Genomic DNA, 121,896 nt, shown 5'->3' with positions numbered 1-121,896 from the left:
CTACGTCATAACACAAACAGCTGGATAATGAAACATGTATTCATACTATTTCATACTAAGAAACACCTGTCAAGTCGCTGGGTGCAGCACCCCTGAATTTCTTTACAATCAGATTGTTGAAACAAACGCTGGGAAACCTCGTCACTATATTTATCAGTGGAGTGGTCATAGAGGCAAAATGATACAAAATTTTAACCACGACCGCAGAGACGTTTCTAGGTTCTTAAAAGATTCGAAGCTCGGACCCACAGGCGCAGGAAGTTTTGGCGTTTTAAAATGATAATGTTCATGGTTTTCTATTCTGATTTTTCAAAACACCAACTGGTAATTCGGGACATAGTCAAACAAAATCGGGCACGGGCCCTGTGCACCAATGCCTAGCGACACATTCTCATTATCGTATGCAGTCTTTATCTAAATTACAGAATTAGTACATGTTTAAGAATTTAAAACTTCTCGGCACACATTTAACGATTTGGTTTGTTTTGAACTACGCGCAAAGCTACACGAGAGCTATCTGCGCTAGCCGTCCGTAATTTAGTAGTGTAAGAGTAGAGGAAATGCAGCTAGTCATCATCACCCACCGCCAACTCTTGGGCTACTCTTTTATCCACAAATAGTGGGATTGACTGTAACATTATAACACCCCCACGGCTGAAAGGGCGAGCATGTTTGGTATGACGGGGATTCGAACCCGTCACCCTCGGATTACGAGTCGAGTTCCTTAACCACCTGGTCCTGCCTGGTGTTAAAATTCTGAACTATTAACTTTTTCTATTATTGTATTTTAAGACCAACCAACAAATTCTCGGGCCCCCGCTAGTGCAGCAGTATGTCTACGGATTTACAACCCTAAAATCAGGGGCTCGATTCCCCTCGGTGGGCTCAGCAGATGGTTCGATGTGGCTTTGCTGTAATAAAACACACAAAAAATACCTCGAAACAGACTTCTTTTTTCATATAATTTATAACAGTTATATTCTTTTGGTTTGTTTGTTTTGGAATTTCGCACAAAGCTACTCGAGGGCTATCTGTGCTAGCCGTCCCTAATTTAGCAGTGTAAGACTAGAGGGAAGGCAGCTAGTCATCACCACCCACCGCCAACTCTTGGGCTACTCTTTTATCAACGATTAGTGGGATTGACCGTCACATTATAACGCCCCCACGGCTGGGAGGGCGAGCATGTTTTGGCGCGACTCGGGCGCGAACCCGCGACCCTTAGATTACGAAGTGCACGCCTTAACGCGCTAGGCCATGTCAGGCCCATATACTTTTGGAACGACAGTTCAACAAAATATAATTGTTCATAATCATCATACATTTCGCGAGACGACCTAATTAATTAACTTATCGAAGTCTGCTATCAGATTACCTGTACATGACCTCCTTATCCAAAGAATTTAGATTAGACTATAGTTGTTCCCTTAGTTGTGATAGCAGTAAGCAAAAACATGGGAGCATGCGCAAGACAGTTTTGTACTAAATAAAGTTAAGCAGTGTAACTCAAACCGGAATTGTTCGGCAAGCTTCTTTTTATGTCGAAGTTGGTCAGATGAATGTATTAATTTAATTATCGCATAACTATAACAATGAAACAGGCTCAACGTGAATGTATTTTGAATTATCGATCTCATTTCTCGCCTGTACTGGAAAAAAAAATAGTGAGTATTCATGTTGATAAATTGAATGTTTACATGTTGGTTTATTTGTTTCTTTGTTATAAAGTACAAAGCTCCACAATGGTCTTTCTTTGCTGTGCTTACCATGGGACTCGAAACCGTGTATTTAGCGTTTTAACCCTCTAACTTACCGCTGAGTTATTGGTAGGCATATATATTGAGCTTTTTAATAAGACAACCCAATTATTTGTCTATAATCAAACTTGTTCTGCTAGTACTAAATCTTGTGCAAAGTTACACAAAAGCTACTGCGTTAATGGTTTCTAATTTAATTAGTTGGTTAGTTTTTGAATTTCGCGCAAAGCTACTCGGCCCGGCATGGCCAAGCGTGTTAAGGCGTGCGACCCGTAATCTTAGGGTCGCGGGTTCGCATCCCCGTCCCGCCAAACATTCTCGCCCTTTCAGCCATGAGGGCGTTATAAGGTGACGGTCAATCCCAGTATTCCTTGGTAAAAGAATAGTCCAAGAGTTGGCGGTGGGTAGTGATGACTAGAGACACGGCTGAAAGGCGAGCATGTTTGGTGCGACGGGGATGCGAACTAGCGACCCTCGGATTACGAGTCGCAGCCTTAACCAATTTGGCCATGGCGGGCCCTCTAATTTAGACTAGAGGGAAGCAGCTAGTTAGCGCCATCCACTGCCACCTCTTAAGCTACTTTTTTTTACCAACGAATGGTGGAATTGACCGCCATATTATAATGCCTTCACGGCTGAAAGGGCGACATGTTTGGTGGGATGAGGATTCGAATTCGCGACCTCCAGATTGCAAGTCGAACGTCTTAACCACTAGACCATTCTAGGCCTACTATTATAATTTATTAACTTAAAAAAACGAATGTGATATGACATTAATGTAATTATATTTGAATTATATAATTGAATAAAGTATTTATATTCGTGGCATAACGTGTGAATTAGCCCTTGGTGGCTCAGCGGTAAGTGTCACAACTTACAATGTTAAAATTCGTATTTGGATTCCGTGGTTGCTCATTGTGTAAGTTTGTGCTTAATAACAAATAAACATAGGAATTATGTAAATCAGTATAATAATTATACTTGTATAATGTTATATTTATGAAGCAATTAGTGTAGCAATGCTACTAATGTAATAGTGTACATGTTTTCTAAATGGGAGTGACCTTAATATTAGTATAATGATGTATGATTTAAGGAAATAGATGTAGTTATTAGTGCAATGGTGTATAATTCATATGTAATGAATGAGGTACTGTACAAGCAATGCGAATAAATGTTGTAGGGTAAACACATTAGATGTGATATTTAGATTTATACTGCACTGTTTATTTGTCCTCATTTACCTTTTTCCAGGTTAAGGTTACTTTGATAATGGGCTATATAATGTACTTTATCAGCGCACAGCTATCCCTAATAGTAAGTTGATAGACTAGAGGGAAGGCAGCTGGTCAACAGCACTCGTCTCCAACGCTTGTGGGCTACAATTATCTAATCGAAGAATGGGATTTAACTTCCCCCTCTTATAGTGCACACACAGCCTCAAAATGAGGAGAAAGTTTTTGTAGCAGCGGATCGCTTATCATGGATCTCGGACTCACAGTCTGGAAAATCCAACACCAATAGGCTACGCCAAGGCAGATAAGTATACAGGTGGCCATACTTGTTAATTGCCTAACTTGATATTGATGGCTTTTTTAACAAATTCAACAAATAAATCCTTTGTATATGAGCGCGCCGATCATTACTGGGGGAAATATTTTATGTTTGACCAATTTTATGAATTAAGAACAATGAAGGCCCGGCATGGCCAGGTGGGTTAAGGCGTGCGACTCGTAATCGGAGGGTCGCGGGTTCGAATCCTCGTTGCACCAAATATGCTCGCCTTTTCAGCCGCGGGGGCGTTATAATGCGACGGTCAATCCCACTATTCGTTGATAAAAGAGTAGCCCAAGAGTTGGCGGTGGGTGGTGATGACTAGCTGCTTTCCCTCTAGTCTTACACTGCTAAATTTGGGACGGCTAGCGCAGATAGTTCTCGAGTAGCTTTGCGCAAAATTTAAAAACAAAGAAACAAGAACATTGATGTGTTTATATCTAAATATGTCAGTTGCAGATATTGATACATTATCTCTAGTTTCTCAAATTATGAAGTCAAATCAACTTATTTTAACGACCATTTGTACCTAAGATACTTTTCAGTGAAGCACATGTCTTTGCAGTGACTATTAGTCTATATTCATTGATTTCGTAAAAAAAAAAAAGAAAATAGATATAAATAACTAAGGGTGATAAAGTAAGTATTTAGATTATAAGCATACACGTTGATTTTAAAGTTATGGTTTGGTTTGGTTTTGATTTCGTGTAAAGCTACACGACGGCTAGCCGTTCCTAATTTAGTAGTGAAAAACTAGATGGAAGGCAGTCAGTCATTACCACCCACCGCCAATTCTAGAGCTACTTTTTTTTTTACACCAATGAATAGTTGAATAAACCAAAACATTATAATGCTACACCGCTCAGAGGAAGAGCATATTTGGTAGGACGAAGATTCGAATTTGCGAGTAAAGCTTCTTAACCACCTTGCGGGCTCTCTTTCAAGTTATGTTCGCTTCGTGTTCGGAACCTGGTTTTTAGGTCATTGAGGACTTGGAAGGGTCAGATAAACTTTTGATTAATTCTGAATAAATGATTTAAAAACTGTCAAAGAACGTTATGTTACTGAGTACATTTAGTTTCTTTTTAATTTCGCGCAAAGCTACACAAGTATTATCTGTGGAAGCCCTCCCTAATTTAGCAGTGAAAAACTAGAGGAAAGGCAGCTGATCATCATTATTTCAAATCAACCACCTGACCACGTCGAAGCCTACTGAATAGGAACTTCTTACTTACGTTAATATTGTTTCTTGCTTTTCTTAAATTAAATAATTTATGAAGTATACTTAAAGACTATTGAAGAAATTAGTGTTTATATAGCAATACCTGCTTTTAATCCTGCCTAATAACTCATTTTTATATTGTACAGGAGTTTACCCATATCTGTTTTGTGTTATGTGCTGTCGGGGTTACTCAATGTTACTGTCGTTATATTAGTTAAAGCGTCTTTATCTTAGCTGGTATAAGATAATAAAGTACAATCTTTAACCTCTGACTATTCCCACGTGAGACTTTAGAGCTGTATTACTTAATTGCTTTATCTATATACTTTCAAATAGTGTCTGCAAATGAAAGTTTGAATTACTGCAAGTTTGCAATATAATAATAATAATAACATAATTTTATGTATATTTAATATTGCTTTAAAAATTAATTACTTTTAAAGATCATTTTCTGTAAACATCTCTGGAATGAAATTTAACAACCAAACTCTTTTAACGTTAACTATATAACTTTTACAAAGTGCAAAACTCTGACCAATTAATAGCTGCTTAAATAGCGTTTTCTCTGCAAATATAACATTTTTGTTTTAACTGGGAATTATTTAAGACATTTTATGATCATGCTGTTCAAGAACTTTGTGATAGATAGCTTTGACAAATCTTTTTCCTTGTTTTATTTTTGGGTATATCAAATTGATTTACTATTTTAACGTTATTAACTTTTGTTCAAACTTTGCTTCTAATTAACAATATTAAATGCTAATCATAAGAGTTTAAAAACCCAGAGAGAGTATTTCTTTTCCAAAAACAATGTTTGTTTTGGATTTGTTTGTTTTGGAATTTCGCACAAAGCTACTCGAGGGTTATCTGTGCTAGCCGTCCCTAATTTAGCAGTGTAAGACTAGAGGGAAGGCTGCTAGTCATCACCACCCACCGCCAACTCTTGGTCTACTCTTTTACTAACGAAAAGTGGGATTGATCGTAACATTATAACGCCCCCACGGCTGGGAGGGCGAGCATGTTTGGCGCGCCGCGGGCGCGAACCCGCGACCCTCGGATTACGAGTCGCGCCCCTTACGCGCTTGGCCATGCCGGGCCTCAAAAACAATGACTAGTAGAATAAGAGTCACCAGCTAAAGAAAAACTGGGATAGTGCCTGTGATTACGGGTTTGAAAGTTCTGTTTTAAGAAAATGTTATTTGCTAACACCAACAAATCTTAGAATAACATATCGCTTTTCAAGCCTAGGGCTAGTGATTCTCTAGTTCTTTCATCATATCAGAACAATAAGAAAACTGGTATTATCTATCAGAATCATTAGCAAAATTTTAGTTTTTAAAGTTTATTTTCGAAAAAAGTGTGATAGCTAATATTCTATTTTTTTATATAATGTTGTAGAGGGCGCTACTATTACAAAGTCAGCCATTACGTTTATAAAAATAGTTCAAGTGTTGCATAATAAATTACTATGTTTAGTATCACTATCTAATACTAAAAGGATAATAATAGAAATATTACTGAAAATGTCTAAATGGTTTAGAAGATTTCAGTTGAAAAACTTTATTTTTTAAAATCAACATATCAGTCCGCCTAGTCATAAACGTAATGCCAGAAGTTGTCACGATAGTATAGCTAACTTAGTGTAGGAGGTATGAGAGTAGAGAGTAGAATATGGTTATATTGTTATGACTGAGTTAAATGTCATAGACTAACTTCGTATTGAGATAATTTACATATTTCATTTGACGTCAGTTGGAGAAGTAACTAGTGGAGAAATAATGGCTCTTTTTTGTTGGTATGTCATATATGTGTATAACATTATGTGTATGTACATATCACATGAATTAATATTTCAAATCATTATGTCGAAAAGTCAAATTTTAGTGACAGGCTTATGCTCCATTATTACTTTAAAATATTAGTGTTATTGATATAATTAGGAATAAATGTTAGTTTAACCAGTTCTTTTTCCTTTTTAAATTTTACCTGTAGTTTAAATATAACTTGTATTATTAATATTAATGTATTAATCATTTGTGCTTCTAACCTAAATTTCGTTAAAGTTTGAACATGTGCTGTACTTATAATGATGACCAGCGTTTATTTCAAAATTGTAGTTTGTAGTTTTTGTTTTTGGTTGTCAGTTAACTAAGTTGAGCCTAACTTAGACCCCATTGCTCCAACATCAATTTATAGCACATTCAGAATAGGTACCTGTGTCACAAAATATATTCAAGAGTAAAGAACATATCTGTAGGAGTGCTCACATGTGCGCACACAAAATGCTAGTAACTTAGTAATTTGGTTAGGTAGGTAAAAACTTTTCTAAAATCCTGTTTAGTATGACTTAATAATGCAAAAATTCAAAACTGAAATACTTTGTTAACAGTAACAATCAAACCAGTTTTGTCTTTCATTTGCTGTATTGTCTCTCAGTGACTTATTTTAAGTGTCACATCAGTAATCAATTTCATGCAGAAACGTCTTTGAAACAGTTAATTTCCTGTATATTTACATGGTGATCTTTATCAGTTTTAGCATAAATCTTTTCATGGATGGTTTGGATTTTGTGAAAATATTTTTCAAGATTTTTAAAAAATGACTTATCTTAAAATAAAAATCACATGTACACAGGTGTGTAATATGTAAAGCTGATCAGATGAGATACCTTCTTGTGCATTAATAAAAAATTATTTCTTTAGACATCTTTTTATAGTTAATAAACATATGAAAAGTATTTTATGACCCTCAGTAACTTTCATTCAGCAAGAATTCTGAACATTTGGACTGATTTGTTCATTAATGTGTAAGTGGTTGCTTTAACTTGTTTAAACATTTATTAGAAAGGTACGTGAATATGAAGTGCTGAGTTTAACAAAGTTTGATTTATTTGTTTAAAGATAGCCTATCATAAAACAGAGGTATGCATTGAACATTGTTAGACACCTGTCCAGATTCTAAAACTTCACACTGAAAATCCTTTTTTTTTGTACTTGAAAGGAACATTCTGTACAAGAAAAAAAATGTAACTGAAAATTGTGGACCTTTAGATCTAGAACTCCAGTATTTCACTCTATATTTTCAAACATCTTTTTTACAACTTTGTAAAATCCCCCAAAGGAATGTTGTTCAAATCCTATCTGTTGTTAATAGCTGGTTCAAATTATTTTGTTATTTTGTACTATAGAAAAACAAATAATAAAAATTTAATCCACTGCTCATTGTTTACATTTCTTAAACCAGTTTCTGAATTCTATCCATAAAAGTAATACAAATTAGTTTTTTGTTATTAGGGACATACAGACTTACTTTGTCTTGCATTTACAACATTTGTAATATGAGAGTAGAATTGTATGTGGCTGGTGTAAAGATGGTATTTTTATTAGGCTTTACTAAGAAAAAGCATTAGATTTCCAGTTTGTAAAAAATCCAGTTGATAAACGTAGAAGTGACACAAAATATGATTATCTGTATATATTTTATATGTAAGTTCCTGTATTAATTAAAAAAAAACCTAAGATTTATAAGTTTCTTTTTATCTTGTTTGGTAATTTCCAAGTACAGTTAAGCTAAAATTTTTCTTTTGTCCCAACAGTACCTGTTGATTGTTTTGTGTGTTGAAATTTGTAAAAGATAATTATGATTAACCAGAAATCTGATAATGATGCAGTAGCTGTTTGAAAATATATTAGATATCAATCAGATTGACCCATCAGTTTCAAACAGCTTCATAACTCTCTTTCTCTCTCTCTCTCTTTCTATATATATATATATTTATAATACTTGTTTCTGTCAACATTTGATTGGGTAAAAACTAGAAGTTTTTTTTTCTCTTTTTAGCCACACACACATTTCAGCAGCCTTTTAGCATCTGATATGATTAACCATAAAGCAAAAAATATTTCACAAAATCAAGATTTAATCAAGACTTCCAAGACTGACCATTTAATCACTAAAGTTGAAAAACAAACAAAACGCACACTTTCTGAATGCTGTACAACTATTGGTGAAAAATCAGCTCATGTACAGTTGTCTTCACACATCCAGGATGCTACGTCTTCCCAGCAACATTCAGAAAAACTTTCATCCTCCAAATATACTTGTCAAGATGCCAGTATTTCTAAAATTGAAAAGAACTTGGCTGAGAAAAGCAGTGGAGGTTTAAAAGGTATGCCAGTGTGCAAGCACCCCTATACTTCAGAACTAGTTAATGCAACAGAAAAGAGGAATAAAAGTGGCATATCCCATGCTGCTTGTCATTTGCCTGGGAGTGTACATCGAATGCAGTTCAAAACAGACCACAGTTCAAGCCAAGCGAAATACAGACCTTATAAAGCAATAGCTAAAAAATCTTTGGGGGAGCTTCCTTCTCCTGACAAGAGTCGAAAGGTAGCTTTCCCAAAAAACTTTTTTTCAATTAAACCTAGTCAAAATTTGGAAATGGCTGGCATGCAATGTCAAACTGTCAAACCAGCTGCTGTTGAAATCAAAAGTCAGCTAGTAACTACTAACGGCAGTGGTTTACATGAAAAAGAAGCTGACAGCAAAGAAGACTTGTCTGATAAACGTGTTAAGAATAACCAGTCACTCATTTCTCGATTTTCATTTACTAAGACTGTGAACAGGGAACCTATTGTAGAAGAAATTTTACTTAAAAGTAATCTACCCAGAAAGGTTGGTGATAGTTCAAAATATCAGGATCCCTCCAATGGGAGTTCTGTCTGTGATAATTCTGAAAATGAAACGGAGAAAATAACAGTTAGTAGCCTACAAAATACAGTATTATGTGATTTTGAAAAATCACATTGTAAAGACAGAACAGAGTATCAGAATGATGGTGAAGTAGTAGGGGATGATTATAGCAAGTATGAAAGAGATGGTAAACTTGCTATAAGTCCAATCTCCAATAATCCAGGTACAGAAAGTGGTAACAGAACAGAATATCAGAATGATGGTGAAGTAGTAGAGGATGATTATAGCAAGTATGAAAGAGATGGTAAACTTGCTGTAAGTCCAATCTCCAAAAATCCAGGTACAGAAAGTGGTAACTCTAAAGAGGTTCTTGAAAAAAAAGTTAGTCAAAATGAACTCAATGCTGTTAGATGTGATGAAAATTTAGAGTTACCTGTAGAAGAAGATGAAGCAGTGAAGGCTAGAGATACATCCCCTGATGGACGATTTCTTAAGTTTGAGGAGGATATTGGACGTGGATCTTTCAAAACTGTGTATAAAGGATTGGATACTGCCACAGGAGTTGCTGTCGCTTGGTGCGAACTACAGGTTAGTTCCAAGAGCAATTTTAATATTAAACTTTCCATGTCAGTATTTTGAAAATATTAGTATGGAATTTGTAAAGTTTGGGGATACGTATGAAAATACTGAAGTTGTCTTGAATCCTCATTTTATTGTAGCAGATCTTTATGTGTATTTGGTTACATATTGGACTGCAATACATTTTGAAATTGTGAACAAACTTCTGTTTTAGTTTGATTTTAATATTTAATTGACTTGTTTTAATATTTTTACCAGATCACCAAATATTCTGCTCTTGTGAACATAAGCTAAATTTTTACTAAAAATATAACAGGAAGTAGAATTGCATATATATTAATTTACGGGTGTTGCTTTTATTTTTTGGAAGTAATGTTTGTAAGCCTTGTTTGAATGTGTTTTACAGGTGTTGTTGATGCAATTCAATTATTAATTATTCAGATTTGAAGGTTTTATTTCTAGATAACTTCTGGTGTAAAAAATCAACATAAACCTGCACCATTTTTAGATATATTGGTGAAAAAAACGTACTAAATAATCATACAATGTTTATAGAAATATGCTTTCTTTAACTCTTGAATGCCTGTCCTAAACATTCACCAAATAAAATCTTCTCCTTAAAAAAAAAAAGAAGCCAAAGAAAAATCCATGGTTACTTCAAATATGTTAAACTTTCTCTAATACTTTAAGAAATATCCAGATTTAATATAGAAACTGTAGTAATGATTGATGCGAGGATTTTTTTGTACACAAACTAAAATATATAATAGTCTTTTGCCGCTTCAGAAGAACAATACTGTTTTGTTAACTTATCAAAGATATGAATGCTAATTGTTAAAAATATTTCAAGAGGGTTTTCTTAGTGATTTCATCTACTTTCAATTTAACTGCCAGAAAAGTAGTACTTGATGCAATTGATTGTGTCAAAGGTACAACCTGTTTACTCTCATGTATAAAGTGTAATACAACTAGGTAAATAGTAATATATCCTTCAGTGTTTCTTCTGTTATATATCTTTTTTAAATGGTAATATGGTGCAAGAATGTTTATCATCTTGAGATAGTGCAAGTGCATCACAAAAGCTTTCTGGACAGTGCGAGATCGAGTGTGTATAAGGTATTTACTTTTCCTTGTATTTATCTTTGTGGTGTAAGAACTTAAAGTGCAAGTGATTGAAAGACACTTCATGTTCAGTACATTCTTCACCTACTACTGCATCAACAAATAATTAAATTAAGGGCTTCAAGAAAAAACACCTGCAATACACTTATAGTTAAAACTAACTGTGGCAAACTTGGTTCCATTGCAATTATAAAGTTTGACACATAAATCTTGCTGTAAGGAAAGTAGCTGATAAAGTTATTTAATGCAGTGTAATGGAAAGTTTAAGCACACAGTTTTAGGTAAATATTTTCACCTTGAAAACTGTTTTTAAGGAGAAATAACTTGCTTTTATATTGTGCTTAAGAATAAGCCCTCCTCAGTATGGATTCCTGTACGTGGTGAGGAGACCTCCCAGGGAAGGTTCTGTTCTTTCTGGTTACCTCCTCTGTTTGCCATGCGTAGTGACCCATGAAGGGGAGGAGAGGATCCTGGTGGTTGAGGGGTCCAACCCTAACACACCACTTTGGCCTTGAATTCCTGTAGACGGGCAGCCTTTGGGTGTCCCCTCTTGGGTTAGTCGGCTGGTCCACTTGGGCTTGAGTCAACCAAGTACCAGTGTTGGAAGTTCTCAACGGGTGTTATGGACATTGTGTCTGCTGGTGTTTGGATATAGTGCTCACAAAACCCTGGTGTTGCTGCAATGTCCTTGCATGACATTATAGTGCGTCCCCTCGTAGGGCTCCATGGTGGGTGGGGTCAGTGGGTATCGAAATTTTCCTTTTTCCGATTGATCCTCCTACGAAATTCAAATAAAATAGTCGAAAAAACATTCAATAGGTAAACAACCACGTCTTGAAGACTCTGAGCAGCAATCTTCAACATCTGTAACACATGTACCTCATTTTCTAATATTACATTCTCTTTCAGAAAACTGTTACGGCAAATGTCCCCCTTTTTTATTCAGAAGAGCCTAGAGGAACTTGCTGGCTCTCCAAAGTCAGTTAAGAAGCTTCGATCTGGAGACATATTGGTTGAAACATCCACATCCCAACACAGTGAACTCCTCTTGAATTCAAAGCAATTAGGGATGCACCTGTTGAGGTTATCCCTCATGCTACCTTGAATTCATCACAAGGAGTTATTGTTGAGAGGGATTTGAAGAATGTCCTCGAGTCAGAGACTCTTACTGGTTTCCCCACTCAAGGAGTTTCTGCAATGAGGTGTGCACCTGCCACCATCAAGGCAGGTTATCTAAATTGCAGGGTACGGCCATATATTCCAAACCCTCTCCGATGTTTTCAATGTCAGAGGTTCGGCCACTCAAAGACATCATGTCATGGTTCCCTGACATGCTCGTTGTGATGGCATGGACTACAATGCCTATGAGTGTGACACGGGCCCACATTGTGTCAACTGCAATGGTTCTCACCCTTCCTACTTTCATTCTTGCCCAAAATGGTTCGAGGAAAAAGAGGTGCAGCATTTGAAAACGACTCATAACATCAGTTATCCTGAGGCTCGGAAATTGCTGTCCAACACTTCATCTCGGACATATGCTACTGCACTGCGTTTCACAACTACAGTGGGAGTGCAGACGGATCTCTCTGTGCCTCCAAGAGAATCGTTTTTGAAACATATGAAAAGCCTTTTGACCTCCATGGTTAAAAAGGTTGAATCAACTTCTACACCCATCTCTGTTCCTCCCATACATTCCAACAAACCCCAAGATCCACATCCTTTGGTTTCAAATACAGGCATTTCTTCAGATACTTCTTTTTCTCCTGCCCCAAGATACAAAACAATCATTCGTTCGCATTCTCAGTCACTGGAATCCCCTTCCAAAAACAAAGACCTGCCCAATCAACCCAGGGCAGGATCTATGGAGGTTGATAGACCTCCTCTGACTAAGGACAGTAAGGAAAAAAGACGTGGTCGTAAACAGAAGAGTTCTCCAGCCACTTTACCTACCCATCATTAAAAATGGCCACCTTGATACAATGGAACTGTTGAGGTTTACGTTCTAATCTGGATGATTTCAAAACACTGATTGCTTCCCACCATCCTGTATGTCTTTCCTTACAAGAAACATTTCTAAAACCTGCCGATACAGTCACCATTCGGCAGTTTTCTCTGTACAGAAATGACAGGCTGTGTGATGGACGAGTACATGGAGGGGTGGCACTATTGGTTGATCAGCATGTTCCCACCCTATCTTTGTTACTTAACACACCCTTGGAAGCTGTAGCCATCTGTGTTTCCTTGGGTCATACCATGACTGTTTGTTCTCTCTACCTGTCACCTGGAGAGACATGATCAATCAGACCTTGCTCTCATTGAACAGTTGCCGTCTCCCTTTCTAATCCTGGAGGACTTTAATGGACATCATCCCCTCTGGGGAAGTGATGTTATTGATAGGAGGGGTTGCTCTGTAGAGAATATGCTCTCTGATCACAATCTTTCTCTTTTCAGTACTGGTTCTTCCACTTATTTTCACGCACCTAGTCAGTCCTTTACCACTATTGATCTCTTGGTTTGCTCCCCTTCATTATTCTCCCATTTTTCATGTAGCGTTGACAATAATCCTTTAGGCAGTGATCATTTTCCTATACTTTTGAGAGAGACTGGCCGTGGTCGATGCCACCCTACACCAGTGCCCCAGTGGAAGCTGGATCAGGCAGACTGGCCCACTTTCACTGCTCTTGCAATACTTGATACTGCCATCGTGAGTCAGCCATCAATAGACGACTGTGTGGCAGCAGTAACTGACTGTATTATATAGTGTATTTTAAAAGCTCGACACATTTTCCACAATATCCTTGTCTGTGGTGGAATCCTGCATGCCACATGGCTCAAAAAAACGGGCCTGGGATACTTTCTGTAGATATCCCACACTTTCCAACAGGCCCGTGCACATGCTAGGTGGGTAAGACATCAAAGCCAGAAGGAATCTTGGATGAAGTTCTCAACCAGCATATCTTCTACCACCAATTCCAAGGTCATATGGGACAGGATTCAAAAGGTCAGTGGGCACTACAATTCTGTCCCCTCTTGATCTCACTCTGATGGCCAAGAGGTAGCTGATGTCCAGAGCATTGCCGATACTCAAGGTGAAAGCTTTTGCCGGGTTTCTAGCACTACTGCTTGTTCCTCCACCTTGTTGGCCATCAAGACTCGGGCAAAGCGTTCACCTCTTTCCTTTCGAACTGACTGTCTCTTTGACTATAATCGTCCCTTTACACTGGTGGAACTGAAAATGGCCCTTCATCAGTCTGGTAGTACATCTGTTGGACATGATGATATACACTATGACATGCTGCACTATCTCTCTCCAGCTTCTCTTGATATTCTTCTAATTGTTTTTTAACTGGATCTGGCAGGAGAATGTTTTTCCTAATGCCTGGTGCCAGCTATTATTTTACCTTTTTCTAAGCCTGGGAAAGATCCCAAGATTCCTTCAAACTACTGTCCAATTGCTTTGACGAGCTGTCTCTGTGAGACCTTAGAGAGGATGGTTAATGCTTGTCTTGTTTGGTTCCTTGAATCAATCAACCTCCTCTCACCCACCCAGTGTGGGTTCCGACAACAGCACTCCACCACGGACCATCTCATTCAACTTGAAACATCAATCAGAGAAGCCTTTCTCATATGGCAACATCTTGTATCAATATTCTTTGACATTGAGAAGGCTTATGACACAACATGGAGGTATGGCATTTTGCGATACCTCCATACGTGTGGGGTACGTGGTCATTTACCCATGTTTATTAAAAAATTTTTAATAGACAGGAGATTCCAAGTTCGTGTGGGTTCGACATTTTCTAGTTCTTTTCTACAGGAACTTGGTGTCTCTCAGGACTGTGTTTTGAGTGTCACACTTTTCAGTATAAAGATAAATGCCATCACTGAACAACTCCCTCTTACTGTTGCAAACGGGCTCTATGTCGACGACTTTCATATCTTGTGTCAGTTGTCGAACATGAGATTTATTGAGCAGCAACTACAAACTGCCCTTAATCGTGTACTGAAGTCAACCACGGCAAACGGCTTTAATTTCTCTCTCTCTAAAACCATTTGCATGCATTTTTTGCCACCAATGGGGTATTCACCATGATCCTGAACTCCGTATCAGTGAAGTTTCGCTGCCAGTGGTCCCTGAGACTAAGTTATTGGGGCTTATCTTTGACCTTAAGCTGACCTTTATACCACACTTAAAGCAGCTATGGGTCAATTGTACAAGAGCACTGAACATCCTCTGTGTCCTCTCTACCATCAGTTGGGGAGCGGATCGATGTTCTATGTTAAAGATATATCATGCTTTTATTTGATCGAAACTCAACTATGGATCATTGGTATATGGCTCTGCCAGACCCTCAGCCTTAAAGATGTTGGACCCCATTCATCATCAAGGACTTTGACTCTGCACTGGGGCTTTCTGCACCTCCCCAGTTCAAAGCTTATACATAGAATCTCAATGAACCTTCTCTGCACCTTTGCTGTTTGCAACCGTCTTTACTATATTCTTCGAAACTTCATTCCTTACCAAAGCATCCCACCTGGGGATGTGTTTTCCTTCCTCAGTGGGCGATACTTTTTCAGAACAGATGATTTGCCATTGCTCCTTGCAATTGGATGAATTGTGTCTGTCCTTGGATAACATTGCAGAATCCAATGGTCAGCCCATCCTACCATGGCTTATTACAGTCTCCACATGTGACCTTTCCTTAAGTCATCTGAGAAAGGCAGATACTCCTGATTGGAAGTACCGTCTTTTATTTACTGAACATCTTTCGAACAATCTTTCCATTCCAATTTACACGGATGGTTCCAAATCAAATGACTGTGCAGGCTTTGCCATGGTTTGTTGTAGTGTGGTGGTTGCATGCAGAATCTCCTCTACAGCTTCTGTGTTCACTGTTGAACTGTACATCATATCTCTTGCCCTGGATCATATTGAAGCTAAGCAGTACTCCAACTGCACTATTTATACTGACTCGCTTAGTTCTCTACTGGCCCTGGAATTGCTTCACGTTGGCTCACACCCTGTTCTCGCTGGTATTCAAAACCGACTGGCCCATTTCTCATTAACATCTACTTCAATCCAGTATTCCTGGATACCAGGCCATGTTGGTATTCGCGGGAATGAGCTTGCAGACATGGCAGCTAAATCTATCTGCTCCGGCACTATCACCACTGTACCAATTCCGTACATGGGCTATGGTTCTGTATTCAAGGCTCAGCTTCGTGCCAGTTGGCAATCCACTTGGAGTGAGCAACGCGACAACAAGCTTTTCCAAATAAAACCCTATATTGGGCTTTGGCTGTCTAGTTTCCTTAAGGTTCAGAAGGAGGAAGTTATTCTAACTGGACTATGCATTGGTCACAGTTTTTTAACTCATCGTTTTCTTTTATCTGGAACTGTTGCACCAGTGTGTAGTTTGTGTAACACTCAAATCACTGTAAGCTGCATTTTACTTTCTTGCCATTGTTACGACTTTGAACATGTTCTGTCCCAAGGTTTGTCCGTGACATTGGACAGTGTTATTGGTGATGGTGACACTGTCCACCTTGATAAAGTTTTTAGTTTTTTAATGGCCATTAATCTTTTTTAATCTCATTTAAGTGTTTGATATTTATTCATTATACCTTTTTAATTGTGGTTCCCTTTTAAGAGTCTCAACCTCTCTAGTTCAATTTGAAATTTGAAAATGGCCATAACATTAAATAACTCGACACCAGTACTGGATATGCCAACTTCAGGTGATAAACGCTGCTGTTTGAACTACCCATTAGTCATCCTGGCAAGTTGTTATTACAATTTTGCTGCATGTCTTTCAACACTTTTATTACTTTACTTTTTGGTACTGCCCATAATGACACATAACCTGGAACCAGGACTGGAAAGACCAACTTCAGGTGACTGACGGTGGTTCTTGTACTTACCTGTTAGTCTTCCTGGCGGGTTATGATCCTTACCATTATGCTACAGAAAGTCCATTACAACTTTGTAGACTGGATGTCAACATTGGTTTTATGCCATTTTATGTTTTTAATTGCTGTTTTGTTTTTACCTTCATTTCCTTTTATGAATTTTACTACATTTACTTTAATTTTACCTTTTTACAGTGTGCGTTTGGTTAATTATTATTATGATTTTGCTACATGTCTTTTGACACTTTTATTACTTTACCTTTTGATAATGGCTGTTTTTACACATAACCCAGGACTGGAAAGGCCAACTTCAGGTGACTGACGTGGTTCTTGTACTTATCTGTTAGTCTTCCTGGCGGGTTATTATCATTACCATTATGCTAGAAAAAGTCCTTTACAACGTCTCTTACTCTGCTTTCTCTTTTAACATTGTAGACTCGGTGTCAACATTGGTTTTGTGCTTTCTTTTTTTCAAAGCTGTTTTCTTTTACCTTCATTTCCTTTTCTGTATTTTACTACATTTAATTTATTTTTATGTTTTTACCGGACGTTTAGCGCAGATAGCCTAGCTGCTTTGTGCCATAAAACACTAAATCAACCAACCAACCAAGAATAAGCCTGATAATGTATAACAAGCCTAGTAACATTTCTGTTCTGAAAAATTATTAAAACCACAAGATAATTTTGCATTTCAAATTTAAATATTCTATTCTCGATGTGTTGCCAGAAAACTATGTAATTTCTGAATTTCCACTTCTATGGTGCATCAGGTTAAGTTTAACTACTAGTTTTCAAAATACTTTTATGAATAATCACTGATAATAAATTTACACTTTGCTAATGGTGTGCTACCCACCCAGTAATATTGTGCATTTTTTATTAGACTTTATTTTAAAAGTAGAAATAATTTTGCAGATTTTTCCAATCATCTGGAATCTATTTAGTAATTTCTGAAAAATAATGATTAAAAGTTTCATCCAGCTATTTAGCTTCTATGAAGTTTTAACATTTTATATCCGAGAAAGAAAAGGTTCTCATCTTTTTCTGACACATGTTTCTCTTCAAAATTTGAAGAACGTTTATTGCATATTTTGAGGAAGTAAAATGGTTAAATAAAAAAAAAATTGTAATAAACAACAAATAACATTTCTACCATGTTTCTTTTCTCCAAAAAAAATGTTCCCATTAGAATCTGTAAAAGACCCAAAATTCTTAAATTTCTTGTAGGTCATGTAAGAACTAACTAACTAAACTAAACTAACGTGGCAGGGGTTCAGTTTAGAGAGAGAGAAATCAGAAGAGTTCTCTCTCCAACTGGGGTGTTCAGGAACTTTGTAGTTCCTCTTTGTCCCCTTACATGAGAAATGTTTTAAAATATCTGTGGAATCATGTAAGAAAAAAACTGAAGTGGTTTTTATGTCTTGAGCTCTATGAAGATGAGTTTTTCATCATTCTCAGCCTTAGCAAAAAGCTTTCTTGGACTTTATCACAATAAAGTTGAGTTCCAAATTTACCATTTTACATTTCTTTTTGCTTATCCATTATTAATTGACTATAATTCTCTTATCTTAACCATTTTGGAACTAGATTTTACTTTGAATGCAAGAACGTTTAACAAATATCATTCGATCAGTTTGATTAAATTCATAAGAATTTCATTCTCGTTTGATTTCAGATACCCAGTATTTTTGCTCATAATTTTCTGCAATTTTTGAAAATTTTCTCAAAATCAGAGAAACTGTATTAGTTAATTTTACAATTGGGCTCAGTAAAAACACCAAAATTAACCTTAAGTAAAAGAAAAAGTATAATATTTAAATCACATTGTTTGCCTTATTTAGTACAGCTAAGGTCTTCGCCTAGTACCAAGGCTCATTAGTCCAACTGGAATACAACAGATACAGTAGTGGTTTATTTATATTACAATACAAGGACTATAATAGTGTGAACTGAACAAAGTTGGTGAAAGTGTAAATTTTACATAATTTAGAAATCAGAATTTTGGTAGAGATTAATAATATAATATTTATTTTTATGTGAATTAATTTTACCCATAATAATAATAAAGAAATGGCAAACAAGCAGTGCTATGGTTATAAGATGTATGGCACTTTTCGCCGTATTATCCATAGTATAAAATCATGCCCTAAAGATATCTTTAGCAGATTCGTACACGTTAAATGAGAAAATTATTTCTCTCTCTTAAAAAAAAAGAAAAAGAAAAGACAATTAAGTTTCGTATAATATTTAAATTTGTCTGCATGAACATTATAACTAATCTACCAGCTCTTAATTTTGAAGTTCCTTGACATTTTATTATCGATTTTAACCTTCATGCACCAAAAAAACTTGCTTGCTGAAATTTTTATTAAATGTTAATATTGGTGGTGAATATTTTGCCCTTTACGTTTTTATTTGATATTTACAATAAGTATAACTTCTGAACGCTAGAAAAACTACTGTCACAAAAATAAAATATTTTAGAAACAATAATTACGCGTGAATGTGTGAAGTTGGGTAGGCTCGGATGAGGGATGTTAATTGAGAAGCGTTTGTTAAAATGGCCAGCGAATATTCTTAGGCATTCAAAATATGCATACGTATGTATTACGTCATCCAGTAATTGCTCATGCTTCCAGACTATTAGTTAGCTGTGTGTCTGTATCGGTGTCTGTACTTTGTGCATGTTTGACAATAAAAATATATATATTTTTCCTTCACAAGTATGATGCAGTAATGACAAAGTTCACGAGCGAAATTAAGTACAACTGCATCATCATGGTTGCAAGAAGTAAACGTAATGCTATATTTACATTGTTTCAAATATGTAGTAAGGCTTACTAATTGTCAATTCATATGAAAATTATTAACCTGGTAGCTAGTAAACTTTGCATCTGTTGTATTTTTCATTTTATTTTGGGTGTAAAGCAAAACTTAAATTACGGCACGATTGCATAAATCACTGCAGTTCGCAGTAAAGATGGTACAACTTGTACTTCTACATTTCTCGTACTACGTCATAGATAAGATTTAACACATCGACCACTGTTGATTATAAGGTACGTGACCAAATTTGAAGATTTGAGGTACTTCAGGGTAATATTTGTGTAAAAATGAGTGATGATGTTGTAACTGTAAAAAGATAAAGGAATATAAAAAATGTAAATTTCTGTCGGTTATAGTTTGTTGTTGTTTTTTTCTGCGTAATAAAACCTTTGGTGTACGGAAATTTATTTGAGAAAAAAAATTTGCTATTTCCATTTATGGAAACGAACTGTATACTTCCTAAGGTAAAATAAAATTTGACTGTGGTAAGTCTTATTAGTAATATATGTTTTGGTGGAATGGAAAATGAGTGGTTAATTTTTGGGGTCAAAATTTAAACTATATGAAAATTTATTTCACAAGTAATCGGTGTATAATTGGTTGGTTGAACTAATTATACAAAATAATATACTTTTTAAAAAGTAACATTTTTCAACATTTTGGGTTTTAGGAGTAAACGGTTTACGAGTCTGCATAAAATGTCTTAGTGAATGGTGTTCTTGTAAAATAATCGTTATTGTTATGAGGTTAGTAAAAGACCAAACAATTCTGAACATTGTGTTTTTTCATTCTACAAGCTATAACAATAATAGTTGTTTAAATTATTTGTTCAAGGGATTGTTTTAAGTCTTTTGTTGTTCCCGAAACAATAGATGCTCGAAATACCAGTGAAACAGTGGTAATGTGTACAGACAATTATCATTTAGAACAAAACTATGCACAAAGTCGAGAAATATATAATAAATGATTTTCAAATAGTGACATACAAATAGTGTTCGTAACATGTTTCAATCCATGATGTAGTAATCACAACCCTAAATTTATAAGAAACAAAATAAATTAAGAAACATTAAGTTTTCGTATTGGACTGTCAAGACATTTAACTTTTCATTAAAAAAAAAAAAGAAGCAAAACAAAAATCGCCGCAGTTGTTAATAACGTTACACGTAGTCAGTGGTTACGTCGTAGTACGTAAGTTAATACTCGAATTATGCGTGTAATATCCAAAGCAAAAAACACACGTCAAGTTGAGGCTTTTAGCGTTTAGGTACCGGATTTCGCTGTTGAAAAAAGAAAAAAAAAAAAGCTATCGCATTTGTTTAAATAACAAATATATATTTATTTATTTTAAAACGGTTGGAACGGGTAGAGAAGGCACTAATAGAGGAGCGAACAACGTTTCGACCTTGAAGTGGGTTTTCTCGTCATCACGGGGGGGGGAGCATTAAAAGTTATTCACAACTCTTATTTCCAATGCATAAAATTCTGAGCTGTAACTGTTTAAAGACAAGGGTAAAAAATGGGAAGTAGTGTCTTTAGTCTTGTTATATTTGTAGGCTGTGTGTGTGGTTACTATGCTGATTGAAAACTCGCACTGACTAATCTGCTAAGGCTTATATTGGTGGTTAACATCGACAGCATTGACGACTTAATATGGTTACTTTTGAGTATTCTTGGAACCAAATACATCAATCTGCTTGCATTGGAAACGATCGATTGGAAACTTACACTGACTGACCTGCTAAGGCCTGTATTGGTGGTTAACATCGACAGCATTGACAACTTTGTGTGGTTACTTTTCAGTAATCTTGGAAACAAATACATCAGTCTGCTTGCATTGGTATTAACGATCGATTGCTTGCAGTTGCCTTTGTTTTTTCTTTTGTTAAAGTGAACTAAAATATGGCCTCATACAAAGTTCATGTGCATACATATCAGTTTTGTTTTTGTTTTCTTCAAGCACATAGCATGGATATTTAAAACTGTAAACAAATTTAAAAAATATTTAAGATAGTGACAATTTTTTACGGGTTCAAAATGTTATTGGAGTTGAGGATGAAATAACTCGAAAACAAGGAACATGTTCTAATGAGGGAGGGAAGGGACAGGCTTAACACAGGTCCCTTCAGAATTTGTATCTGATATTGGAATTAGGGGGAACATTCTGAAGCATTGGAGATTTTAATTTGGGAGCGGGCACAGAATTTCTTGTATTGGGGTTCTTTGAGGCCTAGTTAACGCCACTACGGTCTTTGTACATAATTCTGTTTTTGCTAACTATAATAAAACCTTTGAGCAATTGAAAATAACCCAAAATTAGAGTACTTGTGAATTTTCCAAGGCATTTGATTTAACATTTATCTTGGAAATAACAACAACAAAAAAGACACGGAGCTGAAACCAGTGACCGAATATGGATGTCTTTTCAGTTGCGGAGGCATTATAATATGACGATCAGTTCTGTTAATCGTTGGTAGACCAAGAAAGAATTGGTGGTGGATGTAACTGATAGCTTTTCACTCTTAGTCTATCAGTTCAGAATTAGGGACAGCTAGCAGTGCATATAGACCTCGAGTAGCTTGGTGCAAAATTGAAACATGCGAATAAAAATGTCAACGTTTTGATTTGTCATTGATTGATAAGTAAGAAATATCCACAAAAGTTTTACAGTTTATAATCAAATCACGCATTACTTAATCGTGCGTGTAATGAAGGTGATATTTCTGTTTCTCGATAAGGCGTAATAAAGGAAGTGGACATTATAGAATAAAAACGTAGTTTTTGTCTTTATTTACTTCTGAAAGAATAGCATTGTGATTGCAATCCTGTGAACTATATTAACGTGGTCATACACATGATATTTTAGCGCTGGCCATTCAGGAATATTATATTGAATATTCCATATCTTATTCCGTGCTTGGTGCAATAGAAATGAGATATTTTTAGTCGAACGCGAAATTGAATTTGTGCTGGAAATTCTACCGTACTGCCTTTTTCCTAGACTTCACGTTTTTATTATTAATTTTCATTCAGGAAATAAATGAGATTAATAAAGACAATAGTATTAAACTTATTGTATTCTTAAAACTATCTTTTTTATTCGGTATCCTACATGTCTTGAAAGTGTTGTATAAATTAGTATGAATTATTCAAAAAAGCCTGGTTTTTAGCTTTTACAATGGCGTATTAACACCAGAAAAGCGTAAACTTCTACTCAGTAAGGAAAGGCTGTCAATTCTGTCGTGGATACCAAAATATCTAAGCGATAATTAGTTTAATAGTGCGCGTTTAACTAAAGGAGTTTTCCATAAAGATATTGCAAAAAAAAAATATCTTAAATCCACTCCTTGCAGAGACAGAATAAAACTCCAAAATCTATTACTTGCAGGAACCTGGAAATCTGCAAGATGTAAATGTTAACATTTAAGGTAATAAACATTTTATCTGCTTGATTATTTTTGGTCAGAGGAAAATTACAAATTATAACACGTTATGTGAAGTTGGTCTTAGCGATAACATTAATAAAGGTATTAGGACACTAATTCTGTTGTAGATTTTATTGGCCTATTTCATATCTTGCATGAAATGTTGGTGGACACTAGCCTGACTGAGTAATCGTATAAATATAGCTTGATCATGAAGCTAGTCGCTATATCTCATCATATGCACTATGTATTTCCATAAATAATTTTCTTTAGTGCCATATTTTTTCTTTAGGCTATATTTTTATTTTATACTTGTATATATTTTGTTGAGAAAGAGAAGTTTACAATAAAGCGTGAATGAATTTTGTTATTTTTTGCTCTCAACTTGTGTGAAATTAGTTATTACAACTTACCAGCATAGTTTTGTTTGTATAGTAAGATAAGGATATAAATTATTTTGATTGTTAACATACGAGAAGCAAGGTTCTTTATTTTATTTTTTTACTTTCATATCAAACGTTCTAGCAGTATTTCATGACGTGTTTTCTCAAGATAATTCTCAAGTCAACTCTTTATCACCCGAATCAGCTGAGCCCATGTTATTGGATAATTGTTGGCAGTTTAAAATATTTCATACAAATAAATAACCCTAGAGCTACAGCTTAGGAAAAGTGCCATTTGGCAGAGAAAGTAGATCTTTTATAGTCGCACTGCTTAGTTGAACTGTGGCGGGACAAACCACAGAATGTAGAACAGTGATGATAGTTTTGCTTAGTGTATACCAATTACTTGCACAATGAATGACAAGATACCAAAACGTCTTGCGTTTTAAGGGAATAATAGCAGAGGGAGTTATTTGGTTAGGATTGATCCACAAGATGTGTTTTTTTTTTATTTTGTTACTTTTGATATAAAAAAAATTAGCAATTCACTTCCCCATAATCTTAACTTTTATCCTTTGTACCTCAGAGCCAACTTGCGCCTTTCTTACACAGGAATAAGACCTGCATGTAATTTTTGATAAAACTCTATGCAATCAAAACCTGTTTGGTATTAATAAAGAGTTAAACTTGTTCTATAATAAATGTATTTATTTTGTTTGAAACTAAGAGGGCTTAGCGTGTTGTGTTGGTTAGTGTTCGGCTTGTAATCTGCGGGGTCGAACCTTCATAAAACATGCTCACCGTTTCAACCGTGGGGGAGTTATAATGTGACGGTCAATCTCGTGTTCATTGATAAAGATTAGACCATGTATGTGGCAGTGGTTAGTGTTAACCAGCTGCCTCGCTTCTAATTTGTCACTTCAAAATTAGGGACGTTTGGTGCAGTTTGCCTAAGAGTAGTAGCGTCGGAGTCAGTTTGACAAATGAAAGTGTACGAATTGCTCTGCCAAGGATAATTTTTGTTGGGAAAATTCTATTTTATTTAGTGTATATATATTGGAGGACTTGTGGCCCCCAAAGACAGTATACTCCTCCCCCATTTAAAATAACTACGTTACTCTTATGGGATCCTGTTTCAGAACTCTATACCTTACAAGTGTATATTTGTTGATTCGTGGGGGTAGCGAAAAATAAAAACTAAATTGTATCATCATGATTAAGAAGATTTAATAATTAAAACAACTACAAGTGGGTTTCCTCATCATCACGGAAAAAAAAAAAACCCTCCAAAATCATATAGAAGACTTGATAGTACCGAAGTCGAGAGTATAAAACAAGGTGCCCATTATTTTTGGAGTCACCTGTGCAATGGAACAAGTGCAACCTCAGCGAACGAAAGTATTGAAAATAACCTTCACACATATCTGGTGTATTAACACTCCGTCACTTGCTTACATTGAATTTAATTTTTCGCTGTATAACGATGCGCTTGGATCGACTGGACGACTGGTCATGGGTAAAAAAATTAAACAACCTCTACCTGTTTTTCTGCTGATAAAAATTAAGAAAAGACGACTTTCACACTCTAGATAAATATAAATATTTTTATTTAAATCAACATTTCGCCTTTGCGGCGGCTTCTGGGTCAGTATACGTAACTGTTTGATATTAGAAGTATTTCTCTGCTTGCTTGTGCATGCTTACAGAGAAATACTATTAATATGGTAAATAAATAATGAACATTTAATCTGTTTATGTTTAACATTAGTTTTGTTCTTCGAATGCGTTTGTCTCTTACTTGTAAGTTGATGTTTGCCATTATTGGTTTGTAACGAACAGGAAACAACTGTTAAACTGAATCGTTGTTTTTAAAACTGTACATTCGTCACGTGATAGTAAAGCCCGAAGGGATGCAGGACACCATTGGAACATCTTTTAATGTTTTGATGCCATAGTAGACGTTATACTTCAAGAGACGAGTAAATCTTTTAGATACTTCAATGGAAACGTTTTTGAAACTGGTTTTATTAGATATGTAGCTTTTTCCACGGTTTGTCTCTGTAGTTACCACGAAATACGCGATTAGCTGTATATAACTTCGCCAACCGGGCGCCACCAAGTGCAGGTGCTGGCGCCAAACGACGTTTTTCTGGATAAGGATTTCGCTGATTTCGTAGCTTTTTTCTTCTATGCCGTAGAACTAACCGTCAGTGTTGAAATCTAAATACCTTTTACACACATCTTCAAAAAATAATAGGTTCTTGCTAGATAAAGATACTGCTTTTTGTCCTAACCGAGCCAAGACGTTAATTTCTGGAACTGGATGGTTTGTGCTATCAACAACATGCTATAAATAATTGTAAAATAAAAAAAATCCATTCATATTGTGACTGCTTGGTGTCTTTGAACAGTATAATTGATGTAATAAAAAATGACAAAACATTGAATGATGTCACGTTTTATGGTAATAGAGTATCCTAACGCCGTGATTTTATGGGAATCCGTACAAGGCTATTAAGGATATAACTGTTAATGACTCGCAGAAGCAATGTTTAATCGCTTCACCTTTATAGGCGTGTTTAAAATTTACCATTATTATGATACGCAAAAACCACGCTTCTTTTTTACCGTTTAGGATCTAATAAGCTTTTTACACACGAAACAGAGGTATTTTATTTCATTGTTTGAATATAATTTGATCTGTAATAATTATCCTTTTTGAATGGTTGTAAAGTAAATCCTGAGTTTACCACCGCGTGACTACACTGATTAAAAGTTAGATGTTGAATTATTGTACTGATTGATAGTGGTGTTTTATAATGCAGTAAGCACACTAAACGTGGGTTACTGGAAGCCAAAAAACGCTTGGTAATTCGACAATGTTATCAGTGTTCTACAACAAGTAAACCAGAGACCACCTATGTCATGGCATTGCTACTAGAAACGCCTATTGCTATTTTGCGTTGACGGACTTTGTGTAATTAACAGTGTTTATCTGGCATCGTTCCAAGTTTAATGAAAGTAGGAAAAAAAATTAAATTATTGATGACGTTTTGGTAGAGTGGCGGTACATTTCCTGTAAACAGTGTCAAATAATCATGTTCTGTTTGTTATTAATCATTCAGCTATTAATATACCTTCAGACGTTGCCATATTTAAGTATTTCTATCAGCTACTACCTCACTTTTTTTGCTTTTTTAAATAAAGACTTGCACTTTTATTTGGGCTCTTTCATATTTAAATGAATAGCATATTGTAGATATTCGCTTCGTACTTCTGAGCCGTGAGTGCGTAACAAGGATACAGTCAAATACAATTATTTTGTCAGATAATAGTTATGTCCTGTTAACTAGTTGTATTCCGTCGAATCTTTCAAATAAAAATTAGAAATGGCATTGTGCAGGTATACCCTGTGTAGCAAACACAAATTGTATTTTCTCTCTAAATAATATACCACTTGTCTTGAGAGAGAACTTTCACCATTGGATATCTGTTGTGAATATATACACAACTTGTTAAACCTGTTGAGATTATATCTTGATCTTCAGTTACTAAGTTAGTGGTTTCAAAACATACACTCCTGGCGAGTAACTATTCAAATTAACTGCCTATTTAAAAACTAGTCATCAAAGTAAAGCAAATGAAAAGACTTGTCAAACAGATCATTCAACTGCAATGTTTCCTGTGTATTATGCGTTATAGTTGGTACTTGTCAACTATTTCATGAATCACTTCCGTTGGGGCAAAGACCTTAAAAGCACATTTAGACAAAAATCTGGACTGACTTCTATTAATTAGTGTTAGTGACCTATCATGGTGTAGCTTTTGGATAGAACTGTCACCCTTTCTTTTCACTTTTTTTTAATTTTAAATATTTACCAATGGAAAGTAGGAGTTTTTTGCAGTATCTTTTGCCAGCTGCTTTTTTTTTTAACCTGTATTAAACTGTGTAAATGTATATATAGGGCACTGATTGTTTTACAACAATGTTTGAGTATTGTTAACCAAAATCTATATATTTACAAAACATGTTTTAATGTACTATCTAATCACTAGATGACTTATTCTAGCCTTGTAGTGTTTAGGGACAACAAGGCTGTATCAACCTCTAAACTAAACTAAAAATATCAAATGAATAAAAAATAAAAATCTTAAAGCCAATCCATATCATTAATATAATTACCCACCTTTCTCTTAAACTCTTAAATATATCCTTGCATAACATCTGAAGGTAACCCATTCTAGAGACCAATTACCCTATTACAAAAATAAACCTATTTAAGCAGAAGATGACTCTTAACATGTTAAAATTTGTCCCATAGTCCTACTATTTTTGCCATTAAGGGTGAAAAAAAGATGCATCAACACTAATACTTTTTACAACCTTAAACACTTCAGATGCCTTATGGCTTTTTCAAGATAAAACAATTTCATAGGTCATAATCTTTCCTCATGATAACCTCTCCATTTCAGACACCATTCTAGTAACTCTCGTCTGAACTTTTTCCAATAATTCAATGTTCTTCCTAAGGTAAGGAGCCCAAGACTAAATACAATACTCCAAATGTGGCTTAACCATTGACCTACACAATTAAATTATACCCACTTTAGACTTTCATTTAATATTTCTGTAGATACAACCTAAAATTCTATTTGCCTTACCATTAGCACCAGCTCACTACTTAAATAGGTTTAGAGACTGAACAGCTATTACACCAAAGATCCCTTTCTTTCATGTCTCAGTTAAGGTTATTCCTATCCAAATTATACATATACTTCAAATTATGATAACCCACACGCATTATTTTGCATTTACTTTAATTAAAACCCATCTGACATTTATTTTGCAGCTCACTAGATGATATAAATCCTTTTGTAAAGCAACAGCAGCATCCTGTTTGTAGTTAACAATACCCAACATCTTAAAATAATAAGCAAATATAAGTAATTTTTTTTTATCTTACCTTCATCTGTGTCATTGATGTAAATGAAAAAGAGCAAAGGTCCTGTGGCTGAGCCCTGAGGTACCACTCTCATATTAATCCATTTTAACTGAACTCTGTTTCTAACAACTCTTTGGGTTCTTTCATCCAGTCACTCTTCTTTCAAGTTATATAATCTGTCCCTCATTCCTAAAAAAAGTTTTACAAGACTTTTAAGAGGCATCTTGTCATATTCTTTCTGAAAATCAAGAGATATCAAATCTCCACCCTTACATTTGTCAACTTTAGTCACCTTTTCAACAAATGTTATAATATTTTTAAGGCAGGATTTTCTGTTAATGAAACCACATTGACTATTCAATAAAATTCTAAACTTTGTTGAATGACTTTGCAAAGCATCTTTGATCATACTTTCTGAAACGTTTCCCACAGCTGATATAAGACTACTAGGCCTGTAACTACTGGGCCAGTTTTTATTATCTCCCTTTAAAAGATAAGCTAACTTTCAATCCTCTGATACCTACCCACTCACTGTTCAAGGACTGACCAAAAAAAAAGTAGCAAGTAACACAGATATCCAATCCTTGACCTCCTTCAAAACCCTTGGGGAAATATCTGTCTTAAGTGTGTTATTTTTTGAACTTCTCTACTTTTTTCTTAAGTTCAGAATTAATGAAATCATAATCTGACATTTCTGCCATTCATCAATAATTATTCAAGATTGGGAATGCTGCTTAAATTTTTATTGGACTATGGTTCAGTGGTATCAGTAATATCTCCTTCAAATAGTTTGTTGGTACTAGTTATAGGACAATTGTTATCATGTATTAACCAAATCAAATATTTATGCAATACCCCTCGGTGTGGATTCCTGTACGTGGTGAGGGGACCTCCCAGGGAAGGTTCTGTTCTTTCTGGATACCCTCTCTGGAATCTAAATATCCACCCATGTGTTTGCCGTGCGTGGTGACCCGTGAAGGGGAGGAGAGGATCCTGGTGGTTGAGGGGTCCAACCCTAACACACCACTTTGGCCTTGAATTCCTGTAGACAGGCGGCCTTTGGGTGGCCTTCCTTGGGTCAATCGGCTGGTCCACTTGGGCTAGAGTCAACCAAGAACCAGTGTTGGAAGTTCTCAATGGGTGTTGTGGACATTGTGTCTGATGCTGGTGTTTGGGTGTAGTGCTCACGAAACCCTGGCGTTGCTGCAATGTCCTTGCATGACATTGTAGTGTGTCCCCTCATAGGGCTCCATGGTGGGTGGGGTTAGTGGGTACTGAAATTTTTCTTTTTTTCTATGGATCCTCCAATAAAAAATTTAAATAGTGAAAAAACAGTCCATAGGTAAGCGACCACGTCTTGAAGACTCTGAGCAGCAATCTTCAACATCTGTAACACACGTACCTCATTTTCTTATATCATATTCTCTTTCAGAAATACCTTTAGGGCAATTGTCCCCCTTTTTTTTATTCAGAAGGTACTAGAGGGTCTTGCTGGCTCTCCAGAGTCAGTAAAGAAGCTTCGATCTGGAGACATATTAGTTGAAGCATCCACAACCCACCACAGTGAACTCCTCTTGAATTCAACGGCAATTGGAGATATACCTATTGAGGTTACCCCTCATGCTACCTTGAATTCATCACGAGGAGTTATTGTTGAGAGGGATTTGAAGAACATCCCCGAGTCAGAGATTCTCGCTGGTCTCTACACTCAAGGAGTTTCTGCAGTGAGGTGCATCTCCACTTGCAAAGATGGAGTTACACTGCCAACAAATACCCTCGTTTTGACATTTACATCATCACGTGCACCTGCCACTATCAAGGCAGGTTATCTAATTTGCAGGTTACGGCCATACATTCCAAACCCTCTCCGTTGTTTCCAATGTCAGAGGTTCGGCCACTCAAAGACATCGTGTCGTGGTTCCCTGACATGTGCTCGTTGTGGTGGCAAGGACCACGATGCCTGTGAATGTGACATGGACCCACATTGCATCAACTGCAATGGTTCTCACCCTTCCTAATTTCGTTCTTGCCCAAAATGGCTGGAAGAAAAAGAGGCGTAGTGTTTGAAAACAACTGATAACATTAGTTATCCTGCGGCTCGGAAATTGCTGCCTGCCACTACATCTCGGACATATGCTGCTGCACTTCATTCAACAACTACAGTGGGAGTGCAGTGATTCTCTGTGCCTCCAAGAGAATCATTTTCAAAACAAATGAAAAGCCTTTTGACCTCCATGGTTAAAAAGGTTGATGAATCAACTTCCACACCCATCTCTGTTCCTCCCATACATTTCAACAAACCTCAAGATCCACATCCTTCAGTTTCAAATACAGGCATTTCTTCTGATACATCTTTTTCTCCCACCCCAAGAGGCAAAACAATCATTTGTTCACATCCTCAGTCACTGGAATCCCCTTCCAATAACAAAGATCTGCCCAATCGACCCAGGGCAGGATCCTTGGAGGTTGATAGACCTCCTCCGACTAAGGACAGTAAGGACAAAAGACGTGGTCGTAAACAGAAGGGTTCTCCAGCCACTTTGCCTACCCGTCATTAAAAATGGCCACCTTGATACAATGGAACTGTTGAGGTTTACGTTCTAATCTGGATGATATCAAAACACTGATTGCTTCCCACCATCCTGTATGTCTTTCCTTACTAGAAACATTTCTAAAACCTGCTGATACAGTCACCATTCAGCAGTATTCTCTGTACAGAAATGACAGGCTGTGTGATGGACGAGTACATGGAGGGGTGGCAATATTGGTTGATCAGCGTGTGCCCACTCTGTCTTTGTCACTCAACACACCCTTGGAAGCCGTAGCCATCTGTGTTTCCTTGGGTCATACCATCACTGTTTGTTCTCTCTGCCTGTACCCTGGAGAGACATGATCAATCAGACCTTGATACTCTCGTTGAACAGTTGCTGTTTCCCTTTCTACTCCTGGGGGACTTTAATGGACATCATCCCCTCTGGGGAAGTGCTGTTATTGATGGGAGGGGTCGCTCTGTAGAGCGTATGCTCTCTGATCACAATCTTTCTCTTTTCAATACTGGTTCTTCCACTTATTTTCATGCACCTAGTCAGTCCTTTACCCCTATTGATCTCTTGGTTTGCTCCCCTTCATTATTCTCCCATTTTTCGTGGAGGGTTGACAATTATCCACTAGGCAGTGATCATTTTCCTATAGTTTTGAGAGAGACTGTCCGTGGTCGATGCCACCCTACCCTCGTACCCCGGTGGAAACTGGATCAGGCAGACTGGTCCACTTTCACTGCTCTCGCAGAACTTGATCCTGCCATCGTGAATCAGCCATCAATAGACGATGGCTATTGGCCCTGGAATTGCTACACATTGGCTCACACCCTGTTCTCACTGATATTCAAAACCGACTGGCCCATTTCTCATTAACTGCTACTTCTATCTAGTTTTTCTGGATACCAGGCCATGTTGGTATTCGCGGGAACGAGCTTGCAGACATGGTAGCTAAATCTATCTGCTCCAGCACTATCACCACTGTGCCTATTCCGTACATGGACTGTGGTCTTGTATTCAAGGCTCGGCTCCGTGCCAGCTGGCAGTCCACTTGGAGTGAGCAGCGTGATAACAAGCTTTTTCAAATAAAACCCTACATTGGTCTTTGGCCGTCTAACTTCCGTAAGGTTTGGAAGGAGGAAGTTGTTCTAACTGGACTACACATTGGTCACAGTTTTTAAACTCATCGTTTTCTTTTATCTGGAACTGTTGCACCAATGTGTAGTTTGTGTGACACTCAAATCACTGTAAGCCAGATGTTACTTTCTTGTCATCGTTACGACTCTCAACGATGGCACTAGTTTAAACATTTTCTTTCCCTGGGTTTGTCTGTAATATTGGACAGTGTTATTGGTGATAGTGACACTGTCCACCTTGATAAAGTTTTTAGTTTTTTCATGGCCATTAATCTTTTTAATCTCATTTAAGTGTTGGATATTTATTCATTACACCTTTTTAATTGTGGTTTCCTTTTCACAGTTTCATTCTCTCTAGTTCAATTTGACATTGAAAAATGGCCAGAACATTAACTAACTCGACACCAGGACTGGAAAGGCCAACTTCAGGTGACTAACGCTGCTGTTTGAACTATCCGTTTGAACTACCTGTTAGTCATTCTGGCGAGTTCTTATTCCAATTTTGCTGCATGTCTTTTAAACTTTTATTACTTTACTCTTTGGTATTGGACATAATGACACATAACCCAGAACCAGGACTGGAAAGGCCAACTTCAGGTGGCTGACGGTGGTTCTTGAACTTACCTGTTAGTCTTCCTGGTGGGTTATGATCATTACCATTTTGCTGGAGTAAGTACTTTACAACTTCTTTTACTCTGCTTTCTATTTTACCATTGTAAACTAGGTGTCAACATTGGTTTTATGCTTTTTCTGTTTTTCAATGATGTTTTGTTTTATCTTCATTTCCTTTTCTGTATTTTACTATATTTAATTTATTTTTACCTTTTAACCGGACGTTTGGCGCAGATAGCCTAGCTGCTTTGTGCCATTTACTAAATCAATCAATCAATCAAATTTATGCAATATTCCACTTTCATTAGTACTTTAATCAGAAGTGTTGAAAAAAACCCCAAAAAAACGTGCAGTAACATAACCTAAGTAAAATGGTGTCAAATTTTTAAAATCAACACTATAAACCAGAGACTTACACAGAAATCTATATAAAAGAAAAAGAGTAGCAAAGCCATACTGGAAGGATAAGGAGTCTAGGGTGGGCTGTTTTGTGGGAAAAGTTGTAATTTTCACCGAAAGTTGTGTTTTGGTGGAAGTTGAAACTTAATATATTTTAATTTGCATGGTGGTAATATACAGTTGTTTGTGTCTGTTCTTTCTCTTCTTCCCACCTATACATATACACCTGCTAATTGATAATTTCATCTTTTGAATTTGAATTTGTTCACTTTAGTTCTAGTGTTAACTTTCTTACCATGAAAACATTTCTGGGTATAATTGTTTTCATACACAGATTGCACATGATCTTCATTTGAAATGTCAAAATGTGCTGTCTTGCTTGTGTTCATACAAAAACATGATAGATTAAAAGAAGTAATAATTCAAAATAAACTTGAGTGAGACTCGGTTGTTCCTGTTCCAGAATGTCAAGCCTGAGATTCCAGGATTCACATTTTGTTACTGCTCATGAAAAAAAAATGGAATGCATTCCACACTTTGTGGCTGTGGATGGAGTTATAAGAGAGACTATTAAATCAAACCATTTGTATGACAGCAATAACCCAAGAACCAATAATAGGTGATATTGTGAACTTTCCATTTAAACTTATAAAATCATTGAACTGCATGCTGAAAAGATTCTGATGTTCATGTTGAGGCTTTAGCTATATTGTAAATGTGTTTGTGTGTGGGTATACACACACACACACACACATAATGAAAACACTTTAAATGGCCAATATGACCTTTATTGTTGTTGTATGAACTGTTGTACTTAACTTGCAGTACTTTTGCTTGTAGCATAGGGTTTGGTTTCTGGTTTTTACTTTCATAACATAGTATGATGCTTAAGTTATTGCAGATTTTGCTTATGTTGGTGAGCTTTTGACAACTTCTTTGGACTCCATTCCCCCTTTTTCTTTTTGCAGTGTGTGATTGTTACAAAAGTATCTTAATAAAGTCCAAGTGTATTTTTAATTTGTATTTTTTCTGTCACAAACTAAGCACTCGCTATCTTCATAAGCAAAGGTAATGTACATAAGCTTTGTACCTGTGAATATTTTAAGATGTATCCATATATATTGGTGCCTGTATTAGCTTTTGTATTGAATGAAAGGCTATCTGGGTTAGTTACTTGTACTGAATGAAATGTTATTAGGGGTAGTTATTTGTGAGAGACAAATGATGATTCTGAAATGTTAATTTTAAACACCTGATTTATAATCTGAAATAGAAAAATTAAGATTAATATAGGAAAAGAATTCTGCATCTCGCCTGATTTTGTATCTCAAATGTTTGTGTGTTTGAAATTGAGCACAAAACAACACAATGGGCTATCTGTGCTCTGCCCCCAAAGATAGTCTTTTAAGTCAACAGATGTACCACTGTGCCACTAAGGATCTTTACCACAAATCAACATACTATTTTATTCCAGAGGTTTAAATAAAACTGCTATAATTTAAAAACTTTTTTTATAATACCTATATGAAACAATAGTTTTTTTTATTGTTGTAAAAACTCAGGTTATCACAATTAAACAAAAATGGTAATAACATGTTTATATCAGATACCACTATTTTGTTTATTTCTTTTTCGTGCAAAGCTATTGAGTTCTATCTGTGCTATGACCATCCCTAATTTTGGAGCAGTAGACAAGATGGAAGGCATTAAATATTTTACCCTGTGCCAAAACTTGGCCCATACTTTGCCAACAAACAGTTGGTTTCACTACCACATTATAATGCTTTCACAGGTACAAAGCCAATGAATGTTACTTTTGCTTATGAAGATAGCAAGTGCTCAGTTTGTGACAGAAAACAATACAAATTAAATACTTTTGGACTTTATTACATTAAGATATTTTTGTAACAATCAGACATTGTCAGATGGCTTTTCATTCAATACAAGTAACTAGTAACTTGGTACTAATAACTGCCCTAGATGGCCTTTCATTGAGTTCTAGAATTTGTCAGGTAAGCTGGATGATGAGGAGAAATACTTTCAATACAAGTTTTATACTGGATATTTTAAAAACAGAAAAATTTCTGTCTCCCATTATATAGTCTAATTGATAAGTTATGGTAACATATGAAAGACCTCTTGGGGAACAACTTGACAGAGATAAACGATAAATCTGAAACTACTTTTTATAGACCTATGATTTGGTATTTGAAAAGGTAAAATTAAGAGTGTGGGGAAAAAAATAACATGCTTTTCATTATAAATATGTCTCCAGATTTCAGCTTTTAAGTTACTTATTTAGTTGATAATAATGTCTCCTGTTTTTAAGTCCATATGTTATTTTTTCGAATAGTTTTGTTTGTTGATGATGCTTTTTTAATTTTTTATGGCTGTGATATTGTACATTATTGCTCTGTATTGGAAGAAATGTGTCCTAAGAGTACATTGAATTGGATACAGCACAATGATCAGCATGTTATAACTTGTCCTTTTAGCTCTCTGCTAGTGCAGGGGTAAATCTATGGATTTACAACGCTAAAATCAGAGGTTCGATTCCCCTCGGTGGCTTTGCTATAAGAAAAACAAACATTCATCTGCTTCTAAAGCGAAAACAGTCATTTGGCTGAGGTCAGTAGGAAAAGTGGGTTTCACGATGAATGTTTTTGAAACTTGCGTGTTTCGTTATTATGATTTTTTTATTAAATTTAGAAGTTAATATATAATGTGAATGACATAATCTTGTGAAATACACATTTTGATGTAGATTCCTGCAACATGATGATGCAATTCATTATCTTCAAAGTTGTTTCCCCAATTTTTTTTTAATTTACTAAATTCAAATATACCTTGTTTGTTTAGCATGTGTGTTTATAGTGTAGATTTTCAAATTTATTTATTCTTGTGTAATGTGAGTATGTAATGTTTATTCAGATTTCCAAAGTAATATGTATGTGTATTTTGTTTTTGCTCATCTTCTTGGAACCTGATAGCTATCTCAGGGTTTGAGTATAATTTCAGAAGAGCTTGATATGAATGAAGAAGGTAAACACCACACTACATATTAACGAACATGCTGTTTCATGCTGGTGTTCATCCATGTGGAATTTTTCGAGATCCTCCCATTCCTGTGATTAAAATTATAACTAGGCACACCTGTGTGTGTGTATCATGGTTTTAATTTTCCTTTTAATGAAGTCACACCAAACATGTTTGTGCTTTCAGCCATGGGGGCATTATAATGTTACAGTCAATCCTACTATTCATTGGTAAAAAGTACCCCAAGAGTTGGCAGTGAGTGATGACTAGCTGCCTTTCCTCTAGTCTTACACTGCAAATTAGGGACGGCTAATGCAGATAACTCTTGTGTAGCTTTGTGCAAAATTCAATACAAACCAAACCTTTTAATGAAATTAATTTTTGAAGTTTAGTGAAATATGGTTCTTCATGCTTTGATTTTCTTTGGTTTCAAGACCAGTCAGATGAGTGTGTTTTTTTTACAGCAAAGCTACATTTGGCTATCTGCTGAGCCCACCGAGGGGAATCGAACTCCTGATTTTAGCGTTGTAAATCCTTGGACTTACTGCTGTACTAGCGGGGGGCCAGTCAGATGAAGACGGGAGTTTTACATTCTTAAAAGCAGGCGTGCGTGTGTAACAAATATTTAAAATCACTTTCTCTTAAACTCATTTTTCAATGTGAGGGAAGAAATTCACAACCCCCGGAAAGCATAAATGGTGGGAAGTGTTGTGAGTGCTCTTAATTTAAGCCAAGTCTGGTAACAGGAGTACTGACTGAGTGAGATAAAACCGGGATAAAAGTCTTTACGAACTTTTAACAACCAAGCCTTTTCCTCTCTGTAACACTATAGATAGCGCTTGCGTATGCACAACTGATAACCCAAACCATGTACAAAAAAAGTTCGAACCAGGGTGTATTAAGCACATACCACTCGAAACTTTGACGCAGCTCTAATCGAACGGAAGCGTTGTACTGACTAATAAAATACAATTCCTTTAATAGTGTATTGTCACGTTGCATAATCCTTCTGCCATGTGTTACAAGCAGGGTTGCGTAGAGGGTAGTGGCAGTGAAGTTGTTTCATGCGTTCATGTTGAAGAAGTTCTTCGGGAGAATATAGGGGGGTCCTGTATTAGTTAAGTTACAGGTCTGTAATAGGACTCTTACCAAATTACGAACATACAAATATTGGTTACTATTAATATTAAGTATATTGTATTTGCGGTTGGTTATACTTTGAGCTATTCATAAGTTCATAACTAATATCTATAATCGGAATAACTGATTTTTCTTGAATGATATTACTGATGTTTTCAAACAGGGAATCGAAACTGGTGGGATACAAAAGCCAAAATGAGCAAAGATTAACCGGGAGCGTTGATAATTTGTAGGTTTCAGTGGTCATTGGATCAGCATGCAAAACTTGGTCAGATTATAACATTCTCGAAGATAAGATTAGCTTCGCGCGTTTATTACTAGGTTAAGCCTATCAGCCTATTTGTAGGACCGTAACTCTTTTTTATGAGATAATATGGCAATGTCGGTTTTATAAAGTAGGGCCGTATCCAGTGTCACTGTTTTCAACAAAGCACACGATTCATTTGGCTAGTATAAAGGTGTCCTTTACGAACGTCATTTTCGTCTTTCGTCTACTTCGCCACCAGCTTTATTAAGGCGTTTAAATCGAATTGATCACAAAACTATAATTTTTTATCCATATAAACTTGAGCACCCGAATTATTCTTCCAAATCTGTTGATCTAATTCCTCACAACATGTTAAACCAGACAACTGTTTGTGTATACACACAGGCCAGGTGGGTTAAGGCCTCGTAATCTGAGGGTCGCGGGTTCGAATCCCCGTCGCACCAAACATGCTCGCCCTTTTAGCCGTGGAGGCGTTACAATGTGACGATCAGTCCCACTATTCGTTGGTAAAAGAGTAGCCCAAGAGTTGGCGTTGGGTGGTGATGACTAGCTGCCTTCCATTTAGTCTTACACTACTAAATTAGGGACGGCTAGCGCAGGTAGCCCTCGTGTAGCTTTGCGCGAAATTCTAAAACTTTGTATACATATTTGTTACCTCTTTATAACTGCTATAAGAACACTAAATTTCAATACAGTTGTGAAAATTTCACAAATAGTTCTGAGAGTGAGTACGTTATTAAATTGTTTCGAAATGTATCATCAACCACATAATTGTTTTTCTGATAAAAGTTTGTGATTCATTCATCTGCCGGTTTCTTACACAGTTCCTAAAATTCCACGTTGTTCTAAGATAGTCCTAATCACAGGACATTGTCGTAACGTGTTGTACCTATATGATATAAGTTAATTTTAATAAATGTAAGGCCGCATGGAGGGGTCACTTATTTTAATCACTCGCACCACTGTAGAGTATCGTATTGTCTGTCAATCATTTAGTAGACACTAAAATGACGTCTCATAAACGACAGTGTTACAATTTATACTGTAGAACGTGCCGCGAAACACGAGAGGGCTGCGTAACAAAGCATGGCGTATAAGCTTCAAAACCAAGAATAAAAATGTTGCTCGTATTTTTTATTTTATTTACTATTAAAATGGAACACTTTCGGAGATCCTGCTGAAGTGCATCTAGTATAAATGTTTTTATAATTGTAATTGTGAAAAGTTTATACTTTAGAATACCTGGAGTCTTAAATGAAACTATAATTCCTTTAGTCAATAGCCTAAAGTGCGTGTTAGTTTATTTTTTTACAACACTCTTTATTCCAATGCATACCGTAAATTACAATTCAGAATTATTTTAATTTGTTCAAAAGTTTACTGTTTATTTATATGTTTGCGTTATCTAATCGCAGTATATCGAACTGCGTTAGAAATCTGATATTTTGAATCATGCGTTTTGACTTCGAACATCACCCCCATCAGTGACACAAAGGGATGTCTGTGAACTTGCATCGCTAGAAACCGGGTTTTGATACACGTGGTAGGCAGAACACGGATAGCCTATTGTGTAGCTTTGTGTTTCAAACACAAAATCGAACACTGATTTGTACAGAGAGTGTAGGTTCGTATGCGCAATAATGTTTAATTAAACATTTGTTATTGTTGAAGGTTGCTATTTAATATTATTTCAAGATTATTTATCTCTTCAATATTCACCAGGAAAAATAAAAATGCCAGAACAAACAAACAATAAGTAATGTAATGTAATGAAGTAATGTAAGCTGTCTGCGATATTGAGAAATATAAATTTTTGGCATTCAGCAAAGGTTCCTCAAGACCCTCTGCTTTGGATGGTTAACTATAGTTAAAGTCCCAGCTATACGCCCCTTGGTGTATATGTAGTAAGATATTTTAAAAGAAATGACATTGAAATTGTTATTGAAACAGGTTCTCAAGTTGTAAACTGGTTTTGTTTTTGAAACATTATTCATAAAGTAATAGTTTTAATTTTTTAAAAGTTATTTGAGAATACTCGGCATATAACAGTTTCAATTATATTGTAAAACAATATAAAAAATGTGAACTTGTATTTCCACGACCACGATAAACGATTGTACTTTGTTATTAACACTTAAAAGGGTTTTCTAGTAAATTATTTTTTTAAAATTGAAATATAATTAATTATAGTTTACAATACACTATGTACAAGAGAGTTTGAGTATGTTATATTAAAACTACTGTGGATCTCACTACGTCGTTGCACGTCTCATCATGCTCAGTTTGACGACTGTAAATCTTGACAATAATCCAATGACGTAGTTTCCATTACCGAAGACTTCGCCGAAGGATTGCATATCTTAAGCACACCACTAGTCTGCACACCCATTTTAACAATCCAGTTGCAAATAAATTCGTAGGAATATTATGAATACCCATTTTATTCTCCAGCTGCTTGAGGTATACAACGTTGAATGGGAGACGTGACTGGAAATCTTATCTTGGTGAACTTGTATCCTGTTGATCTCGTTTCCACACGCAGCTGATATTTCTGTATCAGTGGTTCTTAACCTTGTTGGAGGTGCTGAACCCCGGAAGTTTTGTACTTGCATTCACTGGACCCTTCGTAATTGGAAAAATAATATGATTTTTTTCAAATTCAAAACATAAATATATATTTTATTAGTGCACAAAATGAACCATGCATCAGTTGCACGCAATATCACTGTGTTCAAAGAACAAAACCAACAAAACATGAATTTCACACAAAACCAAAAAACATAATAAATATTTACTGCAAATCAATGTGACTTTTGCTGTTGCCTTTCAGAGACAAGTTCAGAAATGCGCAGCTTCACCTTGGCAAGTGCCACTCTCATATCATTTTCGCAACAAAGTCTGTTCTTTTTCTTTGTTTTTGTGTCTACCATCCTCGAGAAGGATTGCCCACAAAGATACGTTGTAACAAACGGTATGAGTATTTCAAGGGCTTTCTTAGCAATAAGAGGGTACGGTACCATTTGGTGACACCAAAACGTTGAGAGCGTTGTTGTTCTGAAAAGTTGCTGTTGAACCTGGCTCTGCTGAAGTTCAGTGATTTTGTCGAGGTATTCATCATTGACATCTGCTGTCGCAACACTAAACGTGAACGGCTGTCTCACCCATGCTGGATATGACTCTGGTGGGGAAGTATCTGTCGAGAGACTTTGCGAGCTCATCTAAGTGCATGGCAATTGCTTGCTTCAATTCCCCGGGTACAGAAATGTCTCTGATTTCAGACACATCTTCGATCATACTTACACAGTCATCCAGCAGGGGAAAGTTTGCGAAGTTATCATTTTCTGTTCGTCATTTCCATAACGGTAACTTTTTTGAAAAGCCTTTAGGTTTTCTTTTGCTTCGATGATGTTGACTCCTCCACCCTGCATCTGTTGATTGAGATGATTGAGAGCATTGAAGATATCGGCCATGTACGCCAAAATGAGAATGAACTCAAATTTTTCGAAGCAATCTGCATGACAATGTTGGTGCTCTCGGCTTTCACCAGCGCACCAAAACCAAAGTTTCGTCCCAGCATGACTGGAGCTCCGTACGAACAAACTGCAAAAACCATATCCCACAAAAGATTGTTCTCTCTGAAGAAGTCATCCACAAGTTTCTTCATGTCGGCTGCCTTAGTTATTTTTGTAAGAGGGTTACAAAATAAAAAATCTTTTATCTCGTCATTCTTCACATAGCGTACGAATACAACAAGCTGGCTTAGATTGGAAACGTCGGTGGTTTCGTCGAGTTGAAGGCTGAATTTTGCTGGGCTTGAAATCAGATCTGCAACTACTTGAGCCAAAATGTCATTGCTCATGTCATCTATTCTGCTGCTGATGGTGTCATTTGAAAGAGGAATTTGGGATAACTTATTTTCAGCAGTTTTTCCCAGCATTATTTTCGCCATCTTCAACGCAGCTGGTTTTACGAGTGCTTCACCAATGGTGTGTGGTTTGCCCTGCTTTGCGATCAAGTACGCAACTTCGTACGATGCTGTTAGGATCGGTTTGTCGATGGGCACAAAGCCGAGAATAGGCAAAGTAGTCTTTTTATCGAACCTGGCTCTCTTTACCTTGAATTCAGCAACCGTTGTGTTCTTGTATTTCCCATCTCCATGCAGCTTTAGGGAGTTGTCTCTTAGTTTTGCTGGTGCTAGACTAGAATTGCTCAACGTGGCATTGCAAATCGTGCATTGAGGACGCTGACTCCCATCATATTCCGTGAAACACGTGAATCCATATTGTACGTATTCATCCGACCACTTTCTGCTTTTGCTCGACATAGTTAGATGAAGGCGGTGAAAGATTAGGAAAAAAATCACAAATCACAAATGACGCACGATTACTACGGTCACAAGTGGACTGCTAAGCGCACGAAGTTCCCTGCAGCACAAATATTAAGGCCAAGTGATATGACGTGATCAGCCGCAGCCAATGATAGCCAAGTGAAGCATGACGTCACGAGCGGGGTGAACGGAACGGACACACACACATTGTGTGTGTCTTGACCTCCGCCGAACACGCTGAGACTGACTCACCGAACCCCTAAGGTTCGATTGAACCCAGGTTAAGGACCACTGTTCTATATGGTACGAAGAGTTCAGAACATCAATCAGTCTAATAATAAACAAACTTCACCTTGACGTTTCATTCTTCCATTCATTCAGTTGCTTCCTGCTGTAGTATCAATTGAACAATTTTCTCCATGTGCTGTGTACCATTTTTGAAAATTCTATTTTGCTCATTGACCGATAGAAGATAATCTAAGAAGAATAGTTAACATTTATTAAGCTATGCATGAATTCGTTTCATCCAGTATCACCATGCTCATACTGCTATCTATCTACGAGTTTGCACTCTTCATGCAGTTAGTTTTCCTTTCCTGGATATGTCGTGGAAATAACTTATTTACGTGGCTTGTGTTACCTTCCTTATGGAGAGCCCCCGTGATTATGTTTGTATAGATTTACTTGGAGCAGTTGAATGCCTTTTGCCACTAAACTTCGTATTTGTTTTACACTGCACTCTTCTTACCACGCTTGCAGGTCTCATTATTAATGGTCCTAGTACCACAGATTTACCCATATCTTTTTGTTTTCAAATGTCATTATGTACAAGAAATATGTCTTGAAAACTCTGAATATCTAGTTTGAAACTATCTTTGACCACAGTGTATGAATATTGTGCATCAGAAAGGGGTATTCCATACAGTTTGTTATTAGCCCGAAGATAGATAAATTGTTCCGATGCTGTAGCCGTTACTTTTTGCCATACCAATATTCTGAAGGAAAATTCAGTGTAAACTGATAAACCATCCCTGCGTGAGAGCGTTACATTTCTGTACTACACCGTGTTTTATTTGCATAATATTCATTTGGGATAAAGCTAATTAGTTACCCGTAGTCTATAAAACCCATTAGAGATATCAAGTCCATTTCTACGGTGACATCATATAATAAATACCACAAAGTCTGATTATGGCTTAGAGCTTGAAGATTGATAAAATGTTGTAATCTCGTGCAGCACTTCTGTTAAAGGAAAGATCCAGTTAAAGACCCACTCTCTACGTACAGAAAGTCGTTCGGAATACCGTTATACAATATTCTGTGACTTTTATAATATCAGAGTAAAAAGTGTCTGGTTTGAAGTGTCGATTCATTATGTTTAAACCATAATTTTCGCAGAATAAATTTAATTGCATGTGGATATTTTGAACTTTTACAGTTTTAAATAACATTTGATGACAAAAATGTAAAACCACAAAAGGATGTCGCAAGTAAAAATATACTATTGGTTTAAAAATACCATTCAACGGCTTTTCTAAGCATGAATGTTCAACATCATGAATATATAGTACTTTTGTTGTTAACCTTTCAACAAATAAAGGGGCACACGAAATTCAATCAGTTAATCAGTGAATGTTTGAGCACGTGTGTTTTTTTTTTTTTTTGTATCCTGTGGACAAGGACAGGAATTTGTGCCTCACATAGCCGTCGTCTTGAATATTAATTCCTAGCGCAGATAGCCCTCGTATAGCTTTGCGCGAAATTAAAAAAAACAAACAATATTCCATTTAAAATATGGTCTTTGAAAATACAATGTTTTAAAAATAAGAGTAACAAAACTTTTTGTGAATTTATTTTAAATCAATAGTTTCGACGTCTAAGTTTATATATTTACGAATGACTATATAGCATGGATAGTTCTGTAGTTTCTGTGGCATAAGTACTCCCATATGACACTACAAAAATCGTTATACTTTTAACATGCACCTTGAAACACTAAAGTCAGATGTGAAAACAAAATTCAATATATGTCTTACAGTAACAGAGGTAAATTGCCAAAGTTAAACGTAACAAACCAGGGAATACGTTTCTGTGACTTGTGCAATCCATGTTTTCAAAAGGAGCAATTAATAAAAAGTATGGCGTAGGTTATGATCTAACCAGAACACACTGTATATTAGATTGTGACGTTAACAATCGTAGGGAAGGATCGAACCAGAACATACTGTATATTGGATTGTGACATTAACAATCGTAGGAAAGGATCGAATCAGAACACATTGTATATTAGATTGTGACGTTAACAATCGTAGGAAAGGATCGAATCAGAACACATTGTATATTAGATTGTGACGTTAACAATCGTAGGGAAGGATCGAACCAGAACACACTGTGTATTACACTGTGACATTAACAACTTTAGGTGGCATACAAAGCACTTTTTTTAAAAAAAGTACAGTTGCACGAGTTTGTTTTACTATTTTGAGAACAGAGCCGATAGCCAACTTCTTCGGAAAAAGTCGTTAGTAGCAATTACACACGAAATATACAGTCATTGACTAAACTCTGGTTTGACAGACAACAGCCAAAACCAGTGACATCGAACTTACGGTTCAGATAGCATGCATGTGAAAATAAAAGTAATGTCTTTTACAAAATTATCATATTCTTGAGGGAAAACCAAACGCCAAGTTATATAAAGTGGGAATATCCGACGCACAGAAGCAAAGTTAGAAGAAACAATTGAGACAACCCATGTCCCCACACCAAGGAAATGGACGAAACTGTAAAAGCTGTGTGGGCTAAGGCCACTCTGATTGCTTTTTTAACTTTGTCTCCACTTAATATGGCTAAGATATTTTTTCCATTATAATTAGTCGTTTTTCACATTGATAGTATTTTTGTTATAAATACTATATAAATAAGTACAGAATGCAGAAACATTACGATTTGTGTATATTATTGTTCAGAACCAAAATTGTCTATTCCTCCTGTTATTTTTATAAAAAAAATATGTGCATTACCTACAAAAGCCAGTTTTTTTGGTAAGTTTTGGTGAATTTTGTTACCACACAACTTTTGTAATTTTGTTTCAATCTAATGAGGCATAAGGGTTTTCATTTCCCGCGGAAGGGGTATCGAATGCCGCCTGGAGGAATGGATAACCTGTTTTAACCACTCGCACCACAATACAGTAGTGTATTGCTTGTCTGTCAGTCAGTCAGTGGCTACAAACATGGCGTCACATAAGTGATACTTAACGTTGCAATTTATATTGTCGTGCGCATGCCATGAATCACAAGATGAATTATACGCTGTGTAGGCTACAATACAGCATTACGTATGAACTTCAAAAGCATGAAATAAAAATTTTTGCTACTCTTATTTTGGTTTTATTTACTTTTGATTCCCCAAAACTTTCGGGGATTCTGCGAATGTATGTTTGGTTGTTATGACGCTGCACGAATTGTTGTCCAGTTATCTACCAGATACTGATTGATAAAGGTGACATGAATTGTTTACACGTGTTTCTGACGTATGGCTGCCAAATATCTGAAATGCAAAGCAATATTTTCAGGAAAGAGAGAAGCTGTTTGAATAAGAATTAAGTTGAAACGATTAAAGAAACCGAACCTTTAAAAAAAAAATTGTGCCACCTGTTACTTTAACTAGTATTTAGCGCTATTGTATATGCAAATTAATTTTTATTATACATTTATAAAATACATCATTTTGCATTGTAAGCTTGAATTTATAGCTTACATCTAGAACTATTAATGAGGTTATCCAACTGATGTAATACATTCTAATCTTAACGTAAGAACGTATGGAAGGCTTATATAATTATCAATACTATTACCACGTTGATATTTGGTTTCGCTGTAAGGTGGTAGCGTGTTCCTTTTGGAATTTAATATTAATTTACTTAAAGTTCTCTCGTGTTCTTGGAAAGTTGATGTATATATATATTTGTGTGCGATAAAAAAAAAATCAAAGTTGTGGTAGTTAGTGATACAGAAGTCGCGTTCCGTTATAGTGTATTTAAGTCCCAACTCCACTGTGACAGGTGAGTTACTTTCGTCCCTTTAACTGAATTTTTATTTCATTATAGTAATTGGTTAGCATGTCATTATCTTTAAAGGGAACTGGTTGAAGTGACTTTTTTGTGACATGCTTCCATGATATCAATGTTGTACATTTTGAACATTGAAGAACTAGGAAAGCTCATGTTGGTATTATCCACTATAGCAGATCTGAGTGTTTAGAACTGACAAGGAGTTAGATAGCATGTTTCTATCAGGTGCAAGGATCAGCACATGCCGGATCGACATTTCGGTATATCGGATAAACGGAATTGTGTGTGCTGAAACGTCAGTTTTGGGTGAGTTCTACCAAGATAAACTCAAAAGAGCGAGAAGACGATTTAAGCACCGCAGTACAGACGTGTTTGATTACGTGAGGTTTTATTCTCCATTGCTCCTTGCAAGGTGTTCTAGAAGTGTTTGGAAAGACCTTGGCCTGTTTTATTTCTGTACCGTTAAAATTATTAAATATTTTCGTATATAGAAAGGATGTTAGTGGCCAACGTGTTCTTAATTATGTCCAGAGCCACCTAGTGGCACAGCGGCATGTCTGTGGGCTTGAACCACTAGAAATCGGGTTTCGATAACCATTTTGGGCAGAGCACAGATAACCCTCTTTGTAACTTTGGGCTTAATAAAAAAAAAAAAGTTACGTCTAAAAACGGCGCCGAACAAAACTGTTTAGTCACGGTTACCGAAAATTCTAAACCTAGAGGTACTTAAAACATTTGTATGTACCCGTACTTTGAATCAGACGAGAGCGGTGTGCGTGTATGCGCGCGCGCTATAAGAATGAAGGTCATGTTCCTTATTCAGTCGTATAACAGAAATCCAAGAGTTTCCAGTGGATGCTTTAGTTAAACATTAGGGTAGTACGCATTAATTTTCTCTAAAGCTAACGGATAGGGAATGCTATACTTGTAAGTATGATTTCGTCTTTCCTTGGCTAACGACACAACAAAGAGACTGGTTTACTAAAATGCACGGATTACAGTCTTTATTATGAAACACAGTTACAATATAAATACAGGTGAGCTTGTACGCGTGCGTGTGTAAAAAGAGAAAACCCCTGTTTCGTACTGGCTAACTCGGTGTCAGCTTACCATGAATGAAAACAAACTACGCTACTAGGTATAATAAGAGATTAAAACAACTCTTCTTACAAAACAAAAGTAATAATCTAAATGCAAATGAAATGAAGCCTCAAATTTAGTAAGTTTTAGAATAACAATATATAATGTAAATCTCCTTTGTAAGAAAGGTGTAACACAGCGTTTATATACCAAACAAAACCAAACTACTTAGAACGAAGCTTAAGACCACTCTCACGTTAAAACAAATGAGAACAAGTCAATAAAAAACCAATCATCACGAGTGAAGCTACAGTTACTTGTCCTATAAGAGAACACAGTAAATGACAGTAGTGGTTCTGACTTGGTGCACAGTTAGATTGAAAGTTCTTTAGTTGTGTACTTCATCTTTCTATGTTGAAATCAAGCTTTAGAAAGTTTCATCCTGCACTGCTGCACATGGAATCGATCTGTACCACTCTTCTCTTACCCACTATTATTTCAGTCTGATCTCGCTTGTCTCCAGTTTCAAAATGGAAGGAAAATTTAACATTTATTCTTACTTTTATCAAGAAATTAAACTAACTCATCCTCACCCCAATATAATAAAAAGCACAAAAGCAAGGACAATAAGAAAATGTAAACATGATATACAAAAAAGAAACTTTAACATAGGTAACCTATTCCTATTAAAAGGAGATAGCTAGGAACCATGCCTTGCATACAAAAATATCCCTTAAGACTGAAACACATTATAATTTTTAACAAAATACACAGTACAAAACAGAATAAAATCTTTAACAGAGACATACTTCCAGTGTAACAAGAATAGCTCTTTTAACACGGATAGACATAAAGCAAAAAATGAAACCTTGTTTTAAATATAATTGTAGTAAACTTTACAACAGTGAACTCTTCAGCATAATGAACTACATAAGCACTTCATAGTCACAAATTAAAACATTTTGTGTGAAAGTAAACACTTTCAAAAAAACTCTTTAGCAGTGGATTAAAATATAAAATTTTTATGCAGCATGAAACTATAAAAGTACAAAAACCTTTAATACTAATTATGTTTGAAATAAATTATATACATCTGCAAGAATTACTTACACAGAGGAACTAAACTAACTAAATAATAATAATACATATATATGATTAAGGTAGAGAAGCTAGAGCTGCTAACCTAAAGGAATCCAACAATATGACCTCTATTGCAGCCATGAATTTGTGATGCACCTTGTTGGTCTGACAGATGATCTTTAGATTTTTGCAAGACAGCACTTTTTGTTGAAGATCTGTAGAAGGCTCTCACTGTTTGAGCTGACATTTATCTTTGCTGGCTGCCTGCTTATGGTAGTAGTGGTGCTTTAATACCACCAACTGCTGAAGCATTTACCCCTGCTTTTATTTAAGATAGGGACTTGTTGTGCAGCTCTTACCTCTCAGAACAGAAGTTTGCAAGTTTCAGCTAATTAGGTAGCTGCCCTAACATTAATGTAAATTGCTCTCACTACTGTCTATAGCTGTGATGATTGCTGTAGCCATAATTGTCTCTGAGGTCAGTTGAATTTCCTACTTCTTGGTAGATCTCTTCATAAACATGCATTTTAGGAAGGTCCTACCAAGTCAGTTAATATGGTGGTCTTGCTAGAAATCTACACACATCAGATAGTATTAGATTTTCTGAACAAAGTGATGAGACACTTAACTTTTCTAGCATTCCAACTTTACCTTGGTCTTGGAATGGTTCGACTGTGGTGGTGATCAACTTTATTTGCTCCAGAGATTTTGAAAGCTAGTTCATTGTAGCAATAAATTTCATGCCTGAAGCATATCTAAGGAAGTATCTCTCTGTATAGACTCCATCTAGGTAAAGGCAAAGCTAGCTCCTAGTGTTCAGAAGGGCTGGATATTCTGCAATATCTAAAAAGTCACCAAACACAAAACTTTCAACATAGTTGCCTTCCATACCTACAGAATCTTGTAGGTTCTTGAAATTTAATAGAGTGGTGCAGATAGCCCTTGAGTAGTTTTGTGCAAAATTCAAAACAAACGAAACCAATAGAAGGAATAACTCTTCACCTTTGGCTAGCTGAAAACAAAGACAACCAAAAATTTAAGAATTTGATCTTGAATAATAATAGTCAGAATTAAAAATACTAACTGAAACGCTGTTTGTCAAAGAAACTTAACCAAAAGTATGCATTAAAGCTGTAATGCCTAGTCAGTAGATATCCTTTGCTCTGAAAACTTAAGGTCCTGGTCAAATATCATGTCTTTTAGTATGTAAAGTAGAAATGGGCCATATGTGCAGTACAAATTAAAATTTCAAACATTGCAAAGAGCATGTGAACAAAACTTTATAAGCACTTTGCAGTTGGTTTCTTCACTAACCAATAATGTATATGTAAAGTAACGAGCTACCAATGCATTTGAGAAAGTAAATAAAATCAAAAATATCACAAAACCCCAAATTTCTGTCTGATTGACTAACTAACATTGTTGGAAAGGCACAGTTCTCTCCTGCCTTCACCTTATGCAAACCTAAATGCAAGTGATTGAATTATGCTGCCTTGGCTAAAAGCATTTTTCTTAGTTTTACTATAACCTTGGAAATAAAAGTAATAAGAATAATCGTTTTGTAACACTACTAACAAACTACCAACACACTAGAGCCACATTGTACGATGATGAGCATTCTCTATGAGTTGCCACGTTATAGCTCCTCAATTACAGTTGCTTATACACATGAGTTGTATAATTTATTTTTGCATTGTTTTAAATGTGCTCTATTGACATCTAAGCTTGTACTTGAGACAGTGCAATTTTTATTAAAAGATCCGTAAAGAAACACAGTGTGAGAAAAGGAGAAAAATTGCATTGATAACCTTTAAAAGTCTGTCCCAGCAAAGAAAGTGTTACTGCAAGAATAGAGATAAGTTTAGAAGTGGTAATGCTGAATAAGCAAAACAAGCCTTGGCCATGAATCTAGTTAAAGAAAAGGCTTCCACCATAGCGAGATGGAAGAAAAACTGCTGAAAAGATATTGGTATAAGCTATGAATGTCAAGAGATAGCTCTTAAGAAAAGCTATGAAAAGTATAGATCTAGAACTCGGTCACTCTTGAAACTCAATATAAAAAAAATATGAGAAGTGTACAGTTTTTTAAATTATAAAATTAAGAAGTAGGAATAAGAGCACCATAAAAAGTTAAGGAAACGAGTTAGAAATGAGTATGAGAATGTATCAGAACTTGTCATCTCATTATGAGTTAAAGCCAATCTCAAACCCCTTTGATATTTGCAGCTTTAGTAGAGAGAGTTGTCATTGCTTCCTTTCATGTGACAGAGAAATTTTATTTTTGTGCATGTAAACACACACTTCTCTAGTTTTAACTTTTAGTTCTGCAGCAGTACATGATTAAGCTCATAGCAGCAGATTTGAAAGCATAGTCAAATACTAAGGTATTATTTACGAACACCACGTATATCTTCCATTGAAAATTCTTAAGTGTAAAATTGGTTAGCCTCTCAGAAGTTGCTGTGCTTTTATCTTCAGGCATCATAGTGTTCACAAAGTGAAACTCAACACAGAGCCTACTTATGCTATATAAAGCCGAACGATTTAATTGATCTATCGATGTAAAGTATTGCATATGATTAGCAATTACATTGAATAGATTCATGTAAACTAAACAATTAATTGAAATTATCACTAAATTGATTTTCATGAGAATAATCAACTAATGAGAATTAATTATTGCAATGAAGAGATCAAAATATTGCCATTAAACTTGATTTTTCTGTTTTTGATATAACAAAGCTATTATGGCTGTCTGGTACTGTTACAGATTTTGAGCGTTTGGAGATAGCATCAGTCACATTTTTTTTTTTTTTTTTTGCTTATACGTAGCATTTTTTTAGGAACACTTTATTAATGAGACTGTTCATCAACTGATTTGCAAATAGCATTAATTGCAAAGCTCGAATGTGTTATACGTCTTTATAACAATTACTTTTAGAGAAAATCTTACACACACACACGAAAGACCAGACATTGCATCACACGTTTGAGTTTATCTGTTCCGGACATTGGTCTGCTTGAAAAAGCTCAGAAGCTGGTCCAAGTTCTCCTTTGCTGCACCCTTAAACCTTGGGGAAGAGATGTTTCACGTTCCAGCACAGTAACTCGTGGTTTTGGGACAGCTCTGTGTGTTGGGGTATCGTGGAGTAGGTCAGTGCTGGAATCTTTAAACTTGATCGACAATTGGCATTTCGACCCTATGGTTGTAAAATGATGAGTTACAGAAGGTAACTTTTCCATCGACCTTGCATAATGCTAGGTTTTTCTGTTATCTACCATTCCTTGGTTCGACATCTTCCGTCATGTTTAGGTTTTTCAGTGCCATTAAGGTTACTAATTTTACTAGCTAGTATATGCTGTTTCAGTTGCTGGCAAAACAACTCCTGTTGGTGAATGACATTCATTGAAAGCAACATCCCGGTTCTCTTAGATGTGGGTTTTGTTGACCACATTTGGGACTTTCTGCTATGACTGACGGCGAAAGACAGTTCACAAAAACACAAATTAAAACAGGTAAGTTTAAATTTACTGTGTATGTGAAAATGGAAGAAAGAGAATAAAATGTTGTGTCACTAGCTTAATGTGAATAGTGTTTAAGTCTGATGATAGAAATCTTTACTGTGAAATTCTCCATCATGGAGGAGTACATGGCCATTATATACCAAACAAAGTAGGGTTTCTCGTAGTCGCACATTACTCGGGTAACCCAAGATCCTTCTTGATTTATCACAAAGGCGGCTACGCTCGATTCGCTGAAAGAATAAAACAGCTATATTACTGCTATACGAGTGAAGTTGCGGCTTCTTTCCTTCAAGAAAATACTCATTTAATGGCCAACTAAAATGAAGATAACTGAAGTCATTTACATAGTCCTATTTCTGAGTTGTAATCAAACTTGAATAAAATAGAAGTTTCAACAAACTTTGCATCATAAGTGAAGACTGAGCAAACATGATATCATATTGTACCACACATGCACAGTCATGCATAGTTTTGCATGAAAATTCTAATATTACACAGATGACGCCGATGTAAATCGTAAATGGATTTAGCAGTACAATAGTCTATCATGTTTCACTATGAAGAATATTTTAAAACTTAGATTCGTAGACATAACAATCGGTTGAACTGTTAATCCTATAGAATCCTAAATACCCTGATACTCACATATACATACGCGTGTTTGTGTTTTATATTTTAAAGAAGAATTCTACTGTTTTGCAAACCCAATAACTCAAAATCAGTCATTCTTATTGGAAGAAATAATCTTTGAACAAATAATATAAAACTTAAAGGACTCGAAAATCACTAATGTGTAGAGGATATCGAAATGACAATTTATAAAGCTTAACTGAATTATTGCGTTTAAACACTTGATAGCGTGTTATTTTTACTGTAAATTATACTCGGCGGATAGCCCAATGTGGCTTTGCTGTACGAAAAACAAACTGTAAATTCTTACTGGTCTGTGTTCTATTCATTTTAAATCTGGTTTGTTTGTTTCTCTCGTAACTCACCACAAGCAAAATGTCGGATCAAATGCATCTTTTTTGTAGTTGACAGTTTTTGAGACAAACGGCCCTTTTAGGGCATAATGGTAGGAAGGCATAGACTTGAGCTCACCCATTCACATCTCTGTGCACGTCACAGAAAATCAAGACTTTTAAGAGCGTTTTACAGTAGTTTATGTAAAGTGTAATTGTAAACAGTTCTTAAACCTAAGGTTCCAACTAAGACACATTTTCACAAGAAAACAACTAAAGGAATTCGCTGTGTCGTTTCGAAATTATGCCTATGTGTGTAACATGCCAGAAACAGCATATGAAAAGTACCTTTGTATATAGTGGCATACTTACTGTTTATAAGCGATTTTAATTTAAACTTTTATATGTCTAACTTGTATATAAAACATACCAGTTTTTAAAATCATAATTCAGTTATGTGATCACATCAGTGGCAAATAGTTTTTCGTAATTACAGGCTAAATGAAGTTAAATAGTTCCATTAGATTGCGCGTCTTTTTTCTTTTTACCTGGAATTTCTTTAATACGAACTGATGATTGTACTTGTGAGAACTAAATATTGTTAAAAAAATCTTAATAGCACGATGATTAAAGCCAATTATCAGTTCAGATTTTCCTCATTTTATCAAAAACTCAGTTGTCAATGCTTTACAAGATCTATTAGATGACCAGTGGCACGACTTACCTCTACTCACTACATCAACAAACTTCTCAGATAAAATATGTAACTGTTAAAGTAGAAGAGTTTCTATCTCTTCAGAGATCATTAGGAACAAAACATGGTTACAGTAGTTGCTGTTTCAAACGTTACTGCTATTGCATAGTCTCGATAAATTATTTAGTAAAACTTAATGAACCATCTTATATGAGACTTATGAATGTGCTGCATACCAGTTGACCCAAAACCTACAAGTCATGCGATGATGACGCTGTTTGTTTTGGTTCTTCATAGATAACAGAAACCAAATGACGAGTGATGTCTGCTGTATGTTTCTTCAGACCGGTCTATTGCAAGTGTTAAAAGACACTGTCGTTAAAATTAAAAGACAAAATTAAATTATTTAATGTTTATAAGATGTATTTACACTCAGTTTTAACTGCACTATGATTTCACGTCGATGATGAAACAAAACTCCTTGATTTTTCAGTAACTAAAACAGTTACAACGTGAAATACTTATTAGCTACATGTACATAATTTCATATTTTCGCGTGACGTAAAAAATCGGTTATTTGTTTATTTAAAAAAAATTAATTTGTTAAAGTAAAAACAATAACTTTTATTTACATTTTAGCGTGAGCTCAAATAGCCCTCGAGTGGCTTTGTGCGAATTTCAAAACAAACCCATGTTTAGTGCGAAGTGTTTTACAAAGCAGTTGTAACTTTGTAATATGCAGTGATAATGCTGATTTTCCAGTGTAGTATGACCTTTGAAATTTGACTAAGCGTGTGAATAGTGTATAAAATGTAATTCAGTATTCCGTCATGTTCAGCAGCATGGTAGTTAATGGCTGACATCTATGATAATTTTTTAAACACGTGGAATGACCTTCACGTCGTCCATAAGAGCCAATATGATTTGTTTACGAGCGTTTAACTGGTGGCTAAACAGGTTCTAAAATTTCTTACTTGTGTTATCGTGTATTATATAGAGTATAGGACTTCATTTTTAGGGTCAAGGTGAAGTTCATAATAGTAAAAACATTCTGGGAATACTCTGTTACTTAGTATAGAAAAACAATTGCTATAAAAACGTAGATAAACCGTATGAAGACATTCAGAGCATATATCTAATTGTTGGTTGTAACAGTATATAATATATTCGTCTCTAAAACAAGTTTTGTTGTACCACATTTGTGTGTTTAATTCTACATTCTACCTATTTTTAGACCAGAAGTTAAGTCGTAATTTTCAAAATATCAAATGTGAACCTATTGGGTTGATATTAATTAAGTTACGTTCACTGCAGCTTTTTTTTATGCTGCATGAGGCGTCAGTCATTGAATAGTAATTATAAGGACTTGCGAGTAGAATTAAAGAACAATGTAGTAATATGTTCACCACACAATATCTGCTATATCTGGTGCCGACGAGGCCTTTCGTCGATACCAGGGCTCATGAGGCTAAGAGTAGTGGTGAAGACTTTAATTATTACTTTACGTTTAATGGAATTACATTCGCTTGGTCTTTACTTGAGTCCAGAGTCGTCAGTTTCAGAATAATATTGTACTGAGATTGCGCAGTTAATAATCAAGTGTGAAAATCTAATTGAAGGGCATTGGAAGTGAATACTTTTTTTTTAAAAATTTACGAAACCTTCAGACTAGTTTTTGTAATTATGTATAATTAATTCATTGCTAAATAATAATCCAACTTCACGTAAAAACTTAAGGTTTGTTTAAAATTAAGATCTACTCATAAAAGGCACAAGCATAAAATGTATTGCGTGTTGAGCGTCACCGTCTACAGGGGGCACTCGATCGATATAATTTCAGACAGTGAGTTTCGCCACTATCATCAAACAAATATATACTAAATTAACCACACCTATCAGAAAAATATTCTAGACGTTACTATCTTTGATTGGGCGATTTGCCAATCATCTGTTTGTCCGAAATATTTTATGAAAAAGGACGTACGTGATTTTTGTAGTCATTTTTAATTAAGTAAATAAAACTTTAAAATGGAAATAAATATAGGGATAGCTAATATCAATCCCAAAAAAATAATGTAAACAAGACAGTAGAGATGGCAATTGCATCAATCATGCTGTGGCGTAGAATAGTGATAAAAATAGAATAAACTCAGTTGTGATTGTTATACGTTAATTCTTCCTGTACCATTTTGTCAGTATGATGCAAATACCATTACATTTATTCTGTTTACATTGGTTCTGAAAGGTTGATATTAACCATTCCTACAGTTACTCGTTTTGGAAAATGTTATTTCCTGTTTGTTTGTTTATAATGCAGTGTTTCAATAGACATGGGAAGATTGAGGTTATAACCAAGTTCTAAACAGAATGTGGTTCCAACTATATTAACTGTTTATTGACTAATAATTCCTGTTTCACCCTATACTTAAGTATTTTAAAGGAATGCCAAATTTATGCAAGAAAGCTAACTTCAAGGAGTAATAACATCGTTAACACTCAACTTTTGACTTTTGAGATTACTAATATTTAATAATACTTGTAAAAGCAGACATTCAATTTCAAACTGTCACATTAATGAAATTGGTTGACACCATTGTTTTGATGTTCTAGGTATCAAGTAATAAAAACAAGCAAACAAAAAAAATCCAGAAGAACAAGAGATTCAAACTTTTTGCTATTATATTTATAGTCATTACCATAACTTGTAACTTAGTCATTAGATGATATTGTTTTAAAGGGAAACCACACAGTATTGAGGAGATATTTAAAATACCATTTCAATAAACAGTCCAAATCTTCCCTACATAGAAAATATTTTACAAAAATTATTGAAATGCTTAAAATTGGGCACAAGTGGTGATATGTTTAACATATATTGTTAATTATTAAGTTGTCAGTAAAATTGTTTCAACTTTTAGTACCTCATTATCTTATATTTTGGGACAATGGGAGAAATGTGTATAAATAATACAAATATTTTAAGCAGGTTTTAATCACTTATTAAACACAAGGTTTATCTGGGTTTAGACTTTGTTGTATATCAAAAGCATAGAGTGACTCTGTGAGCTGGTTTGCACCTGTAAAGTAGCTGCACCCATGTTAGAAATAATAATACAAGGAGAGTTCAGGGACCTCTTGGTTTCTGGAAACTTGATGGTTTTCACATGTTCTAAAATGAAAGGTGTGGCTTTTCCTAATTTACAAAATATTCAAGTGAAACTAGGTTTTTTTCATTTTATAGGGGGGTTGAGAAGGACCAGGAGGAAAGTACTTTTTTTTTTTTTTTTATCAAGAAATGTACATTACCAATGTGTTGGACATGCTGGTTAGAGGACCATAGCCTCCTTAATTGTCACTCTTAAAAGGTCAAAGCAAAATACAGAACATTTTCTAAATCTATTTATTTTCTATTCTTTAACATTTTCTAAAGAAAAACTCATTAAATAATTTACACTATTCTGTATCTCAAATATAATTTACTAACTTAACTCTGGCAAATATCACAAAATGTAAATGTATTGTTATGCATGAGGAATATCAAAAACTTTCTATATACTAAAACTACTTTTTGAAAATAGGTAAATAAATGATAAAACTACAGCCACATTCCTCATTTAGGTTTTAAATACTATTCAACATTTAAACCATGATACTGCAAGAGGAACAAGTCTCTTGAAGCATATTTGTGTAATGTCTAAAACAAGAAAGACAGATGACTGAAGTCTGTCTCTTTTAGATGGTGTTTCAGGAGTACATGTTTGATCACACATTTCCCTTAAAAAGAGAAAGCACTCAGTAAATATTAATTACTTTTTGTGGTAGTTTGAAATTATTTGTTTTCTGATGCAAATATTCGTTGACATTGCAACTTTCACAGATTTAGTATCTAGCTTAACTGTGTACTCCATGAGTCTGGTGTGGCATCTTGACCTCTAAGTTGGGAGTGATATCATGAATTCCAAAATAGCAACCCATTATTATAAGTCATGTTTTACAGATCTAATGGGCAGTTAAAGATTTGTTATCACATAATTCCTTGAAAAATGACACTAAAATTTGTTCATATTAATTATTAAAATGTTCTAGACATTGTTCTGTGAAAAGTTTTTTTACATGTGGTGTTTCCAGATCTTGTAGATGGATTTCCATGTTACTTGGCCATATAAAGTAATGCACAAAAAATTTTGAATTTACAAGTTAGACATGATTACTTTTCTTTTATTTTGCTCGGTGTTAAATAATGTTTTCATTGGTGTTATCTTGCAGCAAGAACGATTGAACAAGAGTGAAAGACAGAGGTTTCGAGAAGAAGCTGAAATGTTAAAAGGATTACAACACCCTAATATTGTTCGTTTTTATGACTACTGGGAAGTGAACTTGCCCAAGAAGAAGTATTTGGTATTAATTACTGAACTAATGACATCAGGAACATTAAAAACGTGAGATTTTCTTGTATTCATTATTTTAATTTTGGAATTAAAATATCTGGAAATATTTGAATAATGTTTGTTTGATAATTTAACAAAAATTAGGTTTATGGTACTAAATATTTAGTTTTTCGTCAGGTTTGTTTTAAACACCTACTGAACAGGTTACTAAGATTCAAAAGTTATTTGAAATTTTTAGACGAATGGTAAACTGTAAAATACATGTTTATAAAGAAAATCCCATATGTAAAATGATTACAGCTCAAAACTACTTGCACTAGGGTAACACTTTTACTAAAGACACATTGAAGATAGTAAATTTTATTTCAGAAGAGTTTGGATAATGTATCAAAACAGGATGTATCAAAACCATATATGCTACATATCTAAACTACTTTTCTTATATGCTAACATTAATTCTTTTCTTTCTCTCTCTTTCAACATTACAAGATTAGTGATACAAGTAAAATGCTTTTCAGCATGAATTATATTGCAGAGATGACTAAATGCTGTCCTGAACAAATAAAGAAAATGTTCTCTATAAACTGTTCTTGTGATATGCAGCAATCTGTCAGGTACTATGCATCAGAAACAGTATGCTGCTCACACTAATTAGTTGGTAATAGTTTTCTATAGAAGACATGGGCCTACAGTTTAAGCAATATCATGTCCAAATGTAAGGCCAGGGGTAGAGGTGTCAACGACATCTCAAGAAGACAAAAAGTGATGGACAGGGAAAGTAGCACTTGGAAATTTATAATCCAGCCAGTACCGAGGAACATTAGAGAGTATATTTGTAAATGATGCTTGCAGCTTTCACTAGCTTCATTTAGAAATAGGATTTATGTTCTGATTAAGAATGCTAACTTGTACCATATCCAAAGTTGATTGAATAAGCTGTACTCCTCAGTGTCTGTTTGAAATTTAGGTATGTATGGATTTGTTGCCATGTATGTTGAGAACTTTCTGCTAAGCAATAAAATAATGCACAACAATACTTCTTAGAACTCTTCTTGATGAAAAGTTGGTGTAACATGAGAAATGACATCATCTATGTAGCAGAAGAAGTGTAGCAATGTTACTTGTAGTTGAAATATTTTGATATAATGCAGATTGTTTTCCAACAACTTCTTATTCCAGTTCATTTTATTCATCTTCTGGGTAAAGAAGATAGACTTTGTTCTAGTAGGCTATTCAAGCATATCTGTTGTTACCAAATGAATAATCTTTAGTAATTGGAAATTCTTTTTAATGACATTCAGGATACATGTATTTGTTTTTACATACCATATCTGATAGTATTTTAGAACTGTTTGACACTATCATGCTTTCAATCTGATACAAGTTAGAAATTCTTATTATGAATTTTTTCTGCTAAAAAAAGTTAATTATATATGACTTCAACTCAATAGTAGAGGGATGAAATTTTTTATGAAAATGTATTACATTTTGAGTTCTGGTAAATTGAGAAAAGCATTGTTTACACTGTCAGAAAATTTTGAGCTTTATAGTAATTGCAAACAGCCATATCTTTGATTTTGATATAAGTAACATCATAATAAGATTTGGAACAACATATTCCAGGTTATGGTTATAGAAAGTACATACATAAATCTTGTATTTGTGTTGCACTAAGACTTCCCTATTTGTTTTGTTACTTTATTCTTTTCAAGTAAGATTTGACTGTCTGTTGCAAGTACATATGTTCACACACACCTGAGTAACAAGCCCTGTTCAAACCCTAATTAGTGTTTGAAACTATTTTTAGTTTCAGTGTTTGTTTATTGCCATTTTGCTTCCTAAAATTGTTTGTGACAATTACTGTTTAGTTACCTTACTTCATTAATATTAAAAATATGACATATTAAGTCATTTTGAAAGTAAAATGTTGTATTGTATTGTGTTGCATTGTTCTTATTTATAATAATTATGTAGTGTACTTGCATTGTTGGTTTTAAATGGAAGGTATGTGGCTTCCAAATATATCTTTTTATGTAGATGTTTATGAAGTTTCTATATTATAAATGCAGTCAGTTACAAAAGTGCATATCAAGTAGTATTTGATAGATATAATTATTATTTATAAATACTTGTAATCTCTGTGGGTGTGTACCCCATGCATAGTATGTTAATTAGCACTGATGTGTATATCTCAGTTATAAATCTTTATATTTTTAGGTATTTGCGTCGATTTAAGAAGATCAATTTGAAAGTTTTGAAGTCTTGGTGTAAACAAATCTTAAAAGGACTGAACTTTCTCCATTCTCGTGCTCCTCCTATTATCCATCGTGACCTAAAATGTGATAACATCTTTATTACGGGGACTACAGGATCTGTAAAAATTGGAGATTTGGGACTTGCTACATTGAAAAATAGATCATATGCAAAAAGTGTCATAGGTAAGTAAGATGTGTACTGTGCATGTTTTATATGTGTTAAATTGAAATTCATCATAGCATAATGAGATGTGTAATTTGAAAGATGTGTTCAATGGTTGTAGATAACTTAGTCATATTTTTAAAATATGATTATGCAGAAGATAACTTTTAAAAATTAAGTGAACCCAAATTATTTGCCAGTTTGGTCAAGCAGCTTTAAGAAGATGTGGGCATTTATGGCAACAAGAGAGAGAGAGGTGCATAAAATAAGAAATTATCAATGTAGTGAACTGGTATGGAAATTAGACCAAGCTGTTTGAATAATCACTGTGAGTGTAATTCTTCAGGTACTCCAGAATTCATGGCACCAGAGATGTATGAAGAACACTATGATGAATCAGTAGATGTGTATGCATTTGGAATGTGTATGCTGGAAATGGCCACTTCTGAATATCCATATTCTGAATGCAGTGGTCCTGCTCAAATTTACAAGAAGGTTACTAGTGTAAGTTATCATAGATATGAATTATTTGTGTTTAATGAGATGGTTAGTTAGTGGCATTATTTATCTTGTAGATACTATTACTTATGATTATGGTTCTTTAAAAGTCTTAAGGCTGAAAATGATTGTAACATGATTTATTAGGTTTCTAAATATTACACAAGCAATAGATTCAATATTCAAGATAATAGATTCAAGCAATTATAAAACTGAAACCAGTTTGTAAGAATAAATTAGGACAGAATAGGGTGATCAGTATAGTAATTGTTTGTGTATTTTAATTTTTCTTGCAATTTTCAGAAATATAAGCTTCAGTATGTGTTTTAAATGTGGACTATATTTTGTATTTTTACAAATAGGGTATTCCACCTCAAAGTTTTAGTAAAGTTGAAAATCCTGAGCTGCGAGGTATTATTAGTTGTTGTACTCGACTTTCAAAAGAGGAAAGGTTTGTAGACAGCATCTCTACTCAGACATCAAATTTTAAAATGGTTTTTGTATTGGTTTCAGCAAGAAAGTAAATTACAGATTTTAATAGCTTTTGGTTGATTTCAAATTTATCACTTGTGCTATTCCTGTTGTATTTTATGATTGGAAACATTAGGCACCACAAAAATACATTAGACCTTTGATTAATACACATAAATGAGAAGCTTTCTGCATGTACATCAAAACTCATTTCTTTTATTGCAATTTCTACATCTACTGAAAGATGTTTTTAACTTTACACAAAGGGGAAAAAGTTTCTGATATTCATTTAAAATTATCTTAAAAGGGATAGGTAAACAACTTCTTTCTAACATTGTGTATGTAATTACTTGTTGAAAATTAAAATTTTTACATGTGCTTTTATATTATAAATTGTGTAAAATGTTTCATTACCGTAACATTAACTTCAGCTATGTAATCTGCAAATCATTTAAAGGTTTATTCAGATATTTATAATGAGCTAAATTTTTTTGTGGAAAGTGATACTGTTTTTTGAAGGTTGTGTTTGTGCAAACGCTTGCTGATATTGGATGAATATAAAAAAGAACAACACAATTTTCAATTATAAGGTTTTTTGTCTTTGTAATTTATGTTTATTGCCTGGACCCTGAAATCTTTGTGTTTAGCTTTATATCACTGTTAATAACAGAAAAACAAAACAAAAAAAACAGTTCAGGCTTGAAAACTTGAGAAATAAAATAAAACTGATATTTAAGTTGTTAGTTTTCCTTTACTCACCACTATAAAATCTTGATGGATATGTAGAATGTTTGCTACTAAGTTGTCATTCTAAGCTGTTTAGCAGTTAAGCTTTTTGTTAAAATAATAGTGTTTCTTCTGTCATCACCAGAATTATGAACTTCAGCAATACAGAAATGCAAAGCCTGGTTTATTATGAGATTCACTCTTTGTCACTAAACCTATCTCTCACAAGTAGCCATTGATACGAGTCTTGTAGTGGTGCTCCATAAGTTGTGTATGGTGTTTTATGTGGTGATAATTGGTGAAATGAAATGATAGATAAATCTCTGGCTAAAATTAGCAATTAAAGAAAAAATTAGTTAGCTTTGTTACTATTTGCTTCCTTATCTGTTTTGTAAAATTAAATATTTGTGTCAACAACAATGTAGAGAAATGCACAGGTTCAAGAAAGCTTGATACAAAGTGATGAAAACATTGTAACTTGAGCGTTTGAAAGGTGGACCTTTTTTCTTCAGGGACACTGTCCACCTTTTGATGTCACTTGGGTTAGGGAGGTTTTTTTTTTTGGTTTTTTTACCTGTATAAGTGAAACTGTTGAAATTTATAGGATCTTAAGAGCTATTCTGAAGTCTTTTTAATTATGATATAGCAATTAAAGTATTTCAAAACTAAATAATTCATGTCTTGATCATCATTGTTAAAGAGTCATGTTACATGTAGATGCTTGTTTCCACATTACCTGCAAGGTGTTTGTTTCATCATTATTTGGTTTCCAAATTAGATACAGGGTTTTAATTTCATTATTATGTTGTTTTCCACATTAGATACAAGGTTTTAATTTCGTCATTATGTTGTTTTCCAAATTAGGAACAAGGTTTTAATTTCGTCATTATGTTGTTTTCCAAATTAGGAACAAGGTTTTAATTTCGTCATTATGTTGTTTTCCAAATTAGGAACAAGGTTTTAATTTCATCATTGTTGTCTTCCAAATTAGGAACAAGGTTTTAATTTCATCATTATGTTGTTTTCCAAATTAGGTACAAGGTTTTAATTTCATCATTGTTGTTTTCCAAATTAGGTACAAGGTTTTAATTTTATCATTTTGTTGTTTTCTTTTTATGTGTAAAATCTGTTTTCTAAGATGAAATTACTTTTACATATTTTGTTAAAAGTTTAACATCTTAACATAAAAATACAAAGTAGTAGTAGTGCGTATTGAAATACTTTTTAATTACAATTTAATGTAACAAATCTAAAGGCTCGCTGAGAAGGTGAAATTGTAATTAACTTGTCTGCATATTTCTTAATCTTTATAATATGGGTTTAAAAGAAACATCTTTTTACTAATAATTATTAGGCAGGTTTAGATGCCCTGAAAGCATCCAAGTCTCTCTTCTTTAAGAGATCATATTAGCAGTAACATTAGAAATGATAAATGAAAGTAATGCTGAAGAAAGCGTGGGATTTTTTTTGGGCGTAGATATTAGCTGCTGTGGCTGTTTGTAAGTTTTTATCAACAATATCTGAAAACTGTTTCTAGTGTAAACTGTTATCACACTGACTTAGTAGTGAATATATACCAACAGGCCTACCGTGAAGGAATTGCTCCAGTTAGATTTCTTCCAGGAGGATCTTGGTGTGAAAGTTGAGTTTGTGAACCGGGAGAAAAGCATTTCCAGCACTGATCAGAAAGTAGAATTACGTTTAAGAGTTCTAGATCCAAAGAAGAGAAAAGACAAGCATAAAGAAAACGAAGCCATTCAGTTTGAATTTGACATTGAAAATGACAATCCTGATGAAGTTGCCCAGGCTATGGTAAACATTGTTTGCTTTTGTAATAATCTGTGTATTATTTATTCTTTTTGTAAAACCCAATTGACACAAAAAACAACAGAAATGTTTACGTATCTAAAAATGATTGAGGTATTGTGTGTAATATATAACTCAGGTGTAATAACATTTTGTACTATTTCTTAAAAGCAGCATTAAGGAAACCTGGGCTGTATTTGTATGGTGAAATTTCACATTAATTATTGTAGTTTGATTTGAAATGTTATAAGACTTGATATTAGAAAATTGTTCTAAATTATAATAAATTTCTAATAACTTAATATAACCTAAAATCTAAAATACGCTATTGAAAGTGCATCTTGGATGTATTTGAACATGTTTCTTATGAATAAAATGAACATTTTTAAGCATTAATAGTAAATTCTCTATAGCAAAAAAGTGTACTCAAGTCTAAAATGCCATTTCACAAGTTCTACCTTTTTGGTAATTTAATAATGGTACTTTTTGAAAAATAACCAAATCTGCTGTTAGATGTTTAGCACTGAAGTTGTACTTAGCTTGTACTCTCCATTCCTTTTTATTCAATGTCTCATTTTAGTGTTATCCACTGGTTAAACCAGTTTCATCAGATGTTCATTTCTGTAACTTTTAAGATAACTAGAAAAGTAGTGTGTTGATACAGTCACTGTAATAGAAAAGGAATGATTGGACCCATTTTTATATCAGGGATATCATATTAATTAACTGCTTTTGTACCTTGTGTGTAGAATGCCAGCTATCCTAAGATGTGAATAACTGTTTGATATTTTAAAGCACTAGATTGCTTATTTAAAAAGCATTTAATGTTGTCAATGCAACTTTAGACTACTTTTTTGTTAGTTGTGAATTGAAACATAAGTACCATAATACACACTGGAATCTAATCATTTAATGATGAGAAATAGCCAACATTGAGTGAAAGTTCTTTATTTCTTTAATGTCCAAAGAATGCTTTTATGAAATTTACAGTTTCTGTACATATTTATTAAATATGAATGTTTACATTACTTGGTTTTTGTTTTTAAATTAGTATTTTCATCACCATGTTTATATTCATGGAAGATGTTTATTTTTGTGTTGTTGATGTTATGGTAACACGCCAGACAATAAATTTATTATTTTAAATTATTAATTATTTGTTCTACTAAGACTTTGGTCACATTCAGTACATTATCTACATCTTGATAAATCTGTAAGGTGAAACATTGAGGAAATAATTTCAGGTTCTCTTCATGATAGATAAATGGAACTTCACTCACTAATTTTAATAGTCTTTAGGCATTAGGATAGTATTACTTTGAACCAAGCCTCTTAGCCATATAATATTAAATTTGGATTTCAGTAATAGAATGAATCTAGAAATTGAAGTTTTGCTAAATAAATCATTGTTTATGAGGAGTTTGGAAGTTATTTGACCATTTTAATTGGAAAACCAAAATTAAGATTATCTGCAGCTCTGCAGTTGAATTTAATATTGCTTAACTCCATCTCCTTTGTGTTAAATATGGTAAATAAGTAAATTGGAAAAAATCAGTGTCAAGTTTTGGGCAGTCTAGAAAACTAAGAAAATTTGTTTCAGTCAAACATTGAAAACCAAATAATTTAAAAAACATTTTGTGTTTTATTTTGCAATTATGAATATTATTGAATAATACAACGCCACTAGAATAATTATGAGGAAAATTAAAGTAGTTTTAGTAATATTTTCTAATTGATTACTGTAAATTTGGATCTGGAATGTCACTTTTATAAAAAGACTTTAGTGAAAATTACACATTTCAGCAAATGACAGGGATCATCATGGAGGAGGATATGAGAATTGTGGCTTTGGTAATACGCAATCAGATATCATGTTTGAAAAGGGAACGACAGCATTTTCAACATTCCCAATCAGAACAGATGCAGCATGTTTTACAGCAGTCTCAACAAGCAACTTTTCAACAACAGACACAGCAGGTGGCTGTACAGCAGCAACAGGTACAACAAGGGCATACTCAACAACCACAGGTACAAATGGGACTTCCTCAACATACTCAGTTTCCACAAGGATATGCACAACAGTCACAAGTTCAAAAAGCACTTCCTCAACCACAGGTTCAGAATGTTCTTCCTCAGCATCCATCATTACAAGGTCAACCTCAGTTACTACAAATGCAACATGGGCTTCCTCAAACATATTTGCAGCAAGGATATCCTGAACAATCAATTAAGCAGCAGAGCCAGGCTCAACATCCACAGTTACAACAGATGTATCCTCAACAGTTGCAAAGTTTTCAGTCACAGAAAGCTCATACAACTCATCTGTCAAATCAGTCAAAACAATTTGAAGTCAACCAGCAGCAAGTTCAACATCAATCTCAAGAAACTCAGATCCAGGAACCATCCCAGGATTTTGCTTGTAGCACTAGACTTCAATCAACACCACCACTACAGCAGTCAAAAAATAAAGAAGGTTGTGAAGCAGGAACCTTGAAACAGCAACATATCCATGGAAACTCTGAAGATGTTCTTTCAAGCAGAACAACATCACACTTAGAAACTTTTGGTAAGCATGTCTTATCATTCTTTTTCATTTTTAACCCTAAAATTGTGAAAATCTACTTGACCAATTTCTCATAACTTTGTATAGGGTTTGAGTTCTTTCTTTAAAAATTCAATAAGTCCCAGAATGTTATTTTGGTGCTTGTGAACATTTTTCCTAAAGTAAGGCTGTTTTTTGCTCAGGTCATTCTATTTTTACTTTGATTTGTAACATGTACATGGCATTTAGGACATGCTGGTCATTTAGCAGAAACAGTAAATATTCTTCAGCTTGAGGGTCTGATCAGTCACATCTAAGTACATTAATCACTGAATTATCTAAAACATTTGAAACTTTTCACATGGAGAAGAACGAAATATCTTATTCTTCTATTCTTTCTGCTTTACAGATTTCTTGTCTTCCTTTAATTGGATTCTAATGTTTTCAGGTGACCTTTCTTTTTGATAACTAACATTGGCAGAGGAATCCCATTGTTGCAGCACTCACAACATATGCATTTCGTTCAAGTTTCACACCTTTTAAACCTTGCACTCGCAACTGAAACTATGGCAAACATTACTTTCAGACATTCTCCCATCTTATGTTGACAAAAAATAACCTACTTTATGAAAGGCAGTGACTTTCTCACTAAAATTATGACAAAAACAGCAGAAGAGCTCATGTTTAAATAAAGATTTCTTGGCAAGATGTGAACTAATGAACTCAATATTTACATAGCTTGAAAACTGAAATGGCCATTAATGTCCATATGATGAACTTCTGTCTTTGAAGGATTAAAAAAAAAAGGTTTTCATTTATTTGATGGTGTTAACTTTCTGAGTTCTAGTAACTTGTGTAAGTGTGATTTTAGTACTAAGAGTTAAGATATGTTTTTCATTCTTATTGTTTTATTAAGCTGATGTTTTAGGTCATAGTTTGGTTAGTTACTTATTAAGGCAAGTCTAGTGTAATTAAATGTTCCAGTTCTTTCTCTTAAGTACTGAGAAATCAGTGACTGTCGTTTGCTTTTGAAAAATGATTTTAACATTTTTTTTAAAACTGTTGCATACAGTGGTCTCATGAAAAACAGTTATTTTATTTACTCAATTTATGTATGTTATATATTAATGGCCAAGAGGTTTTTCAGCAAGTGGTTGCTTGTTTTGGCAGTTAGTGTAACAAAAATATTTGCCCACAATGAATGGAAACATTCTGGTTAGGTTTCTGTTGAAATAATATTAATTTTCAACATTTGATATAAAATGTTTGTTTCTTATTGTGTGCAGGATCTAATAAAAAAAAGATTTTAAACAAAGTAAAATAAAATAATATTCAACATTTCATTGTAAAATTGTAGGTTTCACTATTCTTAAGCTTTTTTTTATTTTATTGTAATTTTTTGTGATTACATTTTATTGCTAGATGCATACTAAATTATATTGAAGTGAATTGAGGTTTTATTCATTTATTGGAACTGAAAAGATAACAGGCCTGCAATGATTTTATTGTGTTAATTTTTATGAGTTCTATGGTAATTCCTTTATGCTGAATAAAGAAAATTGTTTTTCTTTATCACATGCAAATTGTTTTCACAAAATGTTATAATGCAGTACAAGAAAGAAAGACCACAACACACAGTTTTGAGACTAAAAACTTGTTTCACAAAAAAAATAAGGATGAATGAAGATGCATATTTGTTTGACATCAATGTTTTTACCTTTTCTTCAGTTTGCTTGTATTCTTGTTAACTAACATAATAATAAAAAAATGTTCATCATGGTAAACAAAATAATTTCACTGAAGTAATAGTTTTTTTTTTCTCAATTCATATAAAAAAAAAATTTGAAATCTGCACAGCCAGTTTATGGAAAATTCAATGCTAAAACCAAAATAACTTTTATGAAGTTTAACTTTGCAGGCCTTTGTGTTTTCTGTGTTTCCTTTTTTTTTTAAACAAACTCAGAAAAGGAATATGTGACAGCTAAAGCCATTTTAACTTCAACTACCATAAGTTTTACTTATAGTATAAATTTGAGTGTGTAAGTGATTCTAAACTTAAGGTTCTGAGATTCTTTCAATGTTGACAAAAATTGGATGAGATTTGAAAACTTGTTGAACTGACAAATCTTACATTCGTGTTGATGTTTGATGCAAAACTTTAGCACATGACGTTACATGATTGCTACACTTATAAAACTCTAATAGTAAGAATTTTTTGTCATTATGAAATTATTGTACACATATAAATATTTTTATCTTAAGTATTATATATTAAAAATGTATCAAATGTACCTGTTTATTGTAATCTCATTTCTCAGTTTTCCTGTGGCTTGTAATTGGGGAGGAAGGTTTGTGCATTTAGCCGAAGTGGCTTTTTTTTTTTACCTAAATCTGGATTAAAGTTATCTTTAGCCTTAATCCAATGCTATATTTGGGTTTTGTTAATGAATCAAAGGCACAACATACACTTATCAGTAATTTTGGACTACTCGGCTGTCCTGGTGATTGAAACAATTGGTTTAAAGACCTCTGCACAGTCCTTTCGTCTCTATTAATGTGTTCAGTCAATTTAGTGGAACTTAGATAGCAAACTGTTACTGTCCAGAACCTTCCTCGTTAAGTAAATTTAAAGATAAAAACATTTGTTACCTGAAAAATGGTGACTACTGAAATGGCAGCTTATTATTAGTCTTGGTAAGTGTAAGTGTATATAAATGTCTTGTTATGGCAGGTACCTTTGTGGTGGAAGTTAGGTAAATGCATTTTATTATATTTATATCCATGTGTTATCATAAATATTAATTTTGTTAATTAATCATTTTCTCACAAATTTTGTGATTCTTGGAAATGTTATAACCAATTTTTACTGTATTTACATATTCATTGGTCCTAGTTAGCTAAAAAGGTTATTTCTTGCTATTTCAACTAATGATTTTTTTTATATTTGTTCATATAATTGATGTTGATTCCAAGAAATAGAATTGTTACCTGTGTTTTGTCTGAAATACATGCAACTATTTAAACCATTTTAAAATCCTTAAAATGCTGTAAATCAATTAAATAATATGAATGGTATGTCTTTGCTTTCTATTATTATGATTATCTCTTACATGTGTGCTAGTTCAGAAAACTGATTAATGGTTATATATTAGTAAACATGAACAAAGTATTTTATGTAAACGGTATGCTAGTCACAGTAATGTAATTGCTGTTTACAGCAAAATTCTTGTCAGAACTGTGGATCTACTGTTTGGTTTATGAATAGTGCTTAATAATTTTGTATTTGTAATCTACAAATTGTTCTATAAAAGTTTTTTTAGTTGTATAATAACAAACTGTGTCAAGACTTTTTAAGAATTAATACAGAAAGTTTCTTTTGGATGGTGAAGTGTTTTATTATGATAATTAAGTTAAAATCTTTGAGCTTTGTTGTCTTTATCTTATTCTAAACAAATTTTTTTTCTGACTGCCCCATTGACTAAAGTGATTTACAACATTGGTGAGAAAAGTCAGCAAGATAGCGTTATTTAAGCAGTTTGAATAGGAATTTTCCAGTTGCTACACTTTAAAACTATATCCAAACTTTTCTTTTTGTACACAAGTTGTTTACCAATTCTGTCTTATATGTATTTAATTGATACTGAAATTGTTTTATACATGTCATTTTAGCCAATAAATGCATAGATGCTATTGAAGACAATTTTTTGCATAACTAGCATTCTTCTGCTGTAATTGTTTACATGGTAATGTTGATATTTATATACTCCTAGTGACAGCTTTTAAGCATAGGTTAAACAGTGTGCTTAATAATAGGCTGAAAACAATGATTTTTAAGCATAATAGAGAACATACTATACATTTCAATAGATGAAACAGATTTATTTCACATGTTCTTCAGGTACCTGAAGAACATGCAAAATAAATCACTTCATTATGCTTAAGTAATTTTTTTTGTTGTCAACTTGCTATATTAGCATAATGTGCTTCCATACCTAAGTAAAAAGTGATTGATAAAGATTTGAGTAAAACTACAATTTGTGAATATAAGACATAATGAGTTGTTAGTATAATAAATTTTAATATACATTTTGGCAGACCAATAGTCTGTCAAAACATGTAGAATGTATTAAAATTTTTCATTATGGTTACAAATCATTGTCATGTATACAAGTCTCCTAGCTTAGTGTTCTACTCTACACAACTAAAAATACAAATAAGACTTTGTGATAATGAGATATTGTATTAGCATATGGTATATAGATTTAATGTTGGTCATTGATATAAATGCACTTCATTGTTACACTAAAGTATTACATTCCAGGGTCAGTTTTGTTTCAAATCAGAACCATCAGATATATCTTCTAGGAGGCCATATTGCAATAACTGCCATTTTTAGTGAATAGCACATTAAACCTAAAAAGAAAACATGATGAAAAATTTGGAGCTTACTGGTTGGGTTAAAAGCTGTAATATGTGATGAAGGTACTTTTGTTCTGTTGGAGTAAAATGAAGTTAACCAGTAGCTCAGAAACAAATTGTCAACCAACTAAGGACTTACAAATCTGTATGAAATGCTTTTCACAAGTTTATATTTTAACAAAAACATCACTATCAACAAATGTTAAGTACACCTGTATTTTTAGGTTTTCATTTTATCTGAATATAAAGTGTTAAAATGTTTAAGTAACAATCTGTAAGAAATTACCTTTTGTTGTTAGTCTAAATAGAGTGATAAATCTCTGATCTTCTGAAGAATAATTCTGAAAACTTTATTAAAATGTATATGTTCATTTGTTTTTACATATTTGTTATTAATAGTAAAATAGTGTGTTGAGACTACAGGACCCAAATGTTCTTGAATTTTTTGCCCCCAAAAGTGATCTGTATTTGCTTTTGTTTTAAAAGCCCTATTAACATTAATTTTTTTTCCAGTTTATGTGTTGTTGTAATTAATAAAGTTGAATATGTGGTGACTTCAGAACTAAAATATACTTTTCAATTTTTTTAACATCTCTGCTACTTGTACAAAGAAAATAGGCTAATTAGGTTTGTCAATCAAGTATTTTTATTTGAAAAGCTCAGTGCCAAGGTTAAAGTAATAGCTATTTTGTTTTTTTAAGTTGGCCACCTCACTCAGCTTTTTAACATTCCCTTAAACATTATGAAGTCTGTTATCAAGGTACAAACAAGATCCACTAACACAAATTCAAAGGTTGTTTTAGTGTGTTCTTGTTGCTGTTTTTTTATACCTTTGTTATTTGATTATTTTAAAATGTGTAATCTACTAAATCTTGTTAGTGAAGATGTTAGTCTTGTTCAGTTCTAATTATCTTTTTGTACTTGAAATTAAGTTTTCTTCACCTTTATGAACTTGTAAGTGTATTAAGTTATCAGAAGCTTAATTTTGTGAGCTGAACTTGTGTTGTAGAATGCTAAATGTTTTGCATGTTAATTGTATTTATTTCTTGACCTATTTGTTTTTGAATTTTTTCACCTATAGCTGATAGTCTTTCAGATCGTACTTGCCAAGTTCCACCACCAGAGGGCTCTAATGTAACTGTATCTTATCCTTGTCAGGCTTATAATGTGTACCAAGCACAACAGGTAGGTTTTGATGGTTGTAATGGAATTAAAAAAAAAAAAAAACTACTGGTTGACCACATTTTTTTTTCCACTAGAACCTCAACTCTCGTTTTGTATGAACTAAGAAACTTGTTAATTTATTCATCTGTTGATTTGAAACTTTGTAATATAACTTGCATATTTATACACAGTAGCTAATATCAATTTTGTGCTTAAATTTTAAGCCATTTAAGATTGTTATTACAAAGGTTATGAATTTGAGAAACCTTTTTTAAAACATTCAGTATAGCACTGTTTTATCTAGATTGATAAATTCAAAATTTCCCACCTTAAATTTTAATCTTGCAAATCATTTTCTCATTTTGATTAGAAATCTGTAAGCAATGGCCCGGCATTGCCAAGGGTGTTAAGGCGTGCGACTCGTAATCTGAGGGTCGTGGGTTTGCATCCCGTCGTGCCAAACATGCTCGCCCTTTCAGCCATTGGGGCATTATAATGTGACAGTCAATCCCACTATTCACTGGTAAAAGAGTAGCCCAAGAGTTGGCGGTGGGTGGTGATGACTAGCTGCCTTCCCTCTAGTCTTACACTGCTAAATTAGGGACGGCTAGCACAGATAGCCCTCTAGTAGCTTTGTGCGAAAAACAAAAACAAACAAATCTATTGGCAAGTTAGTGTGATTTTCCTGTTCAGTTATTCCAGCACATTCAGGACTGAAGTTTTGCTTTCTTGGTAATTTAAGTAATGTAGTCACTCTTGATTGCAAACATTTGATTAATTACTCCAAAGTAATTCTAATTATTAAGCAAGGTTATTTTTAGATGTAAATTTTTTTTGTCTTAAGCTCTTAAGCAAAAAGTACTTTTTACTAGAAGAAATGTTTAGCAATGCATTAAAACTACAAGGTTTTCTTATGTTTTTTAAAATTATTTTCTGACTTTTGAACCCAGTATTCATCAGTGTAATTACCTGCCTCAAGTGTAAATACATTTCAAACAGAAACTTTGTGGATAACTGTATAATCAAATTATCTCTTATATTATGTGTTTCTTTATTCATTGTTTTTAACTATTATTGGAATAAACATTATTTAAAATTGGAAGCCAAACACTAATACCAGAGACATTTTGAATGGTCATAGTTTTGGCTTTGGACAATCAGGTACACATTAATACATAATTTCTTGGCTTTTATTTTTAATAGTATTGTCTACTATCTCATTAAATCAATCAGTTGTAAATATAGATTTGTTTTTCTGCTTTCTCTCTCTCTCTTTTTATTTTGCTTTAGGCTGAGTGGACAAGCTTGTAAAGATTGTACCATCCCAGTTTGCTGACTTACTTAGAACAGTTATGTTCACTGATGTGATCTGGAAAATATTTTGTTCATTTTTATTAGAAAAAAATGTCAACATTCTCAACCCACATGTCATTGTATTGTCTCATAGTTACAGATTATTTGCCTGTTGAGTTTTAAATCATGCTGAATTTTTTTGAAATGCAATTTGAATGTCCATTTTAACTGCAGTTGCTGAAGCTTTTATCTTGTATATCATGAGGATCAGTACTGTAGGGAAAAAAGTGGAAAAAACACTTTTTTATTAGTACTTGTTTTGTAATATGTGGATACCACCATTAAATATGTTACCTGTTATGGCTCAACAATTTTACATTCTAGCATTACAGAGTCAGGAGAAAGTATTTTTTAAACAGTAGCTTGTAAAAGTAAGAAACTGGTACAGTTTTATTCTAGAAGTTAACTTTGATCTGTGATTTGAAGATAGAATCACAGATGAATCAACTGTAAAGTAAAATTTCTAACTTGTGTATAGTTACCAAAGAAATATTTACTGTTAGTTCTTGTGTCACAGTATAATGCAGCACTCTCCAACCAAGTGGTTTCATCTGAAAAGCAAAATGGCACACAGTTTTAGTTGGACAGAGCTGCTGAAACCTCAGTCACTTTATGAAAAATCTAGTGTTCTTAATTTCAGACATTAAAATGTTTGAAAGTTAAGTTTATGCAATTTAACAATAACTTGGTCATTTTTAAAAGATTTGCCATTTTGTTCTCAGCCCAACTTGTCAGGGGTGTTACCATCACCAACAAGACAGGTACCAAGTAGTGTGGTAAGACATTTGCAACTTCCATGTCAACAGATGCACTCGCTGATGTCACTTTCTGTCACTTTACCTTCCACATCTGTAGAAAATAAGCCTTTAGCTACAGCAGAATATATTCAACCAATTATATCTTCTCAAGTCCAATTATCAAATATATCTCCATGTGTAACAACTGTTTCTCTGCCTCCTCAACCTTTGCCATCTATTGTTAATCCAGTACTGGTATCAGGGGCTCTTCCTTCTTATGGGTCAACCATTTCAAGTACTACACCAGGTCATTTATTATTGATGTCTGTCCCTGGTTCTTTGCCAGTCATAGAGGCATTTTTACAGCAAAGCACCTATATTAAAGTGTTACCAAATACTGAATGTTCTGTATCATGTGCTGACCAACCATTAGTGTCATCAGCTAGTGGCTTAATAATACAACCTCCATGTTTTGCACCACAAACAATATCAGAATATTTATATTTAAACACTCAGGATGTTAACTCACAAGATCCAACCTGTGTTTCTCACTATAATCCAGTTTACAATCAAAATTCTGTAGGTGCAACTTGTCCACATCATTGGAGTCATAGTAACTTCCCCCATTTGTGTGGTGGGACTGGCCAGATAAATCATTCTTCTCCAGATGGTGATGCTATTATGCTTTCTGATGCTAATGTTAAGTATAAAACTTTTCAAGAACAAAATAAGGCATATCTCCCCAACTCTGAAATGGAATTCTCTCCACTAACTAATCAACGACGAAATAAGTGGCCCTCAGTGGGTGATGTTTTCAAAAACTTTCCCCTTAACCTCTTTTCAGAGGCTTCTTTGCGAGAACGTTCTCAGTCTTTTGGAGCTTCAGAGTCCTCTCTTACCAAAAGTAGAAAAAATCAGCATGACTGTAAAGGCAGTTCAAAAAAGTCATTTCTTTTAGACCAAGACCATAGCTGTGATACAAATCTTGGTGATTCAGGATCTGCTATAATATGTGCAGTTCATCCAATTTTGAGTACACCAGCTGCAAGTGCTAACAAGAGTGCAGATGTTCACCAAATTAACAGCAAGACAACCCAAGGCTACCAGCTACTGCATACTTCACCAAGGAACTCTTCAGACAAGGTACATCACATATTGGTACCTACTTGAAAGAAAAGAAAAAAATGTGGATGATGTGGGCATCTTGGCTTCATTTCTCCCCTCTCTGCCCTTAATTTTCACTTGAAAGAACAGTAATATTTCTAACATGTTTTCCAAAAATATTAAAGATTGTCTTGCTTTTGAATTTATTCTATTGGAAGTGATAAATGTTTATGTAGTTGACTAATACACTTTTTGAGCTAGAAAGCATGTTAATACATCATTTTAAGTTTGAGAGCTAACAGTTACACTCAAACTTGTCAAAGATATTTGGTTATCATTTTTGTATAATTGTTGTAGTAACATTTTAACATCTTGACTTAAATTATGTAATGTTTTCAAATGCAAACTAACAAGTTATTTCATTTTGCTAACTTGGATTTCAATAATATGGATTTTCCTTAGTTTCCTCCCTTCTGCTGAAAAAACATTTAGCTCTAGCAGCAGACATGACCTGAAAAGCAGAAACTGATAAACATTTCATAGATGAAGACCTTTTGATATTTATAAACATGTTAGAAATAAAACTTGGATCCACTGTATGGAAGAATACTTAATTTATGGATACAAGTTTTGGCATTTTGAAGTATTAACCTATATTCATATATATTTGGTGACATTCTGTAACTGTGGATCTGAGCTTTATTTTAAATTGCACAGTACTGTGTATTTACTTGCTATTAAGTTAAAAGTATGTTAGCATGTGATGACAATTGTGTAGATTTGATAGTAAACTAACTCTTACAGGAATTAATGTTTGCAGTAATGTTTTATCTTTGTTTTTGAAAACTTGTGCATTCATAAAAAAAAAAGTTGACAAATTGAATAGATAAGTATTATGCTACTAAGAGAACTAAGATTACAGATCACTGCCTTGTTTTACACAAAATTGTCTTGTGGGTTTCCAATGTTTTATACTTCAAATAATTGATCAAAGAATGGGGTTATGCATGACTCTTTATTTGTAACTTGGAGTATGTGTAATTTATTTTTTATTTACACAGATAGATTTGCATTTCTAAACCTCTTTTAAAAATTTTATATTTATATAATACTTTTATATTCTGTTTCTAAACTTCATTTTGTAAGGTTTTGTTTATATTTTGGAGAATGTACATCACTGTATAAATTTTTGTGTACAAGCATATGCATTAATATATTTAAGGAGTGAATTAAAGTTGTACAAACTTTGACACTTAAATTGAGGTCAGGCCAGTTTGTTTGGGTAAATTCTTCATTCAGTTTGATATTACTTAGCTCATTGTACATTTCCTTTTCATCATTGAATATGTGTGATAAAATATATTTATAGTGTTGGCAATTTAAAAATAATGTCCCAGTTTCACATATTTTACCCTTGTGTGTGTTTATAACAGGGCTTGAAACAGATTGTTTGGCTACTGAGAAATGTTTGGTTCATAATCTGTATGCCTTTAATAAATGGGGAAATCTGATTTTTTTTATATACTATCAAATTTTAGATGTATATGTGTGATAATAGTAATATATCGTAATAAGAAATGAAAAAAATGCATACACATACATGTACATGATAAAAACTTAGAAAATATCCTGTATGTTCTTGTTTGTTTAAGCTTGGAGAGTCCCAATCAAAGAAGCACAAGAACAATGGACAAGAAACTACAAAAAATTTAAAATTTACTATTATCTTATAGTTGCTCCCATAAATATTGTGCTAGCAGTTAAATAATCATATCTGGATTATCAGCTGGCAAAAAAACAACAAAAAATATGGTGAACCCTTTTGATCACTTTTCCACAGCTAGCCCTACTAATTTCGAGCCTTGTAAGTATGTAAATTATAAGATAGCCCTGTTACTGTCCTCATATTCTTAAAGTATGTTTAGTACTGTGACTTTGAAGAAAAGATCTAACATACAATATATTTAGTACTGTAACCATCTTTATGAAAAAAAGGTTTCTATTTGTAATATAGCTAATAATATTGCTGGGAGTAAATGTATGAATTATGTTTAATAATACTGCTGTGACTAAATATATCTAGTAATAGTGTGATAATATTAACATGTGTCATTCTTTCAAAACTTGTAGCGCTTATTTAGATATAATTTTACTACATTTCTTTTCAAGTGTTCTCTATGTATTTTGGGTATTCATGTTAAATCAAATGTATAAATAGGTCATTAATGCTATTAATTTTGCTTAGATAAATGTTATGCACTACATTGACTATCCTGTAGAAATATTTAACCCATGGCATGAGTTAAGTCCAGATTAAGGGAATGACACAGGTACATCTGCAAGTTAGTATATTTTGGGAGAGTATCTACATGACTTTCTCTGCTTCAGTAGCCAGTAGTATGTAAAGAACTATAAAGTTTATTTTCACTGTTATCCTTAACTTTATTTATTTATTTATTTTTCCTACAGATATGGGGAAATTTTTTTAAAACCTATACATTTGAAGGTACATCTATCTTTTTAACGAAAAGAATTGTCACAAAATTTTTAATATTATATTTCATACCATGGCATTATCATAATTATCTAATAAATATCCCTGGAAATGTAATGATTTTGCAGCACTTTTGATGGATGGAATAATTTGGACTTTTTATTATGAGAACTTACTCTGTAAAATCTGTAATTACACACATACAGTAATGGTTTTCTTCAAAGAAAATTTTCAGATGGGTATAGAAATTCATATTTGTTATTAGTCAAATATAAACTATATATAAATATAATAAATAAAAATCAGAGAAATTTTACTAAAAATTACTAATTATTTTTAGTTAAAAATAAAGTAATTTAAGAACTTGGCACTACTTTATGCAGATGTACACCTTGAGCTGCATTATAAAATGCTATGTTAATTAGTGCCTCTGCCATACTGGGGGCAGGAATACTAACTTCAAGAGGTGGGTTTCATCTTGCTTATTCCCAAATGGTAGTACCTTATTTTTTGTTTTTATCTTATTTTACCTTCCCACAACTGTCTGCAGGCACTAAAGTGTTATATAGATGTGGGACATTGTGGGCTTAAGCACCCACATCTCACTCTCCTAGTTTTTAATCTGATTGTGTCTATTTCTTATGCAAGACTAGCAAATTGGAGGTTGAGAGTGATAGACTGTGTATCTCCACTGCAATGTAGGTCCTACTTCTCTAGTCACCTCCCAAAACCTAAGATACATTTTATAATTCCATGTTGTAGCTTGTACCCTAGGATTTGTTTTTTGTATTTTGTTTTGGCTTAAAAAATTAGGTTATAATAAATATATATTGGTTTGTGAAACCACAGTTGGCTCTGTTTTTTCTGGGAAAAGGAATTAAAAACCCTTTATTTTTGCAATGGAGACTTAATGGAAGCTGAACTAAGTGAAATGCTTCCTTTATTCAAAAATACAATAATAGCAACTATTATGGTAGGCAACTTCTAATCTTAATAATGACTCTAATACAGATAAAAGTTTTGTAATGGTGAAAATCAGAACTTGCCTGTTGTAAAACTTGCTGATATTGTATTTTTGATTTAAGTATTCACTTCATTAGGTTCTCTACTGATTGTTAAATATGTTGTTTGTATCAGTACAAATGTTTTACATTTGTTTGTTTTTTCTCTTGATGCCAGTAGTTGAAATCTTAATCTGCATGAGAGTTTCAAAACTTTTGTTTTGTGGATATGTCAATATATCTATTGATTTATTTGTTTTGAACTTTGCACAAAGATACACAAGGGTTATCTGCACTAGCCATATCTAATTTAGCAGTGTAAGACTAGAGGGAAGGCAACTAGTCATCACTACCTACTGCCAACTCTTGAGCTGCTCTTTTACCAACAAATTGTGGGATTGACCATCACATTATAATGCCCCTATGGCTGAAAGAGCAAGCATGTTTGGTGTGACAGGGATTCAAACCCGTGACCCTTGGATTACGAGTCAAGTGCCTTAACCACCTGGTCATGGTGGGCCACATATCTATTGAATGTCATTGTATCTGGTTGCCTCAGTAGTATTGTGGCTAAAAAAATGCAGTTGTTTATTAATGATGTGACAGAATTTATTTATATAGTAATACAACTTTTACTTGTGAAGAAATGTTCTGATTTGCATTACATGTCATCATTACACTGTTTCTATTATATGTACTGTATATCAACAAACTGTATGAAAGAGGTGTTTATATCTAGTATATTTAAGTGGCACTCATTACTGTTTTACATCTTTGTGAAGAAGCTACCTAAATGCACAATAAACATATCACCATGACTGCTATGAGGAGATGATAAAGTTGTTTTAAAGTAATATTTAGTATACACATAGCCATAAATGATGAAAGACATATTGTAGAGGAATAATTATAGAATTTTAATTATGTGAGATATAAATTCCAAGATTCAATGGACAGGTTGGATAATTTCTTATTGAGTACTGGAGAGATAATATGTATGTGCATCATTTGTGATAATGAATATATCCAGTCTAGGCTAATGATACAAGTTACTTATCTGAACCATTTAAGAATTCTTGTTCACTTACTTCCCATAAATTACCATAATTGTTGTAGCTTTGAGATTTTAAGGATCCTAATGTGTTTCCTTATTAAGTATTACATCAATAGATCAACATTATTTCTGTTCCTGTTACTGTTGGAAGCTTTTTTTCTGGATTATCATGTTTGGTTTAGTGAGCAATCTTATACTGAAGAAAATATTCGTGTTGGATGATGATAACATTACAATGTATATTTCAGTAGAATTGTCTTGTATAGAGCTAACGTATTTTAAATCGTTTAATTCATTTTATTTATTGCTTAATCTAGTATTTTTATGTATACTGCATCTTGGCAGCTACTTTAAGCTTCATGCTGGCATAAATTTTTAAGCATCTATTTATGTGTGCATGTGTGTTCAGTTGACAAATATAATATTTATATAAATACTTTTGTTATCATGAATAATTTAAACTGCTTTATTTAAAAACATTTAAAATATATGTAAGAATGCCAAAGTTTTGGTAAATTTATATGCTGTAATTGTAAAAAAACCAAACAAAAGTGTGCCATTCTAAATGTAATTTTGTTGTGGCATAGAATATAAAATATATTCCTTTTAAACAAATACTTTGTAATTTTTAAAGCAAAATTATAGTTTTAAACTGTAAATTCAATGTAGGTTTCATTATTTTATTTAGGAAACATCACAGATATCTACTACAGATCAAGAAGTTTTCCAGATTCATCCGAGTCAAGTTCCCTATGATGCTAGGATTATTGAATGGTAAGTAGGGAAACTCAAATATTGTAGTTTCTTATGTTTTTATTTATGAGGGCTGTTCAAAAAATACGCGGACTGACGTCATAAAACAAAATGTACTTTATTTAGAAGTTACAGGTCTGGGACCCCTTCAAAGTACTTTCCTCCCTAACGCACACACTTATCCCAACGGTGTTTCCACTTGTTGAAACAGTCCTAATACGCTTCTTTTGTAATGTCCTCCAGTCCTTCGTTGCATTTGCCTTAATCTCGGGAATCGTCTCAAATCTTTTTCCTTTCAAGGGTCTTTTGAGTTTGGGAACAAGAAAAAATCGCAAGGAGCAAGGTCAGGTGAGTAGGGGGGTGGGGAAGAACAGTGATCGAGTGTTTGGCCAAAAACTCACAAGTTCTGAGGGCCGAATTTCGCAGCAACGCTGTACATCTTCAATTTTTCGGTCAAAATCTCGTAACAAGATCCAACTGATATCCCACACTCTTCATTTGCCCGCACCAGGGTGTTGATTTTGTCGACGTGTGGGTCGTCAGTTGACGTGAAAGGACGTCCAGGACGCTCATCATCTTCAATGGACTGTCGACCATCCTTAAAACGTTCATGCCACTTGAAATATGCCATACGCTTCATAGCAACATCACCGTAAGCCGTGTTAAGCATAGCAAAAGTTTCAGTTGCAGATTTTCCAAGTTTAACACAAAATTTCACAGCAAGTCGTTGCTCCTTCAGGTCATTCATTCTGAAATCCGCCAAACGAAAAAATCGCACTTCTTTTAAAACCGCGTAGCTAATACACAAATGAAGATATCTGCAATCGGGAAATGGCGTCGTAATCAGCTGGTCTGTGCGAGCCTAGCGACACGAAGCGGATTCCCCTGGAACCAACTGGAGCCGCGCAATTCAAACAGTCTGCATATTTTTTGAACAAACCTTGTACTTTATAATTAAAAAATAGCTTTCAGTGAAGGTTATTACTAATTTAATTGTCAAATGATTAAAATTCACAATTTGAACTGTGTAGTATCCTAAAATTTTTCAAGTTGAAGATGATAAATGTGCTGTTAAGAAAAACCAAGAACTTCTTGATATTCCATAAAATGTTTATTTTGTAAACCTGTTTTACAGATTTTGCTGTTAACATTTGAGTGAGCAACAATGAAGTTAGTTGCCTCAAAAACTACAGAAGGCAAAACAGTTTTGTTTATTTGGAACAGAAATCTGCTCCAACTTAATCAAATAACTGCTGCAGTTTGTTGGGTGAAAGTGGTTGTCCTTAGATTCTCCAAGCTTCTCAAGGCTTTAACTTGTACTTGCTTGCATGTAAAAATAGCTGAAAGAGCTAATTATATATATAAAAGAAAAGTATTGATAATATTTCTGTGAAGACATGCTGTTCTTTGTATGCAGAGGGGTAGAGACTTGTATATAATATGGTTGATTGTGTTTTGCTTTTTTTAAAACTATTGGCTTTGTGGCTGAGTTTTGGGGAGATTAAGGACAGATTAGTGAGAATTTTGACATTTTTTTTCCCAACATGTTTGCTCACAGTTACTTGTGAACCACAGACAGACATCTTGCTTCTTGCACCCTTTTTATGCAACTAGTATGGCATGTTTTGATTATTTGTCTTGTGGCATATGAATCTCTGCTTTATTTATTGGAAGAAACTAATTCATCTGATTACCTGGTCCTTCACAGACACTGCAGCACATACAAGGTCATTTGCAGATTATGTAATGAAGGCCCTATCATGTTTTGTTTTCCTTGTTTATTTGATCAGAATGCTTTAAGTTTCCATTGACTGGTGAACCCTTATTTCTAATCTTATAGAGGCTAGACCCTCTACTTCTTCCAATTAAGTGTTGCCTGTCTTCTTTTTGCAATTCTGGTGGCTCAACATACAACATCCTGTAACTTTTGGGTTAGCTTCCTTTGTATCATATTTCTATTATATAGTTATATTGTATTATGGTTTCCATGCCCTAGACACTATGTCTTGAATATAGCTTTGAGTCCACAGCCCTATAATTCAAACAACAAGACATAGAACCTTATGTGTGTGTGGTTGAGACCTGAATAAGTCTTGTGATAATGAACAGTGTTGACTATAGTCAGTTGGCCTTCACTTCCCATGTTTAGATTTTACTTTATCTGGGTGAAGAGCATACCTGTTCCAGAAGTAGTGCATGTCCCCACTTGTGTGCTTTATTATATCTCAATATCGTACACCTTTTATTCTACGCAGACACTTTTGGCCTTTCCAGCTAGTCAGTGTGAGATTCTAGTTAAAGAGGGAGGGGCTTTTCGGAAGTTTAAATTTTTCCTATACCAAACATGTATTTTTGATAATACTTATCTCCAGTCACACCCATTCTTCCCATGATAGCCAGTGTTCAAGTCTAATAATCTTACCAGTCTCAAAGTGCATAAGAAAGAATAACAGGAACCAAGTGTAGAGGGCACATTAATGTAGATGGAGGGAGTCACAAGATTAAAATTACAAGGGCATACCATTGTTTAGATGGACAAAGAAAAGAACTTCTTTTATTGGAATAAAACTAAAGTGTAAGAGGAGATCAGTATTATTGGAAGTATGTTTTCAGTGTAGGAAAATGTAAACTTGTAAAAATTGGAATAGATTGATTCATCATTTCAGTACCCATACTGTTTTCCAAAATATTAACCATAATCCTGTTAATATTTCTCATGGTTCAGTTAGCTTAGGAGATTTAAGTTAGAAATACATGTAATCTAAAATAATTCTCATAACTAATACTCTATTTAGGAAGTATTTTAGTCAGTATTGTTAATGTAACTGATCTACATTTTAAAAAAAAGAAAATCTATGATAATTTCTTCAGCTTAATTGATAAAATAGTAAAAGAGGTTATTTAAGCTTTTATGTTGGTATGTAACAGTAGAATTTTGGTAATAAAAACTAGTAAAATATATTGAACTATAATAAGAGTGTAAACACTTAATGAGGTTTAATAATTCTCTAGTGAAGGTACTTGTTTCAACCACCTCTAATATTTGTTGTACAATTTTTTTGGTAGCTGTTCCAGTAATGTGGACTCTGCAAGTGAACAAAGTGACATTTCCTCTGACATTTCTGTTAAACATGCAGCACGAAAGAAACTTGGTAAGCGTAGACGGACCCAAGATCGGGGTCCAAGACTTACTGTTTTGAGTGTTGATGAGGATAGCATTGTGGAATGTCTCTTGGAATCAATGAAGAAAACTGTCACTTTCAAGTTTGGCATTGAAGATGTTGTTCCAGAAGAAATATCTAACAATCTGGTAAGTTTATAATAAGCAAAAATAAAGAATTTGCTATATAAATGGACATAAACCTAGCAGTATAATAATAAAAACAGTTCTGTAGAAAAACGTTAGGAAAAAGACAAACATTAGGTTTCAGGGTATTTTAAAAGAACAATGGAAAGTGAATCACAGGTGAAACATCAACATTTTAATTAATCTCCATGAGCTGAGGTACCTGTACCCTGGATGGAAGTTATGTAAATTATGTAAATTAATGAAAGGTTATCTTAGGAAGTGAAAAGTTATTTCCTTTATGTATGACTAAAAAAAAAAAGGAAAACACAATATGGGAAACCATAAATTTGCATGTATCTCCACGTGGATTCAACAAACCTTCATGCCAAATTTGATGAAGATTCATCAACAGGGGCAAAACAGTGGTAAAAAAAAAAAACATAAAAGCACTCATAAAAACTGCAAAGTTGAAAATTTGTGTATACTTACCCATGAACCTAACAAACCTCTGTACAAATTTTGGTGAAGATTCAGCCACACTCTGCAAAGTATTTACATGGGCATACAACAGACAGTACTATTATATTTAGATAGATGGTGCCAGTGTATCAGATTTACATGTGACATATACATGACATCTATCAGCACCCTGAGAATGGAGGAAAATAAAAAGTTCTCCTTGATGGGAAATGGAGACAAAGTGGGAAAATTGTGACCCTTATTGTAAATCTGCACCCACACATGAATTTTTTTTCGCAAAGTTGGAGGTTGCACGTTGTGTAATTAAAAAGTATTTCCAGTATCATATAAGTAAGAGTCCCATTATAGTATGATGTTTAGTACAACAAAAACTCAGTAGAATCACTTGTTCAGGAACCAACCAATGTTTTGTGTGTTCCTCTTTTGCTTTAATAAGTGCATACAGTGATGTCGAGAAAACCCACTTGTAGAGAAATGTATATGCAAAAACGGCTCGTTTTGGGTTGAGAAAATATTTTACATAGAAGAGCGAACAATGTTTCGACCTTCAGTCATCATCAGGTTCACAATGACCGAAGAAGGTCGAAACGTTGTTCGCTCTTCTATGTAAAATATTTTCTCAACCCAAACGAGCCGTTTTTGCATATATATATTTCTCTATAAGTGCATACAGCCTTTCTGGCTTTGTTGCAACATATTTAATCAAAATGTTTTTTGGGATTTTATTCAGAGTTTTATTTCATACACTCTCATAAATTTATTTAGAAGTAACTTTTGATTTGTCAAGTTTTTGATCTATGATCTGTCAAGTTCCAGATTTGCTCATTTGAGTCGAGATTGAGACTCCAGCAGCTTCTTTCTGTGTAGTTTAGATGAGTATTTGGAGTATTGGCAGTAGAATCCTGTACCAATAATATGCAAACCACTGGGTATACCAAGACAGTCAGTATATGATGGTACTTGTGCTGGTCATTATTCCATCTATTTTGTAGATATGTTGTCTCTGCAGAGAAGCTAATAGTACAGTATACTGTTTGTTGTACTCTAATTGTAAACTCTTTTCTGTACTGAGAAAGCTAATAACACAGTATGATGAGTGATGTACTTTTTTAACTCTTTTTTTTTTTTACACCAGGGAAGCTAATAGTATAATGTATTATTGGTGTACTTTCTTTATTAACTCCTTCCTGCACTAGAGAACCTAATAGTACTATGTAAAGAATAATATACTTTCATTGTTCAGTCTTTCTTGGACCAAAGAAGCTAATAGTACTGTTCACTGGCTGGTGCACTTTCTTTGTTATATACTTTCTGCACAAGAGAAGCTAATAGCATATTGTACTGACTGATGTACTTTCTTTGTTGACTCTTTTCTGTGCTAAGAAGGCTAATAGTACAGTGTAACGAGTGATTACTATATTTTTTTTAACTTTTCCTTACGATAGAGAAGCTAATAGTACAGTATACTGATTTGTTTGTTCTCTCTGTTAACTTTCATGTGCTATAGGGAAACTAAAAGTAAAGTGTACTGATTGATTTACTTTCTTTAATTTTCTCCTGCACTGGGGAAACTAATAGTACTGTATACTGACTGGTGTAATTTTTTAATTCTTCCTTGCCCAGTTTAGTGCACTGCAATTACTTTGTTTTTAACCAAACAATGAAAAGCAAAAGTACAGTAGTTCTCATTAAAATAAGAGTTATTTAGGATAAAAATTTACTTTGTATGGATATTTTTCTTAAAAGTAAAAAGTTTAGAAACACCATTTACATGTTATTTGAGCTGTGGCTGAATCAAATTTGCTAAAATAATTTAATCAGCAAACAATTAGTTTGGAAATTGTGCTAATGTTTCTTAGTTATTCTCTAGTAGAAAGAAAACAGACATATTTTCTTTTTATTTGTGTAGCACTAACTTTCACATAGTTTTTTAAATGCTTCATTTTAGTAGCTGTGTCTCTGGTATCTCATTTTGAATAGATTATCCACTATGATAATGCTCAGTTTTCTTTATTCTGAAAATGAATGTGCACATGCTTCATTTCATCTCGTGTAAACAGGAAGGTGATGTAAATATACTTTAATAGATGTTTTGTTCAACAACATATTAAAAGTTTATTAGAGTTTTTAAAAAGGTTTAATGTTAGATTGTACAATAACATTACAAATTTGTTTATTGATAACATTAAATACAGTAAAGTTTAGCCCTTCATCTCTTTACTGAATATATGCTGTACTTAAAACTTAACTCATGTTAAGTTTGAGACAATTTATTTACAGCTTGTTGTTTTGAGATTATAATTTTTTTGTAATATTTTATAAATCTTTTATTCAAGAAGTACTGGTACAATAATTTTGTTAATTTGATTGTAGATGTTTTGTAGTTCCCTGCTAGTGTTCAAATAATTTTCTTATCCCATTAAAGAACAAAAAAACAACATATATAAAGATATTAAAAATTAAATTTGTGTGGTCACTATATTACATTTTAGGTGAAAATTTTACTCATAATTTCTGGTCTCAAATCTCAACTTTGATTCCTTGACACTGTAATATTTGTAATAGAGTTTTGCTGGAGGAAACCAACTTATTTTAAGTAATTTCATGTAGGTCAAGCCTTATGTAGAGTCATAACCTTGCCAATTGTGCATTTGATTCAAAGTCTTAAGAATTTTGCATCTGCATGAGAAAGAATGGAAAATGAGCTTTGGTGAATTTTAATAATAGCAGTAATCTCCATATTAAAAGGTCTGTTTAAAACAAAGTTAAAGAAAGACATCTGCAACATCCAAGCAATGCTCACAAATCAGATGAACTGCACATATTATTGAGGTTACTCTGAGACTGTATTTATTTATTTCAGTTGTTATTTTGAATCTTGTTATTGAAATAACTGAAGTATAGATTCTGAGACCAAACACATTTCCTAATTTAAGAAATAAAGAAAAAACTTGCCTGACTTTTAAAAGGTTGCAGCAGTCACACAAAGATGGACACACTTTGCATGATATAGAATTTTAAATGATAAAGCATGCACTTTCCAGAAATGTCTAGCAACAAATGCATTTTCCAGAAACAATACCTACCACTTTATCCCATGTATTACTATTTTATATATTCAGTAGTTGGCAGGTCTAAGGCTAGTGCAGACAGATGTAAATGTGATAGTTTTATGGAACTTATTAAAGGATTTTAGGAAAGATGACATTTAAATAAATTAATTATGTAAGAAATTTTTGTTATCCCTTGCTTTTCAAAATTTTTCCTAAAATTAGTTTTGAATAATTTATTGTGGAATTATGAGAAACATTTCATTTGGATCTCAACACTGTATGTCTGTTAGTGGTAGTTGTTGAAATACTTTTACTAGTATGTTCACTCAAATTACAGGCTCATTTGTGTACTGTTCCCTACTTTTAGGGTCCTCATAATGTATTAGATTGGTTATTTTTATGTTTTTGTCTGTTACAATTGGGTTAAAGAATTAACTAAATATTTTGGGTGAAATTATTCGTTTTCCTATAAATTATATAGTGTCCCATTAGTAATGAGTCAATTGTGATGCTGATGGCATTTTTGTGTACATTGTTTTGCATGATTTGTGATTAGGGATTTTATAACCAATAAAACCATGAACCCACAGACAGTTTGTTGCATAAATAATATAGAATAAAGTGTTTAGAGAGAAACTGGTGTATCATATTGACCTTATCAGTAATTTTATGGTCAAAACTAAGTCAAATAATTCAAATTAAATCTGTGAACTGTGTTATGGTTATTTACTTTTGGAAATGCGTTGGGACTATGCATTGTTTTGTTTTCCTTTTTTTAAAATTATTGAATGTTACCATAAAGTTTGAAATTTCTCAACAGATTTTGAAGATTTCTGTGCAGATTTTTTTTTTATTATTTGTCAGCTACAGATTTTTATCTTCTTTGTAAACAGGTGATGACTCAGTTACTTGCTGAACACCATGCAGATATTTTTATTGATCAGATTCAGGAGATTGTGTCTCAGCTGAAGGAACATCCAGACAAGATTCCAGTTGTTCATGTAGGTGAGGCTCATGTTCCATCATCCACATCAAGTCCTGTAATAGCAAGACGTCCAGGACTAAGAGATCAGCTTGATTTGGACCACATTAAGGTACAAACATGTTTCTCATGCGGTCTTCACCTACTTAGAAATTGTATAAATGTAAAACTGTAATGTGGATTAATTATTTAATGCCAGAACAGAGGAATAACAAGACAGTTGTTCCTTTTACAAATATATCATTTATCACAACTATGGATTCACCAATAACCCGTACCCAATGATAGTTGTATAAATAATGTATTAGTGAAAGGAACAAATGTCTTGTTATTCCCTGTTTATGTAATTGTGTGGTTTTACCAAATACTGACAGTTTCAAGTATCAATTACTTAATTCAATGGAATGAGAAATAGAACCATTGATGTGGGGAATGTGATTACAACATCAACAACTATTGTAGAATTCCATATATTTCATATCCTGTTTTATGTTGTAACTCTGATATTTTAATATTAACCTGCAGCTGTTTATGTTTTATATATCTTTGTGTTTACATCATATTATTACATGTTTTATTGTGTATGATCATACACACAGAATATCACAGTTCCATAACATTGTGTAAAATAAAAAATTACAAGTTAAGCAAATGCAAAAATACAGCAAAACTGTAATATCACGGTGAAATAACAAATTTTGCAGTGTCTGACTTAGGCAAGTGTTCTTTCAAATGTGATTAAACAATGTGTATTTTGTTTTATACTTGTATCTAAGTTTAATCAAAACCTGACTGTTCCATGTGTGCTATATAGAATATTTTATATATGTATATACATGCCTCAGTTTTTGTCTAATGTATAATGAAAAACTGTAAGGGCTTTAGACTCTGATCTGACCTAAAAACATGACACCAAAGATTCCCAAACTAGTCTCTGAGCTTCCATCAAGCAGTCTGCAGAAGAGTTTTTCATAATTAGAGAGGAAGAGTTCACAGATTAGACAACTTGAGACCATACATTGCTAAATTTGTCTGACATTCTCTGTTATATGGTTTTTGAGTTAGTGGGAAGTGTATTATTTACTTAAGTTTTTGCACATTGTAAAATAATGATCTCTCTGCTAGTTTCTCTATGAAAAAAGATTACTTTGTAGAAATTTTAGTTATGAAACAATTGAAGTTAGAATTTTAAAACAATCCACTATTAGTTTTGGATTCATAAAAGTAGAAAGTAGCCAGAACTTGCTGACTAAGTAGTTTGTTTTCTGGTGCCATTTGCTGCTACGTGTGTATACAAGATGGGATTTTAATATACTGTAACACCAAAATCTAAATACAGAAATATGGTGAATGCTGAACCTGACCTGAGATTAAAGATAAACATATTATACGCAGCAGTATAAATCTTTGCTTACAAACAGGTTCATCCATTGCATTAAAATACAGTAAAATGAGTTTTTGGTTAATATTAGTAATTTTGGTGACCTTTAAACCTCGTTTTACAAGATTAAATCATTATATGGTATACTAAGTTCACATGCAAATTCAGGTGAGCTGCAGTTAACTGTTTGGGAACCAATGATCTGTATAGATCCATACTTCCAGTCACTAGGTATCTTATGCAAACCTCAGTTTTAGTGTGTTGCATTAGCATGTCTTTTATGAGGTCTAGAACAGTGGAGAAAATGTATCTAAGGCAATTATTAAAAACTAAGGTTAATAAGTTCTCTATATTTTACCATAAGATTACAAAACTTTAAAGATATGTTCTGAAACATCATTAGTTTTTTAAATTAGAATATATTTTAAAGATTTCAATAACTGCTCTTTAAGTGTAAATGTCCATAATGGTAGTGTTTCTAATTCTTCATCAGTGCCATACCTTTTGAATTTTACTGTGGCTCTTGATTCAATGTTGATATTTATTACTCCAGAAATGCAGTTTTGACAGTCAAGATGGCAGTCTTCCTTCAACTCCTAAAGTAGATGGTGAGAGGGAATTCTGCCCAGCATCATGTGGGTCACCGGCACACAAGCCCCATTTCCAATCTGTCATGTCTTCCTCTCCCCAGGTTGAGCTAGGAACTCATCATTCTTTCCATTTTACAGCAAGTGAAGGGGTTGTAGCTAGCCCACAAGTACCGGCCACTTCAGTACCTCAGGTTTGGAAAAGAAAAATATAGTTAACACTGAAAATTAATAACTGTATATGAGCAATGTCTAAGTTTTTTTTCACTATAAGGAAAAGATTGTAAAATCAGAATAATGTAATCTTCCTTACCCATTAGTACATTTGATTTGTTTTTTGGAATGGTGTTTGTGCCAGTTGTAAACCTGATGAATACTTCTGAATCACCTAAATGCCAATAGTAATTTGTCCTATAAGCATAGCTTAATATAATGTGTATCAAATGTTTGAAGTGAACATGAAAGGTAAAGCATGCTTTCAGTGAAACTGACTGTAGAAAAAGAAAAAGTTGGAGATGAGGATCGTCGGCAAGTTGACAAAACAGTTTTGAATGTTTTAAGTATAGTAATCTCTAGCTAATCATTACAGTTAATTTTAAAAATTGAACCATGTGTAGTTTATCAGCATTCTATATCTTTAGTTTTCATAGCTCTGATAAGACTCACACAAGTAATCTGAAATATTTCATATACTTTTTTGGATATAGGAATGTTGTTTTTTAACGTCTTTTCTTCGAATAAAGAGGATTAAATGAAACCAATATTTTTTAGCATTTTAATATAAAAAATTCATAATCTGCATTATGACTTGTGCTGTTTTATTACCAAAGGCAGTTCAAGTGGGGTCAAGATTTATAATCAGTCCTGTTGAAGAATGTCGTTCATTACCTGGTTCTGCAACTCCACCAGTAGTAACCAGTGGTCCCGTAGTTCAGGTGATTCTTGAAGACACATTTACTTCAGGTTCATCACTTGGTGTTCCTCATCCACAACTAACACATCTCCCTTTGTCCAATGCTTGTATTGCAACATTGTTTAAACAAAACACTATAGAATCCAAACAAACTCCCCTTAGAAAACAAGGTTTTAGTATGCCAAACTTTCAAGGACAGTTTGTCTCAAGACCAGTGTCTCCAGTGTCATTTGAGCCAGTGGTGACTCAGTCATCTTCTAACATAGACTATGTCTCTTTCATAGAGTCACCCACAGTGTTATCTTCTTCATTTCCTACTGATCCTCTGTGTGTTGTCACTGATTCTTTTCTAACTGCTTCACCTTGCACATTTCTAACATTTCCTGCCCACCATGTACCTTCCTTATGTAAGCGTCTTCCTGCTTCTTTGGTTGTTGGTGAATTCAGGATTTGTGTGAGTAAAATAACTTGTTTTTATGTCTTTCATGTTATATTTTACTATACAAATTGTTTCAAATTTAACTTTTCCTAACCTCTTACTAGTCTTGCTAACTATGCAAGTATCACTTTAAATGTCATGACTAAAGCAGTAAGCATACAAATTACACAGAAACGATAATGTTAGTGAATAAGATATTGAATTACAGTTATTGATGAAGTACCTGTTTAATGGTGGAATGAAACATCTTTTTCAGTTATTTCAAGTATAGTGTAATTTCTTTTTCTAAATCAGTAATATACCTAGCAAAATTTAGATTGAATAATAGTTTTGTTAAAAATTAACCAAAGATAAACATAATGAATGTAATCATTAAACCAAAATTTATTGCTAAAACATCAAAAACAGATTTAAAACCTCAACGTTTCATAAATAATTTCATTTTTTAAATAGTTCAAGGGGATAAATCACACTTAATTTTTCAAAAGTTGTTGTGTTATTTTACCCTATAATAACCCAAAACACTAATAGTGTTATTTTGCTCTATAATAACCCAAAACACTGGGTAGGAAATGATTAAAGTGTATATAGCATCCAATAAATAATATAGATGTATATTTATTTTGATTTATTTTCTTTGAAACTGACAGGGAGATGCATCTGTTAATGAAACAAGCAAAATAGGTAAATTAATAGATGCTGGTGACAAGCAAGTTCATGGAGCATGCTTGCAGTCTCAGTACCCAACTCCAGAAAATATCACTGCCAGTGAGGTCAGTATTCTAACAGATAATGGATGTTCCACTCAGAATGAGGTAGATACAGACACAAGACATGCAGAGCTTAGGTTTGTTTTAAATACTTCATACTTTTTGTATCTAACAATATAAGGTTTAATGTGTTTAACTCACTTGTGATTTTTGTTTTTTAATAATCATATTAACTTTTGTTATTTATTATGTATTTCATCTGATGTGGATAATCATACTCTTAGATGAACTAGATTTTGACAAAGCATCTGTTGGGATAGAACTTGACTTCATGTAAATACAAGTTCATTACAGTTTTCCTGGAGAACCCTCTAGAAATTTTTAAAAGTGTATACTATTATAGTACCTATCTCAAATGTTGAAGGAAAAACAAACTAGTGTTAAATTTGACAGAATTTTATTTGGTGACTACTTTTTAACTTGACACTCTTTGAGTGGTTTTCAGTTCTTTGTAACTGATGTGACTGGTATCCAACTAAATCCTTTGCAAAAGGTTTTGTTGGATAACTTGGATCAATATTGCTATTTTCAGTGGGCTGTTTTTTCCTTTTTAACATAGTGTAATTATTACAAAACACACTGTATATCAAAATGTTTTTATTGCAGCTCTAATGTCAATGTTGCTCAACAACAGTTCCTAAACCTGCCTCATGTTCCTGATCTCAGTAGTCTCCAGCAGAAACTGGCAGAGTTGACCTCAGTTGTGACTTGCAATAGTACTGGTACTTTTGCCACATTGACAGTGGATGGTGAACTAGAAAGCAGGCAGACAATACCATTGTCTTGTGTATCAACCCAACAAAATAGAACATCAGTAAGTCTTTGTATCTTTACAATTTACAAATTGTATAATGGAGTAAAAATGCAAAGAAGTTTGGCTTGATGTAAAATAACTTAATGCAGTACAGATTTTTAGCTGTTAAGGTTACATTATCATTAGCACTAAACATTGTTTCTTATAAAAAAATTTAGCAATTCTAGTGGATGTTATTAGTAAAGGTTACAATTTAGCTATAGAGGGCACAGTTGTTATGGAAACCAAAAAGTTAAATATATAATTTTGCAAATATTTGTACAAGAGACTGCTGTAAGTGCTCTTTTCTTGAAAGTAAAAAAATAGTTTATGGTACGTTCTGATCTCAAAAATGAGTCAAAACTGTTGACGGTTCTTAGCTGTAACAAAAATGTCTTTACTGTCGATTAGCAGCTTAGCTTCACAGTACTTAAGTTCATTTATTGTTTTACTTGTGTGATTTTACTATTGATAAGTGTACTTAATAATAAATACCTTTATTAGATAAAAATCTTAATTTTTGTGTACTGAAAATAGTGATGCTTAGTGACTGTATTCTTAATTTTTTAATTTTGTGGGGCAGAAATTACATGTTGAAGTGTACACTTGATTTATAAAAGTTTCAGTGAATTATTTAAATAATTTAAAAATAGATAATTATTCTCTGTAGTAATTTTGTTCTCAGTAATATGCATTTTGCAATAAATCTAAATTTAAAAATATTTTAAAAGTTTCTTATTCCAGTAAATGTTTCCAAGACTTCTTATAATAAGTGGGAATGGGCTTGCTATTTTTAAGTCTGTTTAATTTTTCAAGAGCTGCAGGTTGTGGTTTTATAGGCTATTTTATTCTGAGATTGTTTTATTGTAATAACGGATTCAACACAGTAAATTATTGTAGGAGTGGTTTCAGTGATTGACTGAGTCATTGAGAAGCACACATTATAATTTAAAAACATACCCATAATCTTGAATTTTCTGGCCTGCCCACTTGACACATTCAGTTTTTAATTTAAGCCACGTAAGTCACCATTTTGAGGGTAATCCATAAAAGAGCAAATTCGAAAGTTGGTGCCACTCATTTTTCTGTTAAGACTTGCCAACACTGATTCCAATGTAATAGTCATACTTGAAGTGTATTTTTGAGCTAAAATGCTTCACTTATTTTGAGAAATGTGATTTTTGAACCTTTTTATTCCTATAAAATATATGAAAGTGTACATATTTATTTTAAGGAATTGTGATTTTAAGTGGAAATTAGATCTGATAAAGTATCTTACTCTGGAGCATTTGATACTAGCCAGAATACCTTAAAACTGACCTTTACTTTTGTTTGAAAACAAGTGTGTGTACACACTTTAAGCTAACTCATTTTAGTTATTTGTTTTAAATCTTGGCTTTCTTTGTCTGGTAAATATTTTAAAGTAGTTTTTCTGGTATTCAATGGTGATAAATAATTTAAAAATCACTTAAATGTAGGTCTCACTGTTATAAAGTTTTAGTTTTAAATTAGAAAAAAAACAAGTTTACATTATGGTTAAAAAGTGCAGATTTCCACATTTGTTCATATATATATACGTGCACTCGCACTTTCATGTTAGCAGTTACAGCATTTTATGAACCAATCTATAGGAAATCTGTATGATAATATATAGTCACTTTGTAAGCTACTCATTTGTAACAAATTAATATAAATCTTTTTGTATATTTTTCAGGTGGGTAGCATTCATTTTCTTAAGTTATTTAGTTTAATAAATTTCTTTGTTTTGGTATTAAAAGTAATATTTAAAAAAAAAAGTACTCTTCCATATCTTTGTTACAAACACACTGATTCGAAAGAAAGAGAAATATTTTTGTTGTTTTTTTTATATCAAGGTAAGACAAAACAAGTGTTTTCTTTACTTGCACACCTTGAAAACATGAAGCATGAGAAAACTAAATTGAAAGTAATTAAGAATTTCTCTCTCTCTTTCTCTCTCACTGTTTTATAGCAAATGTATTCCAATTCTGTTTACTGTATTTTATTAAGAAAATCACATTTTGTTTCAGACATCATGTGTGGATTCATCTCCAAGTACTAATGCAGAAGTGGTTACTGGAAAATTGGTAGGTACAGTGGAATCGCCCATCAGTTTGATCACATCAGAAGACAATATTTCAATGAAGCAAAGTAAGGGTCCTGAATCTGTTAAAATCTGCTATCCTCCAGAGACAATTCAAGATAGTGGACTGTATGTGCAGTCCATTTTTGTTTGTGAAAGTGGAATAACCACTAACCAAGGAGGAAGTCATACATCACAATCAGTACCACAAGATGTTTCTACAGTCAGTCATATTAGAGGTCGAAAAATGAAGCCAGTAGTTCTCCCACATGCTGTTGTTATAAACAGTCAGCTTGGATGTCAAGCATCACATCAATCAGCTATCACCTTCTCTTCTACTATCAACACTCAGCTTGGGGGTCATCTACAGCAACCAGTCACTATACCTCTCTTTTCCAGTCTGTGTGCAGATAAACTGCCACAGCCAGGAGTTATTTCTCATTCTACTACTGTCATTGGACCACAAATACCAGAACCAGCTGTTGCCACAGTCTTGGTTAATAACACCTGTCAACTACCACAGAACTCAGTTGATCCTCATTTCAATGCTACCACCAGTCATCTTGAAAATCAAGTACCTCAAGTATTGTTCTCTTCTCCAATTGTTACCACCGTACAGCTTGAAAATCAGTTACCACAGACATTAGTTGCTTCCAAGTCTACCATTACCAGTGCTGATCTTGGAAAGCAAACTATTCAACCATTAAATGTACCTCAAACATTTTTTGCTACAACTCAGTTGGAAAGACATTTAATACAGCCTGCAATTGTACAGTCTACTGCTAACATTGATCAACTTAAACACCAGCTTAAAGAACAAGCAGTTGTTGTTACCTTGGGTGATTATGAGATTCAAATGGCAAATTCAATGACTTTGAAAAGTACAAACATTGTCTCTCAGTCTGCTCATCACACAAAAGAAGTAAACCATATGGAACCTCTTACAGATCATTTAGTGAATCAGAAAGAACTATTACTAACATCTACTGTTAATAGTGTTTTTAACTTGTGTAATAAACCACTGTTGGGAACAAGTACAGTTAGTACTCAGTACATAACGAACAGTTCTTTATCTGGTGAGAAGGGTACGGTAAATGTTCAATCATCAGGACTATCTGCAGTGTCTTGTACATTGACCTTTCCAATTCCATCCCAACCAGCCTTTCTTATAAGTACTGCTTCATTAGGTTCTCTTTCCTCAGAGACAGGCATTGTTTCTCAGTCATGTATTCCTACATCAGGACACCAAATAAAAGAAAAAGATTCAATTCCCTTTTCTTCCAGATTAGATAAAGATACAGTATGTTTATCTACCCCAGGGATAGAATCCATGACTTTAAATGCAGAATTCCAACATTCTTTGACCAATGGAGGAAACACAAGTACACCTTTGTGTGTATCTGTTACTAGTGTTATGTCTAACTTACCTTCTGATGCTGCAGAGACTGTGTCTTCACGTTCCAAAGCTCTTCCAATCTTGTCTTCTCATTCAGATGCTGTGACACCCCGAAAACTAGCAGTGGCCACTAATCTTGAGAATTTAAAATTAGAACTTCAAAAATTACATAATGTAACAAGTGCATCTGTTGGTTTAACTTCTAACTTTGAACAAGGTTTGCAAGCTATCTTTGCACAGACTGTACCGGCACAAACTATCACTACACCAGCACATTCCCATCCCCAAGTGTTGTCCCATGTCCATTCTGAGATGTCTGGACCCCAACAGAATTCAGTTTTGGACATCTTACCTAAGCCTCATCATCCTTTGTCAGGCCAGGTTCTTCCTCCACCCCACTCTCAGCCTCAAACTCCTGCTGCATTCATGGAAATGGCAGATGTTTCTGGGTCCCACTCATGCAACATTACACCTGGACAGCCACCTCTTCCACAACCTGAATTGTTTCTTCCTGTTGCTTCTCTTGCCAACAGTTTAATTTATCCATCTCTGCAGCTTCAATCAGCCTCTGTCACTCACAGTTTTCCAAGTCATGTTTTACAAAGTGTATCTTCAAGTGTGTTATGTACCACTTCATGGGGAAATCCATTGTTTCAGCAAGCTTCATCTACTGAGATTCCCACAGCTGTTGATGTCACTTTGTCTGCCTCAACTGCTTGTAGTGTCAGTACCCACATGCAACCTCCTAGCTTCTCATCCCATCTTTTGCCAGGTAGTCCATCATACTTCCTGCTTCATTAAAAAAGCATTATCTAACCTCTCCCTGTGTTCTTTTTTGAATTTTGAACCTAGAAGCTCTGAAATGTTGCTCTTTGTTATTATTACAACAAGGTTTTTACAGTGATGCAATATAGTGTTTCTTAATAAGTATTTTGTATTACTTGTTTTAACAGTTTTCTGTTTCTTATAACAATGACATTTAATATTTATTATTATAAATAAAATCATCAGTATAACAGTATACATAACACAGTAGATCTGTTAAAACTCTCTTCAAATACATTTTCTAATTTAGTTAGTATTTGCTGTATAGCTGTTATTAGTTTCTTAAACTTAAATTGCTTCCCCCTCATAGGAAATGCAGCTTCACAGGAGAATTTCACAAAGGGACAACAGACTAGTAGGTTTTCTCGGTTTATAGTAACTCCAGTGAGAGAAGTGCATCAAGGTGAACCTGATTCCATTTCTGCAAACACTTGTCTTTCTCTAGAACCAAATGGTGAACCATTAATGAAGAGTGACTTTGAGGCAAATGTAAATGAAGCCACAGAGTATCAATTACAAGGCAGCAACTCGACTTCTGAAGGCTCCAAGCTAGCCTATCAGTGTGGTCGTTTCAGTGTAAAACCAGTTAATCAAGAGAACCTTGCTAATGTTTCTTCTCAATCATCAGTTTGCAGTACTGAAATTAGCACCAGTTTGAATACATCATCTGTGGTAGCACCTGTCCAAGATGAAATTAGTCAGACTAGTCCAGAGGTGAGAATTTTTTAAAACCTTATTGGAAAGTTGTTTTACTGAATACGTTAAATTAGGTCAAATCACAAGAAATCTAGATGCCATAATGTTATGCTGTCTTTTGATCTTTATGGTTTAAATTGTTTTAGGATATATTTAACAACTGAACTACATCATTGAGCTTCTTTGTCTCTTGCAGAGAGGATGTTCTTGTTGACCACAGCCACCATCAGTTAAATACTTCTTCTGACTCTTAATGTATGGTTTTAGTCCTCATTACCACAGTTACAAAATAGTACTAATAAAGCATTTGTTGTACCTGAGATATATGAGTTATGGTGGTAGGATGTTGCATCATCACAATGCAACTTACAATTGCTGCTGTTTATTTGTAAGTAGGGAAACAAAAGAGACATAAACACAGCAGTCAGATCTTTTCAGAGCATGATGTTGGTCATTAACAAGCAAAGGTGTGGCACTTAGCTATTTCTCTAATGATGGTGAAATATATATGAATGTTGTTTTTTTCCAGGTAATGCTCGTGTAATGGAATACACTTTAATGTAAATTTAATGTTTTCTTAAGTAGAACACCACTGAAGTTATATCCATTAGCTAAACCCTTTTGCAACAGTTTTGTTTATCTTACATGATCTTGTAACCATGAAGGTTTATGTACTGTAACTTTGAAACATAGTTCCACAAAATTTGGCAAGATTGTAGTAAGCTGTTGTGAACAAAAATTATAAATTTATATATTTATACTAACAATTTGTCTATAAATACATGTGGTCAGTGTTGACTGCTATGAACACAGTGTTTTTTTGTGTTAAGATTGAAAACAGTTTTCTTTATCTGAAAACTTACAAATCTTAATCACGATATCTAAATTCTCCTAAATTAATATCAACTGTTTGTTCTTTGTTTTTTACAGAAAAACTCATATTCTCTATCATAACTGTGTGTGGGGGTTAGTCATTTTGACTGACCATATAATTGCCATATAAAATTAGAAATTTTTTTTTTCTGCAAACTGTAATAAGAAACCACAATTGTTTATCCTGTAAATATCTTAAAATTCATAACACTATTCATCTATTTATACTTAATTTCATTGTTTTATAGACCTTTGAACCATGAGCTAACTTAATCTTGCCAAATGAATTGTAAATTACATAATACGTAAGCTGCTGACAAACATACCTAATGAATAATGGCTTTCATTATCTTACACAAGTTAACCTTATCTAACCTAATAAGCTTGTCATTTTTACATTTTAGTTACTTTTATCATTATAAAAAAAGAAAATACAGGGAGAAAAAAAGTACTTACAATCATGTGAACAAGTTAGGACACAAAATGCATATGAAAGCCTGTAATAGCTATTTTTCTTTGTAACATTTTGAGACACTTCTTGTAGATATATAGATATTTAGTCTCAATTTCAACAATACTGAGAGATTATAGGAATATAACTAAACAATTAAAACTGAAGAAAAGACTTTTCAAGATCTTCTGTAAATGTTATTCTACAAAAATGCATATTCTAACTGAGGAAAAAGTTAGACACCCTACCCCCTAATAGCTAGTGTTACCTCCTTTGGCTGAAATAACTGCAGTGAGACACTTCTTGTAGCCATCTACCAGTCTCTGACATTGGTCTGAAGAAAGTTTGCCCCACTTCTCAATGCAGAATTCTGTCAGCTTTGAGATGTTTGAGGGGTTTCTTGCATGTACAGCCCATTTCAAGTCACCCCACAGCATCTCATTGGGATTAAGATCTGGGCTTTGACTCTGCCATTCCAGGACTCTCCATTTCTTAGTTTTCAGCCAGTCCTTGGTGGATTTACTGGTATGTTTTGGGTCATTGTCATGTTGCAGGGTCCAGTTCCACTTCAGCTTTAATTTTCTTACAAATGGACTCACATGTTCCTTAAGCACCTTATGATTGTGAGCTGTCCAGGTCCTGCTGCAGCAAAGCAGCCCCAAACCATGACACTTCCATCTCCATACTTCACAGTTGGTATGAGGTTCTTTTCCTGGAATGCTGTATTTGATTTACACCAAACATGTCCTCTGTTCCCGTGTCCAAATAATTCAAAGTTGGATTCATCTGTCCAAAGAACATTATTCCTTTGTCTACATTCACTCTGGCAAACTTCAGTCTGGCTTTGATGTTTCTCTTAGAGAGCAAAGGTTTCCTCCTTGCACACCTCCCATGCAAGTTAAACTTGTGCAGTCTCTTTCTGACTGTAGAGGCATGCACTTTCACATCAACAGTAGCCAGAGCCTGCTGTAAGTCCCGTGATGACATTTTAGGGTTTTTGGAGACCTCTTTTAGCATCTTGCAGTCTGCTCTCAAGGTGAACTTGCTTGGACGACCAGACCTGGGCATGTTGGCACTTGTTGACTATTTTCCGGACAGTGGAATGGCTAATTTCAAATTCTTTTGGGATCCCTTAAATCCCTTACCAGACTCATAAGCTGCTACAGTTTTCTTTCTGAAGGCCTCAGACAGCTCTTTTGCTCTCACCATGGTGTTCACTCTCACTTTAACAGTCAGAGCACATCAAACTAAATGTTTAAATAGGACAAGCCTCATTCAAAACACTGAGTAACGATCTTAATCATGTTCACCTGGTGTGATACACCTGTGTGTGAGTTGAGCCATTTTAAGTGGGAATAAATGTGGGGGCGTCTAAACTTTTTCCTCAGTTAGAATATGCATTTTTGTAGAATTACATTTACAGAAGATCTTGAAAAGTCTTTTCTTCAGTTTTAATTGTTTAGTTATATTCCTATAATCTCTCAGTATTGTTAAAATTGAGATTAAATATCTGTATATCCAAAAATGTTACAAATATACACAGGCGTTCATAGGGTGTCCTAACTTTTTCACATGATTGTACCTGGGTCTTCTTTCTCTTTGCTGTTGATTCTCTATGAAACTTAAATCTTTTTTTATACTAATGATACTAATACACTGAAGTTTTTATTTAATTAAATAATACACATAAAAACACTATAATAACATAGAAAAAGCAGACAATGTCATTTGTTTGGCTTTCTAACTATGAGGTTGAGTGAAAATTCAGCTAAGCCTGTCAGTATGGTTCCCATGAGAAAAAAAAAGTTGAAACTGAACACTGAAATAGACAATGTTTTGTACAGAAAACAACTAACAACTAATATAATATGTGATAGATTAAAACTTTGGCTTACTATTGGTTATAAACAGTGTAGTATTAAATATCAGAAAGAAGTATTTGGAGGAATTTTTGAAAAAGAGGATGTGAAAAGTGGATCTCATTTTCTAGTTTACAGCATGTAAGATTGGAGGCTGTAAAAGTTATACTTTGCCACAGCAATATCTATATTATAAATTCCATACTTCTCAGAGAGGTGGTAAATAAATTAGAGAAGAGAGAAAACATCGAAAGTAAATGTCACATATCGTCTACTAGGGAAGGTTTTTGTTTTGTTTTTTAAACATTTACTTATCAAATGAATAACTGAATATTTACATAATATTCAAAATTGATTTATTAGGTATGATTAGATGTCAAGTTTATTTGAATACATTGATAATAAAGTGTTTACTTAAATTTTGAATGTAACCCTGGAAAAGGTTGTACCATGCAAAATTGTTAATGTATGTGAATTTTACCAGCAGAAGACTAAACATTCCCCTTCAATGTAATTTTAGATTTTGACTATAATTTGATAAGCAAATTGTTATAATTTCCTTTTTTTATAAGCATTTGTAAGTTTTTTTAAACTTCTATGAGAAATAGTAAGTTTCAACAATAACACATAGCTTGATCATGTACTTTTATAACAACGCTGCATGAGAGAGAGATGTCATACTCCAACTGGACATCACACCAGTTATGGATATTGATTTGTTATCAAGTTTCCAAAGCTGCTTCATTCTAATTATTAGTCACTTTGCCTTGTGATTAACCTTTCAGTGTTATTTCTAACAGTTTGAAATAATGGATTGTATTAATTCATCATTAAAACCTCAATTTTATACTGTGGAACATTAGAGAATAAACATTATAACAAGCTATAATGTTTTATGATACGTAACAATTATCTTTGTGTTACATGTATCTAAATATTAATCTTGTAGTATATTTTAAGTCAACAGCATTGAGTGGTCTGCTTGATTTAAAGCCTAATTGCTTTAAGTTGTTATTGTTTGTTTCTACTTTAGTTGTTTTGTTATAATTTATGTTTTTGGTTATGATTTTTTGTTTTTATTTTATTAACATAATCATCAGGACCCTGACTGCAGTGGAGCTGGAACTTTCCCAGACACAAAATTCCCTTTAAATCACTTTCCATTCGTTCGTGAACATCGTTCTCAGAGTGACTCGGCTGTTTCAAAAGATTGTTTCCCAGTTTCAGTTGTCCCTAAAGTTACAGACATTGTATCAGGAGATAGTAAATTCAATCAGAACATAGGTTTGATAGGTTCTCCAGACACTTTTTCTACCAGTCCATATAGATCTGTTTTAGCAAGTATTGAGCATTTAGCATGTGATTCCCCAAGCTCAGATAACAGCATCACAGGGATGTTGGGTGGTTATGCAACCTTCCCTTCCATAGAAACTGTGTACAACTTAAAGAAACACCATACTGGAGATAATGTTCCTAGAACTTTAGAAATGGCCCTTGCAAAGATAATGGGAAGCACCAGAAGTGGTCATCCTCACCTGTATAACTTACCCTCAAGCCTACAGAGTGAAGGTTTTGAGTCTCCTGTACCACAAAAAATAAATGAATTGTCAACTTGCATGGCTTTTTCCCCTATTCCCTATGCACATGATAACCATGTTGTACTAAATCCTTTTCATACTAATTTAAAGTCACATACATTACACTTAAAAGATGCTGAAACCCAAACTAACAAGGTCTTCTATAGAAATGTTGCTGTTAATACTCCAAAACAAAGTAGGGTTCCAAACATAACTAACTTGTATAAAACAAAAAGTGAAACATCTCTTAATTTTTTGGAAAATAGTAGAGAAGTAGATGATATTAAAACTTCTGGGGTTATCAGATCTTCTGTTATTCACCATCCTTTTAGTGTTAACAAAAAACTTAACAACATTCTTAGGGTCAGTAGTGTATCAGATTTGTCCAAGAGCCCGAGTATGAATGATGTGTCTACCCCAGTACGCAAGAAAAACATGCTTGAACTTGGGCGCAGTGTTTCGTTGGGAAAGTTTTTGGTAAGCCAACTAATATGTGAAACTAACCCTGGCTGGAAACTTCCAACATTCTTTTCTTTGCCTTTGCTCTTTGCTGCTTTATATAGTTTGTTTCTACAAGTATAATAATATTGTATGAAAATGTATTTTCTCTCTTGTGTGTTTTTCTGAGTTCTTTAAAACTTGGTAGTTATTTTGAGTTGAATTTATGATGTGAATGCAGGGTGGTTATAAAGAAAAACCCGGTATTTAAAACAAAGAAAGTGTTATCCTAAGGGTAGCAAAACCTCATCAAATGCACAATGAAATTTGTAAATTTTATTTAGGAAACTCCAAATTGGAGTTTCAAAACTCATATTATACTACATAACCTAAATTACTTTTTCTTTTCATTGGCTATATTTAATTTCTTGTTATTTCAGTATTATGTGATCAGTGATGTAATTAAAATACATGTCAGTATTCAAGGTAATGCAGTATCAATGAAATCTGTCTGGAATAGATAACTGCAGTAACTTTATAAGGCCTCATTAAGAATGGTGAGAAGCATACTGAACTTGTATAACAGTTTGTAGAAACACCTTTGACATATTCCAACTTTTGTAACATACTGACAAACATGTTATTCCCATTGCTAATTTTCTAAAATTTTAAAGAGAGAGAGAAATTAGAAATGAAGCTGTTTAGATGTGTAACATAATCTGGTTTTAAAATAAATTGTATAATGTTCAGAATTTTTTTGAATGAAACCTGCTTTTAATAAGATGCCTTTGATGAAATTTTGTTCTAAATCAAGTGGTTTTTAAGTTGTAATCACCTTGAGTGTGAGGTTTTCTTTATAATCATCTTCTAATATGACTTATTATACAAGTTAATCTTTTAAAATTTAGTTCCTACATGTTAAGTTAAATAAATACTAGCAAAAATTTGAATTTCGTTTACCAAGGTCATTCATAGTTTGTGTCTGTGGTATGCAAAAATCAGTGTTTCTGTTTGAAGTGTACTTATTTCTATAAATTCACTATTCTCATTGCTGCTGTTAAGCAGTAAATATACTGTCTTTCCTCTTCGTTGCTGCTGCTTCTCTGCTGCTCTATAAATTTGTACATCTTCTAATGTTATCACTAGCCTTAATAACAAGCTGAAATTTACTGCTAGTCAGTAGATTCTTATAAGTGACAGTTTCTTAGTGATTTACTTTATTGGAAAATCTTGTTATTGAACTATCTAGTGTGATATTATCAAGTAGTGTTTTTTTAAGAACCAGTATTAGCCAGTTGTGCATATTTCTTGGCTGTAAAAGAACGTGTTAGTATTATTAAATAGCACCATTTTCCAATAAAACATCTCAGCTTTGAACATAAGTTTATGAACTACTGGTATCAACTGTTACTTGACTTTACAGGAGACTATCCAAATATTGTTGTATTTAATATAATTTTGAAAAAATACTAGTATGTTTTATATTTGAATTGACTGTAATTTGTGGAAGAAGATACATTTTATAATGTTCATTATATAGGTAAATTTCTGTATTTTTATAACCCTTTGTTTGTGTGTAAAGCTGATGCTCTGAAATTTGTTAAATGGCTTAACAATAGGCTTAAACATATGCAAATGATATATGTAAATTACAGCATATATACATTCTTGTTATCATTAAAAGAATTCAACTGTAAACTTAAATGTATCTTACAGTATCTTTTGGCACATTCTCACAATTTGTTTTCTGCCTTAGAGTGCTTTAGCAAATGATGACCGACAAGATTCTGACTTTGAGGATGATGACTCCAGCGATGAGTATTTATACTTGTTAGAAAGGTATGGTTGAACTCTAGATGTAGTATTATCACGTGTAGGATACATTCTGGAAGAAATATTTAGAAAAACTTGCTTTTTAAACTGTTAATTGTATTTGGTAATGTCACTAAATATATACATATATGCTTCTTTTTTTTTTAATAATTAAAACTAAGTATCCTGTTGACTTAAGTTTATTGGTCCAGTTTCATTTGTTATCCATTTATCTTTATAAAAAATACTTCAGTTGAGTTAGTTGAATAAACAGATGTAAACAACTAGTGAAATTTAATATGTTCCGATCAGTTAAATGTATTCCATCTTTTCCTGCTTTACATATTGTGTTTTTTGTTTTAAATGCACACTTTTGATATGTCATTAATTAGAGAGATCTATTTTGTAAATTAAGCTCTATTTCATCTTTGGTTTACGTTCTTCTGTTTAATGGCTTAACATTTTTTTTTCTCATTGAGATTGTATTTGATTTAGACAAAAGAAAGAAAGAGAAGAATTGAATAAAAAGCACCAGCTTGAATTAGCTGCTTTTAGACGTATAAGGAGTAGACCTTCAAGTGCAGATGGTCACAGACATAATGGCAGTCACACACTAACTTCTGTAACTGGTGTGAGATATCAGCCTGGTAGTGGATTAAATTATGACATAAGATCAAGTCCCGAAGAGTTTCAGCACAAAACACACTTCCAAAGTGTACATGGATTTTCTGCATCTCGACCTACAGATCTACAGTTAAGCCCATCACCAGGGTCATTTCATTCCCTGGGAAACTCGTACATTGAACCATTTCAGCCTCCTTATGGCAGTAGTGCTCCAGTACCTATTATGAACACCAGGCCACACTTTGGATGGTTTGGTTCTGGCAGTGCACCCTCACACTCAAGAACATGCTTTACTGATGATTCAGAATATCTGCAGCACACTTACTCAACAGACCTTCCAGAAAACCAGAGTTTCCCATCGTCTAAACCCTCATCTGGAAATTTTGCAAAGTCTCTGTTAGATTTAGTGGCATGTGCTGGGCCAAGCAATCTAAGTAGTATTCCTACTAGCACTGAATCAAAGATGACTCTGAATCAGATGAAACAAAAACAGAGAGAAAGAATGGGTGAAAGTAGTGGGACTGGTTATGGAAGCACTTCCCCTAGTTGTGCCATGTCTCCAATGACAACACCCCTTTCATCACCTCTGTTATATCGACGTGTTCACCATCAAGGCAGTGATGTTTTACCACGTCATACTGACATTTCTTCCTCACATGTGAATTATAACCAATACATGGATGCCATACCATTGACAACAACAAATGCTTCATTCATTTCATCCAATCAAGCTTTCAATGCAATGAATACTTCTTACCATTAAAATATTATTAAACCAATTGATGTGCAAGAGATTTTGGAAGAATTAAAAATGGTGCCTTTGGTTTCATTAGTATCTTAATTTGTTGTGTGTGTATTCATTAGAAAACATGTTTTGATTTGCATAATAATAGATTTTACCATGGTGACCTTATATCAATGTGGGATTAATTTTTGATTGCTGCTGTCAATGGATGTATCTTCTTGGTATTATTATATAATTGTTTGTTAGTTCCTCAGATTTTATTCTAATAAGTGTTTATTGTCACATCTAGTATTTGTTTACATAAAAATGATCTGTTTTTGTTTAATGACTGATTTAACATTATATGTAAAATATTTTCATATATAAATGTTCAAAGTTGTAATGAAAGTTTAGGCTGGAAACAGCATTTGATGTACTAGATTATGAAATTAATTACTTTTGGCTTTTTTGTAGACTCCCTGGTTTGGAGGAAAATCAAATGTAACCTCAGAGTATTGGATAACAAAATATTTTTTTATGTTCCTTCTTATAGATATATATGTCAAAATACCTAGAAATGTTTATATATGTTAAATTTATGTTAGGTACTTCAGATTTAATTTTAAGCAAGACTTGTTTTTGTTGTAACGTTTCATTGGACATAAGTTCACGAAAGTGTGTATTTAAAGTATCAGAATATTTTGATCTAAAACCAGTAAAGAGTCATTAAATGTAAACAACAAAATTATATTTGGTCAGCTTAATTTGTTTGTTTACAGCCACTAACCTTGGTGTAACTAGATTTAAAAAGAGCTCTGCTACAAATAATGTTTGCCCCCTCCTCATTTAGAACTTTTTTTTTTTTTGTTTCAAAATATGTTCCTCAATTCCAATAGTCACAATTTCAAATATGAAGAGGTAGAATAAATATTTGTAGGAAGGAATTAATATTTATCAAAAGTTGGTAGTTACAAATCTGTAACACTAGCAAACTTATGAGGGGGCTGCTTTTTTAAAATCAATAACTATAAGATTGTGAAGTAATGTTTTGTTTTATTGAGTTTTTTAGTGATGTAGCATTCAACTTGTATGGAAAAAATGACATGGAAGTTATGATCTGTATAAGTGTTGCATTTGTATTTAGATACTTGTGAACAAAGAGCAGGATAAGACCTTGAATATAATATTGGAATAGAAGTATATGTTTGTGTATTGTATGATCAAGTTGTGAAAGGTTCTTGGTCTGATTCTGTATTCAAACAAAAGTAGTAGATCATGTCCTGTAATTGTTATTCTATTAGAACACCTTTAAGATTTGATTTTTTTTTAATGTGTTGTTCAAGTTGTCATTAATGCTGATTTCTGTAATACATATTTGGAAGCACAGTATTCACAAAACAAAAATAGCCATTGCACAGTCTTTTAAAGTCTAATGCATAATTAAGAGTTTCTCTTTCTCTGGTTACTTATGTTATTTTTTAAACTTCAGATCAGAAAGTGTGTGTAGAAACGTGGCTGGTGTCATAGAAATAGGAACCTGCCTGCTTAAAAACTGTGTGAAAAGTATGAGAGATGCTCTGTCACAAAAACTATAACAGGTGCTTTTTTGTGTTGTTTTCAGTCACAGTCTTCATAAATTTGCAATTATTTTTCTCTCTCTATTGAAGTTACTAGTTTTTCTATTGCAGTGCCAGTTTGTTGAGCTCTTGACCAAGTAAAATTTATTGTACAGTAGTTTTAGTAATCTGAAATATTTGATCATATTGTTTGTAGTGGAATATTTCTTGTCATGCAAAATAATGCAAAGATTCTGTTATTTCTGGATAACAGAAAAGGGGACACAAATTATTAATTTTGTAAACATTTTGTTGATATTGACAACTTTCAGCTATTTATCTAATTATATTGTAGCTATTGCAGGTATATGAAAGTATTGTAAAAAAATAAAGATATGGGTGGCCAAAAATTTGCAAGAATGAATGTACATGTAGTGGGTAAAACTGATACTTTATTCATGAAATGATCCCATTATATGTGTGTATATACAAATATAACATAGTACCTTAATCCCTTCTATGGAAATATTAAAAAAAAAAAAGGTAAAAGCCTTTGTTTCGTTAAAATTGAGTTTGCTCAATAAATAGTATATCTTATCCTGGAATAATTTGTATTTATTGTGTTCTGTAGTTTAGTAATTTATTTTTACGCACTATTAAATAGCGTCAACATCCTGCTACTTTACCTCCAGAAAGGAAAGTTAAATTTATAACACTCTATCCCGTCCGCATACAAGACATACAACAGAAAAAATATATATATTTCTTTAAAGAAAAAGACGAGAGAGACTTCGGATAAACATATAGTATAAATGAAGTAGTTATTTTCTCTTTGAGTTTGTTTACCTTTAAAAAAGTTTAAATCTTGTGATTTATCAACATGAATTATCCCAACGTATTTAAATACTAATGTTTGCCAGTCAAGTGTAGACGCTTTGTTTTTAACTTTGTCCACGAAACCTGTTAAATCATCCAACAATTTATGAATCATAATTCAAACTACAAATGGCCTAGGTATTATTTTAATTATACTGATAACTAAATAATTCAAGCTGAGATCTAAAAACATGTTAGGTAATGAAGTTTGAGGCAAGTTAAATGGAAATATTTTGTTGAAGAAAAATAAACGCTTTTAAGAGTAAAATATATTTCTCTATTTACGCATATTTAACTTTAAATTTACATATATTGATTCTGTTCACTGCTGGTTAACACATATTATCTTTCAATAACTAGCAAAACAGATGCAGTCGAATTTATATCTTTATTGCATCAGTGCTTCTTGAACTACAGGATTTCCAGACCCGGCATGGCCAGGGGCTAGGGTGCTCGACTCGCAATCTGAGGGTCGCGGGTTCGAATTCCCGTCACACAAAACATGCTCGCCTTCCCAACCGTGGGGGCGTTATGATGGAACAGTCAATCCCACTATTCGTTGGTAAAAGAGTAGCCCAAGAGTTGGCGGTGGGTGGTGATGACTAGCTGTCTTCTCTCTAGTCTTACACTGCTAAATTAGCGCAGATAGCCATCGAGTAGCTTTGCGCGAAATTCAAAAACAAAACAAACAGGATTTCCAAAATAGCACAAAAAAGAACGCTAATCGCAGACGTCGAAATCTATAAATTCACTTGTGAGGCCTAATATTAGTTAAACCCTTGTACGTACTGTTTTTGTTCGATGAGGTATAACACTGTAAATTTTGTCTTTTTTTTTTTTACTTTAGTTAAAGCTAAACTTTACCATACATAATAAAATCGGTAAATAGACTTGTTATTCTACAACCTAATATTAGATTTTTTTTTTTTAACTCCTAATTTTTAATGTGTTGTGCAAAATGTCTACTAAAATATATTTACATCCCCCTTCTGTTTATTTATTGAAGTTGCGCGTGCATTTTCACAACAAACTGTATCGGTGTAGTTTCGTTTTGAGTTTAGACATGGGTCCGGCATGGCCTAGCGCGTTAAGGCGTGCACTTCGTAATCTGAGGGTCGCGGGTTCGCGCCCGAGTCGCGCCAAACATGCTCGCCCTCCCAGCCGTGGGGGCGTTATAATGTCACGGTTAATCCCACTATTCGTTGGTAAAAAGAGTAGCCCAAGAGTTGGCGGTGGGTGGTGATGACTAGCTGCCTTCCCTCTAGTCTTACACTACTAAATTAGGGACGGCTAGCACAGATAGCCCTCGAGTAGCTTTGTGCGAAATTCCAAAAACAAAAAACAGTTGAGTTTAGACACTGTTAATAAGTATTCTCAAGAAACGGGTAAGAAAGACGTTTCGCTTAATGGTGCGATCATTCTCAAGTACAGAAGTTTTAATAAAATATTTTAATGGTTAAATCAACATTCTAGAACCGCGAATATATTACTATCATACATTTTATTTGAATAACTGGCGAAACAAACAGTAACGTTACATAGGGAACCCAGCAATGGGATTAATTGCAATATTGATACCAGAGGCGTTACTAGGTGCTTAAGAGCCATGGGCGCGAGAAATGTTGGAGTTTCACTACGATACAGATCGTGATTTTCTGAGGATAGGAGGCATGTGCTAATACCTACCGATGTCTCTGATTGATAGTATTTTTATGAACCGTATGTTACTCCATTTAAGTAGTAAGCCCTAGATCAATAAGAAATTTCTTTCACAAATGGTTAAGATACATACAGATGAAGATCATATTAATAGGCCTATTATGTGTAGAAATATATCAAGTCTTTGTTTTGCGATTTCTAACTTACACTTGACTCACCTAAGCTACGATATTGATAAAAACGGAATGAAAATGCTATTTCACCGAAGAGAGTCGGCCCGGCATGGCCAGATGTTTAAGGCACTCGACTCGTAATTCGAGGGCCGGGGACTCGAATCCCCGTCGCACAAAACATGCTCGCCCTTTCAGCCGTGGGTGCGTTATAATGTTACGTCAATCCCACTATTCATTGGTAAAAGAGTTGGCGGTGGGTGATGGTGACTAGCTGCCTTTTCTCTAGTCTTATGCTGCTAAATTAGAAACAGCTAGCGCAGATAGCTCTCGCTTAGCTTTGCGCGAAATTTGAAACAAACCAAACCGAAGAGTGTCATGAGGAATGTGCAATTAGCAATTGTAACAACAAATATTAATATATATACATATTTGACTTATAACTGAACAAAACACAAACTGTTTGACAAAAAATTAGCTAAAGTTTACTCAACGCAAAAGAAGAAAAAATACAAAAAAGAGAGTCATATCTAAACCTGAATATATATAGTATATACTAGTGTAAGCAGAATTTTTGTGAAAGTCTATGACAGTTAAAAGATCGGTGTTAGAGTTTAAAGAGATATATCTGTTCACACTGAACATTTCAGCGTAAGTGAATTTCCGATTCGATGAAAAGTATGATAATTGGGATCACTTTTTAAAAGATCGAGAAATTTTAGAAAAACGAGATAATGTTTCTATTACCACTTACTGATAAGAGAACATTGGAAATATAGTTATCGATAATTCACTGACTAAAATTCATGAGAATGGATAAGAACGTAATTCAAAGTGAGATAAATGGGGAACTTTGACAAAAGTAAAAACTTCGAACATTCATTTTTGTCCCCTCTGTGATAAAAACTATGTTGTATGTAAAAACGAAGTAAGTAATCATGTAATAAAAGGCCGGAATGAGATTCGTGAAGATGTATGGATCGGTAAGGCAAAAAGTCTAATAAGTTCCATCATGTTTATGTTAGAATTACGATTAAGTCGAGAGGGAGTTAGCCCATTACAAAATAAGATTACTGATAAGTTTATTGAATATTTGGAATGAAAGAATATTCCAGTAACAAGAATGTATGTAATTAGTTGAAGGATCGGTTTGTTCAATTTTTGAATTTCGCGCAATGCTACAAGGGCTACCTGCGGTAGCCATCCCTAATTTAACAGTGAAAGACGAGAAGGAAGGCAGATAGTCATTATCACCAACCAACAACTCTTGGGCTACTCTTTCACCAACGAATAGTGGAATTGACCGTCACATTATAATGTCCTTACGGCCGAAAAGGTAACTATGTTTGGTGGGAGGGGAGATTCGAATCTGCAACCCTCAGATTACGCGTCAAGCGACCTAACCACCTAGCCATGATGGGCCTGGTTGAAAGAAATGTTTTAAATGATGTGAGATAAGTTGATGTTTTCACAGAATATCTTCAGAATCTGTAGAATGTCAAGGATGTAAGAAATAACAAAACAAAAACATTGTGTTTAGAGATGCAATTAGGGTTAATTTCTTTTTAATTATGTTATATGTAGTTTCATTTTCTGTAGGAAATACTTCTATAATATCGAATCTAAGAAATATATTTTTGTTGAGAAATAAAAAGTAAGAAATACTGTGTTGAATAGAATAGTTAATTTCATGTTTTGTACTTGTAATTATTAAAACATCTGGTCAAAAGTAAATTAGCTGTACACAGGGTTGAGTACATTATACTAAAACGATTTTGAATATGCAAGTCACTTGACAAGCACAGCTGATATAAATTCTCTATGAAGATTCATTTTGACCCTATTTGACCTTTGTAGGTAGGGTGATGCTTCCGAAAATTGCTTTTCGGAAGGGCGTGTAACAGCCCTTCCTGACACGGAATATTCATGTTCTTAGATCATAAAAATATGTACAGACTAGAGGTTTAGAGCTTTCAAGTCAGGTATATCCTATGTAACGTAATGGCATTGCAAAACAAAGGAATGCAGATCAAGTTGGGGTACTAGGATCATCCATAAAGAGACCCGCAACAAGTCTTACCACAGTCGTAATAGACAAAGTGTGTCGTCTTGTAGCAGGTAAGAGTTCGTAAGCACAAAGGTCAGTGGTAAAAGCCGTCTGCGTAGCCCAGCCAACAGCATGCAGTGTAATTCAAATAGATCTCTGTCTGTTTGGAAAAATGACAAATTGCTACCACGACATATCCCTTCAGGAGTTGCACACTTCAAGCATATGGAGAATGAAATGGGTATTAGTGACATTCTATACAAAGACGTAGCAGTCAAATTACTCGTCTATGGATTCTGTGTGATTGGATTATTGCAACAGGTATCGGAAACCGTCATTCTCGAGCACTAGACGGATTATGTGAAGGAATCAGGGAAGATGGTGTGCCTTGAAAATAACTGCGTTACGTGAAGTCTTTTGCAATAAAAATTACGCTACAGGACTAATGTGAAGATGCACAGTCGTCAAACAGAACATGACAAGATGTGGTGAAAAGGTCTTTTGACGATATGAATAATCTCCAAAATAGTTTCAAATATAACGTTCTCAGCCCATATAATTCAGAATAAAAATGCTTTAAACCAACACATACATAAATTAAGACAAAATCGTATAACAAATATCTCAAAACAAAGTCCATTGGAATGAGAAGGAGAAATTTGGAGTTACGTTTGAAGTTAAGCACAAAGCAACACAATGAGCAATTTTTGCTCTGCCCAACCACGAGTATCGAAATCCCGTTTCTATCGTTGTAAGTCCGCAGACATACCACTGTGCTTCTGGGAGCTGGAAATTTAAGATCTTAGATTAAAAAGCATTGCATACTGAGTGAAATAATTAACAATAAGAGATGTATCTATATAAATATAATAGTCCTGTCTGTTCTATGTCCATGTAACTACTTCGCAGGGTGTAGCCGGACCTTCACCAAAATTAGTATAGAGGTTAATTAAGTCCATGCAGGGATACACATAAATATTCAATTTTGCATTTTACGTTTTGTTGTTTTAGGGCGTTTTTTTGTTTTTCACCACTACTTCGCCCCCTGTTGATGGATCTTCACCAAATGTGGTATAGATGCTCAATTCGGAGATGCCTCCCAGGGGCTCAGCGGTATGTCTGCGGACTTATAACGCTAAAATCCGGGTTTCGATACCTGTCGTGGGCAGAGCACAGATAGCCCATTGTGTAGCTTTGTGCTTAATTCAAAACAACAACAACAATTCGGAGATACTTGCAAATTTGCGACTTAACATCTTGTGTTTTATAGCTTTTATAAGTGTTTTGTTTTTGTTTTTTTTTCAATTACACATAAAGGAAGCAACTTTTCACGGCCTAAAATAATATTTCACTAATCATGAATTTTTATAACTTCCGTCCAGGGAACGGGTACTACAGCTAGTTTTAAATAAAATTGCATCAATATTTTGAAATTGAGAATAAAATGTGTGTTGTGTGACTTACTTTGTATATCTGTCATAAATAACAGGCGTACCACAATTTTTTGCTTCGCGTGCCACATGCAATACGACTGTCACCTTTTCGCCACTTCTGATGTAGGGAGATATTTTCGTGATATTAATTGTATCATTCTAAGAAAATTATAACGTTATTATAAGAAACTAGTTCATACTACGAGCGTCAAATATATTCTATTTGGACTGCATGTGGTTAGTGTGCTAAACTGTAAAGATCAAATTTTACGGTTTGCATCCCGTTACCAGAGAAAAAAAAATGAAAAAAGTAGAAAATCATGGTCATCATTGAGGGACCATAAGTAGACTTTAAGACTGACAGTGAAATCCTACTCTTCGGTATGGCAAGTGAAGCCTAAGAGTTGGCGGTGGGTGATGTTCGCTAGTTTCTCTCTTCTAGTTATGGCTATCTTAGATAACTTTTGTAAAGTTTTCTGCGAAATCTAACAATCAAACGCGGAAAATTTTCAGTTTCGTCACCCCTAAGGACAACTTTTTACAACTGAGCAAAATTTGTTGATTGTAAAAATATGTAATGTGAGATTCTAAACTAAATGTGATACATTCGATTATTTTTTACTTAACTGTTTTGTTTTAATTAACGGTTATATATTCGAAAAGAATAAAAATATGATTTAACTAGTCCCTTTTCTTTTCACTTTCATAAATATCAACTCTCATAAACACATCAATAGAAGCAGTTTTGAAATCATTCAGGACTTAGTTGTAATTTTTTTTAGAAATTTTTCTGTTTTAAAGTTTATACGTGTTGAAAATAAAGTTGCAATATGTAGAAAGAAAAACTTACTGTCATCGATACATTTTTTGCTTGAGTGTTTCCACATCAAGATTGCAAATCTTACTGTTCGTTTGTTAAGCATAAGGCAATACAATAGGTTAACTGTGCTCTTCCCACTGTGGTATCAAAATTTGATTTCTTGCATTGTAAGTCCTTAGAAATATCGCTTTGCCACATTTGAACTACGAATCAACTACTTTGTCAAAGATTTCGTGTAAGATTTAACAAAAGAAAGATTGGTCCTCCTAAAATTAATTCAGAAGATTCATGCATAAATAAAGATATATTAGCTTGCCTTAGTTCATCGAGTTCGTTTTGTTACCAAATTGTAATTGTTTAATACCTACTTGCCATGAGAGACTTTAAGCCTCTTTAGAATTAAGGATTAGCTGCTTAAAGGCATAATGGTTAGGACGATCGACTCGCATTCTGACGTTCCCGGGTTCGAATCCATATCACCGAACCTGCTTACCTCTTCAACTGGGGGTACTTTATATTGTGACGGCCAATCCCGCTATTCGTAGGTAAAAGTATAGCCCCAAGTTATTGGTGTTACCTGTTGTGTACCCTCTAGTCTATCGCTGCTATTATCTTCTAAATTAGGGACGACTAATGTTAATAGTCCTTATGAATCTTTGTCAGAAATTCAAAAATAAACGTAAACAAGAAAATACTTAAATTTTTCAGCAAAGGGAAACTTTTTTGTTTCTTGAAGAAAAGTAAAATATTTCATAACAAGGTAGTGAAGATAGTATCTCTCCTTGAATAATAATAACTTGCAAGACTGAAGTCGAGGGTTTGATCTACTGCGGCGCAAAATGTGCGAGTGGTCAATTATTTAGCTTTACAATAGGAAATTAATAAAGTTGGATAGTAATAAAGTTTCAGAAAAGGAAATCGATATTTTGTTGTTATTATACTTTAAAGACTTTTAATTGTATTTAACTTTCTTAGGAACATGTTGATACTTATTATTCATTGAACAGATAAATTAATAGTGATATCAGTATCTTTAAAAATAAAATATAACGTAATTTCGTTGGAAAACTACCAAGTGGCAAAATAAAGGCGAGGAAGCAAAACTCCGCTAAATCGTTATCAACAACAATACATTAGAAAAAGTTAGGCCTAACGGAATAAGGCACCAAAATGAAGGTGCGACTCCTTACTTCATTAGATGAAACTTTCAAGAAACATCTATTTTCCATCCTCAACATTATATCAACTTTATCATGTATATCATAGCTTCCGAAAATGCTACGTTGTTTACTTTAATAACTTCCTGTCAGATTTTTAGATACTATAAATAAAAAAATAGTTGTTCTTCAGATACACCATTTGTCAATCGGAAACGAAAACAAATTGCAAGGAAAGACTGCTAAATTCTTACTTTCATTCATAAAAGAAAAAAAAAAGTTTAAAAATTCCATAGAAAATGAAAAGTAAATTCTTCCCTGTTATATAGTACTGTGACCAGAAATGCCTGCTATATTATAATCGTTTCCAAGAAAAAACACCTGTAAATACAACGGTGGTAAGTCTCGTGACCTCACGTTCCAACTGTTTTTGTGAAGAGATTAGGCGATATTTGTTAACATTCTGTTGAGAAATAGAGGAGGTTGTTCCGTTTAGTGAAAGCTGGTCGAGTATCAGGCGAGTGAGAACTGTTCTTGCCGCAGCAGATAACAAATGTTGGCGTAAAATTTTTAACGGTATGTTGAGGTGGAAATATGGGTGTTTTAGGCTTTCGCCGAAGATAGAAGGTTAGTTTAAGTAATTGATGTGTTTGTAAAATTTTATTTTACGTGAAAAGAGGAAGAAAGGTTGTCCATTATATCATGTATGATAAGTTCGATTCTTTATTATCTGTGTCTTGTTTTAATAAGTAGACGAAGCATAACTTATGCCATGGTAAGCATGGTCCCATTTAGAAACTGTAAATTTAAAAAACAAAACAAAAAAACAATAATAATGAAAAGAAAAAAAACGTTATTTAATGCTAAATGAGTAAGTTGATTTTTATGCTAATTTTTACTTTTTATATTATATAAAAAAGTGAAAATGTACAGTTAGTGGTAGAGAAATAATAATCAAAATGACAAATATCGAAGACAATGCGTATGAAGTCTCGACAAATTAGCTTGAAAGTTTATACATAATTGTAACTTTATATAAATATCGGTATTTTATATTTCTGCGGTTAGTATAGTGTTAAAAACAGCTTTGCTTGGTACGTTAATTTTATATATGATAATAAGTTTCTAGACCAAATAATTCTTAAGTTTTGCCTTCGTAAATTACGTGACACTGCTGTCATCAGAAGTGAACATTTATTACTCAGTTTTCTTGAAAAAAAAACTTCTAATATATTAGGAAAAAAAGTGTAACATAAATAAAGTAAAATGTCCAGTTAATGTAAAGTTTTTCAAAAAGTTTTCACTATGAACTTAATTAGTTACAAGCGTAAAAACTTTTAAACTTCATAAAAAGTTTCTTATTAATAATCAAATTCTTTGTTATTTATAAATAGGATATACATACATTATTTTCTATAGCATGTATTTGTCTCTGACAATATTTCAATAAGCTATCTTAACTCATAATGAAGTTTCTTAATTTAAATATCTCACGGAATGGTGATTATAAAAATTTAATATAAGCGTAATTCGATTTAATTTAAAGGTTATGTACGTGAAATTCATTAAGTTAAAACTGATGTAAATTTTAGTTTGAATGAAACTGTTTCTAGCACTTCAGGATGTTCATCGTTAAAGGATTAAAAATAGTGATACATCATCAAAAGTTCGTGAAGTATGTTTTTGGACCTATGAAGTTAATTAGTTACAAGCGTAAAAATAGAATAACGAGAACAGTGTTATTCTAAAAATTTCATATCTTGCTTTTCTAGGAAATAATTAATATCTCTCATGGCTCCAACATTTGAACTGATATGAACCAGTGGCAAATCGCCTTTTTCCGACCTTATATGTTGACATTAATTTTATTTTTTAGTGAATTCTTCAATATTTAAATAAATGTAAGACATGTACACAAGCAGGGAGGCTATCAAATGTCTGAACACTACTTGTGTGTGGGGGAAGAGGGATATTGACAGGTTAGTGTTAAAAATCTTCCATATATTGAAATTGAATGCTGTGCTGTGCCTTCATAAGTGACTATAGCCGTTCTATATTTTCATACCAGTAAATTGTTGAAAGCTTCTACGACCTTTTAAGAGAGGCACGAAATAGAGATGAAAAAATGGCATAATTATATGCATGTATATGTATCTCTGTGTACGTGAAAAGTATACAATTAATAATACAAGCGGTAGTCTATTTTCTGATGCGATGTAAAATTCTTAGGGTAAAGTCTAAAGCGGATTTACACTGGAAATTTATTTTTAGAACTATTTTATATAATTTCAGGTTATTAGTCATTCATTTATTGAAAAATACGCAGGAACTAAAAACTACTAGCCATCGCTTAGCAACAACTTAAAAACAAAATGCCCTAGAAATATGCCTTAGATTGTAGTTTTTCATCGAAATATTTGAACTGATAGCGTCTGTTTTGTTTTATGTTACCGAGCGTACTTCTACGTGCAAATTATTGTGACATTTTGTTTAAAATCCAAATGTCGAGATTATGTGGTCGTGTATTTAGGTTTGTTGCATCTAGTTCTAGTGAATTTTGGTGGAAAATTTACCAACTTTAGTGTACACATGCATACACTGAGAAATTTCATTTTTCCAAATAATATAAAATACCTAACTGGTTTGTTTAAACGTTCATCCTCTAGTGTTTTCTTTAGTGAATTAACTTGCAAGAAGATAATCAAACTTGCCTTGTCTGTAAGATTTTTAAAATTAACACCACGTGTGAGAAATGGTTTGTTAACTCGTGTTTTTTTTTATTTTCTTTTTAAGTGCCATAATACATCTTAAAACCCCTCGGTGTGGATTCCTGTACGAGGTGAGGGGACCTCCCAGGGAAGGTTCCGTTCTTTCATTTTACTTCCTCTGGGCTCTAAACATCCACCCACGTGTTTGCCGTGCGTGGCAACATGTGAAGAGGAGGAGAGGATCCTGGTGGTTGAGAGGTCCAACCCTAACACACCACTTTGGCCTTGAATTCATGTAGACGAGCGGCCTCTGGGTGACCGCCCCTTGGGTCAATCAGCTAGTCCACTCGGGCTAGGGTCAACCAAGTACCAGTGTTGGATGTTGTGGACATATCTGATGCTGGTGTTTGGGTATAGTGCTCACGAAACCCTGGCGTTGCTGCAGTGTCCTTGTTTGACATTGTACTGCGTCCCTTCGTAGGGCTCCATGGTGGGTGGGGTCAGTGAGCACCGAAATTTTTCTCTCTTTATTATGGATACTACAATTAATCTTAATAAAATAGTGAAAAAACAGTCTATAGGTTAACGACTACGTCTTGAATATTCTGAGCTGCAATCCTCACCATCTGTATCACCTGTTGTTCTTCACTTTCCTATATTGCACTCATTTTCAGACAAAACTTAAGGGCAAATGTCTCCCTTTTTCATTCAGAAGGGACTAGAGGGACTTATTGGCTCTCCAAAGTCAGTCAAAAAGCTTCAATCTGGTGACATATTGGTGGAAACATCCACATGTCAACACAGTGAACTCCTCTTTCTTTCAAAGGCAATTGGGGATATACCTATTGAGGTTACACCTCATGCTACTTTGAATTCATCATGAGGAGTTATTGTTGAGAGGGGCTTGAAGAACATCCTAGAGTCGAAGATTCTCGCTGGTTTCTCCACCTAAGGAGTTTTTGCAGTGAGGCGTATGTCCACTCGCAAAGATGGAATTATGGTGCCGACCAACGTCATCATTCTCACATTTACGTCACCACGTCCGCCTGCCACCATAAAGGCAGGTTGTCTTGATAGCAGAGTACGGCCATACATTCCAAATCATCTCCGATGTTTTCAGTGTCAGCGGTTCGGTCACTCGAAGACGTCATATCGTGGTTCCTTGACGTGTGCTCGTTGCAGTGGCAAGAACCATGATGCTTACGAGTGTGAAACAGACCTTCATTGCATCAATTGCAATGGCTCTCACCCGTCCTACTTTCGTTCTTGCCCTAAATGGTTGGGAGAAAAAGAGGTGCAGCATTTGAAAAGGATTCATAACATTACTTATCCTGAGGCTCGAAAACTGCTGTCCACCACCTCATCTCGGACGTATGCTGCTGCACTTTGTTTTACAACTACTGTGGGAATGCAGACAGTCTTTCTGTGCCTCCCAAAGAATCGTTCTCTAAACAAATGAAAAGTCTTTTGGCATCCATGGTTAAAAAAGTTGATAAATCAACTTCAACACCTATCTCCAAACCCCAAGATCCATATCATTTGGTTTCAGGTACAGGCATTTCCTCGGGTCCATCTTCTTCTCTCACCCCAAGATGCAAAACAGTCATTCGTTCACGTCCTCAGTCTCTGGAATCCTCTTCAAACAGCAAAGGCCTGCCCAATCGACCCAGGGCAGAATCCATGGAGGTCGTTAGTCCTCCCTTGAATTCGGATAGTAAGGAAAAAAGACGTGGTCATAAACAGAAGGGTTCTCCACCCAATTCGCCTACACATAAATAAAAATGGTCACCCTGATACAATGGAACTGTCGAGGTTTACGCTCTAATTTGATGACATCAAAACATTGATTGCTTCCTACCATCTTGAATGTCTTTTTTTTTTTATAGGAAACATTTCTGAAACCTTCCGATGCAGTCACCTTTCGGCGGCTTTCTTTGTACAGAAATGACAGGCTGTGTAATGGACGAGTGTATGGAGAGGTGGGACTGTTGGTTGATCTGCATGTGCCTACCCAGTCTTTGCCACTCGACACACCCTTGGAAGCCATAGTCATCCGTATTTTCTTGGGTCACACCATCAGTGTTTGTTCTCTCTACCTGTCACCTGGAGAGACTATGATCAACCAAACCTTGATGCTCTCATTGAATAGGTGCCGTTTTCCTTTTCATCCTTTTTTTTTAATGGACATCATTCCCTCTGGGGAAGTGCAGATATTGATAGGAGGGGTCGCTCTGTAGAGCATATACTCTCTGATCACAACATTTCACTTTTCAATACTGGTTCTTCTACTTATTTCCATGCACCTAGTCAGTCCTTTACTGCTATTAATCTCTCAATTTGCACCCCTTCATTATTTTCCCATTTTTCATGGAGGGTTGACAATAATTCACGAAGCAGTGATCATTTTCCTATACTTTTGAGAGAGATTGGCCGTGGTCAATACCACCCGACCTGCGTGCCCCGGTGAAAGGTGGATCAGGCAAACTGGCTCTTTTTCACTGCTCTCGCAGAACTTGATCCTGCCATTGTCTGCAAGCCATCAGTAGACGACTGTGTGGCAGCAGCAACTGAGAGTATTATACAAGCAGCTGCTGAATGTATTCTTAAAACCTCCACACGTTTTGCACTATATCCTTGTCCATGGTGGAATCCTGTCTGCCACATGGCACAGAAGGCTCAAAAACGGGCCTGGGATACTTTCTGTAGATATCCCACACTCTCGAACTGCATCGCTTTCCAGACAGCCCGTGCACATGCTCGGTAGGTAAGACGTAAAAGCCAGAAGGAATCTTGGATTAAGTTCACAACCGGCATATCTTCTACCACCAATTCCAAAGTCATATGGGACAAGATTCGAAAGGTCAGTGGGCAATATAATTCTGTCCCCCTCTCGATCTTGCTCTCTGATGGCCAGAAAATGGCTGATACCCAGAGCATTGCTGATACTCTAGGTGAAAGCTTTTACCGGTTATCTAGCACTTCTTTTCGTCCATCTTTTTAGTCATCAAAACTCGGACAGAGCAATCACCTCTTTCCTTTCGAGCTAATTGTCTCTATAACTACAATCGTCCCTTTACACTAGTGGAACTCAAACTGGCCCTTCATCAGTCTGACAGTACGTCGGTTGGACCTGATGACATACACTATGAGATGCTGCGCCATCTATCTCCTGCAATCCTTCTGACTGTTTTTAATCAA

The 121,896-nt window shown here is 34.0% G+C and overlaps 1 protein-coding gene and 1 long non-coding RNA gene across 11 annotated transcripts; one reads left to right on the top strand and one right to left on the bottom strand.

The window, feature by feature from the left end:
* The first annotated feature begins 1,509 nt into the window (after nucleotides 1-1,509).
* Nucleotides 1,510-108,433, top strand: LOC143235106 (uncharacterized). 10 transcript variants are annotated; one of them, XM_076472920.1, is made up of 22 exons: nucleotides 1,510-1,661; nucleotides 8,371-9,810; nucleotides 57,548-57,720; nucleotides 59,887-60,107; nucleotides 60,434-60,591; nucleotides 60,948-61,036; nucleotides 63,366-63,594; nucleotides 65,392-66,154; nucleotides 71,631-71,734; nucleotides 73,789-74,946; nucleotides 80,145-80,230; nucleotides 83,276-83,519; nucleotides 87,925-88,125; nucleotides 89,948-90,175; nucleotides 90,812-90,916; nucleotides 91,984-92,180; nucleotides 92,710-92,917; nucleotides 94,945-97,165; nucleotides 97,529-97,932; nucleotides 102,198-103,151; nucleotides 104,869-104,951; nucleotides 105,404-105,537. In XM_076472920.1, the coding sequence occupies exons 1-22, from the start codon at nucleotides 1,590-1,592 to the stop codon at nucleotides 105,417-105,419; spliced, it is 9,354 nt and encodes a 3,117-aa protein (XP_076329035.1). In that variant the 5' UTR covers nucleotides 1,510-1,589; the 3' UTR covers nucleotides 105,420-105,537. The 10 variants fall into 10 exon arrangements, with proteins under 10 accessions (XP_076329035.1, XP_076329040.1, XP_076329032.1 ...); XM_076472917.1 differs by having other exon boundaries at nucleotides 1,511-1,661; nucleotides 71,646-71,734; nucleotides 105,420-108,433; XM_076472916.1 differs by having other exon boundaries at nucleotides 1,511-1,661; nucleotides 105,420-108,433.
* On the bottom strand, nucleotides 46,929-53,572 carry LOC143235103 (uncharacterized). Its single transcript, XR_013018919.1, has 2 exons — nucleotides 53,312-53,572; nucleotides 46,929-49,112 (listed from the first exon to the last, which is right to left on the bottom strand). It is a non-coding gene; the product is annotated as an uncharacterized LOC143235103 (long non-coding RNA).
* Nucleotides 108,434-121,896: the final 13,463 nt, after the last annotated feature.

This window comes from Tachypleus tridentatus, chromosome 12 (assembly GCF_004210375.1).
Source record: "Tachypleus tridentatus isolate NWPU-2018 chromosome 12, ASM421037v1, whole genome shotgun sequence".
In the NCBI taxonomy this organism is placed as follows: Eukaryota; Metazoa; Arthropoda; class Merostomata; order Xiphosura; family Limulidae; genus Tachypleus; species Tachypleus tridentatus.
The sequence above is the reverse complement of the archived record's forward strand: the minus strand, read 5'-3'. Positions and strand labels throughout refer to the sequence as shown.

Bases quoted from the DNA above. Each gene is read 5' to 3' on its own strand.
- LOC143235106 (XM_076472916.1), top strand. From the start codon at position 1,590: ATGAAACAGGCTCAACGTGAATGTATTTTGAATTATCGATCTCATTTC. The intron at 1,662-8,370 runs GTGAGTATTCAT...TTCTCTTTTTAG, and splicing joins CTGTACTGGAAAAAAAAATA to CCACACACACATTTCAGCAG. The intron at 74,947-80,144 runs GTACATCACATA...TATTTTATTTAG, and splicing joins CAAGGAACTCTTCAGACAAG to GAAACATCACAGATATCTAC.